At 37.6% G+C, this 144,179-nt stretch overlaps 1 protein-coding gene and 1 pseudogene across 4 annotated transcripts; both read right to left on the reverse strand.

Annotated features, from left to right (window-relative positions):
* Nucleotides 1–25,889: 25,889 nt before the first annotated feature.
* LOC132597174 (uncharacterized) lies at nt 25,890–26,849 on the reverse strand (annotated as a pseudogene).
* A 1,069-nt stretch (nt 26,850–27,918) lies between these two features.
* VGLL3 (vestigial like family member 3) lies at nt 27,919–75,521 on the reverse strand. Of its 4 annotated transcripts, none has more exons than XM_030860965.3 (4): nt 75,050–75,521; nt 62,905–63,022; nt 53,378–53,911; nt 27,919–34,309 (listed from the first exon to the last, which is right to left on the reverse strand). In XM_030860965.3, the coding sequence occupies exons 1-4, from the start codon at nt 75,173–75,175 to the stop codon at nt 34,266–34,268; spliced, it is 822 nt and encodes a 273-aa protein (XP_030716825.1). In that variant the 5' UTR covers nt 75,176–75,521; the 3' UTR covers nt 27,919–34,265. The 4 variants fall into 4 exon arrangements, with proteins under 4 accessions (XP_030716825.1, XP_030716822.1, XP_030716821.1 ...); XM_030860962.3 differs by having other exon boundaries at nt 62,905–63,187; XM_030860961.3 differs by having other exon boundaries at nt 62,905–63,190.
* Nucleotides 75,522–144,179: the final 68,658 nt, after the last annotated feature.

Below are 144,179 nucleotides of genomic sequence, written 5' to 3' on the forward strand. Positions count from 1 at the left end.
TGTGAGTCAACCAAGTGGCACTAACTGCAGACAAACTCCAGGGCATCTTTACTGACAACACATAGCAACTCCGACTTGAAGAAGGAACCACACTATAGGACAGAACCTCCTATCAGCACCAGAATCACAGTTGTGCTAAAGCCAGGGATGTGGAGAAAACTATGGCTTCCTGGCTTGTTCTTGGGCAAGCACAACTGCCAGCACCCAGCTTGCTGATAGCCAAGGACCTGACATATTATCAAGCAAGGACTCTAAGGATGTATTAAAATGTGTTCATGCAGAAGTACCCTCATTCAGGACCAGAAAGAAACCATTGAATAACCAATGTACTAGTTGCCTGCCTTCATCAACTGCTCTCAAATTCCAAATGTTCTATTCGGATTACCAACTGTAAACTTAGAATCTGTCCCATCCTTGTCCAATTCTTGGCACAAAGCTACTTGAAATATCCAATGACATGTGAGGTAGTTTAGTGCGGTGGTTATGGACCTTCCCCTTGGATCCAGACTCTCTGGGTTTGAATCCCATTTCTTCCACTCACCAGCCATGTATGAGCTTGAACCTGTTGCTTAAATTCTCTATGCCTCTGTTTTTCCTTCTGAACAACCAGGGAAATAACAGCACACACCTCTTAAGGTTACCGTAAGAATTAAGAGAGTCAATATACACAAAGCCCTCAAAAGAGTGCCAAGACAAATAGGCACTAAAAGAATGAAAATTTGATTATCTGCCATTCCCTGTTTCCCTTCCTTCCAGGAATACATGAAAGGCTAACACATCAGTGTGTCAATATATTGATATGAACAACTCTCACATTAATAATTACTTTTTCAAAGTTTTAGTAGTCATGAGGCTGACTGACACTTGAAGTACTTCCACGATAGTCTTGGACATCCAACAACATTGCAAACTCATTCTCAACTCAAATGACCCCATGGAGAAAGTCCGACCATACTTAGCCCCTCTGTTATAGCTTCTTTAGTACAGAAGTTGATCTGGACTATCAGTATATTTGAGGCCAACCACATGTGTTCTTCCTCCAACCTCTTTCTTTCATCTTTGGGTTCCAATCTTCTTTCTGACTACATTTCCAGTAATGACCCTTGTCTTGAGTTTCAAAGTTGTAAGGGTTATATTACTCTCTCATTCTCGCTCTGAGAATAGCATTGCATTCCACCCTCTTTCTGGAAAAGTGTTCTGCCCTTGAATAAAAGGCAAACTTGAATACTATTGAGTCATGATAAATGGTGAAACTTAAGCCCACAAGACTTTATCTTTGAACATATTTTTACCCTGACATCTTGAAAGTATTACATGATGCAATTATCTCCACAAGTTTTTTTTAAACTATTTTTCCATCCCAAACGTACCATTCCAAATGAGACCTCAATTTATTACCATCATCATCATCATCCTTTCGTAAGCTCATATTGAGTAAGGTGCTTCAAAGATATTGTTAACACTGAAAAGTGTAACACGGATCTTGGTCACGGAGAGGTTAAGAGTCTATATGGGGAAACTGTACAAGTGCCAAAAGATTATGAACCCAGGTAAAATTTACTGTGTGGCTTATAATTGCAACAGGTAATAAATGCTACATGCAGAATAAAGAATGGGTTTGAAGAGTCTTAAAAAATGAGTAAGATTGAGACAAGAAAAGTGAGTGTATCAGAGCATCCTCAAAAGGATATACGTAATGAGCACACATTGCGGAATCTGGAAGGCACATGACATGTCTGAGAAATAAGAGTAGGATGATTTGGTCACTGTGAGAAATTTTAATATGGAATCACTTTTCCATCTAGTAAAAACTACAGAGTTCATAAGAGAAGAGGAAAAGAACCCAAACATCAACAAAAAACATGGTACGGATGATGGCTATTAGGCAAATATTCTTGCGGTAAACTAGTATTCCTTTTGTATGTTTTTCTTCTTTCCCCTTCCTTTTTAATGGGGACCTAATGTTCCGAGAATCCATTTGACTTTGGCAAGCTGTATGAGACACCAAGCAAGAGCATGTTTATTATGCTTACATGAAACAAATAAATAGAAAGTGAAAAACAAACATGCAACAAGCTAGAATGATTGTCACCTGAAGAATCCAGAAACTGAGAAGAGCCTGGCTGGTGTACCCTATGTGAAATGGGTGTCAGTGTCTCCAGAAGACCCCTGCTCCTGCTGCACAGGCTAGCTTTGTTCTATCTCATGAAATAGCCAAGCTCTGTGGTATACTCATTCTTTTTCTTTTTCTCTTCAAAAGTTAAAACAAACAGGAGAGATCAGATGAGGATCATAACAGGAAGAATGTGGGTGTGGGAGTTGTGAGAAATAAGTGCCTGGGGCCTGAGTTGGTTCTCCCTTGGATGACTGGAAATCACACTGTGGCTGGATGACCAGAAAGTACACCAAAGACTTTGAGTAAAATCTACAGGCCAGGCCCATAGAAACAGTATTCTGCAAAGATGAGTCCAATCATCACTTACTCATATTTGCCAAAACAGTCAGCCAGGAGAAGAACGTCCCTCTCCCCTGAGGCCCTGCTTCTTTCTCCCAGGATGTAGCATTGCCTATTAGGACCATTGGGATTGCCGCAGACATATCCTGACAGCTGCAGAAGATTTTGGTAACAGCCCTAATTCCACTTTCCCTTCCATCTGTCTGCAGATGGTTTAAATTTGACCCCTCAGGAAAAAAAAGAAAAAAGTATCCTACCAAGAGGTAATTACTATGCTTGTAGATTTCACATCAAAAAAAAAAAAAAAGACAGGATTGTGATTTGCAGGAGTCTTCTAATTGTAGATTATGTTGGGAGTTTGACACTCATTCTGAGTGTGGAGGTTTTGACACTATTTGGATTTAGATTGCTAATATTTCGTGTAGATTTATTCAAACTGTCAATCATAACAACATAGAAAATAATCAGAAATGTCAGCCAGAATGCTGAAGGAAGTCAGTCCTTTCAAAACTATTAGAATTGCTTTTATTTTTCAAAATATCTTTCAACTACAACAGGATGATACAACACCAGAATGTTTCTGTTTATTATATGCCATCTGGATTTCCTTTATTAATTATAGAATTCTTCTTTCTACAAGATTTTTTTCTAAAAATTGCAAAACTATTTAAAGGTATTATTTTAAATTTTTTTTAAATTTTTTGAAGGAGATTATCTTGGTGTGAAAAACATCACTGAGATAATTTAGGAGAAATAAAAATGTAAATAAAGTCCTAGAATATTTCAAAGAATTATAGACTCTTAGAATCTCTATGATCTTAAAGTTCTCTGGTCCAAGCCTCTCCTTTGCTAAGTGGAGAACTCAGGGGCAGGGAGAGTTGACATGCCCTAAGCCACTCATTTTGCTTACCACTGAGCCAGAAGGAGATGCCACCTCTCCTGATGCCAAGTTCTGTACTCCTTCCACCAAATTTCTCCTGAGATGTCCCTTTGACACCTAAGTCACACATAAGTCATTCTTTTAAAATAAGTCAATTTTTCAGATGAACAGATAAAGGAGATGTGATACATATATACAATGGAATACTACTGGGCCATACAAAAGAATGAAATAATGCCATTTGCAGCAACATGGATGCGACTAGAGATTATCATACCAAGTGAAGTAAATCAGAAAGAGTAAGACAAATACCATATGATATCACTTATATGTAGAATCTAAAATATGGCACAAATGAACTTATCTACAAAACAGAAACTGACTCATAGACATAGAGAACAGACTTGTGGTTGCCAAGGGGGAGCTGGGGAGGGAGAGGGATGGACTGGGAGTTTAGGGTTGGTAGATGCAAACTATTACATTAAAATGGATAAACAAGTTCCTGATGTATAGCACAGAGAACTACTTTCAATATCCTATGACAAACCATAATGGAAAAGAGTATTAAAAAAGAATGCACATATGTGTATAACTGAGTCACTTTGCTGTACAGCAGAGTGGCACAACATTGTAAATCAACTATACTTCAATAAAAAAATAAAAATAAGTCAATTTTTTGTAATTATTTCATTAATCTTCAAATAAAAATCTCTGAAATAGAAGGAATTTCATTTTTAACATATTAAAGCCATATTTTAGGGTACTGGCTTTGTGAACAGTGTTGTAGAGCCTACAAAGAAAAGACATGGTTCCTTATGTCAAGAAGCATGTCATTCTTTGGGGAAATCATTTTGGGAAATCAAGGTCTAGGCATGTGAAACTCTAAGTCTGTATAGGAGGGAAAATGAATGGCACAGAAGATACAGAAGAAAATAAGGCTTTTCCTTGGCTTTCAACAGGTGCTCTGTGAATACTTGCTGGGTTGCACTGAGTGTTTTCACTTGGAGAACAGCTTCTCTCTGGGAAGAGGAGGGGTTAAGACAACATTGTCAATAAAAATTCTGTAGACTTGGGTTTAATTATGCATATTTTAAAAACATATTTAAATGTAAAATGAGTCTGGAAAGACATTTGAGTGTTATGTATTTATTCTAAAAACATTATGTTAAAAGTACAGATTACATTAATATGTGAGAAAAAATAATTTAAAATATTATTTCCTTTAAATAATTTTCTAAGTATTTTATCAGTAGCTTTCTGATCTGTGATGATGATTTTATGTGTCAATTTGAATAGGCCATGATACTCAGATATTTGGTCAAACACTAGTCTAGACATTGCTGTGAAGGTAGTTTCTAGGTAAGTTTAACATTCAAATCAGTAGACCGTGAGTAAAGCAGATTAGCCTAATATGGGTAGGTCTCATGCAATCAGTTGAAATAAATGTTTCTTGCATTAAGCAACTGAGGTTGGATGATTGTAATCACAGCCTAATTTTCCTCTCCTTTCTAAAATAAAAATAGGTATTACAAGAAAAAAGTATGACATCCCCCAAAGAAGAGAAAATTCTGCCTGCCGTCCACAACATTAGCTCTTCCCTGGGGTCTCCTACCTGCCAGGCTACTCTGCTGATTTTGGACTTGCACAATGAATGAATGAACTAATTAAAATACACACACATACATATCTTATTGCTTCTGTTTCTCTGGTGAACGATGACAAATAGTACACCATCAACTTACCCATCTAATAAAGTATCATAAAAATTGACTGCTCAAAGGAAGATACATCTCAATGCTTTGACAGAAAGCACAAAAGTGACATGGAGATCAACAGAGAACTATCACTGTGAACATATGATTATTGCCTTGGATTGTGGTGGTTCGAATATTCTTTTGCAGAGGAAAAACTGCTAAGTTCTACCATAAAGGCAGGTAGTCTGGGCTCTAGACTCAGAGATGAATTGTGCCTTGTCTCAGTATTTATTGGCTGTATGTGTTTAGTAAGGCATATAAGCTCTCTGAATCACAGGTTCATCATTTTAAAATTGTAATTTATTTTAAAAATTACATATAATAATAAGTAACCATGTTCCTATCCATAGGAAAAATACTCTGTAGTATTTTCATTAATTTTTACTGTATATTTTCTTTCTTCCAAATGTGAAAGGATACTTCATTTGTGGAATCCTTTGGAGAAGTTGTATCATTTCAACTGGATGACTATTATTGAAGAAATATTTCCATGGTTGGCTTATAGGCTTCCTAGGGCCAAATGAGAATTAATATCTTAATATGTGTTCAGCTTTTTGCTCAGTGATTAACATAAGTAAAAGTAATCAATAAATATTTGTTACTGTTCATAGCTGTGGTAGAGAAAATGTTCCCCAAACATTTCTTACCCACATTTCTCTGTGTTCTCGCAGCTTGATAGGACCATGTGAATAGTTTGAGCCAATTAGATATAAACAGAAGGAACATGTTTAATTTCCAAAATGAATCCATTAAAAAAAAAAGTAAAAGCTGAAAAGACTAAGTGTTCCAGACATTGCAGCTTCAAGATGTAAAGAAAGCCTTCCTTATTCTGGGTTCTAGAGTAGCTAGGTGGAGTAGAGGTCCCTTGTCAACCTCTACAGTGAGTGTGAAATAGAAGTTTCTTGCATGAAGCCTCTGAGATTTGATGATTGTAATCTCAGCCTCACTTTCCTATTCTGTTTAAAATGATGATGCACCATGCTTAGCCTTCAATAAGAATAATCAGTGACATTCCCACATAACCAGAGACTCCAAACCACCATTATATTAAGTAAAATATATTGAATTATCTACATAATTTGTACTAAGACAACCTGATGAGGTGATTCAGATTGAAAAGAGTGTTTTAACATTTTGTTTGTTTATACATTTGTTTTTAAAGTTTGACTTTCAGTGAATTTATATACTTTAATTTCCTTTTCTTTTCTACTTCATGTAGACCTTTTAACATTTCTTATAAAGCCAGTTCAGTGTGATGAACTCCTTTAGTTTTTGCCTGTCTGGGAAACTATTTTCCTTCAGTTCTGAATAATAACCTTGCTAGGTACAGTATTACTGGTTGTTATTTTTTTTTTTTTTCATTTAGGACTTTAATTATAGCATGCCATTCCCTCTGGCCTGCAAATATTTTGCTGAAATATCAGCTGATAGGCTTATGTGGATTCCCTTGCATGTGACTAATTGTTTTTCTCTAGCTGTCTTTAAATTATCTCTTTATGTTTAATTTTGACATTTTAATTATAATTTGTCTTGGTGTAGATCTCTTTAGGTTCATTGTGTTTGGGGGGTCTCTGTGCTCCCTAGACCTGGATATTTGCTTTCTTCTCCAGGTTAGGAAGTTTTTCAGTCATTATTTCTTCAAATAATTTTTCTACCCCTTTCTTTCTCTCTCCTGTCCTTCTGGGATCCATATAATGCAAATTTGTCCCATAGGTCCTTTAAAAAATCCTTATTTTAAAAGAAATTTGTTTTCTATTTTGATTGGGTAATTCCCACTATTCTGTCTGCCAGATCACTGATCCATTCTTCTGTACCACCTAATCTGCTATTGAGTCCCTCTACTGTATTTTTTCTTTCAGTGTTTATATTCTGACTAGTTCTTTCTTATGTTTTCTCTTTGTTGAAGTTCTCACTGTGTTTCCTCATTCCTCTCCTAAATTCAGTGAGCATCTATTTTAACCATTGTGAACTCTATATCTGGTAAATTATTTTTTTATCTCCATCACATTAGGTATTTTTCCTGGGGTTTTATTTTGTTCTTTCATTTGGAATATACTCCTCTGCCTCATCATTTTGTTTGACTTTCTGTGTTTGTTTTCATGTGGACAAAACAGATACCTCTCTCAATCTTGAAGGCATGGCTTGTGTCAGAGTGTCCCTTGTGCAGACTGTGTGTACCAGGCAGTTATGGCAGGCCAACTAGAGCTGAAGCAGGCACATGTGGACCATGGAGTCCTGGGGCACACTGTGATGGGGCTGCCCCAGTAGGAGAACTGGAGTTGGAGTGGGCATGGGCAGGGAGCCCAGGATATTCCAAACTGGTGCTCACTTGGGGGGATGGCTGTAGTCTTGTGAGGTTCAGGATTCTGGGGGTACACTGGCACTGCCTTAGCTGGTCAGTTAGAACAGCTGGATTGTATTCCCACCTGAGCTATCAAGGTGGAAGGGGAATGTCAAAAGTCGTGGTGCTTTTGGGTACCTCCTACCTCAGAGATAGTCTCACCATTTCCCCACCCATTTAGCAGATGCTCTAAGGTTGGTAAATGAATATCCTTGATGCATAGACTAGGTGCCCTTTAAACCACTGTTTTTTGTTTATTTATGTTATTTTATTTTATTTGCTGTGCCCCGGGTTGGGCAAGTCTGCACATGGGTTCCTCAGTGATAGCCCTTCCTGCTGCACGTTGCCACATCAGGGGTGGGATTTCCATAGATACTGTGTCTGTGACTCATCTGCCCCTCTTTATGTGGTCCCTCTATCATTTAATGTGCAAAAGCTGTTCAACCAACCCTCAGTTCTTCTTCAGGATGAATTGCTCTATATGCAGGTATAGGTTCAGTGTGTCTGTAGGAGAGGTTAGTTCAAGATCTTCCTAATTTGCCATTTTGGACTGGACCAATTATGTTATTTTCTTCATCTACTTTACCCAACTATGTAGTCAGGAACTGGTAATATAACCAAAGGATGGATTCAATAGGCCCACTTTGAGATAGAGGTTTGGCCAAAGTCTTTTTACCAGCCACCTTCCATAAGCTTCAGTGAACCATAGTCACATCTCAGGTCCACAGGGATTAAGGTCAACTCAGAGTCAGTGTCTGGGATTTTTCCCTTTCTCCAGTGCAGAGTCACTGGCAAAATGACTATATACCATATCAGGGGATGTTTAGAGGATGATTTACAGTCTGTACACATAATGGTTACAAGCCCCTCCTCAAGAAGGCCAACTGAGTTACTCCATTAAATCCTGTATCCAATAGATATAGCCTATCTAACTTTCTATTCCACCTCCTTAGTCTAACATGCTCAGGATCCATTCATGTATATGCTTCTCAGCTTCCAAATGGTAAATATGAGCAAGTTCTTTCAATCTCTGTGATGTGTAAGCTGTCTTCTCCCAAGATAATTAGTGATTCTCCCCGGGGTCTTATTGGAACCTGACTCTCATTTTTGAAGTATGATGTGGGTATTTTATGAAAGACGGTTAGTTTCCTCCAAAAGAGGAAGGGAGTTGTTTGAACTGGAAAGTGAATTTTGGGACTCAATTATGGGATTTATTTAATTATGGGGGCCCAGGTTTTCCAGCTTCCTCTGAGAACACTCAAATATTTCTGCCCACGTCTAAGGGAATCATTCCTTCCTCATCAAGAAAATTGGTAAAGTTGTCTGTCCAACTTGCTTTAAAATTCTCCAGACTGTACCATAAGACTTTGATTCTGATCTTCAGCTGTGTCTACAATTGAATTAAAAAATCCATTAAATGCTGTTATGAAGTTCTCTGGTTTTCTACCAGTTTTAAGCTAAAAGTTCAAAACTTTGAGTTAACCTTTTTTTTTTACAGGCTTTCGATGCCATTTCATATACTCTTCTATCCCTTACAATATTTATAACAATTATTGCTGCCACAGTGGACGAGTTCAGCAGATTACTTAGTTCTTAGAGCCCTGATACGTCAAATGGATTTGTTGACACTGCATACCATGGATTACTAAAATTCTCCTTTTTGCCTGCAAGGGGGTCATTCCTACATTCATGCTCTAACATATGAGCAACTCTATGCCACATAATTTCTTGAGGATTTTTTTCCTAGGACCATTCCTTATAGGCAAAAGTGTGTCTGCCACATTTCAACCAGGTAAATGGAAATCACTCTGAATACTCAAAGTAGCAAATTCAATGCAGGATATTAGTTTCACAGTGATGGAAAAGCTAGGGGATGGTGAAGTGAACCAGAGATTAGTAACATCAGGAAGCTGCTTCCACCTATAAGTGAGGACACATATTAAGAGAGACTGAGGCCAGGGTACCTAGCATTAGCTGGGAATATAGCAGGAATAGAGGCTACAGAGAAGCCATAGTCATCCCTGGAGATATAACTGCTGCCACAGATGTTGTTCAAAGTAGAAAAGGAGAAATATCCCAGCTTCTCCCTGACTCCTGGTGTCATCCCTCAATCTCCTGCCATTGCTGGGAGTCAATCCTCCTGTGATACTGAGGGAAACACTGGAAAGTTTAGGGAGAGATCTGAGAGCAAACAGTCCCTGGATCTACAAATAAATAAAAGTTGTTGCTCTTTCCAGAACAGAGTGGTTTACTAAGGAGGAGAAACAATTTCCCTCTCCACCTTGGAGTGAACTGTTCTGGTTACATTGAGCAGCTACCACTGTGTAATGAGGAGAGCATCAGGCACCATGTGCATAATCTACCTAGAATAAAACTATTACAAGAAGAAAACGGACCAACTATGCATTAGGACATTTACCAGGAGAAAGAAATTGAGGAGAAACAAGCATTTACTTTTCAAAAATAAAGGAAAGAAGATTTGGTCAAGTTGCTGATAAAAGACAATGTGATAGAGACTCAAACATACAGTACAGCCAGACCAAGGAGGTTGAGGATGTTTTTAGAACACAGGAACTGTATCCATTTAACTAGCTTTTTATCCCACATGAGAGATGGCATTGTGAGGAGATAGTAAGTGTTTTTAGATTATGGTGATAATTGTTCTTCCTGATGAAATGGTGAAAGACTGTAGGTAATTACATGGAATTTGGATGCAAGAAAATTAAGTGGTCAACACACATTAATTGAGGCTGGGGTCTGAGGACAAGATGATGGAGTAGAAGGACCTGAGTGCACCTCCTCTCACAAAAACACCAAAATCACAACAAACTGATGAACAACCATTAGCGAAAAAGACTGGAACCTACCAAAAAAGTTATTCTACTTCGAAAGACAAGGAAGCCACAGTGAGACAGTAGGAGGGGCGCATTAACAATACAATTAAATCTCATACGGGCTGGGTAGGCAATCCACAAACTGGAAAATAATTATACCGCAGAGGTTATCCCACAGGAGTGAGAGTTCTAAGCCCCATGTCAGGCTCCCCAGGAGTCTGGAATCGGGAAGAGGAGTCCCCAGAGCATTTGTCTTTGAATGCCAGTGGGGCTTGATCACAAGAATTCCATAGGACTGGGGGAAACAGAAACACCACTCTTGGAGGGCACACACAAGGTCTTATGCACACTGAGACCCAGGGGAAAAAAGCAGTGACTTCATAGGAGCCTGGTCCAGACCAACCTTCTGGACTTGGAGAGTCTCCTAAGGAGGTGGTGCAGGAGGGTGGCTGTGGCTCACTGAGCAGAAAAGGACAGTGGTGGCAGAGGTACTAGGGAGTACTCATTGTCGTGAGCTGTCCTGGAGGCTGCCATTTTGATGCCAAGACCTGACCCCATCCAACAGCCCTTAGGCTCCAGTGCTGGTATGCCTCAGGCCAAACAACCAACAGGGCAGAAATAGAGCCCCACCCATCAACAGACAGGCTGCTTAAAGTTGTCCTGAGCCCACAACCACCTCTAAATACACTCCTTGACATGACACTGCCCATTACAGGGAAAAGACCCAGGTTCACCCACCAGTGGGCAGGAACCAGTCCCTCCCACCAGGAAGCCTGCACAACCCTATTAGACCAGTGTCAACCACCAGGGGAGCAGACACCAGAGCAAGAGGAACTACAATCCTGCAGCCTATGGGACTGAAAACACAGAAAGTTAGATAAGATAATATGGCAGAGGAATATGTTCTAGACAAAGGAACAAGTTAAAACCCCAGAAGCACAACTAAGTGAAGTGGAGATAAGCAATCATCTGGAAAAAGAATGCAGAGCGATTATAGTAAAAATGACCCAAGATCTCAGAAAAAAGAATGGAGGCACAGATCGAGAAGATACAAGAAATGTTAAACAAAGAGATAGAATATATAAAAAACAAACAGAGATGAACAATACAATAACTGAAATGAAAAATACACTAGAAGGAATCAATAGCAAAATCAATGAGTCAGAAGAACAGACAAGTGAGCTGAAAGACAGAATGGTGGAAATCACTGCCATGGAACAGAATAAAGAAAAAAGGATGAAAAGAAATGAGGAAAGTTTAAAGGACCTCTGGGACAACATAAAATGCACCCATATCTGCATTATAGGGGTGCCAGAAGGAGAAGAGAGAGAGAAAGGACCTGAGAAAAAATTTGAAGAGATAATAGCTGAAAACTTCCCTAAAATGGAAAAGGAAACATTCACCCAAGTCCAGGAAGCAAAGAGAGCCCCATGTAAGATAAACCCAAGGAGGAACACACCAAGACACATATTAATCAAACTGACAAACATTAAAGACAAAGAGAAAATATTAAAGACAACAAGGGAAAAAAATAAATAACATACAAGGGAATCCCTATATGGTTATCAGCTGATTTTTCAGCAGAAACTCTGCAGGTCAGAAGGGAGTGGCACAATATATTTAAAGTGATGAAAGGGAAAAACCTACAACCAAGAATATACTACCCAGCAAGGCTCTCATTCAGATTTGATGGAGACATCAAAAGTTTTACAGACAAGCAAAAGCTAAGAGAATTCAGCACCACCAAACCAGCTTTACAACAAAGGCTAAAGGAACTTCTCTAGGCAGAAAAGAAAATGTCCCCACTAGAAACAAGAAAATTATGAATGGGAAAGCTCACTGGTAAGAGCAAACATACAGTGAAGGTATGAAATCATCCACACACAAATACGATATCATAACCAGCACTGATGAAAAGAGGAGAGTAAAAATGAAGGATATTGGAAATTCATTTGAAGTTAAGAGACCAGCAACTTAAAACAATCTTGTATATATAGACTGCTATATCAAAACCACTTGGGAACCACAAACCAAAAATCTACAATAGATATACACAAAAAAAAGAAAAAGAAATCCAAACACAACACTAAAGATAGCCATCAAATCATAAAAGAACAAAAGAGGAAGGGAAGAAAAGAGACCTACAGAAACAAATAAAAATAAAAGATTTTTAAATGTCAACAAGAACATATATGTCAGTAATTACCTTAAATGTAAATGGATTAATTGTTCCAACCAAAGACACAGACTGGCTGAATAGATACAAAAAGAAGACCGATATAATATGCTGTCTACAAGAGACCCACTCCAGATCTAGGGACACATAAAGACTGAAAATGAGGGGATGGAAAAAGTTATTCCATGCAAATGGAAATCAAAAGAAAGCTGGGGTAGCAACACTCATATCAGACAAAATAGACTTTAAAATAAAGAATGTTACAAGAGTCAAGGAAGGACACTACATAATGATCAAAGGATCAATCCAAGAACAACATAAAACAATTGTTAAATATATATGCACCCAGCATAGGAACACCTCAACATATAAGGCAAATGCTAACAGCTGTAAAAAGAGAAACTGACAGTAACAAAGTAATAGTGGGGGACTTTAACACCCTACTTATATCAATGGGCAGATTATACAGACAGAAAATCAATAAGGAAACACAGGCCTTACATGACAGATTAGATCATATGGACTTAATTGATATTTATAGAGCATTCCATCTGAAAGCAGCAGAAAACATATTCTTTTCAAGTGCACATGGAACATTCTCCAGGACAGATCACATGCTGGGCTATAAAGCAAGCCTTGATAAATTTAAGAAAATTGAAATCATATCAGGCATCTTTTCCAACCACAAGCTACAAGATTAGAAATCAACTACAAGAAAAAAACTAAAAAACACAAACACGTGAAGGCTAAACAATATGCTATTGAACAACCAATGGATCACTGAAGAAATCAAAGAGGAAATCAAAAAATACCTAGAGATAAAAGAAAATGAAAACACAATGATCCAAAACCTATGGCACACAGCAAAAGCAGTTCTAAAAGTGAAGTTGATAGCAATATAATCTTACTTCAGGAATTAAGAAAATAAACAACCAAACCTTACACCTAAGGCAGCTAGAGAAAGGAGAACAAACAAAACCCAAAGTTAGCAGAAGGAAAGAAATCATAAAGGTCAGAGCAGAAATAAATGAAATAGAGCTGAATAAAACAATATAAAAGATCAAGGAAACTAAAAGCTGGTTCTTTGAAAAGATAAACAAAATTGATAAACCTTTAGCCACACTCATCAAGAAAAAAAGAGAGAGGGCTCAAATCAATAAAATTAGAAATGAAAAAGGAGAAGTTACAATGAACACTGGAGAGATACAATGGATCATAAGAGACTACTACAAGCAACTATTTGTCAATCAAATGGACAACCTAGAGAAATAGACAAATTCTTAGAAAGGTACAATCTCCCAAAACTGAACCAGAAAGAAATAGGAAATATGCAGACCAATCACAAGCACTGAGATTGAAACTGTGATTTAAAAACTCGCAACAAACAAAAGTTCAGGACCAGATGGCTTCCCAGGAGAGTCCTATCAAACAATTAGAGAATACTTAATACCTATCCTTCTCAAACTATTCCAAAGAACTGCAGAGGAAGAAACACTCCCAAACTCCTTCTATGAAACCAACATCACCTTGATACTAAAACCAGATAAAGATATCAGAAAAAAAGAAAATTACAGGTCAATATTACTGATGAACATAGATGCAAAAATCCTCAACAAAATACTAGCAAACAGAATCCAACAACACATTAAAGGATCATATGCCATGATCAGGTGGGGTTTATCCCAGGGATGCAAGGAGTTTTCAGTATCCACAGATGAATCAGTGTGATACACCACATCAACAAATTGAAGAATAAAAACCATATGATCATCTCAATAGATGCAGAAAAAGCTTTTGACAAATTTCAACACCAATTTATGATAAAAACTTTCCAGAAAGTGGGCAAAGAGGGAACCTACCTCAACATAGTAAAGGCCATATATGACAAACCCACAGCAAGTATCATACTCAATGGTGAAAAATTGAAAGCATTTCCTCTAAGATCAGGAACAAGACAAAAATGTCTATCCTCACCACTATTATTCAACAGAGTTTTAGAAATTCTAGCCACAGCAATCAGAGAAGAAAAAGAAATAACAGGAATCCAAATTGAAAAAGAAGAAGTATAACTGTCACTGTTTGCAGATGACATGATACTATACGTAGAAAACCCTAAAGATGCTACCAGAAAACTACTAGAGCTCAGCAATGAATTTCATAAATTTGCAGGATACAGAATTAACACACAAAAATCTGTTACATTTCTATACACTAACAACAAAAGATCAGAAAGAGAAATTAAGGAAACAATCCCATATACCATCACATCAAAAAGAAGAAAATACCTAGGAATAAACCTACCTAAGGAGGCAAAAGACCCATACTCTGAAAACCATAAGACATTGCTGAAAGAAATTGAAGATGACACAAACAGATGGAAAGATATACCATGTTCTTGGATTGGAAGAATTAATATTGTCAAAATGACTATATTATCCAAGGTAATATACAGATACAATGCAACCCCTATCAAATTACCAATGGCAGATTTTGCAGATCTAGAACAAAAAAATCTTAAAATTTGTATGGAAACACAAAAGATGCCGTATAGCCAAAGCAATCTTGAGAAAGAAAAACACAGATGGAGGGATCAGTCTCCCTGACTTCATATATTATACTATAAAGCTACAGTAGTGAAAGCAGTATGGTACAGGTACAAAGTGAGATTTATAGATCAGTAAAACAGAATAGAAAGCCCAGAAATAAACCCACACACCTATGGTCCATAAATCTATGACAAAGGAAGCGAGAATATACAATGAAGAAAAGACAGTCTCTTCAATAAGTGGTGCTGGGAAAACTGGACAGCTATATGTAATAGAATGAAATTAGAACATTCTTTAAAACCATATACAAAAATAAACTTAAAATGGATTAATGACCTAAATGAAAGACCAGATACTATAAAACTCTTAGAGGAAAACATAGGCAAACACTCTTTGACATAAATTGCAGCAATACCTTTTTGAATCCACCTCCTAGAGTAACGAAAATAAAAACAAAAATATACAAATGGGACCTAATTAAACTCAAAAGCTTTTGCACAGCAAAGGAATCCATAAACAAGATGAAAAGACAACCCACAGAATGGGGGAAAATATTTGCAAATGATGCGACCAACAAGGGATTAATCTCCAAAATTTACAAACAGCTCATGTAACTCAATATCAAAAAAAACAACAACCCTATGAAAAAATAAGAAGACCTAAATAGACATTTCTCCAAAGAAGACATACAGATGGCCAAGAGACACATGAAAATATACTCAACATCACTAATTATTAGTGAAATGCAAATCAAAACTGCAATGAGATATCACTTCACACCAGTCAGAATGGCCATCATCAAAAAGTCTACAAACAATAAATGATGGAGAGGGTGTGGAGAAAAGAGAACCCTCCTAAACTGTTGATGGGAATGTAAACTGGTACAACCACTATGGAGAACAGTACAGAAGTTCCTTAGAAAACTTAAAATAGAGCTACCATATGATCCAGCAATCCCACTCCTGGGCATGTATCTGGAGAAAAACATGGTTTGAAAGGATACATGCACCCCGGTGTTCACAGCAGCACTGTTTACAATAGCCAAGACATGGAAGCAACCTAAATATCTATTGACAGATGAATAGATAAAGAAGATGTAGAACATATATACAAAGAAATATTACTCAGCCATTAAAAAGAATGAAATAATGCCATTTTCAGCAACATGGATGGACTTGGAGATTGCCATACTAAGTGAAGTAAGTCAGACAGAGAAAGACAAATATTGTATGATATCCCTTATATGTGGAATCTGAAAATAAAGGTACAAATGAACTTATTTACAAAACAGAAATAGACCCAAAGACATAGAAAACAAGCTTATGGTTACCAAAGGGGAAGGATGCAGAGGGATAAATGAGGAGTCTGGGATTAACATATACACACTACTATATATAAAATAGGTAACCAACAAGGACCTACTGTATAACACAGGGAACTCTACTCATATAGGTAATAACCTATATGGGAAAAGAATCTGAAAAAGAATAGATGTATGTATATGTATAACTAAATCACTTCGCTGTACACCTGAAATTAACACAACATTGTAAATCAACTATGCTCTAGTATAAAATAATTTTAAATGTGTTTATTGAAATTTATTTTATTATTAATTTTCCAGTGGAAGTCATAGAAACCAACATGGATTGTTAAAATTTGATTGGACACCCCATAAAAGATTTTTTTAAAAAAACTAAATAGAACTAAATAAGTAGGGGCAAGTCTGGATAACCTGTTATGTCTTTAGTGCTGTATGTCTGTAACATTATCTTCTGTATTGGATATAATTATTTATAGGAATGCTGTAAATTTTTTTTTTTAACTCTACATTTCTATTTTGCAACCATTGAGTAATTCAATCCTGAGCACTGAATGCATGGGATGAACAAAAATTCTAAATTATACACAGGTTTGAACATTGGCTCCTTGAAGGACAAGCTATGATAAAAATATAAATTCCAGGATGTCAAATTCCTAAGGAAATTGTGTCTCTCCTGCTTTTTTCCTGTTAAGATTACATAAACACCGATGGCCTTTGTCGCAAAGAGATTTGGAATTTTCCTTTGTTCCACTGTGTGCAACATTGTCATTACTGAATTTTTATAGTCTAGTCTTCCACTGACATCTGAAGAAGTGGTCAAATAAACTTTTCCAATTAGATTATTCTTTCCAAAATTTTCTTGCCCCAGGAAAATATTAATGCTGATGTCTAAATAGGTTATAGCAGTATGTTTTTAAAAAATACATGTAGAATCAGAAAACTTTTAGAGCTAGAAGACGTCTTAGAGGTATTCTAGTTTTGTTTTCCCTATTTCATAGATGAGGAAACACAACAAGGATATTCAGTAATTTTTCCAGAAGCACATAGGCTTTTAGTGACAGTCGGGTCAGGAATACACTTTTTTCAGATAATCTAAGAAAGCATTCTTTCAGTAATATTTCATTGCACGGTAAGACTTCATTTTGGGGAGAGCATGTGATGTGGTTCTTCTTTGTGATCATGAATAGTTGCAAACAACACATAGACTTTTTTATTCTTGAAGAAAAATAAGACTAGCTTATCCAGGGCGTAACTCGTTCCTCACTATTCTCAGCTTCAGGTTATTTACACATAAATTCTTCAGTTCAGAGTCATCTTACAAACTGTTTTTCTCTTGTTTCTCTATGTTGAATTCCTTCCAAAATTTTCAGCTTTCACTTCTGCCTTCCTCTCTCAACCTGAAGCCTTTTTTAAACTCGGCTCTTCAAGATGGAACTCTCTTATCATCTTTGAATTTATAATTTAATGTACTACAACAGACAAGAACTGGAAGTTAAAAATACAAAGCCAAGACAGCCCAGAAATAAACACACATACTTATAGTCAATTAATCTATGACAAAAGAGGCATGAATGAATATACAATGGAGAAAAGACAGTCTCTCCAATAAGTGGTGCTGGGAAAACTGGACAGCTACATGTAAAAGAGTAAAATTAGAACATTCTCTGACACCATACACAAAAATAAACTCAAAATGGATTAAAGACCTAAATGTAAGACCGGAAACCCTAAAACTCCTAGAGGAAAACATAGGCAGAACACTCTTTGACATAAATCGTAGCAATATTTTTTTGGATCTGTCTCCTAAAGCAAGGGAACTAAAAGCAAAAATAAACAAATGGGACCTAATTAAACATAAAAGCTTTTGCACAGCAAAGGAAACCATCAACAAAAGGAACCATCAGTTTTCTCCTACTGAATAGGAGAACATATCTGCAAATGACATGACTAATAAGGGGTTTATATCCAAAATACATAAACAGCTCATACAATTCAACATCACAAAAAAAAAAAATCCAGTTAAAAAAAGGGCAGAAGACCTGAATAGATATTTTTCCAAAGAGGAAATGCAGATGAACAACAGGCACATTAAATGACTCAATATCACTAATCATCAGGGAAACACAACCAAAACCACAATAAGATATCACCTCATACCTGTCAGAATGGCTGTCACCAAATATCAAACAACAAATTTTGGTAAGGATGTGGAGAAAAGGGAACCCTTGTACACTGTTGGTGGGAACGTAAATTGGTACAGCCACTATGAAAACAGTATGGAGGATTCTAAAAACACTAAAAGTAGGACTACAATATGACCCAGAAATTCCACTTCTGTGTATATATCTGAAAAAAACAAAAACACTAATTTGAAAAGATACATGGGGTCTTCCCTGGTGGCACAGGGGTTAAGAATCCGCCTGCCAATGCAGGGGACATGGGTTTGAGCCTTGGTCCGGGAAGATCCCACATGCCATGGAGCAACTAAGCCAGCGAGCCACAACTACTGAAGCCCACGAGCCACAACTACTGAAGCCCATGTGTCTAGAGCCCATGCTTCGCAACAAGAGAAGCTACCACAATGAGAAACCCGCATACCACAACGAAGAGTAGCCCTGGTCACCACAACTTAGAGAAAGCCTGCGCACAGCAACAAAGACCCAACACAGCCAAAAATAAATAAAGTAAATAAATTTACATTAAAAAAACTTGTAGTTTTTTTTTAAAAAAGAAAAGATACATGCACCCTAATGTTCATAGCAGCATTATTTACAATTGCCAAGATATGGAAGCAACCTAAGTGTCCATTAGCAGATGAATGGTTAAAGAAAATGTGGTAAATACACACAATGGAGTACTACTCAGCCATAAAAAAGAATGAAATTTTGCTATGTGCAACAACAAGGATGGACTTGGAGGGTATTATGCTAAGTGAAATTAGTCAGAAATAGAAAGAAAACTACTGTATGATATCACTTATACGTGGAATCTAAAAAATACAACAAATAGTGAATATAACAAAATAGAAATAGACCCACAGATATAGAGAACAAACTAGTGGTTACCAGTGGGGAGAAGGAAGGGGGATTGGCAACACAGGAGTAGGGGATTAAGAGATACAAATGATCATGTATAAAGTAAGCTGCAAGAATATATTGTACAACAGGGACACTATAGCCAATATTTTATAGTAACTATAAATGGAGTATAGCCTTTAAAAATTGTGAATCATTATATTCTACACCTGAAACATATCATACTGTACATCAACTATACTTCAATTAAAAAATATAAGCAGTTGAAAACCACCCCGCTACGCAGGAACATGAGAAGTAGAGAATTAAATGTTTGCGAGTTCTCAATCCGTGGCATTTCAGGAGCAAAAACAGACACAGCCTCTGACTCGGGAGAGGGCATTTACCTGAAAGCCTGCCGTTTCCTCCTCTTGCTTTGGATTGTATCCTCAGGCAAGATTATGTTGCGGAATCACATCTGCATCTTGAGATCATACCTTCAAACGCATCAGCACAACTCCTTCACCTGCTCCCACTGCATCCAGAGAAAGAAGGACCTTGAAATGCTGAAAATGCCAACCTCTCCAGTCTTTTGTCTCAGGAGAAATTCAGGAACAATGAGCTCCTATATGAAGACCAAATTGTGATTTGTTTTCTTTCCTGTCTGCATGTGCTCTCCTCTTACACAGACACCCAAAATTTCTGCTACAGCATGAAATCTGTTGGTTGCACTGACCTGCCCCTTCCAAACACGTGCGGAGCCCATTCTGTTACCCACCCTTGGACCAATGCCTGGACGCAACTCTCACAGATATACCCAGTAGCCCCCGTGCTTAATCCTGGCCTTAGCTTAGAATCACCTGGAGCACTTAATTAAAATAGCATTGATGTTTCCACCCAGATCAATAGACCGACTCTGGGGGGAGGCACAGGTGACGTTATTTCTCAATACTCCTCATGTGATCCTAATGGACAGGAACCACTTAGCTAAGCATTCCTTTTAAAGCTTTAAAGTGTGTGCAAAATCCCTTAAGGATAAGGGGCCTCAATCTAAGACGTTATGTTCCTGCAAGTTTGCACTGGGGCCCATGAAATGACATCTTAACAAGTATTTTGTTGCTGATGCTGCCCAGCAGACTCATTTTCAGCAGCATTGAGTTTGAGGTGTCACACAGCCCACCTGAGTCCTCTGCATGCTGTGAAGCTTTGGGAAGGGAACATCCCGAACTTCGGGCTCCCATGAGCCAATTCCTAGCGTCTGAGCTCATCCTGGAATCGGCGTGGCTGTGTTGTCACCTAGAGCACAGGCAGTGGCCATGGAGAGAATCACATGGTGCTTCAGAGTTGTGTAAAAGGTTCCCCTCAGAATTCTACCCAATGCCTCGAGTCCTTTAGCCCCCTGTCTCCTCAGGGCCCATTTGATTCACAGGGTAATCCATGGTGTGAGCACCTGTCCACAGGTGAGCAGAGCCTCCATCCCCAAGAGACCTGAGGCATGAAAGTGTTTACATCACAGCTTTGCCTGAAAATAAACCAAAGACAGCAATAGAGGATAGATTAGCATTTTATGTTTGGAATGGAGAGAAACGCTTCCAAATGATGCCATGAGTGCACATTTAATGATGCACAAAGGAAGCTATGATACATGCTAAGTAACAAAGGAAATTATAACTGGAAAAAAATGCAAAGCCACACACCAATATCCTGTAAGTAGGACTTCTCTTTACCACGGGGACACGTTGAAGTGGCATGTACACAGTCAGATTTGCCCTGAAGCTAACTAGGCTAAAGCTTCAAGGCCCCTTCCCAAGCCCTGGGATGCATCCCAGCATTCATGTTGACATATGTTTTTGCAAATATTTCAAAAATAAGCTATTTTAACCACAATCATTTCAGAGCACTCTCTTTTTTACTCAGATGGTCCTTATTACACTTTCCCTGCATGGGGTAGTGGGGATTAAGCTAAGGGAAAGTTTAGTTGGTAGACATACACAGTTTGGATTTGGATTGAGTGGGATATATTTATAGCATTCTCAAACATTTCCAGGGGTAGATAAGTAATCATATCCTAGTGTAATGGCTTCTAGGAACACTTCAGCCCCTCACTGTGCTGTTTCAAAAGGGTCTGAGAGCATGTTACTTTATGAACAGGTCCTATGAAGGTTCCACTACCAAGTATAAGAAGAAGGTACTGGAAAAGGAACATGTTTGAAATCTGGTAATAAAAGCAAGTTGTTTGAAGAGTACTATGTTATACCATACTTGTGTCTTAAGCATGTAGTTAATACAAATTTACATGATTTTTCTAAGTTTTGTGTTTATAGTATTCATCAGTCTCTCAAAATCTGTTAGCTGTGATTTCTAATTCTAAATAAATATTCACTTTCATACATAATTTAGCATTTGTTTTGTTTCTTTTTCTTTAAAAGTCCCCTATTCTCCAAACTTTTATGTCTCAGGTCCCACAAATCATAGATCAGCCCTTGGGTGAATAACTTCCCAGAGAGAATCCTTTTCGGCTTCAGGACAGCCTGATCCTGGCTCATTCCAGGAGCCAGAACTGAGCCAGGCAGGGGTAGGAAAGACCTATTATGAACTACCAAAGAAGTCAAAACCTCTTTGAGAAGTGCAATAAAAAGATCAACATCAGAAAGGGTTGAATTCTGTTGACAAGTCTAAGAGGCTCATCATGGGGCCAGGAAATGGACGAGTTCAGAAGTTTCACAGGCCCAGATGTACCACAGAGAGCAAGGAGCAGTGGTTGCATCAAAGAACATTTCCATGAAAAACCTGGCATTCCTAAGACTTGTTTTCATGAATGTGCACTGCCGAATAGGAGGGTAGTTTGCCCTATTTCAAATAGTACAGACACTATGTCCACTGCCAACTGTCAAGGGAAAAAGATTTAACACACACATGACTTCAAGACCACAGCCCCTATGCATTGAAATCACCACTTTGTTTTCCTTGTATGAGTATTTTATCATATATGGTTGACCCTCCATTTAGCATAAATGGAGAAGAAGAAAAGATGTTATGTTGTACACATAAACACACCCAAATTCTAGGGTTCTGGGAGAGGGAGATTTCTCCTGCTCTGTTTTTTGTTTTTGTTTTTAATAGATCTTTATTGGAGCATAATTGCTTCACAATACTGTGTTAGTTTCTGTTGTACAACAAAGTGAATCAGCCATATGCATACGTATGTCCCCATATCCCCTCCCTCTTGAGCCTCCCTCCCACCCTCCTATCCCACTGGTCTAGGTCATCGCAAAGCACTGAGCTGATCTCCCTGTGCTGTGCTTCCGGGATCTAAAAAAAAAAAAAAGAAAGAAAAATGGTACTGATGAACCTAGTGGCAGGGCAGGAATAAAGACATAGACATCGAGAATGAACTTGAGGACACGGTGCGGGGGAGGAAGAAGCTGTGGTGAAGTGAGAGTAGCATCGACACTTCCTGCTGTGTTTTTATGGGATTTGGAGGAAGAAGAAAATGGGAACTATTTCCCTCTTGCACAAGTTTACGTTAATCTGATTGCTGATGCAGAAATTCGACTAGACTTTTTGATTACTCATCATGGTATATCAGTCATGAAATTAGCTGCCCAGTAATTTAGTTCAGGGACCACAGCTAGTCTGTGGTATAAGCAGTTTAGAAGCCAGGCATCCCATCACCCAGAGTAGGGCATTTATACTCTTTCTTACTTATATTTTATATGTGAATGTGAGCAAACCGTAGGCACTCAATATTAATTTTTTAGTAGATTGAGAAGCCAGCTGGTGCAGTGGAAAAGAAGTGAGCTTTGAAGTTACACAGACTGAGCATTCAATCCTAATTCTGCTTTGAACAAGTGATCTAAAATCTCTACAACTCAGCTTTCTCATCTGTAATGTGGGAATTAAAAAACCCACCTTGTGGCTTCCCTGGTGGCGCAGTGGTTGAGAGTCCGCCTGCCAATGCAGGGGACACGGGTTCGTGCCCCAGTCCAGGAAGATCCCACATGCGGCAGAGCAGCTGGGCCCGTGAGCCATGGCCGCTGAGCCTGCGCTTCCGGAGCCTGTGCTCCGCAACGGGAGAGGCCACAACAGTGAAAGGCCCACGTACCACAAAAAAACAAAACAAAACAAAACAACCCACCTTGGAAAGTTGTGTAAGAATTCAATGGAGTGACTGTTGTGTCCTTCTTACAAGTGCCTAGTAAACTGGGGCCATTAGTAATTGATACAGGAAATCATACTCTTCCCAGGAAAGTCTAGTGTTCGACAAGCATATATACATTATCTCGTTTAATCCACATATCTACTTTACAATGCAGGGATTACCATATCTTTTTTTACTGATGAGGAAGAATACTTTTTCCCACATCAAACAACTGACAATTAGAGAGTAAAAAGATCAAAACCAAATCTTGCAATTTCTTAGCTTTCTGACAGAGAACCTGCAAGTTAAGATATTGTGTGTTTTTAAATGATTTATTCCATTACCATTAGTCCTGTCCCAACACACACTCGGTGTGAGAAATGAGAATACTTCATAAACATTAACCTAATTATAAAATAATCAGGTTTAAAATGTAACACTGATTCTTTCAGCAGAGAAAATGAGAGCTCATCCCTAAAGAGCTAGTGAGTTGACATTTTCAGATGAAAACTATGATAAGATGTCAACAGAAAGAAGCTATGATTCTTCCAACCCATTATCCACTATTTTAATGAGATTTGAGATTGGCCTGAGTAGAAAAATAACCAGGATCCTTCAGACCAGAGGAATATGTTGAATGAATTGATTCTATATCCCCAAGTTACAAATAATGCTCTACAGTTGCAAAATCTGTCTGAACTCTATTTGGCTTGCGAAAGCCACCCTACTCTAGCTTGTTCTAAAGAATCTTCCCCTTTCTGGCTAGTTTTAGTTCCTCCTACTGTCTCTTTTATTCTAGTTAGCTAAGAGATTATTAAAATATGTTCAGGGCAAATACATTCAGATGTGACGATAGCAAAAACTTTTGGGAACAGTGTGGTGTTCTAAGATTCTATTTGGGGACTTGAATCCTGGCTTTTACTTGTGGCCAAGTGCCCTTAGGCGAGAGCTTCCCTGATCATTTACTCAATTACTCAAATTACTGAAAAATAAGATTAATAAAAAAATCATAGTATTTACCTAGTGTTAAACTATTTACATATTTTACTAGTCTTCATAACTCTATGAAGTAGTTATTTTAAATATCTTCATCTTATGGATGAACACAATGAAATTTAAAAAGCTTAAGGAAATTGTCCAAGGACATACAACTTCTAAGTAACATCACTAAAACTCAAATCCCCATTTTTTAAATATTGCTAACAGCCTCCCAAATAATGCTATCCACATGTTATTTGTGAAAATTCCTTGAGATAAATTCATGTATTGTTCATGGTATATAGAGGACTTTTAGTACATATCCCTTCCTGTCTCTTTGTATCTACTTTTTGTTTTCTCAAAGCAGTTTGCATCTTTTTATTTCACTTGATCTTCATCTGACCAACAGAGAAACTTTGGAAATTTGGGACTAAATGATATCAACAAATTTCCCGTGGAACTGGTCCTAGGACCCAGGGTTTCTCCTTTTACGTTTGCCATCTTTTCTCCTCTCAAAACCTGTCAAAATCCTGTAAGAAGTAACTTTTATTTTAACTTCTCTTGAGTCCTCTCTTCCTTTTTAGGCTTTGGGTAGAAAGGCATATGCTTATTTTCATAAACGGATGAATGCCTTGATAAGAACCTGATAATACACACTTAAAGTGATTACTCTGATCTTTGGAATCTTCACGGCAGGATGGCCACTCTCAAGAGGACTTTCCCTCCCCTCGCAATGACAAGCCTTAATGGAATCTGGCCTGAGCAGTGGCTGGGCTGTGTGCAGGGCTGGTGTCAGAGCAAGTGCAAGCTGTTCCCCCGAAGCTCAGCCTTTACAACATAGTACGACTCAAACATTCCTTCAAGGCACCGCCCACCTTTTCCAGTGGGAATCTACTGAGATGATTCTCTTGGAAGCAGTGTGGAGGAATGCGGGAAGGGTGTTAAGTAGGTGTTTTCAGAGGAGATAGTGGATGGGTGAGTGGGTGGAGACAAAAGGGGAAAATGCCAAGTAAAGATGGAAAAAATAACCACTACTGCCACCAAAATATTCTGCTCAAGGAGTGAGGGAGTACACCTTACAGCTGTCAGCACTGGTCAGCATGTTTTGCATATTTACACACACCAGGTATTTCCAAACAGCCCTGTGTTTGTTTGAAAATCCCACGCAGAGATGTCTGGTGAAGCTGTCACTGTGAAAGAGTTCTTTTCTTGGTGATGTTTGCAAAACTGCTTTCAAAATTCTGTATATACAACATAAGAGACAGAAGAGTCACTGTCATCACCCACGTTACAGAGAAATCTGGACTAGTCCATTTACCCATGAGGCAACATTCAGAGTGAAACACCCACACTCTAAGGCAAAAAAAACCACCTGGTTGGTTGCAGCCAATTTTTTTATTATTACTTTTGGTTCAATACAAAACGAAAGACAAAACATCACCCAGTGATCCTGGTTAGTCCTGAACCCACCAAAGTGTGATTTTCTTAGTCACTGCTGACTCTCATCTTTGATTTAGGAGTTGATTTTTTTTTATGAAAAATGCTAACACTGGATGGATTTCTCATATAGCCATTTTCTTTTGGAAACATAAAACTCCACAAAACCACACATAGCCCATTTGAAAAAGATTAGGGAACTTCCAGCAGAAGGAATGGGGTAGTTGAAAGCTATATTTTCCTTTTAGCAAGATCCACAAGAAAAGGATAGAGTGTTGTGCTTAAAGGGGAACAGATTTTGTATTTTTTGGCAAGATATTAAATCCTCTGTTGCTATATTTGGCTTCCTGCAAATAGCCTTTAGTACAAGTGCAAAGCAAAGATCAATGCTGGTGTTCTTCATTCAGCCACAGCCAAACTTGGTATGGAAAGTAAAACAGTTGGGCTTAAGTGTTGTTTCTAAGAGATTCTAGTTCATTTATTGATCAACAGCATTCTAGAGTCTAGGTACCTACTTTACACATTAAATGTATCAAAACATGTTTGCTTTCCATAATAGTTTTTCCCCTGCTTAACTGATAACAGATGTAAGGATTCAATCTGGACAGAAATGTAAAAGCTTTACCAACGTAGTCATATATGGATATTTAGTCAAATGTGTATAAGCAGGTCAAATGAGATGCTTGGAGACTTAGGACATCACACGATGGGCATATATTCCCAAAAAAGGAAGCAAAACAATTAAATGGTAGTTGATTGTCCCCAGAGAAAACACACTTCAGCTAGGAAGAATCTGTACCAGATGTTGTGCTCACCACCCCCCTGAGTGCCTGTCTGACATAAAGACAACATAACCCTTTGGATTCGAAGACACTGTAATAACCACATAAATGTTTGAAATAGCAACAAGAATTTCCTTTTTATGCAATTATTTAAGTGAATGTAGATGAATCCTACACAGATGACCATTGCAAACATGGAACACGCCTTGCGAGTTCCAGTGACATATTAAACCCTCTTAGATTAAAAGGCTGATAAAAATTAACTGAAATCTGATAGTAATTGTGGTAGGTTAAATAATGCCCACTCAAAATGTTCACTTCCTAATCCCCAGAACCTGTGAATATGTTACCTTACATTTAAGAATTTTTTTGAAATTAAGAACCTTGAGATGGAGAGATTATCCAATGTAATTACAAAGGTCCTTAAAACTTGTAGAAGAGAGGCAAAAGAGAGGGTCAGAGTGATCCCATGTGAGAAGGACTTGACCAGCTGTTGTTGGCTTTGAAGATGGAGGAAGGAGGCCATTAGCCAAGGACTTTAGAAGCTGGAAACACCAAAGGAACAGATTCTCCCTTATATCCAGAAAGAATGCAGCTGACAGTTTGATTATAGCCCACCAAGACTGGTGCTGGATATTTGATTTATAGAGCCATGAGATCGTAAATTTGTATTGTTTTTAGCCACTAAGATTGTGGTAACTTTTTACAGCAACATAGAAAACTCATTACACTTGTCTGGTCTAAATATGGCAGACAGTTGAGAAGGCTGTGCCACATTATTTCACCTGTGATGATGAAGGTCTACTAATCAAAATGCTGATTTCCAGGCTTTGCATTTTCACATTACAAATTCATTTAATAAGAAAATAGAAGGCCCCTGTAGAGAAACTCCAGCTTCCTTTAAAAATAAGGTCTTGGACTTCTCCTTTCCAGATACACTTCTTCAATCACAATGAATTGCCAGGAAAGTTTTGTTTCTTCTTCCACACTACTTACAGAAGCTCCATATCACAAATGTAAAAGCAAAACAACAAAGTATACCTCTCCCAAAGAGTTAATTGATAACTTCAGAAGCATTGTGTTAAAAAAATTCACAAGCCTCCTGCTATTATGTAATTGATATAGCCCATTTCACTTGCTCTTCTATTATAAACACTTGTTTTGTAACCATACAATCCTCACTATAACATATAAATCCCTTGGCTGTAGAAATTAACTTCATTAAAAAAAAACTACGGTGGTTTAATTTCTAAAGATATTTGTAATTTGTTTAATTGAATAAGAAGAAAAGAGACAGCTTTAGTTAATTGTCAAGAAATGCAGACGAAACCAAATTGCTACATTAAAATATAAACATTAAGTTCACATTAAGTTATTTATTGAAAAAATTGAAGATGACATTTGTTTTTATTACAAAGTCCTCCATCATCTCATATCATCAACATATAGTTATGAGACCTGCATTTGAAGACTGAATAGAAATACAAAAATGTCTCTTCCTCCAACCCCATGAAAAACAACAACAAAAAATATGATTTTATAATTAGCTTGTGAAGCGAAAAGTTTTATGAATTACATATATTTTGTAAATTAAGAATGACAACAGAGCTAAGATTAGTTAATTTCTCTTTCTGGACATGTAAAATGAAGATAGCATAAAATTGCCCACAAAACTAATAAATCTGGAATTTTTTTGTATTTCAGGGTTGTAAGATAACATTTATATTACAAGTTTTCAGTTCACTTAATCAAGTGACAAATATAAACTTCACCATACTATGAATTTTTTGTTTATAAAAGCTTTCACCTTATCTAGACTTATGTGATGAAAGCAAATTGAATCTATGTTTTCCCTTTCAATATATGCACTTTAAAATACAAAGAATTCACATGAAGACCCTTCCCCATATTGCATATCCAGAAAAATGTATGGAATAGTAATTTTAAATCAGATACAATATCCAAGATTGTAAATAGTCAAGAAATTAAATCAAGTGTGTAAATAATCATTAATTTTTGCCCTAGCCACAGCCTAGAAAAAAATGTACACCTCTATCAGTATCTCTTACCAGTAAGAGATATCATTAGAAAACTTCACATCTTATGCATATACCAAAATAACTAATTAAAGAATCTTGTATTCTAAAAGAGTTATTCTTAGGGCAAAATTTAGTAGTCCAGAAATTGTTAACAAGGAAGCTAATCGATGATGACGCGGCATTTTCTAGGTGTCATTGTTTATTTACACAAAAGAATTGGTAAATTACACTTAACTCAATTATCATTTCTTGAAACTTTAAAAGAAGATTTAGATAATTGTATTGGATCAAATTAATTGGTATTTTCGAGAGAACATTAGTTTGATCAATTATCTGAAACTATAAAAATATTTTTCAAACAGACAAGCACAATGGACAATAAAAGGGATAAGAAAATTATGATATTTTAATTATAATGACTATTTCTATACTTTGGAAAGTGTATAGAGGGAAATTCCCAGCGAGCACTAAAAGAAAAAAACCTACTGAAAATTCTGAAAGTCTGTTCTGTGCCCAATCTCCATGACCAAGTTACCAATTAATTAACATTTTGAAGCTATTAGAACTGAGGCTCCCTTGCAGGCCTCACCCGTTCCCCACTCTCCATTTGTGTGTAGTTTACATATCCTTCTTCAACATACATTATTTTTTTTATTTTATTGAAGTATAGTTGATTTACAATGTTGTGTTAATTTCTGTGGTTCAGTGGTACAGCAAAGTGACTCAGTTATACATATATATATTCTTTTTCATGTTCTTTTCCATTATGGTTTATCACAGGATATTGAATATAGTTCCCTGTGCTATACAGTAGGACCTTGTTTTTTATCCACTCTATATATACTAGTTTGCATCTGCTAATCCCAAACTTCCAATCCTTCCTCCTCCCACCCCACCTCTCCCTCAGCAACCACAACTCTGTTCTCTATGTCTGTGAGTCTGTTTCTTCAACATATATTATTAAACTAAATTTTTACCCTGATTTTTCTAAAATGACTTAAATAATAGTTTTAATGCTTAATAATAGATTTAAAGGATTCTAGGGCTATGTTTTTAGAGAATACATTTTAATTTCTCTCTCAAACCACCTTAAATTTTTTGAAAGATATGTCTTTTATCCTGAAGGAGGGAAAAAAAAAAACACAACTGAGTCCTTAGGGTCCTGTACATTAAAATTGGCAGGCTGATTTCAGTCTTGGTCTCATAGTTTCAGCTTTTCTGCTGTCCTGTCTGCTGTGAAGATGCTCAATCACAGGAATTTTAACAGCCATCGATACCCCTTTGTAACCACAATGGCTCAAGTGAACCCTTTCCATCTTCAATAACTGACACAGTGTCAACATCTGCTTCCAATGAAGTTGTTTCTTTTTTTCTCAAGTAGAATAAATCTGCTGACTGAGATCATAAAGGGTTGGGGTTTTTTTTCCTCCTCTTTTCATGCAGAACATTTTTTCCACCATATTTTGCAATTTTTTCTCCAAGTTAAAAAAAAATGAGATAACTTCAAAAGAGATGTTTTTATTCTAGGTGCTAAGGAAGCCCAAAATATAATGAAAAAATTAAAACTTTGGTGATTTCATGAAACTGTCACTTTAATTTTGGGGACAATAATACACAGGGTCCTGGATGAATAAAAGTTTAGAACATGTAAGAAAACTCAAAGTTGGGTCTACATACCACTAAAAGGTTAATTTATTTTCCTTCATAAACAGCACACTAAAATAAAGATAATTTAGAAATTTATGTTTTATCTTCAACATCTAGTAGAAGGCAAAGATTCTCTTGCAACAATTTCTTACAGAAAAGCACAGTCATAACTATTTGATTGCTACAGAAATGGGTGTGGAAAGTAAACAGAAGTGATGTTTGGGAGCTCAATTTTATGATTTACTTACTCAGCTGATAGGTATTTGTGGTATCTGTCATTTATTGAATGTCTACTATGAGCCAGATGATTGAGTATATATATACGATTTCCAGCCTGCCAGTTAGGTATTATTATCCCACTTTACTCATGAGATAAATAAATGAAACACCAAAACACACATCTAATTATGGCTAAACCAGAATTCAGAAAATGACCTAATGTCCAAGCCAATGTTGTTGTTTTTTTTTTTTCATTAATTCATTCTGCTTCTCTATTTATCCTCTAGTCGAACTGTAACATAAATACTAGCCTTTTCTACCTCTTAGTACCATTGCCCCATTGACTTAATTTGGCAAACATTACATAACCAAGGGGCACTCAGTAAGGGATAGAATGCAGTTTCTAAAAATATAGTTTCTGATTGCCATTTGTATAATGAATAACGAGCTCCTCAAGGGCACAGTTTATGCCAGTGCCTAGAATTTTTTTTTAAAAAAAGGTTTTTACAATGTTGAAGAAATTAATTTCTCAATTATTTGCAAACCACTTGTTATCATTTGCAAAATGTAGAGCAATCCCAGCCATTTTTGCTTAAAATAGTAACGTAAATAACTCTAAGAGGAAAGAGAGAGGAAAAAAGCTAAAGAGGAAAGTTAGGAGGGGACGGTTAACCTTCTTAAGATGAAGCATTGATTTTTACCTTCAGAGGTGCTTTTCAAATAAACAGTGAAAAACCAAATAACCTGTAAAGATCTACCTAATCACTATTTTGTTGTTTCTTATTTCATGATAGTTTAGTGGTTGAAGCATAGATTAGATGTCAAATCAATGAGATGATTTTCTAGGATCTAGCTCACAGATCTTTAGAAAGCTTGAATAAAGCCTAATTTATAAAATAACCAAAGGTGGAGTGGTTGCAAATGAAATTGGGGAGGGAGATGGTAGCTCTCAATAAAGCAGTCTGGAAGCCTCCAAAATTAACAGTATCATTTTGGTGCGAGAAAACCAACCCAGAGAGTGACAGCATTTTAAACTTAAACTCAGAATCATACTAAATTACAACTCATCCTCTTTTATGACTTCGGTGGCAATAGTAATATGATTGTAGCAATGGGATGTGAGACAATTACAGAGACAGGCACTCATCTTTTTTGACTCACATTTTGATCCACTCCTTGTATAGGCAAGGATCCAGTCCCTGCGATGTGCCAAGCAACACCTGGGCCTGTTCTCAATGGGGGATCTCACTCACAAATCTCTCCTGTGTACAGCAGAATTCAGATCCCCAACTTTTCTTGGGTCCTCTGAGCCAAGGAATGTTTTATCAGATAGTTACCAGGAGTGACACAGGGCAAAGTGTCACCCTAAATTCAGGGTGAAGCTATCTAATTGTCAGCTCTCTTGCCTTACATTCAATTCAGTGGAGAGTAAGGAAACGGGCAGAAAGTCAATACATTTCTTCTCATAATTGGGAAAATCCAATTGAATGATCTGAATGAGTTGGAGTACAAAACTGCTCTAAGAGAAACTGCAAAGGAAGTTAACAGGTTCCAAGGGAAGAGGAGGAAAATAAATATCCCCAGTGAGTCATCCCATGGGAGCTACTGAACACTGGTCTTTGAGAATTCAGGAGGACACAAAGTAAAACAAATTTTATAGATTCATTCAACCTTGTGCTACACAGATTTAGGCAAATTACAAATAATTGTATCAAATCAAATTGTAGATCAAAATGTAGATAATTTAACCAAGCCACTCCCTAGAAATCTAAGTTCATGTCATTAGTAAGTGGAAGATTCCTTACGTTTGGACCTCACATTAGATTAAATGTGTATACTGTGTTAAGAGTAGTCTGGTTAAGAAGCAATATAGTGATGAAAATACAAGAGAGTGTATAGATCCATAACTGATAAGATGCACCAGGAAAGAAGATTATGGCATAAAAATAGAGTTAAGGGAAATATTTGAAAATTATCTGTGAGAACTCTGCCTAGCTAAGCAGAGACTATGTTGCTCTTATATCTAAAATGTTCACACATATGAGATACACTATTTAAGATGGAAAATGTATTTCACTAAACATTTAATTTCACATGGGTGAAGACAGAGATGGGAAAAATTGAGAAACATTTTTAACAAACTAAAACTTCTATATAATACTACCTTTTTGATATGAGCCATCTCTGGAAGCAAATGAAAGAATGGACTTTACATTGAAAGTCCTTAAAATACCAATAACGGCTACTTTTATAAACCTAATCTTTTCCTAATAGCATTTTAATGATAATCCCAACTTTTTCTTATTTAGATCCTGAGGGCCATGTCAAGTTGAATCCTGAGTCCTCAGTAATAAATTTCAGGTAAGTTGTCAATTTATTAACCTAATTTCAGTAATTGTAGTATAAATCCCAATTTAAATTTATCTTGCCCCCATTTTTTTCTTAAAAAGAACTAAATCAACTAAAACCAGAGTTAAACAGACAAAAAAGACGCAAAAACTGATTTAAAATATTACATATGCAATACATTATTTTTCAATTTAAAATGATGGGTAACACTCTCAGAAACAGCCATTGAATTAAAGGCTTTGTGATGTGTCTAGTACCTTCCCAAATATTATCCCTTCAAACTATCTTGAGGAAAAAAAAAATTCACTTAAAATATGGCAAAAAATTGCCATGAATGAATAATTATAAACAAGAAAAATAAGTCACTGGCACTCAAAGGTAGCATGATTATTATTTTTTTTTTCCAGTAGTTGGATAGAAATTCTGGTTCCATTTTTCGAAGTCAGATGGACTAGAAAGATAATTGTATACTCTAGGCAAACTCTCCATCTGATTGAAAGTTTATGCCAACTTTCTTCTTAGTCAACCTCCAAGCAGTCTTTGGGAGAAATCAAAGTAATGAAATAGCCTTTCTTTAGTGTGATCATTAAAAAACTTCCTTTTCAAGCTTTACATATAACTCAGAGCTAAGTGAGCTAGCATGGAATTAAATCTTCACTGAGATTGAATGTAAAATAATACCATATTGGCTTGGCTATGGTGCTACTTTTGTAAAAAGGAGAAACTATCAAACATCTGAGGTAAGCTAGAAAGCACAGAGCGCATCACAGACATCTTAAAGCCAAGCATTTTAAACATTTTTGCCAGTGCTTCTCTGAGAGCAAGTTCTTTAAACAGAACTTAACAATTGTTACAATATTAAAAAAACCCACATCCCTCAAAAATAGCCCATCAATGCTAAATCAAACTTTCTGTATTTTTACAAAAATAGATGCACATAGAGCTACAAAATTGTATTCCTGAAAGAATGATCATTTTCTTTGTGGTTCATCTTTTCCTGACAAGGTGGTTGGTTCAAAAAGAAAGAAAAAAAAAAAAACTCAAAAAAAGTGTTGAACTGAAACAAAAATTAAACCATGTATTGTTAAAAGCAAGACAAAAAATAAAAGAGAGTTGCACAGTTGGCAAAGGCTCAGATGAGGGAAAAAAACAAAAATGCTTTTCTTCAATGTCTATGACCCACTCTGCTTTCTCAAGAAAAGGCTCCAAACCAAAGTCAGCTGGATAACACTTCCTCTTTTCCTTCCATGTCTACTGTGTCCCACTGCAGAATGACAAACCCTGGCAGCATCTTTTCCCAGTGGGCCCATGGATTCACGCTTCAATCTAACTTGCTAATACTGTGTGTTTCAGTACCATGGTGAGTCCTTACTCTTGTCTTGATGCTGTAGACCTAGAAAAGGTGACAATGAGAAATAGAAAAGAATCAATATATGTAGCACTCAAAAATGGGCAAAATCTACATATAGAAACCAAAAAGACAATTGAGCTCACAATGTACAAACAGTCAACCAACACAGTAGGTGACAAAAAAACTCTAGACTAGAGCAGTGCTATCTGCATGGTACACATTCTTTACTATGGTTTTATCTTACTAGAGTAGGTGTGAATAATAAATAAAATAATATAAATCAAGATTTCTTCCTTCTAATCCCAAAAGGAACTGATATGGGGGAAAATGACAGAACTAGTCTTTGGGCATTTAGGCAACGCTTCCGTTCATACTTTTCAGCAACCATCAAATGACACTTTTGGACTAAGGTAGTGACTAAATTTACTTACTTTTATTGCCTTTTCTTTCAGAAACTACTTAAGGTGGCTTATAAAAATCCATATCTCAAAGCCAGAAAATGAAATTTACAGGTAAGTTTAAAAATAGTAGTACAGGGCTTCCCTGGTGGCGCAGTGGTTGAGAGACTATGAGCTACTGAACACATTTTATTTTATTTAAAAATAAAATAAAATAAATAGTAGTACAAAAGGAAAATATGTGAACATGTATGAATTCCAACTCAAAGCTAGAATGATTAGGACGAAGTATATCAAAGAGGAAACAGAATATATGACTGATTTGGTTCTAATGTAGTCAATTGACTAATTTCTGATGCGGGCAATTAGCACAGCATCTTCAGCTAACACTCACTTGAATCACTTTATTTTTGTCCTGAGGCATAACTGTTTGGAAGAGTGAAGACTCCAAATAATGGTTGTTCTTCAGTTATTTAAAACCAAATACCAAAACATGAAGAGAAGGCTATTAAATAAGTGAGTAGAAATGCAGTGTGACTGCTGTTATGTGGGTGCTAGGATCCCAGGCTGTCTTCTTGATTTTTTTTTTTTTTTTTTTTTTTGCGGTACGCGGGCCTCTCACCGTTGTGGCCTCTCCCGTTCAGGAGCACAGGCTCCGGACGCGCAGGCTCAGTGGCCATGGCTCAGGGGCCCAGCCTCTCCGCGGCATGTGGGATCTTCCCGGACCGGGGCATGAACCTGTATCCCCTGCGTCGGCAGGTGGACTCTCAACCACTGCGCCACCAGGGAAGCCCTGTCTTCTTGATTTTTAATCTAAACCTGTTTTAAGTCTGGGCTGGATGTCAGAAATTGAATGGTTAAATGAGCCAGTATGGTTTTCAATGTAATTGTCACTAAAACAGCTATAGTGATTTCATTGCTTGTCCTTCAACTTGTTAAAGAATTTTATAAAACAATGTGTGTCATTATAAAAGATACAATTAGTCAGTCATTGATAGGAGACATTAAGACAATCTACAAAACAGATTACATAAAGGGAGGAAGAACAAATAAAAGGAGTCAGAGAAGCACCTCATAGAGCCACAAGACACAATCTCTGGTTTATAGCATTCGTATCCTGGGAAAAAGCAGCACTTCTAGAATGCCAAAAGATTAGCTCCATCTTAAGTTTTTTTTCATGTATACCAGCATTATGTTTAGATTCAGAGTCAATAGTTTTCCTTTCCCTTTTCAAAAGAAGAAGAGAAGGATAAAGAGAAGCAGGAAAAAGAAATAAAAGGATCTGGGATGTACCAATTCACTCTAAGTTTGCTTTATTCATATAATAATTTTGTGGTCAGAATAATTTGCAACCTGACAAAGTCTCCGTTGGGTGACTTTTATAATCTAAACCACCTTAACTGACAATCTGCTGACTGCATGAATATTTTTTTCATTATTAAAATGTCTCATCTTCTGTATGACTCAGTATTTTCCACACTTGAAGACTACATCAATCTATAGAATGTCAGCACTGCAAGTCATGAATAGTGTTGGAATTATCAAGTGGTTTGAGTGTCTTTTTTTCTTCTTAAATAAAAGCAATCCTCAGTTTGCCTTGCAAAGACAGATGACTCCGTCAAAAGCACGTTAGCCTTTTTCTGTGGACAAGGATTACATTACTTAACAGAGCCCTAAATATTCTAACCAGAATAACTGGTTGGAATAACTTTCATTATAACTTCGTCTCTTCAGTTGTTCTGTTTCTAAAGCTTTGCATTACTCCAAAGCAAACCTTTAAAAAATCAATTAATCTACGCCCTGAAACATATTGAATAGCTAATATTGTCCTTTTGGCTTAGCTTCTTCTTAGTGATGGGACATAAATAAAATTTTTACTTTGATTACTAGGTATCTATACCTGTAAGTTTCAAAATAGGTATAAGTAAAGCACAAGAAAATGAACAACCACAGGCAAAAGACCCTACTACTAGTAAGTTGTAACAGGAAAGCAGGACTATGATCTTTCCTGTTAAACACTTGTTGAAGGAAGATCAGAATATTTAAGGATCAGCCAGTACACTTAGTTTTCCATGTAAGGGTGAAAGGGGACAAAGTCATTAACCCATTATCCTTATGTGGTCTATACATATCTTTAATCCATGATCCTTACATGATCTACAGTTACTTGGGGTTTCCCCAAATTTTCTTACCAGAACACAAAATCAACTCTGCTATTATGTTGTTCCTATTCAGGCTTTTTGTTGCCTTCTCAATTCCTCAACTCAAACCTATATGAAATTAGTTTATAACACATTCTGAAATCTGCCCACTGGCTAGCTGAAATCACCCGTGCTTTTCTCTTGATGTTAGTAACTCAGTTTTAGTTTTATTGTTTCGTCTGTGAGATTTTCCGTGAAAGGAAAATAAACATCATAACAATAATGTTAGCAAACACTTTCTTAGGGCTGAATATGCCAGACATTGTGCTGCTTTATGTGAAATATCTCATTTAATGCTTCCAACTATGCTATATATATATATATATATCCATTTTACAAATGAGAAAACTGAGAGTAAGAGAGGTTATGTTAACTATTAAGTGGTAGAGCCAGGACTGAAAATAGGTGGTCTGATATCTGAGTCAATGGTCTTAACCACAATGTATATGGCTCCCCCTGTGTGGACTATATTGTCTGTAGGCTGTGACACTAGCCTATACTGCAACTCCCTTGAGTCAAAGTCCTTTCATTAAATTAATTTGAAGAAAAGTCAATACATTTTTCTTAACACATTTATTGGAGTATACTTGCTTTACAATGGTGTGTTAGTTTCTGCTTTATTCCTTTTTTGCACTGTTTAGAAACACCCTGATTTAACAGAACTGATACCAGTGTTAACAAAATAGCTCTCCTACTGTGTTTTTTTAAACTATACATTTGAAAAGCTTTTCCCAAGACACAGCAAATGATTACAGAGTAGTTTGTTATACCTCAGATGAAGACTACTCCAATCGTGTAATGGACATGTTTTATTAACTGATGTCTTTTTTTGATATGTATCTTTAATATAACCACTCCTCCCTGCCCCCCAAAGACCTCCCCAGTGTGAACACTGAAGACATAGGGTGGCCATTTGACTCATGAGGTGGTTGTCAGAAATGGGACCAAAGAACAAAGACATCACATTGTTGGCTTCAGAGTCTGAGTCTGGGATGGAATTAGGAGAAAAGCCTGAAAGGAAATGCAAGCCCACAGACCCAGTTCCTCCCTTCAGTTCCGCCACCACCACCACCTGACCACCAAAAGAAAAGGGAAAAAAAAACCAGACCCAGGAATAGAACAAAGGAAGTACGAACATAAGAAAGAAATATAGAATAATTAGTAGCAGGAGAGAAGTCTTGGTCACAGAAGATCATAATAGGATTTCCCTTTAAAATTTGAAGAATCTGACTATATATCAAGGTATCATAACTCATTTTCTAGCTGAGATTTTTGGGAGGCTGTTGCTTCACAGATTCATCTCTTGCAAAAGGCTCTGGGAATAAGGAAGTAGAGATGGCAACAGGGTGTGTCTAAGCATAGAAAGCCTAGAAACTTCCCCCTCCCTAGTTTCCTTCAACTCCAACGTGTCTGATGAAAAGACCTTAAAGTTCCCATGGATCCCTGCAACAATGATACAGAAGTTAGTTCAGAGAGATTTCTGGCAGGCCTGCTATTACATTCCATAGTAGTGGGTACCCCATGGCAGAAGATGTGGGTATCCCATGGCAGAAGATGTGGGTACCCCATGGCAGAAGATGTGGGTACCCCATGGCAGAAGATGTGGGTATCCCATGGCAGAAGATGTGGGTACCCCATGGCAGAAGAAATGGCACGAGCCACCCCAGTGAGCACCTTGGAGGGATGGTCACAAATATTAGGAAGCTGAACTCGAAGTAATTAGTCATTGTCTGGGGAGCACTGTATGGAGAATGCACAGAGAAACAGTGTGGGGGGGGATAAGTTTGCAAACAAAGGCCAAGATAGGAATGAAATGACAAGGCCAAGAGCAGAGAGCAACCTCTTAATCAACAACGTTCACAATGTGACAAACAATGTGATGCAATGTGAAGCAATCCCTAGGGAGAGCATGAGGGAAGCATCTGAGAAGAGGTTTCAACTCTAAGTGGGACAGTGTTTTAAAAAACTGAGCAATGAAGATATCAATGAGCTGGACCATGAATACTCAGAATTGATGAAATTACTGTATAGCACAGGGAACTATATTCAGTATCCTATGATAAACCATAATGGAAAAGAATATGAGAAAGAATGTGTATATATATATATATATATATATATATATATATATATATATATAACTGAATCATTTTGCTGTACAGAAGAAATTAACACAACACTGTAAATCAGCTATACTTGAATAAAGTAAATTAAAAAAAAAGTATTGATGAAGTTAAATTTTCTTTTATGGGGCAGAAATAAATAATAAGTTGGTTTACTGAAAATGTTACACTCCAGCACACCTGAGTTTTAGGGACTATGTGATTATCAGAGTCATATCCACTAGAAAAGCATATCCTACTTCTAAGGAGGCATAATCACTTGACAACATCATTGACTATCGCTCATAAGTAAGGTGAATATGCTTCTAATTAATTTTATTGCTGGAGATAAAAGAGGTAATGTGGTAACCATGCACTGGTGAACATGCTGTTGATAAAAAGAGAAGAAAAATAGGAACATAAAACCTGGATGTGCAGGTAGAATATTTTATGACTAAAAAGTAAAGAAAATACTTAAATGAACTTTTCATTTCATAGATATTAAGAGTCTAGAAAACCCTTGTGGATCAGAATGCTTGCTATTAGACTAAAAGAAGCTGGTAGCTTATTTCTACATTAAAAAAAGAAATGAAATCCTGCTTCATTCTTGCTTTAATAAAGAAAAGCTATATATATATTTTTTTTTTTTTTTTTTTTTTTTTTTGTGGTACACGGGCCTCTCACTGTTGTGGCCTCTCCCGTTGTGCATCACAGGCTCCGGACGCGCAGGCTCAGTGGCCATGGCTCACAGGCCTAGCTGCTCCACAGCATGTGGGGTCTTCCCAGACCGGGGCACGAACCCGTGTCCCCTGCATCGGCAGGTGGACTCTCAACCACTGCACCACCAGGGAAGCCCAAGCTATAATTTTTACAAATATAAATATATACAACACTGTATTGGATGCTATATCAAAATATCCAACCTTCACCAACAACCTGACATCTAACACTGACATACTGTCAAATGATCACAAACTATGTGATGTGAGAGACAGTCATATTATCTTCTCCTACTTTATAAAATTATCACTGCTAATGATCATACAACTGCATTTGTTTGTCTGAGGCCCGGAGCAATCAGTTTAAATGCTAGTTAAGAATTTCTAAATAAGATCTACATGGGGGTAACACCTTAACACTAATGAAGGGAAAAAAAAATAAGAGTGAGGGCTATCCAATTTGGAAACTATGATTTCATTTCAGGTGAATATCAAGATAGATCATGTTTACTCACCATGGAGACCTCCCTTTATTTGTTTTTAAAACATCTTTGTTTTTTTAAACTTTAAAACATCATAGATTTCTTGTTTAAAAATCAAGTTACAAAGTATTTCAAAAGTAAGAGTTCTACGTAATGTCCCCTGTCATCACACAACTTGCTGAGTATACTTCAGATGTACATGCATACACCTCTGTTTGTCCTGTGCTACAACATGCTTATTTCACCAGCAATATTATCTTGGAAAACCATTCATGTCAGTGTATGTAGATCAACCCTTTTGAAGGGCTACACAATATTCATTCTTCCCTGTACCATAAATTACCCAGTACTCTACAGATGCACATCATTTGGATACACAGACACATGTGTGTAAAATTATATTTGTTACTTATGTGAATATTTTGGTAGATAAGAAAAATTCCTGAAAATATGTTTGTATAATTGCTGAACCCAAGCATATACCCACATTTATGCTTACATATTTCATCATGAGGGGTGTGTTTCAGAAAGTTTGTACCAATATTCATATTTTTACTATTATTATCATTATTATAGATTAAAAGTATCTAATAATTTCAATTTACATTTCTTTCAATATTAATAAAGCTGAACATTATTGAGATTATGGCATTTCTTCCTCTGTGTTTTATCTTTGGCCTATTTTCTATGCTTTTAAGAAAGTAATTTCCTCATTGATTTCTAAATGCTTTTTGTATATTAGATATATTAGCATTTTTTCTCATGTATTACATGTATTTTTGGCCAATTTGATGAGCACTAATTACCTCTATACTTAGTACTGAAATTTTGGACAATAATTCTTTTAAAAGTCATCACAAACAAGATGCATTCTTGAACCAGACCAAGGATTAAATTTATTATGACACTTGAATTACAATTATTCACTTATCATGACAACTCTTCCATACTAAAACAATAATAAAAGATACCTAACTATGACCAAGTAATAATTGATTAGCAGAGGGAGGGTTTTCAGTGTATAGAGACATTTTCTCCGGGTACATTTAGAATTGGCTTAAAATCCCCACACTGTCAGAAACAATGAGGTGAAAACTGTCTGAACCTGCCAAAATATCTTTAATTCAGATTCAAAAGAGGAGGAGAAATTTAAAGCTCTCTGAACCTGACGTTACCGGTAGACCATAATTTACTGCATTATTTTAAGAAGCACGGCACCCGCACACCTGAGGCCAACACTGCAGGTGACGAGCAGTTCAGTGGCCAGGTGTTTCCCACTGCTGCTGGCCCAGGTGGCAAGCTCCCTTAGTCTGCCTGCCCTCTCAGACCTCTCCTCCCTCCAAAACCACAAACTCATGCACAGACTCTCCAGCCTTTGCCTTTAGCGATATCCACTACCTTAGACTTGTGCACTTTAAATGCCCAGCTGGAAGGGAAATTGGCAAGTACTTTAAGCATCAGGATATGGAATTACAAATCTGGACCAGCAATTCTAAAACCGACCTTTTGGACAAATATATAATATAAATCACAGTTAGGTAGTTTTTTATCACAGCAGCAATTTACCACGTTCAAAATGTCAGTGTCAGTGTGATAACCTTTTGGCTGAGAGAAGCTGGGGACCAGGAGGTGCAATATGGCATGAAGACACCTCTCACCAAGTTAGTGACCTCAATTTCAAAGCAGATAAAAAGTAGGGCTTCCCTGGTGGCGCAGTGGTTGAGAGTCCGCCTGCCGATGCAGGGAACATGGGTTCGTGCCCCAGTCTGGGAAGATCCCACATGCCACGGAGCGGCTGGGCTCATGAGCCATGGCCGCTGAGTCTGCGCGTCCGGAGCCTGTGCTCCGCAACGGGAGAGGCCACAACAGTGAGAGGCCCGCGTACCGCAAAAAGGAAGGAAAAAGAAAAGAAAAGAAAAAAAAAGTAACTTTGAAGACAGAGACAAAGAATAAAGCAAAAAAGGAATGGGGAAGAGTGAAATGAAATACCCTCTGTAATTTCTTCTACAGACTTTCTCCCAGAACTGGAGAGGAGTAAGACCAGAAAAACGCCTGGATCACTTATTGTAACTGAAACCACAAGTTATAATACTCTCAAGAGATTCTAACTATCCAGACATCTGCTGGATAACAAATACAGCCAAATATCCATCTTTAAAGAGGTTTCTAGGTTATGCAGTGACAGCTTTACGATCCAGAAAATAGATAATACAACCAAAGGAAGAGCTAATCTGGATCCACTGCTTACCCATAAAACCTTAATTAGGGACACAACACCACTACAGCAAACATTCTACCTGAAACTATGAGTTAGTTAAGAACTCTCAAATTTTAAAACTTACTTCAGAACTGTAGAAATACAATGTAATTTTTATGCCCATTTAGTTTAAGTAATCAATCTTCCCATTAAATCAAAACATATTGGAAAATATTCAGTAAGAATGAGATATGGTATATATAGATCAATTCTCCACTGACATCATTTTTCATCTCACTTCTATGTGACACGAGCACAAGCTCACTCTCTGACATTTTCCAGAAACGTCTGTCCAATCCAAGCAAACATAAATAGGGCTTCAATGATTGTGAAGATACTAGATGTCACCTGATACTGCTCAAACGAGGCAGCTATGAAAATAAGCATTATAACACATGCTTGTGGTTGACAAAAATTAAATGCCCAGTATATCAGGCTGTAACCAAACAAAAAATGGCATATTTTGCTTCTCATCAGTCTCTCGCAAGACTTTTTTTGGTCATTATTGCCAAGGAATTCAGAACATGTTGGCCACAGACAACTGTTTGTGAAACCTTGTATTGTTGATAAATAGAACAATAAGAGAAGAGTTAGACAGCCAGAAAGAGAATAAAAAGTATCTGTAAATTCCACAGGCCGTATAGAAATTTTGTATAGAATCTTTGTAGCCTATTTGAAAGTCAATGTGAAATTGCCTGGGGACAAGTTCTAAAATGGATTTCTTCATTCGAGCTGTTTCTTTTATTTTTTTTATTTTTTTTTTTAACATCTTTATTGGGGTATAATTGCTTTACAATGGTGTGTTAGTTTCTGCTTTATAACAAAGTGAATCAGTCATACATAAACATATGTTCCCATATGTCTTCCCTGTTGCGTCTCCCTCCCTCCCACCCTCCCCATCCCACCCCTCCAGGCTGTCACAAAGCACCGAGCCAATATCCCTGTGCCATGCGGCTGCTTCCCGAGCTGTTTCTTTTAGATGCATGCCTGTATGTGATACAGGAAATAGGAAAGCATTACTGAAAAGACAATTTGCTGGTACAAAATACACTGACCCCTGAAACAAGCCTTTTAATGCTTTGAGTGGTTCTCCATTAGAGTCATGTTAGAATTAAGTATGAGTTTTTTGAACCTCTATAGCTCTCCTCTCAGGCAAGCATATAAGCTTCTCTTGGGAAGACACTGTGTACTTTGACAACATCCCCAATCCCCAATCCCAGTCAATGACAGGTAGTTGATGACAACTCCTTCAAGAAAATAATCAAGATAATGGTGTTGGGCTTCCCTGGTGGCACAGTGGTTGAGAGTCCGCCTGACAATGCAGGGGACACAGGTTCGTACCCCGGTCCGGGAAGATCCCACATGCCGCGGAGCGGCTGGGCCCGTGAGCCTTGGCCACTGGGCCTGCGTGTCCGGAGCCTGTGCTCCTCAACAGGAGAGGCCACAACAGTCAGAGGCCCATGTACCACAAAAAAACAAAAAAAAAAGGAAAAAAAAGATAATGGTGTTGCCCAATTTTGCTTGCAATTTTTAAGAGAACATTTCAGAAAGCAAGAGATGCCACCCAATTTATATAGCTACTGATAGCAACTTGTTCACAAAATTAATACTAGAATGGAAAATGAATCTGTTTTTAGCTCACAACTTTAGAAGATTAGCATGTATTAATGGAGTTTTGGTGAATCTAATTATATGCATAGTCTAACTTCCTTATTCTGCACATAAAATTTCCTTTTCATCTATGTGAGTGTCAAGAACAAATATCTCAACCATCCATAAGCACAATGGGATAGGATATACATTTTTAGTAACCTCTACCACATGGTAGAGTGTTTAGATGGAGAACACTATGTTTAAAAATGTCAAAGATGTATATTCTGTTGACCCTTCAAATCTTTATCTTCTGGATTCTTTATCCTCCCTTCCCTCATAATCTGCCCAACCAATACTAAAGCACCCAGTTTTCAAGGTATGGCCAATACCAGCAAACACCACTACTGGGAAATTTGACTCCAATAAATATCACAGCTACTCTTCAAGAACAGAAACAAATTAAATTAGAAATAGTCAAAGTGATAGAGGCATTCAAAGTTTGCATCTCAATTATGCGTAATGCTTCACATCTCCAGTGTGACCTTTTCTGTTTGAAATGCACCATATTTATTAAGAATAATGAGAGTTTTAGCTCTGCACCATGTGTCACCATCTAGAAAACACAACCACGTTCATTAGTTCATTGGAATCTCCTAGTTGTGTCAGAGTAGGGAGTATCATCTCCATTTTGCATCTAAGGAAGAAGATCAGAGAGGTAGAGAGGCTTGCTCAGCATAATATAGCTAAGTGAACATATGGGTCCTGGAATCTATTTTTTGGACCTCTGCTTTTTCCATAAACGTCTCTGCAAAGATTAACATTCCTGTGTTTACCATCATTTTATGAGCCCCTTAGTTTGGGGGAAAGAGTAAATTGTTGATAAAATCAATCTTTCTCCTCTCTTTTTCCTTGTCTCTTTCTCTTACATACACATATGCACATACATACATACATATTTTTCTCTTATTCTCTCCTCCTTAAACTCATATTAGTGACCCCAATACCTTCAGCCCCAAAAGGAAACACAAATTGACAAACTAGTCTTCACTGCTTTCATTGAATTGTAAGTACATGTACACATATGCAGGATTTCTCGCCATCCCTTTTTTATAAAAAGGGCATATATAGGCACTTCTTCATCTCTTTTTTTGTTTCAGTCAGCAATACCACACAAAACATACTTCACTCATACATTACCCTCTTGACGGCAGTCACTTGATTCCACTTTTTTGCTACTATGAGTATTGTCACGATAAACATTTTTGTACCTCTATCCTCATATGCTGCTGCTTGTATTTGTGTGGCATAGACTCACAAGAGGAAGAATACTGTGCCAAAGGTTATGAGAATTTTTTTTTTTTTTGGTTATGAGAATTTTTAACTGTAATACATTTTCTAGTTCACTTTTTAAAATCTTACAATTCTTTAATTTTCTACCAGCAATGTATGAAAAATAGCATTTTCCCTTAACTAACATGTCTTTCACAAGGATTCACACACACATACCACACAGGCAATTATTTGTATTATTATGCAAATGCATCCTAAAACATTCAGAATCCTCTCAGAAGGCTTCTGCATTTGTCCTATAAGGTCAGAGGAGGATCTGTGGGAAGAAATCCCCAGGTTTCAGGCATTGTGACGTTATGGCACCATTCTAAGGATGAAGGGCTGGGAGAGAGCATGGGCAAGGTCTACATGGCCCTGGGAGAGCAGGGGAGTTTCATTAAGGCCCTGCAGAATCCAGCCCTGGATACTCAAAACTGACAGCAGTGCTCTGGAATGCATTTCTCCCTCTGATTTACCATCCTGCTACTTTTCATGCAGATTTCACTCTCTGGCTGGGATCTCCTGGCCTTTTGCATGCCTCTCAAAGATGGTTTCCATCTTCTTCTGGTCACGAAACTGTCATTCTGGACATGTGCCTTGTACAACTAACACCATTCAAGAGTGTGTAAATACTGTAACATACCTTTGGTGTTTTTTCTTTTATTTTTCCTCTCAGCGGAAAATAGACTTATGCCATAGGCCAAAGAAAAAGAAAAAGGATTACAGAAAGTGTGAAGCAATCAGCTGTTAATTACTGAAGTCTTTACTGTCACCAAATCATAATAAACTGTAAAAAAAAGTCCACAGGAAGTATTACTTTATAAACATTCTTCCTAGTATTTTTTTTTAACCCACAACTATTTTTTTGTGACATTTTAACTATTCTAATTGAGATAAGGCCCTCAAGGTAAGTACCCAGAAATCTATAAATCTCTATCGACCAGAGTGACTGTCATTGAAAAATCACATAGTCCTAGGGATGGCTTCTATATTAAAATGCCATTTAATGTGTCTCCCTGCTGAAATCAAATGATTAGAAGTAAGCTTCTGTGTCTATTCTATTTTATGACACTATTAAATAAAATTCCTTAACTTCTTCATTTATAAAAATCATTAATAACATCAGGAAAGACTTCAATGAATCACCAACCCCATTACCTTCATGTATATATTAAATGACTAGTATATATGTTCCAAAGAAGTGGTGAAATGGAAAAGAGAGAAACTGTTTGTAGTTGAGCCCCTATCATATGTTTTGCTTTGATGCCTTCTCTTCTCTATGCTGAAAAATATCTTGGTGTTTTAATATTTTTTAGAGCTCATACTATCCTGTTAATTATTACTGTGGCTCTCAATGATCTCTCTCCAAATTTAGCATATTTATCTTTCATTATAAAGCCTGGAATTGGAGCACTAGGCTATCAGGTAAATATTCAAATGTCTTAGGTTGGTAACTCTTGGTTTCCTTTGGTCTTTTATTGTAAATATATATGTTTAGAGAGAGAAATGATTTCCAAGAAGTTACTGTATGCAAAACTCCATGATTTTGATACCCTTAATATTCCAAATAAAATTCCAAAGCTTGTCAGCACCAGACCACCTACAAGAAAGCATGGGTCTTGAGAGGTGATCTAGAGAGATGGTAACTTACAGGCTGGATGGAAAAGCAAGTGGTGACTTTATATCCATTTCTCTTTCATGGAGAGAAACTGCTTCTCCATTTGCTGCTCTAGTATGTGAGCTATTTTTACCCCACTCTTTTATTTCCTGTATTTGATAAAACAAAGATATTTATACTTCTAATGGATTTCAATGTAAAGCATCCATATAGTATTAAGCAAGACTGATCTTAACCAATGAAGGAGTTTAATTAGCCTATTTCAAAGGGAACACTGTATAATAATTTTAAGCAATAATAATTACAACTTAGATTGCATTAAAATGCATTTTGGGTCATTTATGAAAGACGTCTCTTTCACAAAATATTCAGATTAGAAGATTCAGATTAAATCAGATTTATATATATATATATATAACTATAAATATATATGTAGAACTATGAATACATATATTTATACATATATAAGTGCATATATGTATAAAATACATTTATACATATATAAATATATATATAGCTTATAGGCCTTATATCATAAAAAATTCAGAAAACTATCTAAGGTGATTCGACTTTTATGATATTATCAGACACATAGTGTCTATGAAGAAAAAAATAAAAGAAGGACGTTTGTGAACTCCTGACTTCCCTATTGTTGCCCAGTGCTCCCTATTCACTATCAAAATTTAAGAGCTCAAAAATATTTTTTCCAGGTTTCTTAACAGAGTATTGCTGTTTGCACAAGGAGGGCAGATACAGATGCCCTACAATCATATCAACACACTGATCGTTCTGAGCGATGTATATGAAGTATCCATTCAACAGAGGGAGCAATAAGTGACAGCAGATCAGGCAAGGCAGGAAAGCAGGGCCAGGGCAGGGTGAGGTAAAATTTAAGGAGGTATGTACTTGCACGTCTTGGAAAGTGAGTATCTCTTTAAATTTTGAGTTGAAGCACCTCACTCTCCTCACCCTAGCTTGGGCCCTTCAGAAAAGATGGACCATCTCTCCTCATGCTTGTAGAAGAATTTTGTCTACCAAACCCCAGAACCCTATTCTATTACTGTATTATGATACTCTGTAATTAAATTTTTAAAAAATTAATTATGGCTATAGTAAATGCTCTTTGAAATATTTTCAAGAAATAGAGAGGTATATAAAATAAAAAGTGAGGTTCTCTCAACCCCATAGTTCTACTAGGTACATAGCCAAGAGAACTGAAAACGTATGTTCACCCACAAACTTGTATATGAGTGTTCATTACATTATGCTTATTAGCCAAAAAGTAGAAACAAACCAAATACTGAAAGAATGAATAAACAAAATGTGGTTTATTCATACAATGGAATAGTATCCACCCTAAAAAGGAATGAAGTTCTGATACATCCTATACTGATGAATCTTGAAAACACAGACCAGGAGAAAGAAGGCAGACACAAAAGGTCACATATTGTATGACTCTATTTATATGAAATGTCTACAGTAGGAAAATCCATAGAGGCAGAAAGTAGATTAGTGGTTGCCAGGTAATAGTGGAAGGAGGAAGTATGGAATTTCTTGTGGAGGTGATGGGAACGTTCTATACTTAGACAGTGGAGATGGTTGTAGAACATTGTCAACATACTAAAACCCACTGAATTGTATGCTTTAAAATGCTAAAGTGTATGATATATGAAATATTGTTCAATAATAAATTTTTTAAAGCTAAAATGAGTGAAGGTCTGATCACTTTCCCTTATGTAGCCAGAATTTATAGTGTACCTACTATGTGCAGGGCACATCTGTAAATGTTTTACTTCATTAACTCATTTAATCCTTGAAACCACCCAATGAAACATCTTTGAAAGATAAGGAAGTTGAGGCACCAAGCAGGTTAAAAAATTTGCCCAAAGCCCTGTAGCTAGCAAGGGACAGAGCTGGGCTTATAAAACCAGCTTAAAAGCTCACATTGCACACTAGTTACTAGGAGTAATGGCCATTAAAAGTTGGGGTATATACTTCTAGGCACACACATGCATATGTATGTGTGTCGACAGATAACAAGTATTCGCATGGGACTATACATACTAGAGGTCAGCAAACTATAGCCCATAGACCAAATCAGGCCCACCATCTGTTTATACATAATCCATGAGCTAAGAATGGATTTTATATTTTTAAATGGTTGAGAAAGAAGGAATGAAAAACGAAGAGTATCATTTCATGACACACAAAAAGCATATAAAATTCAAATTTTAGTATCAATAGAAATTTTATTGGGACACCGCCAGCTCATTTATTTTTTTGTCTGCGATGGGCTTCTACAGTACAAAAGCAGAGTTGAGTGGTGGCCACAGACAGTGTGACCCCCACAAAGCATTAAATATTCCTATCAGGCCATTTACAGAAAAAATTTGCTGACCCTTGGATTATACCATACAAGATACTCTAAAACTTTCTTAGGTCACTAAACATTATATCATGCTCAACCTCCCAGACTTCTTAATTTCATTAAATGGCTGCAAAATTAAAATGCACCTAAAATTATTCAACCTTCCCCCTATTGACGAAAAGGGCATATTCTTTACCAAATTTCTCTCCAAATGGTTGGATTAATTTATTTACCTCCTAATGTAAAAATGACTTACATTGGTGGCCTAAGTACCTGGTCTTTGGGAAGTTTCAGGCTTGTCTCACCTGAATGCAGGCTCTTTTCACAGTTGCTCAATAGTCACCTAACAAAGATGCTGAGTTCTGAGCTGTTTTGGGCTGCACGGTCAGGTCAGCTTTACACAGATTACATAGAGGGACTCATCTCTCATTCTTCTCAACAATCTTACCTTCCCTGCTTGGGTCTATTATACAGAAACTTCTTTTACAAGTAGTTAGAAAAGTGGAAGAGTAGCTACCGCTCTTTTTTTGTCCCTCTGTAGTGGATACTGTGGTGGGCTGTCAGGTCCCTCACTATTCTGTGTTGAGATATTCATTCTCCTGCTGTTGGCAGCTCACGACCTTCAGTTGTTTCGCTTTGGGAATTGCTTTCAGCTGAACAAGGCTACCTTGCCTAATGTCATGACCTTCCTTCCAGGGGCAAATCCATCCCGTAACTGATCAGTGTGGGAATATAAAAGCCCATCCACCTTGACTTAAGGCAAGACAATTATAAAAGGCCATCCCAGATCTAGAGCTCCCTGTAGAATCCACTGAGGTTCAGTTGAACTTATTCATTGTGAGACTTCTCCTGTTCAATTCTTCTCCCTTTGCACAAAGATGTTGCCCTGAGAACACTACTGCATATACTTCCTACAACCAAAACTGCATCAGAGTCTGTTTCTTGGGGAAACTGACCTAAAACACTCCTAACTCTTCCTAAAGGAAGAGAGATGTGATATTTGATATGATGCCTGAGAATAGGAGAGGAAAATGAGTCCCTGTGGCTTAGCCCCTTCAATTCTCTCTTTTTGGGGCCACCCACATGCAGGGAGGTGCATGCTCCTCCTGCTGCCTTTGTAAGGTAAGTCATGCCTCAGACTATGCTTTTCTGAGGCAAATCTGACCAACCATCATCTCTTTTCACAGTAACGAGGCTCTAAACTGTGTGACAAGGAAGTTGTCTATGGGAATCTTCTCTGAAGACTAGATTTTCCCTAGGATTGGATCTCCCAATATCTAAACTTAGCTGAGGATTCCAGGAAGTTCAATTATGGTAGTAAGCCTAATCTAAGATCTCCAGTTTGGCCTGATCAATAATTATGCTAATGATTTGATCTTTATCTGCTTGATTCCTTTGTCTTTGTTCAGTTGGGTTAAAACTATGGGACAGGAAAGAATCATGATCATCATCCTAAACCCACACTGACAAAGAAGAGCACTACATACATCCAAAAGGTAAACCTTCATTCCTCAATATTAACCATTTACAGTCTAATTTAACAGTTTTAATTAATAGTCTCTTTTACCTATATAAACAGGGAGATGCTACCCCAGCAACTCTTTAGATTGGGGTAGGTCTTAGTTCAAATCCACCTTGAGCATTTGTGATTTAGGAAGCAGTTTTCAAATAGGAAAACTGAGCTGTGTCCTTATCAATAACTGAATCAGAGAAGATCCATCTCAGATTTGGTTTAAGGATTAAAAGCAAAAAAATATATATAAAGTATCTCTGGCAATACCCTATATAGTGGGTATTCAATACATATTTATTCATAGCTCAGTAAGTATTAAGAACTATTATATAATATACCCATATGGGTGCTCTCTAGATTCTTCAGAGAGAACAAAAATCCCCTCTCTTCTACTTCCAAAAGGTAGTAGGATGACTTTTCATTCCGAAGAGACTGTTTCAAGTCAAAATTCTGGACAGTGAGTCAAGGAAACAGGGTCACACCAAAATTAACAAGTACAAAAGTAGGTAATAAGTGACAGAGAGAAACAGGGAGCAAAGGCAATCACATCCACCTTCCACTTTATGTTATAAAATGCAAAGGTTGGATGCTACAGACTGAATGTTTGTGTCCCCGCAAAGTTCACGTTAGATCCTAACCCCAAATGTGATGGTATTAAGAGGTGAGGCCTTTGGGAGGCAATTAAGTCATGGGGTGGAGCCCTCATGAATGGGATTAGTGCCCTCATAATGAGATCCCAGAGAACTCTCTTGTCCCTTCCCCAAGTGAGGACACACTGAAAAGACAGTATCTATGAAACAGGAAGTGGGCCCGCACCAGACACTGAATGTGTTGGCACCTTGGTCTTGGATTTCCCAGGCTCCAGAACTGTGAGAACTAAATGTTTGTTGTTTAGCCCACCCAGTGTATGGTATCCTGTTGAAGAAGCCCAAACTAAGAAAGAAGAAAATATTCCATTTGCCTGCTAAGAGCATTGTTAACTCTGGCCACGCAGGTACCTGGAAAGTGAGAGCCTGCAGAGACTGGCTGCCAATGATGGCAGCTACCAAACTGGGGCTCTCATTAGATTTGGCCCCAGGCATCAAACAACGCAAGAGTTGCCTTCATACTGTTAGTGTGTGGCAAAGGAAGGAGGGAAGCCTGTGGTGGTTAGCCCCATCATATTCTCTTCTCACAGAGAGGGAGAACCAAGTCCCCTGAGAGTTTAGAAAACCAGCTTGAACCCAGAGGCTAAGTAGGAAGCTGAAATGGGTAAGGTTAGGCAATGACCAACATTGGAAAGCTCAGTAAAGAACAAGTTAACCAAGATAAGAATGTTTCACTTATGTCAGGGTGAACGCAAATTGATGCTCAGCATTTATTACTCTGGGGTTTTCTCTGCTGTGACCAGCATTCAGATTAAAGACCTTGCACACTAAGAATAAAACTAAGAAAAACTATGAAAAGAGTGAGTTTTCTAATCACAAGGAAAAAATAAAGAACTAAAATTTATAAAAAAAAGAAAAGAGTGAGTTTCCTTAAACTTCTGGAAAGAAAATTCTAATTTGTCACGAAGTGTTCCAGGAAAAGAACCTGGGATTGGAGGTGGAGGTGGCTGCCTTTGGAACGTAGATTCTGGGGATATAATCACTGACCTGATTTGTCTTCTTAGCCTGTGATGCTTGTGATTTTGTGAACTCAGAACTACTAACACTATTAATATGTGTAATCTGGTCCAAAAATCAAGCTCAAACATTTAACACCATGACCTTCGGAACTAGTGAATTCCAGAGAGGAGCTGAATGCTCTGTGAAGAAATATTTCCCTTACCAATTTTTTTCTAAATCTGTTGATTACTTTAGAGTAATCTCAAGTCTGATGCTTTAAAACGAGAGAGAGAGGGAAAGAAACAGAAAGGAAGGAGAATAAGGAGGATGAGAAGAGGAAGGAAAGAAGGAAGAAAGGGAGGGAGGGAAGGAGGGAGGAGGAAAATAACAAAAGGCAAATGAAGGAAAAGGAAGGGAAGGAGAAGAAAGGGAAGAGAAATCCATTCCTTTAAAATACGTTCCATAATTCTTTTTAAAGACCATGATTATATTACATGGATTATACTCCAGAAAGCAGTTTGGTTTATAAATAATAAATAAGACCTGACAAAAAAGGGAGAAGGAAAAATTACTGAAACATACTATTTCTGAATTCTGTTAGGCATTACACATCACTGGTAGAGAGCACAGAGACATGGGAGATTTAAAGAATGTGTTTAAATCTTTGTAAATATAAGGTGCCAGAGATTCCAGTTCAAAGAAACAGATTACTAGCTTAAGAAATGGGAGAAAAGTTCTGAGACCTCTCTCACGCAGTCATACCAGTTTCTGCAGGAATGCAGGAATTCTTGAAAAATGGTTAGTTCTATAAACATATGGGCAAAGCTGAACTTTCCATGGAAGAGAAAAAAAGTTTTCCAGGTATTTAAAACATCCTCCATTTTTCTGTATTTATTTCATTAATTTTTCTTCTTTTATGGAAAGGAGGAAATCACCGGGCTCACCTGTATCAAACCCCACACTTGGCACTAAGTCCACGGTTCCGTGAAAGGCTCCGGCCCACGCTGAGGTAGCAGTGGTGACTGTAGTCGGATCTGTTTTTGTGATGTCACACGGGGGAGCGGGAATCCTGGCCGCACGCACAGACGGCATCAGCAGGGGCCCATAGGATGGATCCAGGGCAGAGCCAGCAGAAGGGTGGTGGTGATGGTGGTGGTGGTGGTGGTGGTGGCGGTGGTGCATGTGGGGGTGGTGATGCCGCATGTACATGTCATGCATGTGGCTGTAGGACGGGCTCACCTGAGATGCCAAAGGGTAGTGCCAGGACTCGGACACGGGAGGGGGAGGGGCGGGGCCAGTCTGATGCAGCCCATGTCCTGACCAGGGGCTGGGGTCAGCGGCAGTAAAGGTGCCAGGGGGTGCAGTGACCTGGAAGTCAGGATGAACTCCCCCCAAACAGGGTGCAGATGGGGGCTGGTAAGAGCTGGTCCAAAAGGAAGTCGGGAAACTACTCCGCTGGCTTGAGAGAGCTGAGCTGTCTGAGAAGACAGAAAAATACATTATTTACATAAGATTCAGTTCTGGGATAGACTTGCCTCTACTTGTCCAATATTTTACAAGCAGGCTAATTAGCATACACTCTTTTTCTCCCCACACAGAGGTGAATAGATACCAGGTAAGCCTCTGAGTTGCCATGCCAGGTCAGTACTCAGGGGTCCAGGTGCTGAACGAGTCCCCTGCTTTGTTTGTTTAGCTTAGGCTGTCACAGTCTAGGCTGAGGTCGGCAAGTCTGGGACTGGAAAGCTTTGTTTCCTCCTGCGTGTCTTGCTGCCATCAAGTCTGAGCACAGGTCACAGGTATTTAAGTCTCAGGTAAGAAAAGCTTATGCCATAGACGCGATTCAGGTAGGTTGGAAACGGTGATGTTTACCAATTTCTTTTAAAGGAAAATACAATTTTCACCCAAACTAAGCATTTTAACGCTGAAAGTAACAGATGGAAGTAAGATCACAGTGATGCTTGCCAACACCCATTTTCCACCAAGAAGAGTATGTTCCAAGCTTATTTTTTCTGTACAGGTCTGGGAGTTTCTAAACTGAAAATAATAATAGTTCACATTTAATGTCAGTGACCAAATGCCCAATACTAGGCCAGGAGCTTTGCATGGATTTGATCTCACTGGATACTCACTCCAACCTTATGAGGTAGTTACTGTTATTATCCCCATTTTAGAGATGTGGAAACTGAGGCAGGGAAGAAGCTCAAGAGTCACAGCTGGCAAGTGGGAGACTGGGCTTTGAAGACAGGTAGCCTGCCTGGATGGCTGGCTCTCATCATACCTGTGCCACAGGACAGCACATTTGTAACTATAACCTGAACATCTAGAATTTGGTGAAGATTCTGTGGAAATCATGAGTGGAGGAGACTCAACTGGGGTAACGGATTTGAGGAGATGTTTAGGGAAGGGGAAATGATATCAGAGAATAGCACTTGGAGATAAATAAGCAAGAGGGTCTCTCGTCCTCGACTTTGTTTCAATTCAATTTCTCCACTCAATGGTCTTGACATGTTTATATAGATGACCTACTATGTGTGAAACATGGGGCGACTAGAGATGACCGGACAGATATCACCTTTAATCACAATCTGGCAGGGGACAGATAAGTAAATAGACCTGAGCAATGTAATTTGGTTTGTGCTCTCATAAGGGGAAGTACAGGGAAAGGGCACTAAAGCTGCCTAAGAAAGTAATAGCTAAATAGAAAGGGTCGGGAGGGCTAGCCTTGTGAAGAGGTAGGGAAGAGTGTTTTAGGCCAGGGGTCTCCAACCCCCGGGCCACGGACCACTACCGGTCTGTGGCCTGTTCGGAACCAGGCCACACAGCAGGAGGTAAGCAGCGGGAGAGCGAACGAAGCTTCCTCTGTATTTACAGCTGCTGCCTACCATTCGCATTACCTCCTGAGCTCTGCCCCCTGTCAGCATTATGGTGAGCTGTATAATTATTTCATTATATTACAATGTAATAATAATAGAAATAAAGGCCCAATAAATGTAATGCACTTGAATCATCTCGAAACCCTCCCCCCTACCCACGTCCTCTGTAGAAAAATTGTCTTCCCCGAAACAGGTCCCAGGTGCCATAAAGGTTGGGGACTGCTGTTTCAGGCTAATGAAAAAGTATGTGAAAAAAAGGCCAAAAATTACACATACACACACAAATAGCATTTGAGGGACAAAAAAAGAGTTCAGTGGGCAGATGGTGGCAAACAGACTATGGTCTAAGAAGGACCCACATGGGTGTGTTTTTATGAGCCATGCACTAAGTGTGGGCGCTGTCCTGAGGAGATCCAGTGAGCTTAAAAGGGTTTTAATCTAGGGAGCGTTATAGTCAGAACTGTGTTTAGAAAGCTCGATACCTCCAGTGAGAGCCAGGTGCCTCCAGTGCAGGGTAACTAAGCAAGCACGGGCCTGGGAGTCTGGGGTGCTCAGCCAGAAAGCTGACACCCAGCAATTACCCTGTCTCATTGTAGGACCCCAAATGATCTGCTGACCTCTCTGTGGCTCAGTGTCCTCCAATCAAATGTGAGGATTTGAGCTCATTTAATTCCAAATATCTTCTGTCCCCATACCTCTAGCCATTCTGTGACATGTCCTATGGAGGATTTGTATCTATAGATAATGATAAGGTTGCTTAGTACATTAGTCATGCAAGTACAGTAAAATAGTATTTTTATACTGGGTTCCACATAAATGAACCTTGCTAGATCTTTCCATGGAATAAAAGATATCCTAAGAAGTACTGTGAAATAAAAGTATTCAGAAGTCTGACATGTTCACGTTCTCACGTCATAAACTTCCAGGACATAGTTTTCTTGCCTCAGGGAAAGCTTATATAACTTGACTCAACCCCTACATGTGTAATTTGATGAACGTAATTATGATTATCACCGGGTTGTTCAAACATTTCCTTTCTCTAGCTTCCCTAAAGGCTGTGGCACTAACACTGCGAGCTCTTCCTCTCTCTCCCCATCAGCCCTACAGCAGCGCTATCATCCACCCCATCCACAGACAGATGGCTATTCAGTGTCTCAGTTCAAGTTTCCTCCCATCCCCTGCTCAGGATCTCCATGGATCTCAAAACCCTTGAGGAAATCTAAGCGATGATGTTCTTCAAGAGGCAAAGGATGAAAGGACAAACTCTTCTTCAAACCTTCCAACAGTCCTGGCAAACTTTTACTTGAATGGCTTAGTTTTGTCACAATCACAATCTATCCGAAAATAGCACTTAAAGTCACTTACTGGCATTGAGGCAAATATGTTCTATTTAAGAATGGTCTTCCTTTGACATATGAAACATGGCTGCTAATGACAAGAAGGAAAATCGTGTAAGCTGTAGGAAGAAAATTCAATTTGCCTTAAATGATGGCCATTTGTAGAATATTTCTATCATACCCACAGTAGAAAGCTGTTAACGTTTAAAGTTTAAAACTCATACAAAGAGTTTATAGAGGCTCCTTATATTATACAGTGCAGCTTTGCCACCACCAATCTGTTCCTTTGTTCTCACAGATCCAATCTTTGGTGGCAAACCCTTCATTCTGCTCATAATTTGTATCTCTTGCGGGGCCAGAATCTCATTATAAAAACAGCTGAACTCAACCCACAGGTGTGTGCCAGAGACAGACAGTTCTCTTTATTAATATCCCCCATTAAAATGTCAAAAGTACAGAGAGTATATGTCATTTCCCTGGATGCTTTCCTTTTGTTTCTTTCCATTTGTATGTCCACGGACCTAATTTTATTTTACAGATGCTTACGCATTTTGGATATGCGTGCAGAAATATGAATAATGAAAAAATTCCTTACCAAAAATATTATCCTACTTATGACGTATTGTATTGTGATTAGTGAACACATTAGCATTGAAAGTAGAAATCTATTCTAAAAAATGCACCCCATAGAGGCTGAACAAAGCTTTAAAATGCCCCAGGGAAAAATCAAATTAGAAGCAACTTAATATTTTCCCAGTCAGTATGTCTCCTGATATTAACATAAAGTTTGCAGAGATCTATGCAGCTCTTTTCAAAAATAATGTTGCAGTCTACAAGTAAATGAAACTATATTGAACAGAAAATGTTTATGGACAAGTCTACATTTCAAAACCACTATCTGGTATCTTGATTGTTAAAAAAGAAATTCTTGATACAAAGAAACAGATGATATTCTTTGTTTCATGCCTGGGAATCAGTGTGCTTATTTCATATGTGTGTAAATTTTTTCATTACATGACTCTTTGCTTACAAGTATTTAATCACAGCCACATTTTTTTTGGATGAAAAAGCTTATGAAAAACTGCACACGCTATTTCCATGCAATATTACTTTTTAGCAATTCAGAACTATGCGATATTCACACTCTGTGGTGACTTTGGGCTCAATGATACTGGATATTTGGGTGACGTTAACACTGAGTCTAACATGTACAAAAAGTCTAAATATACTTTGGTTCAGTTTGCATTTGGGATTAAAGAATATTACACATGCATACACACCCTTATTTCTAAACAACAACAAAAAAAGAAAAAAAGAAATTGTCTCATACAATCCACTCAAAGCATACCCAGTAATCCCACTGGCATGGTTTTTAGCAGAAATGTGTCTTAGAGACATAAAAGACTTTAACATGGATCATCAGGTGGTTCTTTCAATTTCACAGGAGCTGGGATACTTTTGACATTAAACTTCAATGCCTCTGAAAAACAACCTAAGGGCAAACACTTTATGCAAGAGAAAATTCAACATATAATTTTAAAAAATAAATATTTTGTTACCTAATTTTGAAAAAAAAATGAAGACTATATTAAAAGGAAAAATAGGACCATAAAATGTTGTAGAACCTCTATCTTAAGTCATCTTAAAAATCTCCAGAAAACATATTCTTAGAATAAATACTGATTGAAAACATCCATGTTAAAAGATAACATTTACCTTTTTATTAACCTCAGTGAAAAAAACTGCTACTCCATTCTCAACCTAGAGGGCCCTCGCTCTAATTTTAATTCCCTTCCTCTTGTTCTGTTTCCCATAAAAATAACTCATTGGGTCAGAGGTGAAACGATACGTGTTCCAGTGTTTTCTGTCACTCAGGCATTAAGCATTACCATTATATCAAAAGACTGCCCTCCAGGTATTTTGTTCTAGAGTTGCTCAAAAATGGGCCTTGTGACTCTAAAGTGAGAGTTTCAAGGGGTGCTGTCAGCTGCCCTACTCCTTGGAGGCAGGACAATGAGATAAACCAGGCCTCAATTTCCTCCCACGTGTTTGTTCTAAGCTTCCCAGCAGCGATTACTTCCAGTGCCTCTTAGAGATGCCGCCCAACTCTCTCCGTCCCTGTCTCAGTCGGCCCAGGAGATAGGCCCTCTCTCCCCTTCCTCCTCTTTGCTAAGTTTAATGCTCATTTTGAGAGGGCTTTCTTATGAGAATGTTGCTCCAAGAAGACAGATGTAGATCAGTCATGCAGAAAACATTTACTTTTCAACTACAAGAAGAAAAAGTGTATCAAGTTTACCACTCAGCATAGTTTTCAAGCCAGTGACATATTTGTCTATGTCTTGACTTAACTACTCGCTTTCCCTACATACACACACACACACACACACACACACACACACACACTTTCTGTAATAACACTTAAGCACTGAGGTCAGTGAATAGACATATTTGAAGCCAACGCTTCTATTGGATGGGATAAGGAGACAGTCAGATTCATTAGGTTTTCTTAATTGAGAAGCTCTACTCAATCCATGAGGAGATATAATGCGAGAAGAGGTAGTCGTCGTGATGTCATGTCAAATAAAGTACAAATATTTACTGTCAACTGCTTGCCTCAAAGCTGCAAAACGTTTAAAGAGGACTTTCCTAACTCCATCAAGATACAGACGCAACGTATGACCGCTGTTCCATCATTAGCTGACACTCTATCATTTGCCTAAAGATTTACTGTGGAAATACATTCTGCAACCAAACATAATTCAGTTTTAAATTCCTTTGAAGTACTGTAGCACTTGTGTAGCACTGTAAAAACCTCATGCCATAAATTAGACCCTTTAATTTAATACAGCTGCTCAGCAGCTCCTCCTAAAGTATTATTGCCACGGCCATCAACATTGTCAATAGCCTTGAGTACTTAGTATGTCCAAAACACTGTATTTTTGCCAGGAATACAAACTCCCAGAAAACAGTTTTCTGAATAAAGATCCAAGGTTGGTTTTCTATGTGCCAAATGAATGGAAACTTACTTAAGGTAGAGAGAAAAGGCATCTGACCTTCAGTTGGTGCCTTGCATCAAGCCCTATGCCAAATAATTCATATATATTATCAAAATATCTTTACAACAACCCTAGGAGATGGGTATTAATCAACACATATTATAGTTGAAGTTAATCTCAGGGAGACTTTGAGAATTACTCAAAGATAACATTGCAACCAGGCAGTAATAAGGTCAAAACCTGAACCCAAAACAAACATAATCCAACCAAAGACTGCATTATGCAAACCTGTGTTGCTTTGGCAATTAATACAATATTTCCAGCAACTCTCTTAACTAGACATGGGAATCTCAATTTATTATACTTCTCTTTAACACATTCAATAGTTGCTAAATCCTTAATTACATTTTGTGGATTTCATATGAATCTTATCCAACTTATGTATACTTAACTAAAAACACTAATTCACAATTAGAAACAACTATGGCAAAGTTTTATTCACAAGTGGAAAGTAAGTAATACATTTGAAATCATAGAATTTCACAGAAAAAAAAAGATTTCAACAACCACTTAATTCAACCCCCTTATTTTATAAATAAGAAAACTGTACCCAAAGATTGCATACAACTTATTACTAATAAATTCTCTATTAAGTCTATTAAGGACTTTTTTTGTTTTCTAATCCTGGGTACATAGCATGAACTTGGTTCATCTAATTTAATCACTTGATCATTCAATTCATATTCCATATTTTTCACATAGAAATGCATTATCCTGAGTATTGGGGAAAACGATGTGAGTTAACTAGATAGGATATATATAGTCTCAGTGGAAAAGGAAGAGATGGAAATTGAAAAGCACGCTGTGTTTGCCTGGGCTACTCTGATAAACTAACATACAAAGCTCTAAAAATTCTGGTCTCTACTTACACCTCTTCTTTTCATTCCATTCACACTAGTATTTCGGCTTCTCGTTGAACACTCAAGTTCAATTCTTCCTCAGGGCCTTTGCACTGGCTGTTCCCTCTGCCTTAAATAATTTCTCCCTAGATATTTGTGTGATAAGAAGCACTCTTATTTCCTTCGGGTCTGTGCTCAAATGTAAGTCTTAGAGAGACCATCTGTTATCACTCTAAGTAAAATAATACCTTGCATCTCATTATATATATATTGCCTGTCTCTTTCACTAGCAAGCTCCATTGAGTATAGAAGCTTAGACTCTCCTGTCCACTGCTATATTCCCACTACCTAGAACATAGTAGGACCTTAATAAATATTCGCTGCATAAGTCAATGAATGAAACGGGAGATAGATTTGAAGGCCAGATTTAAGATAATGCCAAGAAAATTCTAATAATACTTACTAAAACATTACCATTATCCACACTTTCTATACTGAAGTTTGACAGCCTTCCAAAGATCCTCTCCACTCAGTCATGCAGATTATGGGAAAAACACTGACATGTAGAGTTTTTGCATTTACACAACACCTCACTTAAAACTATTATGGTTATGATACTTTAGACAATCACTCTTACAACTTTCTATAATTTGGGGCTTTTGCTCCTATATTCCAAGTTAAATGATCACTGGGCTGCATATGCTAGTATGCTAAAAGAATTAGGCATTGCATTTATTACTCTCCTGGGACTGATTGTCATGATAGGATTTATTATTGATATATCAAACTATTTATTAAAGCCAGCTAATTCACTGAAGTTTTCCTATTTTCACCCTCCACAAGCTATTAAAAGTATTCACAATGTGCTATCAAATAGGACATTGTTGGTTCTATTAGCATCTTAGGGTTTCGAGGACTAAGTTCTCAGTTCTTGTGGGAAGTCCATAATTACTAATCAAATAAGCAGTATGCTTCCCAATTCACCTCTACCAAGGTCTAGGTCACTTGAATATGGATTCCACCTTCCTCTTTAAAGTTACTGTGTATGTCAATGTTGTTCATATTTCTTATCAGAAAGGAGAAGAGAAGGGAGGGATGGTGAAAAGAGAGAAGGGGAGGGGAGGAGAGAAAAGGGAAGGAAAGGCAGGCAGACAAGAAAGAACCATTCTTCTGATGCTGAGAGGGGACTGACCACTCATCACCTCTCACCTGCCCCCTACCACAAGTGACCTACCACAGGTGACCTATCACTGGTGGCCAGCCTCTCCTCACCATAGGATCACATGGGGCACTTATTACAGTGATTCCCAGAGCCTCCCTCTGGAGCCTCTGTCTGATTCGAAGGTCCAAATCTGTCTGATTCGAAGGCTGCAATCTGTGATTTTTAGCAGCACTAGATCAACAATTATCAAACTTGAGCCTGCACCTGAATCCCTGGGAGGGCTGGTTAAAACACAAGGTACTCTACCTGTGAGTTTCTGATTCAGTAGGTGTGGGGCTCGGACCACGAATTTGCATTTCTAACAACTCCCATGTGATGTACATGTTCCTGGTCCTGGAAACCACACTTTGAGAACCATTTTACTAGATTCTTCTTAGAACCAGGTGAGTTCAGAAGAAACATTCATATTTCTTTAAAACTACCATTGGAATGATGGATTGTTTTTTCTCTAATGTTGTAATTATCTCAATTAAGTTGTCATCAGACCATTTTCTGTGAGTCAGAAATCAGATTCAAACACACCTCTCTGTGACCTCTATATAGTGGGAAATAAAGAAGAGGAAGCCCAATCTACTGCTTTGCTTTACTGAGTTAAAAAAAAAAAATAGCTTAAACCAGGGAGATACAGTCAATAATGTCTGGGTTGTACACTACAAAGAGTTAACATCACAACAAAGCAGGACAGAGAAAGCCATCAAGAGAACACAAAAGGCTTTCAAAGTATGTATTCCTGGGTCAGACTCAGACCTCTGCTATGTCATCACGTAGCACCTCGTGGAATGAGTAAGAGCTAATTTTTAAACACTGATCCAGGCACGCCTATTATTTAGAGATCCAAATTGGGCCATCGGGGCTTAAGGAATGGTGCTTCGCAGCTCAATCCTGCCACTATGAACTCAGGCCAGTTGCATCACTACTTTCCACGAGGAATTTAAGGGGTGTGACTGCATCCTTTCCAACCCTGCATTCCACATGTGACAAAACTGATCCAGCTGTTTGTCTGAAAGAAATTCCTTGCTGTCCTTAAAAATTAAAAAGCGAGTGGATATCCGTCCTCCAGGGGCAAGTCTCCAGCTGGAACCTGGTACAGACGGTTGCGAAACAGAGCCAGTGCCCTGGAGAGCATCTGCTTTGGAATTCTTACCTCGCCATAAGGGGGTTAGCCCCATCTTGCTTTTTGAAATGGCAGATTCTGGATGAAGGGTGCTGGCTTGGCCCAAAGCTCTTGAGAAGTGTTCATCCACTACTGACCCAATGTCTCCCTGGAAATAAGTGAAAAGGACACAGCGAGAGTTAAGGTACTCCATCTCGGCAGGCTGGTCTTTCTCCTCCTCCTCCTCCTCCTCCTCCTCCTCCTCCTCCTCCTCTTGTTTGCTGGGAAGGGTGACTTCCAGAGAGTCCTGCATCTTGCTGTATACCGCTAACTTCTTCTGGGATGGAATAAACAAAACATAGTATCAAAGACAGTTTGTACAAAAAGCATTAACGAGTTAACTTTTCACTTAAAAAAAAAAAAAATCTAAACATTAACATATGTTCACAAACTGATTCTTCTTCATTTGCTTTACTCCACCTTCCCCTTCCCCAAACCAGCTTTCTGCTTCCCACCCTGAAAAAAAAGACTTTGCTATTTCAAATTTGGCAAAAAAAAAAAATGTCCATTATCCAATGGTATATTCTCAGACTGTGAAAGGCAGGCTTTTTTTTTTTTTTTTTGCTTAATTTAGATATACCAAAAGGAGAATGACTTTAAAAAAAAAAAAAAGAAAGTGACAGAGCCCTTCCATTTTTGTTCCCTTTTCTATTTTACAGATTTAATGTACAGCAACATTATAGTTCGGGACAGGGAGGAATGGAGATGGTAGGCCTAACTGTCTGGGGGAGGGGTGGAGAAGAAAAGAGTTTTTCATAAATGAAATACACTAAAATAAAAACAGGAATGTAGCATCTTATAAAAGGATTTGGCAGATGTGCTGAACTCATTTCTCAAAAATCAAACTAAAATGACAAAATAAGTCTGTGTGAAGATCCATTTTGCATGGAACATATTTTTCAGATGTTCCACTTACCACCATTATCATAAAAGGGGAAATAAAGGTATTATGATGACTTGCTGAAAATAATACAAGATACTAGCAATGGCTAGGATGGCTTTTAAATCAAAATGAAAAAGGTTTGGTAATTTTAAAATGTTTTCAAAACATAAAATCGTAGCTCTAGTAATAGTTTATATTATGACTGATACTCTTTATTACCCCATGTAATCTTTACAATTCTATAATGTGGTTATCATTACTGTCCATATTTTAAATATGAAGAAGTGAGGCACAGAGAAGCGAAGTAACTTGCCAAAGGTCACAGAGCTTATAAGTGATGGACCCAGAATGCATAATAAAAATACACAAATGTACATATGTGTGTACATGTATGTGTCAGAGGAGGGCAGGGGAGGGATATCTAGTGCGGAAAAAAAAATCACCAAAATGTTATGTTTTGTGTTCTTTTTCTGGGTAGTAAGCTTGTAGTTGGTTGTTATTTTCTTATTCCTATTTTTCAATATTTCCAAATATTTTTCGTAGAACCCATATCATTTTTATAATCAACAACTTTAGTGCAAATTATATATAAGAAAATAACGCTAAAAAACTATAAAACTCATTATCTTAATGACAAAATGAGCATCCTATCATCTGTATACCTACAAAACCTGACCCTTTGTCAGACCATTTTTCTTATCTCAGAAAAAACTGCATGTTGGAAAGTGAATGTCAGTAGAAAAAAATAAATCATTCTAGAATAGTCAGTAAGCACATAGTTTGGCAAATGTTATCAAAACACATAACCAAGACTCAATGTTTCTAGTGGTAATTACTAGCCCCAAAATCTGTAGCCCCAAATTATAAATGCCTCATTCGGAAAACTGAACCCCAACAATGAATATGTTGTTCTTGTGTGAGGTAGGGTCTGAAATGTTCAAGCACATTACAAGCTGCTGCTTATTATTTAGGGCTGCTATATATACACACACACTATATGTATCTCCCTTTTTATTTGAAATCTGTGTCAGTATGGTTATCGCTTCTTGATGAATAGATGATTCATTCCCTGTGAGTGAATATGCCTTGCTGATGAGTAGGTGATTGTAATGACTGAGTGGTTATAAAATTCTTACAATCTGTTCTGCTCAGATTTGAACATGGTTATGTTTAACTTCAATAGTAAAAAACACCGTAGTAATATACGTTATGTATAAAATGAAAAGATTGAACTAACTGACCTCTACAGTTACTCCTGGCTTTAAATTCCATTATAAAGTTACATGAATATTACTATTTATTAGTCAAATCACAGTACTGCTTCTCCAGGCACATGTGCATTTACCGAAGTTATACTATTTTAAGCAAATACACACACTCTGCCGAATATTCAGGCATATTAGAAAGAAGCACTGTTTTTATTTGGGAAAAAGATTAAAACTGATCTACAGAGTGGCTTCACTGCCTTAAGTGTTAAGTATTATCTATTAAACCGATTTCTTTTTTCTCATTAACATCCAGTGCAGCATCAGTTTGTGAGAGTCAGGCTTTGCATCTACTTGTTTAATTTGTTTAATTTTAATGCTTATTCCTTAAATGAAAGAGCCTTGGCTATGTTAATTATCCAAAGAAAGACAATTTTTTTATTTTATCCCAATTAGCAATTGATTCTTAGATAAAATTAAAGTTATATATATGTGAAAGATTTGAGAACTGCAAATCAAATGCAAATATAGCCTCCATTTGTATGAAAATGTAGCACAGTATTATGATCAATAATGGTATCAATAAAATTTCTTAATTTTTACATTGATGGCAGTTGAATTTAAGCCATAGATTTTCAGTCAATTTAAGATTACACAATTTTCTAAATGCTATATAATTTTATGTTACTCTTTTTTAACCAATTGCTGAGTAGTTGGATACAAATAAGTTATACATTTTTCACTATGAAATGGGGAAAAATTAAGCAAAATCTTCCATTGTGTCAAAATACCTTTTATGAGTCTATTTTCTAAATGTCAATTCTGTCAACGGATGCATTGATTCCCTATAATCTTTATATTTCCTATATATGTAATATATATCTATATATACACATATGCATTTATATAAGTATATATTGAAATATTCCTTTCAAATACCTGTAGTACTATAAAAATATCTATATTGACTCCTCTATTTAAATACATTTTGGGAGGATGCTTATAAAATATACTTTTTTTTCTCTCTCCCAGCTCTTTGAGGCAGGTCTTCTACTAGTTAAATAAATTTGCTGGAGACCATCAAAAAAATAAAATAAAAAAGGAGCCTATGATACAGCTACCAATGGGCAGGATATAAAGCATATTTCTCACCCCCCTCTTGCATTTTGCATCAATTTTCACAAATTTTAGTGTACCCATTTAAATATTTACGTTTACAACACACAGGAGCATTTATGACCACACCATCGACATCACTTGTTAAAATAAGAATTCTAAAGCATCCAAACAGCCTGATAGCCTTCTAAAATGGCAACACTGAATTTACATACATTTTTTAAACATCAAGTGTGAGCATGAAGAAAATGGGAACACACAATTTAAACAGCAATTGATCCATATGCTAACATTCACACTATCCTAGTCTCCTTCCCCAATGACTCTTAAGCCTCAACTGCCTTCTGTTATCTGTGCTTTTGTGACTGTAAATCAATCCTTTGCCTTTTTTCAAAAAAAACTAAGTATGTTATTTATGTACACTGTTGCCATATTCTGTATTTACTTGGTGTTTGCTCCTTGGAATGAAACTTCCCTAGTGTTATCTTCATTCTTGAAAGTAATATATAAAATTTAAAACTTGAAAATAAATCTCAAATCATCAGAACCCAGATTTCCTGAATCAATGCTGAAAGGCAATGTGGTTCATATTTTTCTCAAAATGCACTATCACACCCTAAAAATAGCCCAATCTGTCAGAAGTATTCATATTTTTCTTACTAGACACTTACGAATTATTAACAAAAAGAAGTCATCAGAAGGAATTTCAAAGACTACAATTTGGTTTATTGAATGCACCTTAACTGACTCATCCTCCATGGCAGAGTAATGACAAATTTCCTTCAGGTAAAAGAACCTTGAGTTAGATGAAACAGTGACCGAGTTAACAGGCACAGAGTTAAAATTAACTCAGAAAGACTTGAAAGTAGCAGTGTGAAGGAGTCCGCCTAGCCTAGGCAGTGCGAACCATGCCCAAACACCTCACAGCCTGCCATCAGGCACAACAGAAACAAACTCGCACAGGAATGTGCCGGGGAAAGGATTTGTCTGACAAGAGAAAGACTTCCATGTCAGGAGCCAAATACCACTAACTTCCCAAGGCTTAAGCCTACAAAATGCCAAATGATTACTGTGCATATGTGGAAACTTTTTTTCTAAGGAAAAAAAAGTATTTTAATGAATCATTGGATATTTGGAAACAGCTTTTTTTTTTTTTTTCTACTGGCTATCTTTTCTAAATGCAATGATTCTTTCATCCCGAGAGACATGGTTAGAGCCTGTAAGAAAGGACCACTAGCCCATAGTCAATGTTTCAAAACTATGAAGTCCATAAAGCAGTGTGTTACTCTTTGATCCTATTTTTCCGAATTTACTTGAATAACAGATTTTTTTTTTTTTTTTTCGGTACGCGGGCCTCTCACTGTTGTGACCTCTCCCGTTGCGGAGCACAGTCTCCGGACGCGCAGGCTCAGCGGCCATGGCTCACGGGCCCAGCCGCTCCGCGGCATGTGGGATCCTCCCAGACCAGGGCACGAACCCGTGTCCCCTGCATCGGCAGGCAGACTCTCAACCACTGCGCCACCAGGGAAGCCCGAATAACAGATTTTTAAATCTATCCCAGAGAGACTTGAAGTTTTGGTCCTTGGCCTATTTGGAGGAGGAGGAATCAGGTTGTGGGAAGGTGGGTCAGGATAAGGAAGATAGTTCACAGACCTCTGATATATTTTATTTCACTAACTGTCACACATACACAAATATTTTGTCCAAATAATTATTCTCAATGTATATATGCAAAAACTGATTTACTTGGCCACATCATCTAACTAGTAAACGGCAAGGATGGGATTAGAACCTCTTTCTGTCTGACAACAAAGCATCTGCCAAGAAAACAGACTAAAGAAAATGAGTCTCTATATAATATTTAGTTTAACTGTATAAACAAATAGAAGCCCACAGTCAGCGTGGCATCATATGCGAACTAAAGAAAGTCTAAAGTTATTTATAACACTTAAAAACTAGGGATGTAAACATATCAAAGATATGGCTATTAAATAATGCAGAGCTCTTCAAAATATATGTATATCTAGATGAACCTGCCCTTCTATATCTAGAAATGTGTTGTCCCCTTGGCAAGTCAGATACAAAATACAATTTTTCTGGAAATCTTATTCTGGAAATGTGAGTGGAGCCAATTTACTAGACACACTCAGACCTCGAGATTCTGTGTTTGTTTGCTTTTTTTGTTTGTTTGTTTTTTATTTTTCTTAACAGTAGGAGGAGCAAACCAAAAATAATATTAGCTATTTTTGAGCACACCTGCCACTCAATGATTCTGGTCATTATCAAAAAAAAAAATCAAACTCATCCCCTCAAAGGATGAAATTTTTCCAGTTTTGAGGATGTTAAAAAAAATGTGCCACAGGCTGAGAATTTCAAAATTTGCATTCCCAAAATGTTTTAAGCAATGATCGCATCATGAGGGTATGTGTTCTCTCTCAAACTGACTGCTTTGAATGAAACAACAGTTTCTGATGTATAAATTTCTGGTATGTTTACATAATCCTATTACTAGATTTAGGGTATGATTTCACTTTTTAAAATTTATCTGTTAGTCATCGAATTGCCAGTTAATTCTTATTTTGTGTCAGTCATTGTGCAAAGGCTCGGAGGCACAAAAATGAAAGTCATAGCAGTTGAGAGAGGCTTGTAAGGAAAATGGTAAAGAAAGAGAACCTCCAGGTTTATCCACATGGCTAATTGTCTAATTTCTCCAAGTAGCTAATATTCAAAAATTTTTAAATGAGAAAAGTAAGAGGGTAACACTAGGTGAATTACTAATTGCTTTTGTTGCTTCTAAAGAAGCCCAGATGGAAAGGGAACACAGTAGAAAGAGAACTGGAATGGTTAAGGGGATTTGACCAAAACTAGTCCATGAATCTGGGTAAGGCATCGAAACCTTTGGCCCTCAGCTTTCTCTTCTGAAGATGAGGAATTCTGACTTCATTATCTCAGAGGTCTCTTCCAACTCTGTAGGCTAATAAGCAACATGCTGGAGCTCTAGACAAACTCACACTTCATTTTGTTTCTTACGTTGGCTGCCTTTTCTGATTTTGCAGGACACTGGTCAAAAAAACCCTACAGATCATTGAAGACTAATTCATTTTCAGACATAGGTCATCTAGCCCAATTCCTAGGAACTAGTTTGGGTACTTCCTTTAGCTATCTTCACAGTAACCAGAAAGGAGGCATCCTTCAAATATCCCCACCCCATCCCCCAAGGACAAGTGTTTTTGCACACTAAAACAACATAGTTTTAAGAGGAAAGGACACCTGTTCGGTTTAGGCCCTTCTTCCTTTCTTTTCTTTCCTTTTTCTTTTTTTTCTTTTTTTTCTCTACTGAAGTATGAGACAAGTGAAAAATAGTTCAGTTATCCCGTTTCAGACCATACTTGTAAATTACTGAAATAAATCTGGTATCCACTGAAATATCTATTAAATATGGCATTCATGACTTGCTTCTAGCAACAGACGTTTGGGTCTAATGGTTTAAGTCACTATTAGGGTCTTCCTAAATGAATAGTTAAAGCAGAAAACCAGCTGCTGAAAGACGTGCTTTTTAAAAGAGTCAGTGCAAAGTTTTGACCAAAATTATTTCCTCCACTATCTCTGCCAGAGTCTGAAATTCAAGTATTGGAGAGTTTTAGTTTCTTGAATGAAAATGTTTTTCTAGAGACAATACCTTAAATTGTTATGTATTACTAGATGTATCAGTTTTGAGATTTCTTTTTAAAGCCAGTTGGAAATAGGGCTGATGGGATTCAAGTTAAGTGGCCGGGTTTTAGAATGGCAGTCATTTAACTCTCAAGTTCACTTTAGAATCTGCGTTAGGCATCTTGCGCATAATATTTTTAGTCTTATTGACAATCCCCTTTGCACAGAAAAACACAAGACAGAAATGTACATACTGCACAACCGGGTCAACACAGCATCTCTTCTGTAGTTGTCCAAGGAAGCACCGTGCAGGATCGTTCTACCCACTGATCCCCCTCATTTCCACTGTTATGAGTCATGTCCCCATCATCTCCAACTCTGAGATGTGAGACTTTACCAAGCGCTAAGTGAAGTAGGACTTCCTTGCATTGAATGAAAATATCCTTCACTTAAATTTCCACAGAATGCTTCCTTGTCCCGGCATTTGGTTTTTCTGGTGAATGTAGCCTCACTGCACATGATTTTATGGATTTCAAGCCTGCCCTTACTATCCGTATTGTAATCTCCATTCTGGTTGACTGCCAGAGACAACAGTTCAGTTTAGTTATTTCAAAGTTTAATTTTCCTTCTAGCTTTGAATTTTCTGGCTGGAAAGTTATTGGGAGCATAAAGCTCTGGGGCACTTGAAGCTTCTAAGTCTCTACAGTCAAGTTATTTTGTGTAGTTTGGAATCAGAGGGGCTGTTCTCTCTCAAAGAAGTCCTGTATGAATTCTTATAAATCTACTTAAGTCCTTGCTTACAGTTGCAAGAAAATTATATCCTCCAACTTAAATAAGTGGACTGTGTATTGAAACTATTTAGAATGTAATTGTATGTTTTCCTCTTAATAAATCTAAACTTATGTTGGAACAGCAATGATATATGAGGCACTTAAAGCTGACTGTTAATACCACTTCCTGCATATTATTTTCAAATAAATACACGTTCATTTGCTAAGTGGATATTCTGCTTCATCAGCAAAGGATGCAACACGGATAGCAAAAGTCATTAGCATAATACAAATGCTTGCAAAACAACTTTGGAATGCCTAAACTAAAAACGTACACTACCAAGGACTTGGAAAGAATTTCAAGCTCCAAGGCCAAAGAATCTACTGCATATTAATCTTCTTTATCAAAAAGTTGATTTGGAGCACTAAAGACAGAAATAAGCCTATTGTGCAATAGCAAAAAAAAAAAAAAATCTTGGGAGACGGCATGGTATGGTGGAAAGATGCTCTGCTGGGGAGCAGGGGATCCAGTGGTCCTACTTTTGTCACCAATTAGCTTTGAAATCTTTAGCCAGGCATTTCAGCCCTATAAACATGCATTTCCCCGTCTGTAAAAGGAGGGGTTGAAGTATGTTTTCCCAGGGTTTTTTCCTAACAAACAGAATCTCAGATTTTATGACCTAACCAAGGTGGCAGAGTCCAGAGAAAGAGTTCGAAAAACTCCTTACAAAGTTAGAACTGAAGTTCTGCCTCCCAAGACTTTTAATTCTCTTAAGTGAAAGCATGCATGCGTATTCACCCAGCTGTCACCCTTGAAGAGAGCAGCGTCAATATGCTCTAACTTATATGAAGCCCAAAGTGTGATTGTTAAAAACTCCTATGCACAATTAGAGAATGGGCGATTGTTCTCCTCTGCTTTCACCACCTCACCTAAGAACTCACCCAGTTCTGAAAGCTTTGCTTTAAGTATCTCCCTAATGTTAACATTATGAAAATATGGGGGGAGGGAGATTTTAGATGACAGATTGTCTGCATTTAAGATGAGGAATCTATGGGGTATGAAGGGAATTTATGATTGTTTCCCTCAATTTTTCCTGACACGTATTTTGAATTTTTTTTCATTTTTTCCTACTGTCACTGTCGGGATACAAACGCATTCCTTTCTGTACACATTCTGCAGTGTCATCATGCCTTTGGAGCACGTGCTGAGAGACTAAGTCGAGAGTTCTCCTGAGGAGTTGGTAGGGACTGATGCATTCAAGCAATGAAGAGATGGTGGGCACAGGGACCAGAGACCTTAGATCCCTTAGCAAATCCTGGCTCTATAAAGCACACTGTTAGATTTATGCACGCAATTCTAGGAATTAACGTCAGGGACTAAAACTGACTCTTTAGGTATATTTACATTTTACTTTTATTCACTTAGCCTACTGTATGCTTAAGTAACACACTGCAATGCAGCCTGATGTATACACAGTTCACTGTTTTTAAGGTACTAACCTATTACCCACCTATGATTTATAATATGTTCAATTAAAAAATGAAACAAAATTCCAAGTGCCTTTTACACTTGTAATTACACAAAATCACATTGTACTTTTAGGTGGAAAGCTGCGAATACATGTGCCTGGAGCATTAAGTTCTACTATTTAAAAAAGAACTTCTGGTGTCTAATCATGCATTAAGAGGAAAATATACCTATGTTTAAAATCTATCATAATAAACCACTATGAGATAATAATTTACAAGGACTATAGAGCTATATGGACTTGAGGAAAAAATCAGTTCAAAGATACACTACAATAATTGAAAATACAGAAGTGATACAAAACTTTAATGCTCTCTTTTCTAACATTTTCTAAATGACCATTAAACTTTGTAACTCTATCATTTTTTCTGCTTCCTGTCCTCAACAAGTCAATTTTTCAAATACAGTAGGACTCGTAGCCCTTGTTTTTGTCTCCCAGGCAAGATGCTATTAGGGGTCACTTCCCACGTACGGAGAAAACAATCTTCATGGATAATAATGATAAAACCTTATGGAATGCGAAAACAACCAAAATATGTATTCTCAGATGACTACGTTGGGGCCAAGTCAATATTAGTCCCACTTCACCCACGCACCACATAGTCTAAAAATGCTGTCAGCCTGATAAGAATTTCCTGATTTACTCTGTTTTCCAACAGAAAATATAGGGCATCAAAATAAACTCCTGACAGTAAAAGTACAGTAGTTACACTCCTGTCTTTTTATTTTGCTATAGCCAGTTACATAGTCAAATAGTTGCTTTACCTGACAAAAAAGCAATCTCCAACAAGCCAGTGTAGTAAAAGCAACATGAAAATTTCCAGCACACTTCTCAACTAAATTCTTCAGTTCAACTCAGCCTAACATCTACTTAAACAATATCTACAGAAGCTCAAAGGATAGCAGAAATTGATCACTATTTACAAATAGGTGCCACTCATCGAGGTGGACAATTCAGGTGAAAAAGAAAAGCTCATGTTTTGGTTTGTTGACGGTCTTAACAAAGGAATGTGATTTGGCAACTGAGTTTCGGGGCAACTGCAAAAGTTAGGTAAGGTATTGGAGTTATTTTTCATTGAAAGCTAAATTTCATGATTAGTTATTTATAATGTTTCTGATACCGAATTTTATTTTCTAGCTCAAAAAAGTATTCCAATCCTAACCCCCACTAGCGATTCGTATTTGAATGGAACTATTTTCACAACTCTAGAAAATAAAACCTTATTCACAACTATTCTGCTAAAGTTATTTTTGAAGGGGAAAAATACCTTTCTGAATGTTTAGTAAAGTTTGAGGCTGTTGCTCGTCCACATTCCAATTGATAATTTAAGGCCTCTACAGTCTCTGAGATGGAAGAAAGTAAAGAAGAAAAGGGTGGTTCATCTGGGACACAGTGTTCATAAAACACAGAAAATTGATATCCAGCGTCTCTTTGCATCACTTGCCTGACTTGGACTTAAATGGTTTCCTCCATTACTTATATCTTTTATATTAAAACCAAAGAAATAGAGCATAACCAAAATAAAATGTTTTAACCTGTCACCCTTGTTCACAAATTACAAAATGTTTTCCCATCCCCCTCTCTAAAAGTAATCTTGCTTTGAAATGCTGAAGATGATGAAGGAAAAAAAAAAAAAAAAGATAGCTAGAAAGTGGGACTCCTTCCTCTTTTGCCCTAGTTGTCCTGGTTAAGCTCATACTGTTCAGCAGATAAATCTAGAGTACGTACTCTTCCGGAATCAGCTGAATTTCAGTCCCTAAATTCTAAACAGAAGTTATAATTTCTTTCCAAAGAGTAGCACAATAAATCTAGTAAAGAGACAGGGGTAGAGGAAATAAATTAAATGGCCAGATTAATTAAAGAGCCAAACCCTGAAGACCACAATAAAATATATGTTTTTTAAGAAACTAAAAAAAAAAAATGTCAATCAATAAATTCTGTGGATGTTAGTTTCGGAACCATATCTAGATCCCTGATAGGTGTCCCTACCTCAGAGTATGTATATTTTTTAAGTCTCACTAAATCAACCCACCCTAATTCCCAGAGTCTCAGGACCCTATTTTGGTACAGCCCCTGGCCACATGCTCACATATGTGTTTTAGGTAGCGCTAACTAAGCCTTGACACACTGCGGGCGAACAGGGAGGAACGTCCAGGGGTACCTAGTGCTTAATTCCCCAGAACCCCACTCTCCCTTCTAAAGGAACTTTATCATCTCCCTAGTTCCTGAATCCTTTTTATCCAACAGCATTCAGTCACTCTTGGCATGGCGGAGACCCAGCATCCAGTGACCCAAGGTTACCTCTTAGCTGGGAAAGGAGAGGGTTCTTCTGTCCAACAGACTGAACCATAACATCTCTGTGCTTTGATGGAATTAAAAATGAATGAGGCATTTGGGGAATAATCTCTGTCACCTAAGTATGGAAGATGACAGACTTTGCAGAGAACTTCTAGTAACATTGGACAGGTATTACACGAGACCCATGTTCCACCATAAAAGTTCCAGAAAAGTCATTCCATGGGCTCACTGTCCAGGTAGCCTCCCCTATGTCAGTGACACATTTCATCCTCCTAATCAAGAAAATCCTGAAACACTCCACCGTTTCAAAGGAAACAAAATATTTGGTTTAAAGGAAGTTTACTCACATACTCCTAAGACAGATCCCCTTGGTGAGCTTCAGAGAACTGAGCCCTAAGAGCTAGGGTGGCTATGAGGAATAGCTTCTGAGCCGGTGACAAGAGCTCACTGAAGCCCCCAGCCAGGTAATGCCTCGCTTGGAATCCCCACCCGTCCACCTGGCAGCTCGTCCTTCCCGAAGCCTCGTCTTTTCTCTTCTGATGGCTTTCTGTTCAAGGGCGCTCCCGCAAGTCTCAGAGCATCCTCCGCGCCACCCGTCCCAGAGGGACGTCTTGGGAGCCCCAGACCGATACTCTCGCTGCCCCTCGCCCCCGCCCCCGGCAGGCTGCCCGGTCGGTGACTCACCTGCTGGCCATGTTGGGGCGCCGGGTGGTAATAGGCTGTGGGGCAGGTTGCAGCTGCCACGGGGTTGGGCAGATACTGGGGCGCTCCATACGGCTGGGGGTGATACATCACCTCCGCACAACTCATGGCAGCCGGGGCAGCGGCGGCCCCGGAGCTGCGGCCGCTGCTCTACGCGCTCGTGCGACAGGCGCCGCCGCAGCTGCCGCCTCTGTCGCAGCCCCAACTGCTACTGTGGCGAAGGCGGGTCCTCGGCGGCCGTGGGCTCCGCGCGGGGCGCGGGCTCGGGAGGGGTTGGCAATCGGCGGTGGCCCATGCGCGGGCACCCTCATCTTCAGCCCCTCCGGCTGTCCCCTGGCCTGCGCTTATATAGCGACTCGGGGACGCATTGGCCCGCCGCGCGGCGGGAGCATGGCAGTGCGGGGCGAGGGCGAGGGCGAGCGCAGCGGCGCCCACGGCAGCGCCAGCCGCAGCCGCAGCCCCGGCCGGGGTCGGACAGACCTGGGGAACCGGGCTCTGGTTTGCATATACACGATGCACGCCCGGGGCTCGTCCTATCACCGGCGCTCCCGGCTGGGCGAGGACCGGGAGGCGGGGGCAGAGTGAGGGGGACGGCAGGGGAGGAGGGGGAGCATCTCGCCTCTCCCGGCTCTGACGCGGAGCTCCGCGAAGTTCCTCCAACTCGGTCGGTGGCGGGCCGGTCGCCCAGCAGGGGGACCCCGGGGAGGGCCGGCCGCGGATTGGAGAGAAGTTGCAAGCTCTCTCCGCCTCCCGGCAGTGGGGTGGTGGTGGGAGGGAAGGAATGGTATGAGAGAGGTTCCACGCCCTGAAAGCTCCGCGGGTTCCCACCCCATCTCCTGTCACCTGGGCGCTGGGGCGAGGGCTTCCCAGCCCCAAGGAGCTTTTACAAGGAACACCAAACTAGAGGCCAAGGCTACAGGAAGGCCAAGTGCACTAGGAGGTAAAACAGAGCAGGCGCAAAATGAGCTGGAATTGGTTCCTACATTTAATATAACCGTAAGTGAAAGTTAACTTCATTGCAAGCGCGCACGTGCCAAGAATGCGACGCGGTTTTCCGTAAGCAATCCCTGCTTTAAGTTAACACCTTCATGGTATGACCCCCTTGCGGGACGTCAACCTCTTCTGGCTTTTTCAGCCCGGTTTCCATAGAGCAACAGTGACAGTCGATTAAACCCATCCAGCTATTATTTAAAGGTTTATTTGCACGTGGTTTACAATCCTCTCGGAAATGAAAAGTTCGTTCCTAGGAATATAATTGTATTTCAATATAATGAGGTAAAGCAGAAAAGATTTATACTTATTTTATAAATAAGCAAACTCTCTGACCAAGTGTATCTCTCCCCCTATATATGACACAGAACAATCTCTTTTGTTTTCACAGAGACTATCCTTTGAGGAGAAGTTAATCTAGATGTTAAACGTTCTGATGTTGTTAATGGACAGGCTTGCGTTCCCCCTAAAATTCACGTGTTGAAGCCAAACCCCCATTGAGACTGTATTTGGAGACAAAACCTATCAGAAGATAATTAAGGTTAAATGAGGTCATAAAGATGGGGCCCTAATCTAGGACTGGTGTCTTTGAGGAAGACATGCCACAGATCTGTCTGCTTTGGCACAGAGGAAAAGCCTTGTGACACCCAGTGAGAAGCCTCAGTCTACAAGCCAGGAAGAGAGGCCTCACCAGAAATTAACTCTGAGGGTACTTTGATCTTGGATTTTTAGCCTCCAAAACTGTGACAAAATAATTTCTGTGTTTAATCCACCCAGCCTGTCGTATTTTGTTATGGCGGCCCTAGCAGACTAACGCAGATGTACAGTACTAATATATTGTTTGTATTGTTAAACTTTATATGAATGTGTATGTGGCTATGTATAACCACACAGACACACAAATATATAAATGCATATACGCTCACACATGCCCTCACTCATACACTCAAATATACAAACCATAGTAATTGGATAGGAACTCTTGGCTACTCACAGCAGCTCCTATTCACTCACCCATTCTTTCATCCACTGAAAATTAAAAAAAAATATTTATTAAGAGCTTTCACAGTTTAGACTTTGTACTCTTTGTAATGGAGGAGTATTCCAATCAGTAAGAGACAAACAAGTTTATTTAAAATGATTTTTACTGCCTTTTCACAAGTTGACAACCACTGGTCATACTCATCTTCTGTGTTCCAGATTCGTCTATTCTGTTTCTGTCTGGATGGCTCCACATAGATATTCATTAGGAACCTCAGTCGTAGTAGCACTAATATTTCCCCATAGCCCCAACCCGATCCTCCTCTTTTAATCCCCATTTCAGGTATTGAAACTCCCACCCTAGTTGCTGAGCTGGAAATCTGGGAATCATCTAACATCACAGTCCCCACATTTGGTCTTGGAGTCCATTTCATCCACACTTTTACCTTTCTAGTGACTCCACTCATCTCCTTATCTCTGCTGCTATGATCCTTAGTTCACTCAGCATCTCTCACCCAGAATCCCGCAAGAGGCACCTACCTGATTTCCAGGCCCCAAGTTCAACCCTCTTCTGATCCATTTTTCACGATTTGTCCTCCTATTCTTTTCCAGCCCAGCCCCTGCAAATCCAACAAAGTAATGATGCTTGACCCTCTTTTAAAAACAATTTCCCAGCAGCTCTCCACAGTCCACAGTCCCAACTCCTTAACATTCAAATTTTGGCCCCTACCTATGTCACCATCTCCTCCAACTGTCCATTCAGCCATTTGAATTGAGACCTCCCTTTCTAGGAAGAAGTGTGGTCGCTTAACACCACTAACTTCATCTTCAGATAATTTAATATATCTGTAACTGATTTTTTTTGTACAATTATGTGCTCAATATGTCTCCTCCACTAGACAATTGCTGAGACCATTTATATCTTGTACATCTAACATTTAAAAGGTGTTCAGGCTATATTTGTTGACTTAGAAAATAAAGGCAGAACTAGATCCAACATGTTCATACCCCAATTTCTGTATCTTCCCTGTGCCCCGTAGAGCCTCTATCTAGTATGCTGCAAATATTTACTGTATGACAAAGATGTAGTTCTCAGATCCTAGTAAGTCATGGACTCAAAAGTCTGGAGGTATTTGGCAAAATCTTTCTATAATGCAATATCTTTGTTTTGATACCTCCCTTCATTTCCACATTGCAGCGATGGAAGAAAATGAGAAAATGAAGATAAATTCTGCCCAGACAGAATTAGAATCTAGAAGAAGCATAGACAGAACAGAAGGAGAAAATAACCTGTCAAAGGGTGGAGTCTTTGTTTGCTCATTAATAAAAAGTAGGATCCTTCCTGTTAAGGAGAGCTAATTTGGAGTTCTGATAGGAGAACAGATGTGCCTTACTTCCCCCCGGTAGATATTTAGGGTTTTAGAATAGAAAAGAATCACAAAGATCACCTAGTCTAAAACATCTTCTTTCAAAGGTAAGCAAACAAGTGGTCAGATTAAAATCTCCTAGGGAAATGGAGGCAGAACTAAAACCAAAGTGTCCAGGTCTCTGGACTCTTAGTTCAGTTCTTTATCACCCACAGTAATATTTATAAACAAACACATATGTAAATCTACATGCATGCATACATTATATGTGGGTGTGCATACGTGTACCTATTCGTGCATATCCATCTATGCATATAAGAAGAGGTTTTAGATGAGATTATCCTTTGGCGAACCTTGAGTTGTGGAAAAGGAGTGAGGGGAAATGTGGGCCGATTATATTTGACAATAGTGAGTCACCCACACCAGAGAATTTGATCTAACCACTGGTGTACTCATTTTCATATCTGTCATGCAGGGGTGGGTGTCACAATTACTTGGAATAACTCAGTGATGGGATGGAACTTGATAATTTGCACTTCTGAGCTCAAGTTCCTTAAAAATTACTCATTTACCTTCTTTTTCTTCTCTCAGTCTCCACCACTGATCTTCTGGTTGAATGATGAGGAACTCAAGCCTACCCATCCAGTGTTTATCCTCCTACTCTTTTCTATCCCAGCCACCGTAGTTTTAATAGAATACTTAGATGACCTTAAATGTTCCCAACTCTTCTGAGTCAGAAGTTTACAGTCATTATATTTTTGGGCTCACCCACCAACTTTCCCAGAATATTTCCAAATTTTCCAGCTGGAATTTAGTGGGGTGAACTCCCCAGGCCAGGTTTTTTTTGTTTTTGTTTTTGTTTGTTTGTTTGTTTTTGCGGTACGCGGGCCTCTCACTGTTGTGGCCTCTCCCATTGCGGAGCACAGGCTCCAGACGCGCAGGCTCAGCGACCATGGCCCACGGGCCCAGCTGCTCTGCGGCATGTGGGATCTTCCCGGACCGGGGCATGAACCTGTGTCCCCTGCATCGGCAGACGGACTCTCAACCACTGCGCCACCAGGGAAGCCCCCCAGGCCAGTTTTATTTGGAGGGGTAACTTGAAGTAGGTTTTCCCAATATTTCTTGGGGTAAGATAGGGCAAAGAGGGGGGCAGCTTTTTGTTTTTGAGAGATGACAACCATGCTTGTCTTTAACTTAGGGTCTTAGTGTAAGAGAACACATGGAACCTGCAGTGCCTGTGTGGGACATCTCAGCATGTGTATCCAAACTCTCTTCCCAGGCCACCAAACAGCTGATTCTTGGCCAGCACTCTGGCCAGCTGATAACGCAGCCTGCTCTAGGAATTACCGCTCTGAGCAAGTGGACTTGGTTCATCTGCTCAGAAAATTCCCAAGTCTTGAGTACATACACATGGTTGTTGTAGGCAGAATAATGCCTATGAATATGTTTATCGTATAGCAAAAGAGAGTTAACATTGCAGATGGAATTAAGGCTACTAATGAGTAGATTTTAACATAGAAAAATTATCCCCGATTATCTGGGTGAGCCCAGTGTATGTAATCGCAAGGGTCCCTTTAAGAGGGGAGACAGGAAGCAGAAGAGTCAGTGTCATATTGATGTGAAGTGAAAACGACTCTCCAGCCATCACTGACTTGGAAGATGGAAAGGAACCACAAGCCAAGAAGTACAGGCAGCCTCTAGAAGCTAGAAAACGCACGGAGTGGGCTCACCTAGAACCTCCAGAAGGAATGCAGCCCGGCCAACAAAACCATTTTGGACTTCAGACCTCCAAAACTGTAAGATAATAAATTTGCATCACTTTAAGTCATTGAGTTTGTGGTGACTTGTTATAGCAGCAATAGGAAACGAATCAACAATTTAGTGGGGGAAGGGGTGCTAGAAGGGAGAACTTGGGTGAGCATGTCCCCCTTTGCCCTACAGATTCCTTGGAGGAGAGGCACAATAGGAGGAGAACCAGTGAGAGGTTCTCTGAAGCTCAGCGGCCAGGGAGGGACTCTGGCTGCCTGGATCTAAGAGTGGTTCTAATAATACTAATGGAATAGATGGAAAAACAGAAGGTCAAAACTCACATGCAAAGCAGTAAAACCACTTTTGGCAGTTGTCATTTAGGATCACCTGCCTTCAGTGGGCCCTCCTCAATGCCCAGCAACTTTACTGTGTTCCTCTATGCTTACCCCCATCCTCCTGTGACTACTGTCTCCTGTCTTCTCCACCATTCTCAAATCCCGCAAAACCACTTCCTCCACTTTCTACTTTTCTACTCACTCTTCCACCCGTATGCAATCAGATTTCTGCCTCATCACCCCACCAAAATGTATTAAGGTCACCAGTAATGGTCATGTTAACAAGTTCAAAGTCTGTCTTTAACTTCATCCTAACTCATGCTTTGTAAATTCTGACACTGTGGATTAATCCCTCCTTCAAATTACCTCTTCTCTTGACATCCTATCATGACGTCCCTCTTTGCTAATCTGTCTCCTTACACTTTGGCTACGCTTTCTCAGTTTCCTTTATCAAATCCCCCTCTACTTAAACTCTAAATATAGAGCTCCTTAGTCTTTTCCTGGGCCTTTTTCTCATCTTACTCCATCCTCTCATCCTAAGAGATCTCATCCATCTTCACATCACTTCTATATGCAAGTAACTTACAAAAATTAGCATCCAGCCCAGAGTCCAAGACTTACAGATTGGAGATATATCTTATATGAGGTCCTAAAGTTAATAAATAAAGCAAATGAAACCATGCATGGTCCAAATTATTACTGACAATTTCTTCAAAGCCCCACAATGAACTGGATCACATATACTGTGTCTCAGTAAGTGCGACACAGACAATTTAACCTCCAGCATTGAAAAGACTACCTTTTCTTGGGTTGACAACCAGGTGAAAAATTGGTCCATGTTTCGGAGCCATATCTTTTTGTAAAATACACTAATCTTCAAATGCTAAAATCATACTCAAATTGGCAAGGTATATGCATAATGTAAGAGAGTCATGTGGGGATTTAGACTCAAGGAATAATAGATTCATATCTCCCATCTTACTCTTAATCTGGGCTAGTTCTACTAAGTTTTAACACACTGGTGAAGACAATGCTTCTTTATCATAAATTCTCTCTTCCCCTCTCTTTCTCTTTCTCTCTTTCTCTCTGTTTCTCTTCTCTCTCTGCCTCTGCCAGCTTACCTCCACAGCCTCCTATCCATTTTCTCCTGTCCACTCTGCAAATTTGTTCCACCACATGTCATGCATCCACTTGCTTCAGTCCAATGAACCCTCTTCCTCCGTCTTTGCATGCACTATTTACTTGGAAAATTCTTCCCCCTACTTGGTCTATTTACTGTCTTAGGGCTCAGCTTAAACATGTTTCCTCAAAGACACTTTCAAATTTAAAGTACACCCCAATTCTGCCCCCACTACTCTCTCAAAAACATCCTGCCCACACCCCCTTCCTAGTATTTATCCTATCTTGAAATATAGGCTTTTTCTTAACCTTTTATTTCTGTCTCTTCATTCATGAAGGGATAAAGTATATATGTTTTATTCATACTCATTACTATATCATACTTATTCAATGAAGTAATGATTTTATGCTTTATTAAAGGATAATTTCCTTTTGGGTTCAACATGGTCACAGTTGTAGGGATAGGCTTTGTTTAAAGGTAGATGTTTCACCGCCCAAAATGTAGGTTATAGACTTGTTAGGTGATTTCAAACGTGTGTCTTATGAGAGGATGAAGAATAATGAAGGAGGGTAAAATGGATCCGGTGTTTATGATTTTTCTGTTTTCATGGGCAAGATGATGATAAAGGGAACTCACATTTTATGAGCATCTGCAATGGACCAGGCATTTGCACTGATTCCTTTTCTCTCACTCATTTAATTTTCACAATAATCCCATGAAGTAGTTGGTATTACCATTTTAGATATGAAAAAGATAAGGGTCAGAGAAATTAAATATTTTAAAGATCACCTAGCTGGTGAGTGGCTGAGCCAGGATTTGACCCCAGGTCTGATTCCAAAACACTTGTATTTTTTAAAAAAGTATTATTATACCATATATTATATAATAATTACTGAGCACTAAGTCTAATGAAATGGCCTACGTATATATTTAACTTCATGTGTTCGTGTGAAAGAGTTAAAAATATAGTTTCACCAAGGAATTGATAAGCCTCATAAAAATTTCTTAGATCAATTATTTGTCTAGTGGGTCAATTTAATTAAAATTTCCTGCTGAGCCTAAGTTTCTGGCTTTAAGAACTAGTTTGGAAAGACGTGGATAGGGAGCTCCTGAAAATTCTCAAGTTCAGTGGAAAAACTGATTGCTAGGGATCACAGAAGTAGCTTCAAAATTTTCTCTTTGGGTAGAATTGAGAAGTTCTTTTCTCAAAAGTACTTCTATGTTTAATTTTTTCTCTTCCATTCGGTTCCTTTCATAATCTATTAAAAATTGAATAGCATCAGATTTGTGGTTAACAGAGGCAGGGGTTGTGGTAGGTGGGATTAGATGAAGGTGGTCAAAAGGTACAAACTCCCAGTTATAAGATAATTAAGTACTAGCAATGTAATGTACAATGTTCTAAAGATGATTGACACTGTTGTACATTATCTATGAAAGTTGTTAAGATAGTAAATCCTAAGAGGTCTCATCACAAGGAAAGCATTTTTTTCCAATTTCTTTAATGCCGTACCTATATGAGATCATGGATGTTCACTAAACCTACCGTGGTAATCATTTCATGCTGTACGTAAGTCATATCATTACATTGTACACTCTAAACTTATACAGTTTTTTAATCATTTTTTAAATTGAAGTATAGTTCATTTACAATGTTGTGCTAGTTTCAGGTGTACAGTAAAGTGATTCAGTTATATATATATATATATATATATATATTCTTTTTTTACATTCATTACAAAACATTGAGTATGGTTCCCTGTGCTATACAGTAGGTCCTTTTTGTTGGTTATCTAATTTTATATATAGTAGTGTGTATATTTTAATCCCAAACTCCTAATTTATTCCTGCCCCCTCCCCTTTGGTAAACATAAGGTTGTTTCCTGTGTCTTTGAGTCTATTTTTCACATATGAGTGATATCATATGATATTTGTCTTTCTCAGATATTTGTCTGACTTCACTTAATATGATTATCTCTAGGTCTATCCATGTGGCTGCAAATGGCATTATTTCATTCTTTTTTATGGCTGCATAATATTCCATTGTGTATATATACCACATCATTTTTTATCTATTCGTCTGTCGATAGACACTTAGGTTGCTACCACATCTTGGCTATTGCAAATAGTGCTGCTATGAATATTGGTGTGCATGTATCCTTTCAGATTAGCGTTTTCTCTGGATATATGCCCAGGAATGGGATTGCAGAATCTATTTTTACTTTTTTAGGGAACATCCATAATGTTCTCCACAGTGGCTGCACTAATTTACATTCCCACCAACAGTGTAGGAGGGTTCCTTTTTCTCAAAACTTATACAGTTTTATGTCAATTATATTTCAATAAAACTGGAGAAAAAATTTGAATAGCTTTTGATATTACCAGAAATGTGGCCTTAGTTTCAGGAAACAGAGACTTTGAATGGAATAGGGTAGAGTGGCCAGAGTAGGCAGGTGGACAGGGCAGCAAGCCATGTAGAGGACAGTGATTAGGGAAGCTACCAGGTGGTTGAGCTCTTTACCAAGAGGGCAGGGGCTGGCTGTGCTGTGGGGTGACTAGTAAAATCAGAGTCAAAAGTGTCCTTCAGGGCTTCCCTGGTGGCGCAGTGGTTGAGAGTCCACCTGCCGATGCAGGGGACACGGGTTCGTGCCCGGTCTGGGAAGATCCCACATGCCGCGGAGTGGCTGGGCCCGTGAGCCATGGCCGCTGAGCCTGCGTGTCCGGAGCCTGTGCTCCGCAACGGGAGAGGCCACAACAGTGAGAGGCCCGCGTACCACAAAAAAAAAAAAAAAAAAAAGGGTCCTTCAGATACTCACATGAAGAATGAAAAGAGCACAAACCTTAGCTCCAGACAAAACTCTGAACTTCAGTGTTCTCATGTCTAAGTGGATATAGTTATATTTATAAGGTTTCTGTGAGGATTAATAAATAATACATGTAAAGTTCATAGGGGAGAACCTGACCCATGCTGAACTTCAAAATGTGCGTTTATTTCCCTATCACAAACCTCCCTCAGCAAGTTGTGAAACAGACAAACTTCATACTGTATATGGAACAAGACCTATCATAAAATAACTAAATACTTTAAAAAAAAACATAATTTGGGGGTCTTTTTAAGAGCTCTGTTCTAAAAACGCACAAGCCAAACATCCAGTCCTGTGAATTCAAGGACAGTCTAGGGCACACGACATGTGAGAGCTGTGCATGGCGCATGCCTGTTGTGTTTTGCATTATTCTATTCTCTTCAGCCTGGTGAGATTTAATGGGTAAGCTTATAAGAGTCAGCATGTTCTCCCTGCAGAATGTTTTAAAAACATTCATGCAAGAATTTCTTAGGCAGGGTTTTTTTACAGAGATATTATTTGTACTCTGATTCAAGACGCTATTTTTTTTCCTGATGATTTTCAACATCTAGTAACGTGCCACTTCTCTGTCTTATTTACTTCTCTTATGATGTGTTTAGGTCAGAGCACATGGTGCTCATTACAAGCTGAAGATCTCATGTAAAGACTCCGAGGATGAAGTTTCCTCTATTTACAATTTAATAAGGAGGCTAGTCTTAATCCTCCTAGTTTGATTTGTTTAATAAAAAGTGAGACTTTAAGTATCTCCAGTGGACCCAGCAGAGACATACAGCAAATAACATCACCTGCTTCACCAATTTCTCACTCATTGGAGGTTCATCGCAACTCTCTCTCTTAGTACCTCTGTTTACTATTAGAATATATTCCCGAAACAGTCAGCATGCTCTTTCTGTAGAGTCTGTTGAATTTTTTCTCCTCTAGTAATTTTGGCTGGAATTATAAGATTTTATAGTACTCTTTATTTATATATTTTATAAAGATTTAATAATAAAGGAATCCAAGTTGGGAAACAGTGAGATGAGATGAAGAGATACCAAGACACTTTTAGCCTGCATCAACAAATCAGCACAGAGTATGTACTTCACCGAGAAATAGGATCATTTGTTCTCGTGGAAGATAATGACAAACCATTAGTTCAATGTGTACTTTGAGTTGGTTGTTTGTTGCTTTGCTAGCTTTCCTGGTAGTAATGGCTGATCTGGGCTAATCTAACTACATTCTCTCTGTCAGCCTCTGACAAGTGGAATATATTCACATGACGTCTGGCCTGGTATGGGTGCAGCTCCGTCCTTGGAATGGAACAAAGCTAAATAGGCCAGGAGGGACTAAAGCCTTGATCTTGGCATCATTAGCACTGTGTTCTAACCCACCAGGCTAATAACCCACAGACAAAGACCAAATGGACTAATAAATCCCAGCAGCCAGCATAATCTGGTTTGAATTTGTTTCTCATTTTTAATACATTAGTTTTCTAATTTTATTTAAGTATTTTAGGGTAAATGAAGCCAAAGTCCCATGTTGCTATCATTCAGAAGAGAGACGGCAGAGAGGAAACGCTGTGTCCCACCACTTCCCACAAACACTGGGCACAAAGGGACACTGTAGGCTGCACTCTCCCTTGGACAAGAGGTGTAAACCTGGAAGACTGAGGGCGAATCATGATTTTTATAGGTAATTTTTTCTTAATAAGCACAAAAGAGTCTTTGTATTTAAGGAAAACTTTTTGGACCACATTGAAGGCCAATAGCTTTTATGAAACAAAAAAATTACTCCTCTGTTTTGTTGCTTGTTTTTTGCCAGATTGTCATGCATTGTGTTTGTTCCATGTGTCCAAAGATATGCATACATCTTCAAGTCCTAAAAGTAATTTAGTTGCATCCCAGCTGCCCACTTCTTTCTTATTGTATAGATAGGTCACTGGAGAGGTTGTCTTCACATTATTGTCCCTGTGGCTACGGATGCCTGGAATATATTCAAAATCCCTCCTACTTCCAAGGCACACTATAAGCAGCACTTATTTTAGGAAGCATATCTTAACATTTGAAAATTCCTTTATACTATTATAATTTGTGTTGCTTGCACCTTATATTTGGTGACTTGATTATATGCAATTATTATTGTTGTTCTTTATTTTGCTCTGATCATTTCAATGATCATAACTGCCTGCCTCATGAAAAGATTCAAAAGACAAATTCCATGAGGGAAGAGGAAGAGTTAGATATTTCTTTGGTGGTTCGCACAGCACGAAAAGTGGGTACAGTGTAACCCTGCTTAGGTTAATTTGAATTGAATGACTGTTGCTGTGATCAGAGAATGTTGTGGATTGTCGATATATAAATGGCCTTGCTTTGGTCTCTTTAAACACCATATAGGAAGAACACAAATGCTAAGGACTTTTTATGTGACTATTAGAAAATATATCTTTCATTATTTTTAGCTTAATTTTCATATTTTCTTTAGAATAGTGTCAAAATGTTGGGTATGATGAGTAATACTTTTGAAAATACTTTTTTTTTCATTTTCTAAGGATTTTAACATAAGCAGTCTCTTTAGTATAGTAAAACTGTAGTACGACTGAGATTTCAGGAGATATATATCACCTCCAGTAACTATAAATTATAGTAGCTTATCCTTCATATGTTAGTGTCCAGAGAGACTGCAAAATCAACTCCATCCTGGCAGTATAGTTAGGGATAGACTTCCTGAAATTATCCAATTATAGCAGAAACCAAGATAAGGAAATTAAGTAACAGTAATATTAGCAATAATACTAATAATAACACCAGTAATAATCATAGTTAACCTTTATGTAGTGCCTGCTATGTGTCTGGCATGTCTTAAGCACTTTACATATAATAATTCATTAATCCTCACAATAGATTAGGAAATCAAGTGGTTAAGAAATCACCCAGGCAATCTGTCTCAAAGGGGTATTGAAGAAAGTTGACATGTAATTTTGGCAGTTCTGAATAATTTTATCCATTCTACCATAGGAAGCCACAGTCTCTTGTCTACAACTTTTTCTTATAGCTGAACAGACGACATTCATCTCTAATGCCTACAATGATATTCTGTGCTCTAGATAGCAGTGGTCTTCACCAGAGGGACAAAAGCATGAGTGATAACCTGTCCCTGTATATATCAACCTGGAATCTTGAGGAGATAGGGACACACACAAACCAACGAAAATAAAACAGTACCTCTGCTGCCTTAATACTTGTCCAGTTTTCTTACTTATAGTATCCAAACATAAATTTTATTCTTTCATAAAAGTGAATAAACTGAAATATTGGCATATCTGCTGCCAACTTTGTAGGATTAAATCTCATAAATTCTCAAGGACTGAACTGTTTGTTTATACTTTCTCTGGAAGCACACCATGTTCTTTATGGATAATAACAAATATTTTTAAAAATCTAAAAGTAATTTCAGAGCATTTGATAATCAGGTCATGACGTAATCAACTTCAGATACGCTACAAATATGAAGAACTTGATATGAACAGATGGGAGAGATAAAGCTATTCTTGGGCAATGTGAGATGCAATATTGAATATTAATTGTTACTTCCAGCTCAAGAAGTGTGCAAAACCTAGTCATTAACTACAGCATTGCTCCTCAAAGTGTAGTCTATGGTCCAGCAGGATCATTATCATCTGGGAGCTTGTTAGAAGGAGAAAACCTCAGGCCTCGGCCCAAACCTGCTGAATCTGAAACTGCACTGTGATAAGATCTTCAAGGTGATTTCTATGTGTGTTAAACATGAGAAGCACCAAACTGGAGTGTTTCTCTATGGCAGTTTATATATTACAAAATCATGTTCCAGACATTCACATCATTTCATATCCTCATTCTGCCTATGAGAAAGTTAGAATATGTACATGTTTTTTCATGATAAAACTGTTGCTAAGAGAGAAATTCTCCTGGGTCAAATACATAGAGAAGGTGACCTAAACCTAGATCTTCTAAATCTAAATCCAGTACCTTGTCCATTCACAACAAACCATCTATAGTTGTCAAAACACTTTTAAGTTGGGTCCTTAGAAATGCAAAAGTGTTGCCTGTATTTTGTTAAGACATAACATATTTCCTATTGTAACTCTGCCTTTGGTCCTCCTAAAGGCAGAAAAGGTAATAATAGTCAGATACCAGTAAATTCATTCACTTCACGATTTTTTCAGCTTTTTCTGGATATGTTCAATGATTTCAGATTAAAGTGGCCACTTTCGATTTTCCGCTTCTACTCCTGCCTGAAGTGATATTAGGCTATTGGGAGTGGGTTGGGATAAGGGACAGGGGAGCAGTGCATCTGCGGCACTATGCCATGCAGGCGAGCCCATGGCTGCCTGGGCTTCTCAGTCCTGACACCCACTTAGCCATCTCTACTCATTCCCCCTGCTATGGCGACATTCCTGGAAGTCTGCCGCCTCTCAGCATGCCAGAGAGGGGGCAAGGGCCTGGGTATTCTATCTTTTCCAGTTGTACTTATGCCTGACTTCTGTTGCTCTTTCTCCCTTTTCTAGAACTGACTTTGAAGGTGAGGGTGGGAGGAGAGTGGACAGGGCACCCGAAACTTGCTCTCCTATGCCTTCACCAGTGTCTAATGTTCTAGCTTCTTCTACAACATTTCCCTGTTTCTTCTAGCCCAGAGAGTTCTTATTGAAGTCAGGAAAAACTTGATCTTCTAGTTTCTAGCTTTTTTCAAAGCTTAGAAGTCAAGAATTTGATATCTTTGTTGTCCAGTTTCTATAGGTGCTACTCCTCCTTGAGGCAATGCCTGCCTGAAGTCTCGTGCCCTAAAGGGAGGAGAGGTGACCAGGTAAAGTGGAATGAGGTAGGCCGGCATCCACTAATACTGAAAAATATTATCCTTCCTGGTGTCCCATAATTTCATGAAATAATGTGAAAGACTAGAGGCACTGGCCTTTCTAGAGTTTAACTCATGGGAAATTAGGCTCTTTCTAATCTGTTTGTCTGACAACATCTGAATATATTCAGATGGATTCAGTACTCAGTGATATGCTTTAAATGTTATCGACAACCTAAGGGATGTCCATAGGAAAATAATCAAAATGGTAAGGTAGCTGAGGATGATTTCATTTGAGACATGATTACAGAAACTATGATAATTTAGGCTAGAAAAAGTAGAGACCAAGGGGAAAAAAGTACTTGAATGTCTATCATATCATGTGGAAAAGAACAAACTTTTGTTGTTGCTGTTGTTGTTGTTTTGTTTTGCTCCAAGGGAGGAATTGGAATCAATGAACTTAGTTTAAGAAATCAAATTTTAGTTCAAATTAAGTATGCCAGAGACAACATTGCCATTTTCATTATATCCCTAGATGGAACAATGTTACAGAAGAGCCCCAATTCTTGACACATTACTCGAAAGAGAAAGCCACTAGGAAGGTGAGCTTCCTAATCCATATTGAATGATGGTATGAGAAGAGAAATAAACTTTTTATTACATAATACCATTCACTACTATTTTGTGATTTTTATATCATCACAACATAATATAGTAAGGAAGCTTAACTAATACAGTAAGGAAGAACTTCCAAAGAAAGTTGTTCAGCAATGGACTGGATTTCCCATGCAGAAGAAATTTCCCATTGCCTATTATGGAAATGGGCAAGCAGTAAAAAGAACACATTTATTAATAAATGTATTCATAAGTTACCTATTCATTTATTAAACAATATATCCAATGAGCACATACCATGTGCCGGTTATTCTATTATGCACTAGAGAAAAAGTAGTAGGTAAGATCAGCATAACCTTTCAGCATTAGCTAGTAGTTTGTTTTTTGTTTTTTGTTTTTTGTTTTGCGGTATGCGGGCCTCTCACTGTTGTGGCCTCTCCCGTTGCGGAGCGCAGGCTCCGGACGCGCAGGCTCAGTGGCCATGGCTCACGGGCCCAGCTGCTCTGCAGTATGTGGGATCTTCCCAGACCGGGGCACGAACCCGTGTCCCATGCATCGGCAGGCAGACTCTCAACCACTGCACCACCAGGGAAGCCCTAGCTAGTAGTTTTGATCACATGATTCTCGTGTTTGCTTCTAATTCTAAGGTTTTTAGTGTCAATTCAATAAATTAACTACAAACTGTATCCTACTGTACAATGTTCCTATAACATTTAGCCATCCTCAATTTTTCTACATACACGAGAATATATGTATATGTGCATTTTTCTGTTTATACAGATATGTTTTACACTTCTCATAATTCACCTAATGATTGTTAGGAATTGTGAAGAATCTGAGATTTTATCCAACTTGCAAGTTAACAAGTTAACTTGGATGCTAATAGAAGACAAAGAAGTCCTGCATCAGAAACAAAAGATATTTATTATTCACAGCATGGCTGTATCTAAAATAGCAGAATTTGCACTGAGTCCCCAATTCCTACAAGGAGGAATGACAAGACCTAGGTGACACATGCACATGAAATGGGTTGCAGAAAAGGAATCTCAAATTTAGGAAATGTCAGTCGTTCAGAACTGGCTGCAAGCAAACCTGCCCACACTTTGTCCCAAAGAGAGGCATTATTTTATTGTTTTTCTTTTTATGATGGATAACAAATGAACAGCTCTCTGCTCTAGGGGGATACATTATATCTTCCAAGGTTGTTCTCCATATAAACATCCCTGAAAAGATAATCAGGACAAAAGGATGTCAGTGCTTCTGCTGACAAGCCATGCAGAAACTCTAGAGGTCCATAGAAAATTGTCTTCCAATAAACATACCCACTAGATTACAAGCTGCCATGAACCAGAACTAAGCCCATCCTTTTTCATCACCATACCTTCAATAACTAGCAGAGTGCCTGGGGCACAGTAAAAGGAGCTAACACTTGTTGAGGTCTTATCATATAACAGGACTTTTTAAACATCGCACGTGTTAACTCAATCCCAGCAACTATAAGACAGTGACAAATATTACCTGCACTTTACATATGAGGAAACTGAAGCCAAAAGAGTTTAGCAACTCATCTAAGATCATATGGCTAGAAAGTGCATTTCTTAAGGAAGTAAACTGAGTGAATGGATGGAAAAATAACTTTGAAACAGAAAAGAAGCATCTGCAATGATATGTATCAAGCTATGTACCGGGTTGCAATTTTGAGTTTGAGTACAGTGCAGTTTGTCCCAGGCTTCACATGCTACTAAAACTCAACTAAAATCAGATCCTAATGCATATTGTTATATATCTGTTGATTTCTGTAACTGCAATCTGCTCAGAGATTCTACACATAAGTCTGTGCTATAACATGTCTAATTGAAGGTTTATTGTCTAGATTTAATTTGCCTGACTTGGCCAAACTTCATGGTAAAAGACAATTTCTCTCTGAAAAACTAGGAGAATTTATTTTATACTTATTGTTCTTAGCAGTATGTTCACTGGCAGAACATTAAAAACAAGTAGAATTGCTGTTTTATTAACTGTGGAATAAATGTACAATGGAAAAACTAGCTCATGACTGAAACAGAGAGAAGTCATTTCTGTGCTATGTACTGTCCCTGGGTGTAGACAGGAATATAGCTACACAAAGTACATACCATATTATGTCTTGATTTTTTTTTTCAAAAAAAATGCAATCTGTCTTTTGTTAAATTTCTAATTTCCCTCTTCATAAAATTATCTCTTTTGCCCAGATTGTAAACATAAATTGATATGTACTGAGGTAGAAGGAGACTGAAAAACATGTATTACTACATATAAATAGAATATATATGGAGAGCAAGGTGGGAGAAGAGAGGAAGTAGTTCAGAAAATCAGGAAAAATATGTACTCATAATTCCACACCCCAATATAAATCTATTGTTGCATTAATTTGTGTATTATCTTCCAATATTTACTTTAAATGATTCATCAATAAAGTCACACAACACATATTTATTGAGCACCTACTATGTGCCAGATACTGTTTAAGAGGCCTGGGATATAGGGGTGCCCAAAATGAAACAGACAAATATTCCTGCTGTATCATTCTAGAGATGGATTTTTAGGTAGTATATATCAAATTTTGAAAACTACTTTTTAAATATAAAAACATTTTCTCATGTTACTCTTTGGTTTTTATAACCATCACTTTTAAGGACTGAATTCTCTTACCTGAATAGCTAATGATTTAAACTACTTTTCTGTGGTTGCTATATTTGTTGTTTTCATGTTTTGGCTGTTTAGCAAATAACTCCATAATGAACATCTCGACAGATTGATTTTTCCTCCACGTTTTATACAAGTATATTCTTTCAGCTTATATTTCCCGTGGACTTGTGCCACCTTTGGACACCATTCTGTTCTTGTTTTGTCCAAGAGTCTCATTCAACACACTGCATTTTCTGCCAGCAGAATCATCACTGAATGATTTCACAGGTCTCAAAGAGTGATGACCTCGCAATCTCCTTCATCCGTAACTGATAGTTGAAATATCGAGGTTAGAGTTCCATCTTTGTTCTCTTTTAAAATGTACATACCACTGCAATACTAATATCTTGCATATCTACAATCATCCACATCTTTATAAGAACAAATAAGAAAAGAGCAGACTTGATAGGGAGAAAAGAAGAAACCAGGAGGCCAGGGGTGACCACTGTCCCCTATGCATAAATGAAGGCAAGTACATTTCCCTCTCTCTACATATGTTATTCCTTGTTTTATCATTACTGTGAAATACCTGGTATGGGATTATCTGACATTAAACAATTCTGTCCAAGTGCAAGCATGTGTGTAGTTGGCTGGGTAGAGGTAGCAGGTTTGAATCTCGTTAGTACAACATTTTATTTGTCTGGAGTCAATAAATAGGAGTGATTTTTATACGTCATTAAACTGTTATAATGCCTAAGGGTAAGAAAAAGCTGGGGATGGGGTAGGTTCATAGATTGCTATAATTGTAAGATCTAGTAGACTTATTTCATTTTCAGATAAAGAAGCTGAGAACGAAAAAAAATTGAAAAACTTGACCAAATCATTAAAATAGTATAATATTTCCATTCAGGTATTCTTTCAGCTATAGTTTACTGCCTACTCACCTTGGTGAGTATTTGGACATTTTATAGCAACCTTTGAAAAACTCTAAAAGTCTTTCATCTTTTTGGAGGAAAGAGGAAACCAGTAGATGCTTTTCTTTAATTTTATTTTTTCCTTTGACCTGGGATCTTAATAATTTTTCTGAACTGCTTTACAGCACATACTCTATGTAAATGTGCAACGGGAAGGGAAAAGAAGAAAAAAAAAAAGGAAAATAGAATGAAATAACAACTTAAAAGGAAATTGAGTGAATTAAGATTTTCTTCTTTAATTTGTAACAATATATAAAGCTTAAACTTGTGTTTTTGATATGAAAATTAAAGCTTCCTTTTCATTACATTAGATGAAGCCATTCAATCTCTTCTTTGGGGGTCCTGCTTCCCAGGACAGAGTGAAGCATCCCCTTTTCCCTGTTGGGAGTTGAGCCAGGCATGAACACTGGGTTTCTTAAGACAAAGTTTCCTCTATTCTTAAGGAGGCTAAATAATTTCTTTTTACTTGCTAATGGAGTTAAGGGTCTGTTCTAACAGATGACTATGTTCCTCTCCAAGAGTCTGAAAGACCTATTATGAGAGAAGAAGAGGTAGAAAAACAATTTGTGTATTTATTTATGAGAGAGCAAAAGAGTGTGGGTGAAAATTCTTGGGGAAATTGGGAAGTTGGGAAAAGTTAGAGCCCTGTAGAAACCAAAGGCCAAATGCCTCTAAGCATGGTCTTATTGTGGATCTGCTTTTAGAAACTCCAAGGCCAAGGAGGTGGGAACAAAGATCTTATAAGAAGCACAATTCTAATGTCCAGGAGCTGCACTGGACAAGAAACCCAACTTCAGCCAACTGTCCAGTCACTACATGATGGAAATATCTCCCTTGCCTGCTACTGACTTAGGCTTGGGGTAACTGAGAGTAACGACCTGCACACATCATTCCTGTCTTCCCAGGGAACATTATTTGGTTACTCCATGAGGTTGATTGCTCAAAAATTGCTAGGATATTTGTATGCTGATGGATTACACATCACTTATTATTGGGAAGAAATGTGAATCTATAATTGGGGGCAGGATGAAACCTATATATACAAAATATGCCAAACAGGACTGGAGACACTTAAATATATACAATTGCTCACTATTTTTTAAAAATGATTTTTTTTACATGCACCCCAATGTTCTCTGCAGCATTATTTACAATAGGCAAGACGCAGAAACAACTAAATGTCTATCGACAGATGAATGGGTAAAGAAGATATGGTATATAGCTATACAATGGAATATTACTCAACCATAAAAATGAATGAAATAATGCCATGTGCAGAACATGGATGGACCTAGAGATTATCATACTAGGTGAAGTAAGTCAGTCAGAGAGAAAGATAAATATCATATGATATCACTTATATGTGGAATTTAAAAATGATACAAATTAACTTCTTTATAAACAGAAATAGACTCACAGATATAGAAAACAACTTATGGTTACCAAAGGGGATAGCAGAGTGGGGGGATACATTAGGAGTTTGGGATTAACATAAACACACTACTATATATAAAATAGATAAACAAGGACCTACTGTATAGCACAGGAAACTATATTGAATATCTCATAATAACCTGTAGTGGAAAAGAATCTGAAAAGAATATAAAAATTCATCTTGTTTTTTGCTATCAATTTTTTCTGAGAGAATAGCTGAGTACTTGGATAAAAGTAGATTTTTGATTACTCTAAATACCTTTCTTATCAACTTCTTTGGTTCTCAACAGGTTTGTGACTAAAGAAGTGAAAGTGAGGGGACAAAAGGCTACAGTGCCTTTGTAATGCACACACAATTAGGCATGAAATAGTTGGCAATACTCCTTATTAAAGATGCCTAGGGAATGTTGAATGGTTAGACAGGAAGGGTCATGACGCTGCACCAATAGGGAATCTCATTTCGATTCAGATTTCCAACAGAACAAGACTCTTCCCACCAAAATTCTACACAGGATTACAGAATCAAGATAGAGAAGACAGCATAAAGTGCATCCCCTCTGACTGTCTCCAGTCCTTAGCAATCAAAAGATGCAGAACTATAGCATTACTCTGCTATCTTGGGATTCACAAAAGGAGATCAAGAATTTTGATTATCAAAGCTCTTTATGTAAAAAGATCCTTTGTAGATCAGACCACATGGGAGTGTCCAATACATTGCAGTACAAGTGTCTTAACCTCCTCCCCCTCCCAGAAAACACCTATATGCAATCAACGTGATTTGGTTTTGTTTTGTTTTAAAATACTTAGTTAAAAATTAATCTGGATATTTATCTTAATTTAGCCGTTCTTCAACTGAATTACTTAAATCATGTAAGACTCTTTTGAACAGAAACAAAGATTTGAACTATTTTCCCCCAATACTATCATAGCTAATTTTTTACTGTTTACTGGATCGTTAGTGGAAATAACAACGTAATCTTTTACCTATTTTTCTTTATTTACTATGCTATCTTGAAATGAGAAAGAGAGAAAGAGATTATATTTCATTCTGTTTTCTCTGCTCATCTTTCTGGACAATTATTCATTCTTGAATAATGCATGTCAGTTGAATTTGCACATGTTCATATAATTTATAAGCTGCCAGAATACAGTTTTGTGTAACTACCAAATTAAAATATTATGTCCATTAAAATTCAGCATTTCTTATTTAGATTATGCAGTATTTCTTAGGGAATGGAAATGACTCAAAAGCATTTTATAATTATTTACTGAAGCCCGCTTCTCTTGTAAAGCTCACAGGCCATAAACTCCATGATATGCATTACATGCTGAGGCTCATTTCCTTAAAAGGAAAATAAAAATTAAATCTCTTAATTGTAAAATTTAATATTTAAGTTACAGTTATCAGAAACTATATCTAAATTCATGAATTACTATACCCCTCCAAAAAAACCTGTATATAAATGAATGCTTTGCTTGCTTTGCCTCTGTTAATTTGATTACATATTTTTAGGTATCTATTAGTTTTTAAATTATGTATTAAGTAATTTAAGTATGAAGTAACTCATGGAAGTAAATATGATTTCCTATTAACTAACATATATTGAGGCATAATTTGCATACAATAAAATTTCTCCCTTTAGGAGTATAGTTTCTTGAGTTTTGACAAACATACAGTTGTGTAACCACCATCACAGTTAAAATATAGAATACTCCCTTCATCCCTCCAAAAATGTCCTTGTTCCTAATTATCGTCAGTGTCCTCCCCCCACCACCAGGCTCTGCCAACCACTGGTCTGTTTTCTTTTTCCACAGTTTTGTCCTTTCCAGAATGTCATATAAATGAAGTAATATGGTATGTAACCATTTAAATCTGGCTTCTTTCACTTAGCATAATGCCTTTGATATTCACCCATGTTGTTACATGTATCATTAATAGTTTGCTGATTTGTTATTGCTATCCAGCAATAAAAATTTTTCATTACTCTGTTGTATGGATGTACCAGAGTGTTTCTCCATTCACTAGTTGATATCTATTTGGATTGTTTCCATTCTTGATAATCAGGAATAAAGTTGCTATAAACATTAGCATACAGATTTGTGTGGCTTTATGTCTGCGTTTCTCTTGGGTAAGTAACTAGGAGTGGGATTGCTGAGTCACAATGCTAATGAATGTTTAATTTCATTTAAACATTTCTTTACTGCCTCTCACTGTAAGCAGATTATACCCACCCTTCGATATCAGGGTTCTCCGTGTGACTTCTTTAGTCAATAAAATGTGAGCAAAAGCACCTGTACAGCTTCTGAGTAGAAGCTTGAAGGAACAATGCATGATTCTTCCTCATGCTTTTCCCTCTATCAGGAGAACCACATGTCCTCAGGAGGGCTGCTCCTAAAGCCAGGATCTAGGGAAGAGGATGCCTAGCACAGAGCCACAGTCACCCCGCAGCCTGCATATAACCTGAGTGAGAAATCAACATTTGCTGTTGTACAAAATGGAGGCTTTGAGTTTGTGACCTCAGCATAAACGAGCAAAACTGACTGATAAACCTCAGAAACTACTTAACTTCAGGTTACATTTGAAAGTCACTTCTTTGAACGTCTTTCTTTACTCCCTTGGGCTTGATATATGACTGCCTTTCATTCCCAACCTCTTCTTTGATCCTTCATCATTGGATCATCTTCCTACTGCCATTCTCTCCAAAACTAAGTCTTTAAATCACACGTCTTCCTCTTCACAGTAATTGTACTACAGTAGACGTTTAACTAGACTCACAGTGTCCAATTTATACCCCCTAGCCTAAATTATGTATTCTTGATCCTGTATGACTTTTTTAAAAAAATAACAATACACTCATATTATGTTTCTACTAAAAACCTTCAGTAACTACTCATTACTCAAGGGCTAATCTAACCCACTCAACTTTGTTCACAAGGTTCTTCTGCTGGCTCTTGAATTCCCTCCTCTGCCACCTCTGCCATTACAAACACCTGCCATACTCCACTGAATGGACACTCTCTTCCAATCACATGGGTATACTCCTTGATCCAGAATTGACAACAGATATTTCTTTCTCCTTTGCACCCCATTTTTCTCTTCATTTTAAATCCTCCAAGACATATCTTTTTTTTTTTTTGCGATACCCGGGCATCTCACTGTTGTGGCCTCTCCCGTTACGGAGCACAGGCTCCAGACACACAGGCTCAGCAGCCATGGCTCATGGGCCCAGCCGCTCCGTGGCATGTAGGATCTTCCCGGACCGGGGCACGAACCCGTGTCCCCTGCATTGGCGGGCGGACTCTCAACCACTGCGCCACCAGGGAAGCCCTCCAAGACATATCTTAAACTCTACTATTTTAGAAAACTTTTTACTAATTCCACTCAGGGTTCCCATTGGCTCCTCCAAGCCGTTCTCCACAAAGTGGCCCAAATGACCTTTAAAAACACATATCCATCATCCCTTCTGTCTACTTAAATTATTTCATTGGCACTTAGGATAAATACTAACATCTTGAAGCCCGATGGGTTAGCCACTATTTACCCTTTCAGCCTCTTCCCTTCCCTCTCTAGCACTCCGGCCACAGTCGTCCTCTTTTTGGTTCACTGGAACATCATGCTCCCTCCTGACATGGGATCTCTGTGCTTGCTATTCTCTCTGCCTAAAATGTTATTCTTTTATCTCTCTTTCCCTACTTAACTCCTTTTTATTCTTTAGATCTCAATCCTATTATTGCTTCCTCAGAGAAGACTTTCCTCATTTTTCTAAGCACAGTCAAACTTCTTAATATATGCTTTTATAGCATCATATACTTACCCCACCTTCAGTGTACTTATTACAGTTGTAATTTACATTTATCTGTATGATTATCACATCATCTACCTGTTTGGGCTTCAGCATTGTGGACCCATCCCACCCATGGAACAATTATATCTGGAACATTATTTGCTGGATGTTTCTCAAAGACCTGTAGCCCATGGTACATGGACCTTCTCTCTGTATCTGTTCCATATTGATTTGTAGTCTTTTATTGACTTGTAATTTAGATCTCTATGACTCTGTTTCCTTCTTGTTTGCATGTCTCATCAATATACCAACAAAACCAGGTACCTAGTAGCTTCTATACTATTAGTTGAATAAATGATTTCTAGTTATTCTTGAATAAGAATACACTCAGATTGAAGGTTAGTCTATGTAGCAAAATTAATAAATTTAAATGTATCAATATTTGGCCACTTCAAAAAATTTCAGTCAATAGTTTCATTCCCATATTCAAACAAAAATGTTTAAATAAAACCACTGAAAGCTACTATCATCAGCATTATGATTAGAATTGCCAGATAAAATTTCAACCATAAATAATATTTTAGTGTATGTTTCCAATATTGCATAGGGCAGAATTACACTAAAATTTATCTGTGGTTTATTTGAAATTCAAGGTTAGCCGGGAATCCTTTATTTTTATTTGCTTAGTCTGGCAACACTCATTATGATACTCCTTGAAATAATAATGGTTGCTCTCCATTGAGTGCTGTTAGTTACACACAGCACCAAGTGCTGCTGTTGATTATTTTATTTCATCCTTACAACCAAATGAGTAGGTCCTATAACCATTCACTTTGAACATATGGAGAAACTACAGCATAGAATAAAGAACTTGCTCAGAGTCACATAATTAACAAGTATTAAGTCTTACATATGATCTAAGGTATGTGAGAACTCGGAGTCTGCACTTCCAACCATCATAATATACCACCTCATCTAACACTATCTCAGCTATTGAACATACACCAGGCAACTATAGAGACAACACAGAGACTTTTGTCATTGAGTGCTCTGAATATTCTCTAACTATGGTAATCCAGAGATCCCAATGTAAAACCTAGCATTGGATTTGTGAAACAGCAAATGAATTTCTGATACCCCCTAGGAATTTCAGATCTTTTAGCCACTATATGGATTCTAAATTTTCATAAATGTGCTACAGTATCACAATCTGTTTAAGTTATAACCTTGGATCTACTATAATATATGTGTTAACCGTTTAAGAACTTTCTATGACATAGAGAAAAATCTAGATATAATTTTCATGTCCTTAGATCAATGTAATGGATACCTCTGCTGGTAACAAAAACATCTCCAATACCAAGTTTTCTTTGGTCTTAAAAATTTCTTAAAAGTTTAAAAAGATTTGCACTAAATTTATCATTTTATTTCAGTGGTAACTTTAAATATTAAGAAACTACCCAGGGCTTTCTACTGTACTCTTGTGAACACAATGTAAATAGGTCCATTTTGAGGGGGATATGTTATTACTTTTGAATCTTTTTTGTAAGTATTAACTTTAATTTCCCTCTCTTTAAATTGAATTGTCAGGTGACTTAAAATAATTTTTGAGTTCTATACAAAATGTAGCATGGATACAGTGATGGATTAAGTGATTCTTGTGCAGAGTTTAAATATCAGCTTCAAAGATGTTAAGGAAGAAATTTTAAAGTATATCATATGACACACATGTTGGGCCTTCGAGGTGTGGTGCATTCAATGATCCCTTTACAACCTTCTTTTTAGGAAAACGGTACTCCGCGGGTTCCAGGCAAATGAAACCCTTTAGCATTAAATAACTTTCACCAAATAGTGGGTTTGAGACATAGATTTTAAATGGTTGGATCCCACACTGAGCCCACACATGTTCTCTCCCTGGTTCTAGCTCCCTCACTCTTTCTTACCCTCCTCACACCACTGCCCTTGAGACCTTGTCACTCAACACACACAGGGATAAGCAGCCCTCCTTCTCTGATGTGGTGGCAATAACAGAGTCAACACTGCAGGCTGTTGAGTCAGACTGGAGTTCAAATCCCAGGACTGTTTATTAGCTGTGTGATCAGAGGCTGAGTATTTAACCATTCTCTCCTTGAGTATTTTCACTCAAAAAATCACAAGTATAATTTCACCAATTTCTAGGGTTGCTACGCATATTAAATGCATAATGCATGAGGATCATAGGTAGAGGGTAAGCAGTCATAATGTTAACCAATCACCACCATCATCATTATTATTATTTCATATCAGAAAAATGTGAACAACATGCTTTTGTAAATAGGAAAAGAAAAAAAAGTCCCAGTTTTCACTTTCCTGTTGAACTACACTCTAACCTCCCCTCTCAATTTTCCTATTAAAAAGCTGCCTCTAATGTAAGTACTTTTTTTAGATTTCAAAATGCACCAGAGAAAAGCTATTAAGTTTGATAGTATCAGTGGAAAAAAACACAGCAGCGTATATGGCTGATTTTGCTTGCTTTTACCCATCCCCACATCACAACATTTTAACCACTGGACTGGATTTGCACTTGAGCACAGCCTCCAAAAAGAAAAAAAAAAAAAAAATTCATTTGCAGATGTTATCAAAAGTATGCTCTTCCAGAATAAAATTCTTCCCTGATTTAGAAGAGAGAATTGGAGCAGATATTTTTTATTTTGTTAAAAGCATTATCTTATCACTGGGTTTTGAAAAGTGTGGTAGAACCTCAGTGTACTTCAATGAGAAATATATTAATGCTCTTTCTTCATGTTGAATGTCATGTCACTATCTTCCATCTTTTTTTTAACCTGATGGAAATATCTCCTATTCATCAATATCTCAATAAAAATTCCATGGGTCTGGGAGACAATTAATTACTCAGATCAAAACAGTCTCTCTCTCTCTCTCTCTTTCTCCCTGTCTTTCTTTTCTTGCTCTCCTTCTCTGTCTTCAGACCTCATTGTCTATAACAAACCATTCTCTGAGGACACAAGAACCTAATCTTCCCTTCCTAGCAGTGTTGTGGGTATAAGTGTTTTTGTTTTATTTTATGCTAGATATCCATGTATCCTCGCACAAAGGAACTTTGTAAAGGTCTATATTTGCATACTCCTTAGGTAGAGCTTCATGTGTCTGCATTTTAAAAACTGTCACTACTTGGAGTAGCAGATATTTTGCCACAAAATAAACTTTGGAAATCTTCATGGTCGGCAAAACTGATTATAAATCCACACTGCTTATGGTGATTGAAAAAATATCTCCATGTTCATCCAGTGTTTACTACAAATATTGTTCTTAACAAATAATAAGTACTTAATACATCCTTTTGTAGGAAAATTTAAAAGAATGTTTGAGAGGGTAGCACTGGTTACTGTTATGTCTTTTATTTATATAAATATCCACAAACCCCTTATGGAAAAACTTTGTGTCAAATATTTTTAAAAATGGTAAAATTAATACGTGTATTAAGCATTCAATATTTGTGTTTGTTCCTTTAATAAATATTTGTTAAGAGACTACCACATTTCAAATTTTGAGCAAAGTACAATAGAGTTTTGAACAAGATACCATATCCAGGTCCCTATTTTCGTGTAGTTTGCATTCTAAACAAGACACACCTCAAGTTAATAACTAATATTTTCATTTGCACAACTGTGGAAAGACGTCTTAGTTGGTTCAGTAAGAGTGTTTATTAGACTGGATGGGGAATGGGGGTGAATCAGAGAAATATGAAGACCTAGAATTCAAATAAAATAAAAATTGCCAGATAATCCTTTGGTCTGTTATTCTTTTTAACTAAAAGTAGATTCCTCATGTGTGTTTATTAAATTAACCTATCATATATATAATTACGGAAAATTGGGTTCTATTATACCTGGAATAAACCAGAATGCTCCTTGAAAGAAAAATTTGTATTCTGAAATCTGTTTTCATCAATTTGGGGATAGGACATAAATACTTTAGAAGGAACATGGTTCCAAAACTTAAATGTGAGTTAACAAACAGATATGATTTTATATAAGGATGCATTGGTAAATTTCTTTGACTACCGCTACTTTAGGATTGTAACTCACATGTAATGAAATTAAAATTACAACCAGAAGATTGCTTATATCAGAAAGTCAAATATGTACTGGAAAAGGACTCTAATTCATAAGCTAATAAATTTTTTTAAGCTCCTCCTTTGGCCAGATCTAGAACTTTGGATTTGTAATAGAGTAGTTATCCTTCTCTGGGGGAAATCAGGAAGGCTTTCCCCAAAGAATATTTTTACTGAAGTTTTAAGTATGAGTAGATGCTTATCAAATTGAGAGGCGAGGAATGAACATTCCAGGGCTATGGATGGGCTGGGACAAACTTACAGAGGTTTAAAAGCGCTTTGCTTGTTCAGAAGACAGAGGAAGTAGAACGAATTATTGGAAAGCAATAGTGGCATTTTGTATGCCATATTAAAGAGTTTAGATTTTTTTTTTTTTTTTTTTTTGCGGTACATGGGCCTCTCACTGTTGTGGCCTCTTCCGTTGTGGAGCACAGGCTCCGGACGCGCAGGCTCAGAGGTCATGGCTCACGGGCCTAGCCGCTCCGCGGCATGTGGGATCTTCCCGGACCGGGGCACGAACCCGTGTCCCCTGCATCCACAGGCAGACTCTCAACCACTGTGCCACCAGGGAAGCCCAAGAGTTTAGATTTTATTATGATTTTAGTCGTGAACTATCAATGATATTAAAGTAGCAGAGTGACAAGATCAGATCTACTTTTTAGGAAGTATTTTCTATTAGTGTGAACTATGCTCTGATGGTTGGTTAGACCACAGTGAAACAGGCGAACAACACAGCAATAATCTGGCTAAGAGATGATCTCACTCTATCCAATCCATAATTGGAATTGTTACACCTGTATAGTTATTCCTAATGAGAAATCACAGGGAAGTTTAATACATATAGGATTGTGAGACCAATGAAACATATAGACCAATAAAACATATTTAAGCCTAATACCAACTTGACTACTAAAAGTTAATATCACGGGTGAACAGTTTTTGACCAGAGAGGCCAGAAACCATAACACATTGGGTATAACCCTCATAAACGTATGAACTTCAATCTTAGACCCAAACAATGAAAGTCAGGGCTTCAGCTTTTATACAGTTTCTTAAACATCAAACAAAAGCTAAAATGTTTAGACCCACTTATGTTCCTTTTCTTATCCTTTACGGATGACTTGCATTTCTGTATTTCTTTAATGCTGTGGTCACCATGTCAGTTTCTTCCCAGGGGCAGCTGGTGGGATTTGAAGTTGCTGGGCAAACCCTCTGCTCAGGGTTTCTAAGCAACACGCTTTGCATGTGGTCAGAATTAAAGTTTGTTGTAGTCCAGGGTATTTTGTTGCTGAAGAAAGGTTTCTTTTTGGTTTTGTTTTTAAAATTTTCAGCCATGCTTAGTCATAGTTTATCATCAAATACATAAAAACCCCTACCATAAGGAAAGTTACAGGTCTGAAAAAACCAAAGACATGAGTCGTACTTTTCTGAATATTGATCTGTGTAGTCAGATTCACTAATGCTGTCTTTGAAACAATTTTCCTGCTTCTCTGACTTTAACATTTTTCTGTGTAGTTATTTCCTGCATTTGTCAAGAAAATCAACGACATCTTCCCAGGTGTGACGTTGGGTGGGATACAAGGTGAAATAAGGAGAGTCTCCTTTTAGGGTGCTGCTAAATTCTTTAACCTAGCAGAGTTCAGACCCTGCTGAGGAAAATGAAGCTCCCTTTTGTCGTCAAGCGCTGATTGCTGTGGGGCAGAGAAACCTCCTAAGCATATACGAAGGGCACGCCGGGCTTTCCTCTGGCTCTGGGATGCAGCAGAGCCTGTGAAGCTTGCAGGATAATCTCAGGGGTGTCCACTCCCACCCTGCTGAATCCTTTCTGGGGACTGGGAATCTGGGACCTATCGTTGCTGACCTTCTGAATCACTTATTAGGTCTCCCAGGCTGTGAAACACCAGAAAATCTAGTCATGGAAGATGGTAATTCAACCCCACTTCTCTTGTCTTGAACACATGCAAATGACCCCTGAATACAGCCCCTGAAATCCTTCTCCCTTGGGAAGATTTGAGTAATGAATTTATATGCTGTATTTTATAGTAAAACAGAGTTTTGAAATAATGTTGGATTGGAAGTCAGAAGATCCCCCTCCCCCTAACAGATCCCTGAATACATTCAAACTCCTTAGTATGTCCCTGGTATCAGGTTCCTTCTTATTTTCTGGTGGACCACACCCTCATTTGTACCTTATGACCCATCCATACTAACAACTTATTTGTGGCTCAGTGAAAACACACTGCTGTTTCATATCTCTCTTCTGATTCTCTTCTGTCTGCCTAAAGGATTTTTTTTCTCCTATTTTTCTTATGAATCTTTACTTTTACTCCAAGATGTTATTCTGAAGTCACCTCTTCTGTAAAAATTATTTCAATAACTCATCCTTATTCTCTTTTAACTCCAAGATCCTAACCCACAGTTGGCACATAGAGGCTATTCAGTACATATCTTTAGAAGGAATAAAAGAAACTCTTGGTTATAACCATTGTTTTAATAAATTAGGTTATGATTTTTGAGCAAACTTCTTCCTTTTGCTAGGAATAAGTTTCCATAACTGGAAAATGGGTATAAACTAGAAGATCTCAAAAATTCTTTCTATAGATCTTTCATTATAGTCATTAGGGCTGTTTATAAATATTCTCCTCCTCCACTTAGCAGGCCCATTTTAGGCTGAAGTATGACATGGTCAACTGACTTTAGTGGAAATGACATATACTCCTTCTCAGTTTAAGACATTGCAATGCCCAATTTGCACTTCTCCCTTCCTTACTTGTAATGACTGGAAGCAGGGATTGAAATGGAACCATGCACCATGATATGGCCTGTGTTGGACAAATAGTATGAGTGAAAAACTTTTGTTGTTTCTCAGATTTGGGAGTTGTTACCACAGTATAGCATACCCTTTCCTGACTGATTTCAACCCTGACAGTTCATGATTCTAGCTCATTTAAGAGAATAAACAAACTTTGATTACAAGTCTAATGTCAGGCCATAAAAGTTCTGGTTTCAAAAAAATCTATTATGTTAGTATGTAATGTATAAAGGTTATTTTAAAACTATCAACAACACTTGAAGCATTAAAAGTGCTTCTATTTAATGTCAGTAAGCAATTACAATAAAATAAAAAGACTTCAAAATTGTTTTTATACAAACCATAAAGAGAAATGGGGTAGAATGGGAATTATTTTCCTCTTCTGCATTTAATTTATATTCAGAAAAGATGGTTTAGTTTCTATATTTTGGAAAAGAGTGTTGCACATGGACTCAATTTTACTAAATATGCAATGTTTGTATGTATTATTTTCCAAGTCATTCCTCTTTCCATGAAAATGGCTAATTTTTCCCTTTTCTTCTGTGATACATTCTCACAATTTCATAAGTTATATGGTAAGGTTTTTTTAATATTACAGAAATGTTTAAAATATATTTTTCCAACTTTAAAGCTTTCAACAGAAATTTAGACCAATGTTAAAATAATCCAAACAAATATTTTAAAAATTCAGGCATCCATATGTTTCTAATTTTAGAGACCTGTCATTGAATAGACTGAATAATCAAAGATGGCTGATAGTTTTCAATTTTATTCAGAAAATTTATAATATCAAATTAATTAGCAGTTTAGTTTAAATTTTATTTTAAAAAAATACATTTTTCTAGAGGAAAATCCTTTAGTTACTTATCAGTCAGTCACATCCTCTCTTGCCATCCATTGTAAAACTTTTTCTTTTTCTGCCTAGACTCTGTATAGCCAGAGAACGAAATTACTATTAGTTCTTGATGGTCAATATTTCTTCAAAACACTTCAGATTTCCACTTTTCTTCATGCTAATTAGAGACAAAGCAATCTTATTTTCATCTTAAATCTGAGTCACACTGATTTTTCATAGACTATTTAAGTAGTCCTGAGATCGTAAGAACAGACTTGTGATTTGACAAACTGAGTTCAAACTCTCGGTGGTCAGCCAACCAGCTGGATATCCTTGGAGAATTATTTACCTTCTTGAAGCCTCCAGTTCCATGTTTACAAATGTGGGTATTGATATTATCTCCTCATACATTTGTCATGAGAGAAAAATGGGATGTGACATTTAATTCCAGAACTACAAGTTCCAAAAAGGCATTTTGTTGTTTTGTTCATTCTGTAGCTCCAGTGCCCATCATGCTTTACACAGAGGAGACTTGTCTAATGTTTATCGAGTCAATGATTGGATAAACATTTAATAAATAAAATGGATCAATGATTGAATATAGAACTTTACATAATATATAATATATTAAGTTCTACAAATTATAGTTATCATTTCTATCATTTCTATTTCATGATACACTATCTACTTTTATCTTTAAGCTCACCTAAGATTTTATAATTTAATTCTTTTTAAAAAATGTTTTGACCAATTTTCCTAACTGTGATAAGTCAAACTGCTATGGCCCAAGATCCTGGACTACTAGAAAGAAAATCTTTATACGGCACTCATGAAAAGCCATTCATTCTTTTCACTATTCTATGTCAGCCCACAGAGACGGTAAATCATCTTGATTTTCAGGATTAATTCACTTAAGAAATGTTCATTCAATTGATTTTAATGAAAATATAAAGACTGACAGAATTCATTTTGCTTAAGATGTATTAAGACACTTACTCTCCAGATGTCTTTTCTTCATTCACATTCTTAACACTTTACTAAATGCTCCCCAAATACTTCCCCAAACACTCATCACATGAAGACATAGACATAGACAGTCTCTTTCTCACTCTCTTTCTCCTCTTAAAAGTATCTTTCTAGAGACTAGGGGAGAGTTTGACAAGATCGCCCTTGATCTTTTTCCCTTGATGGAAAAAGCATTAACGTACAGCCACACTTGTTCTTTGCGTCAGAGTGTTGGCCATTTCACTTGTGGACTATAAAGACTGAAACACTGGGCACCACACCCCTCCTGGGGTTGACCTTTTGTGTAGGCTGGGCTTCTTGGCTCAGGAGTGTTGCTATTCCCTATGAAGTTCCAAGATGAGCCAAAAAAAGTAATGAGCAGTACTTTGCAATCCCTCCTGGTTTGTGCTAAATGAGGATAGCAGAGCAGAGGCAACTCTTTGGGGTACAAGACAAATCCAGAAGCTTGTGGTTATGGTAAAATCACCCCTAAACCCAAAATGATGAGAGAAGCTATGTTTACAAATCTTGAAGGGAAGTTAAGGTACCAGACAACATGTGCATCCGTTGTTGCCAAACATATCTCCTCAAATATTCCACACTCGTATGCTATTATTTTATCATTTTATGCTATTCCAGGATAATCTGCCAGGGTGACAGCACCTAGATGTTTTTGTTTTGCTACTGAACAGAGAAAACTCTCATTTCCTCTTAAAATAGAGCTAAGTCCCAGCTGTGGTACAACAGCTACCTTGAAAAAATAGTCCTATAAAAGGACTTTTACAAGTCATGTGAAAAAATACATTTTTTTTCCTGTAAATAAACTACCAAAAATCCACAGTCACATACTGGAGAAATGCAGGTAAGAAGAATAAAAATATTCAGTTTATTCTAGTCCAGGATTTCTACAGGGAAAAGCATATAAATTGTTTTAACAGATCCATACTTCTAAATTATCACAAACTTTATCATTTTTGGTTACCTGGCCCAAAAGCAATAAAGTAGCTCTTCAGGATGGGAGCAGTGTCTGGAGTCTGGCTGCTCAAGCAGGAAGACGGATGTTACACCTACACATCTGCTAAACTTCTCTTCACAGGGGTCCTTCCAAAACACGTTAATATAAAATTTTGATTTTTATAATAACTGAGAGGATCTCTTTGTTTGGGACCAATCAATATGTCTCCACTGCCTGCTAATATGTCTGCTGCATGATAGTTGCTTAACGAATCTTTGTGGAGTGAATGACTGAAAGAACACTTTCTCTGGTAAACTACTGATTAAATAGGACTTCAGGATTAATTCACATTTATTCAGTTTCCCAACAAACAATTTGTGAACAACTTTAGACCCAATTCATTTCAACCTCTTCATTTTAATGATGGAGAATTTGATGCCCTGAATTTTGTGGTGCCAAGTACTTATTGTCAAATAGACAGGCACCGACATGGTCCTGAGGACTTGGGAATGTTCTTCCAGGGAACTAGTCTACATGCAGCACTGCACAAAGTAAGAGCCATTCACAATGTTGGTGAAGAGTTTTACTCTAGGTTATATCACAACAGGTTTCAGATTTGTTAAAATGAAGTTCTCTTGATCCTTAAGTCCAATTCTTTTCTGTTAGTGCCAATTGTGGTCCAGTTTTGCAATGAGGAATTCCTCTTCTAAGGAAAAAAAAAATATATCGTAACTCTCTCCTGCTCTTCCTCCTACTTAGACCATAAATCCAGAATCAGTCTGAGGTTTTGCTCTGCTCTAAGCAGCATACTTTCCATTAGCTCTCTGTGTTGCCTCCCTAACCATCCTCTCCCCTACCCCCAATCCTTTCCCAGACCACATTCTCAGTGCCAGGTCTTACTCCAGCTAGCAACTCAGTCAACAAGCATCTAACGAGAATCTGGTCACATGTACACTAACTTGCAGTGCTCACAATCTTTCCTGTTCACACATCTGAGTTTGGGCAAGTAGGACAAGGAAGTTTATAAAAGGCCAGGAACCACTAGGCCACCGTTTCAGCTAAAACAAATATGCTGTATTTCTAGGATTAGGTTTTGTTACCTCTTGGAAGAAAAGTAAGAACTTAAGAGAGTCATTTCTGCCAATCATAGTAGTCAATTTGCCTTATTCTCTAAATCCAGACATAAACAGTCAATACAATGCCCAGTACATTCTTCTTCTCAAAGGAAAGAAACTTATTTTCTTAGTTGGATTTAAGATATACTTTTAAATCTAAGCAGTTTGGGAAGAAAGAGAAAAGATGATTTGCCTATTACCCAAGTGTTTTATATCAAAGGGAAGTTTAGGAAGTTGGTCTTCGTTTAGCAAATATGCATTACCTGTTTTTCACAGGAATGTAGAAAACTGGCTGTACCATAACAATATAAAAGTTTCATTTTAACAGTTTGTTTTTCTAAGTATTTAGCAATGAATATATATATATATATATATATATAAGAATTGTCAATCTATAAAAAAGAATAATTTTCTAAATATTTCAAAATAGGTAAGTAGATTCTAGGAAGCAGAATGAAAAATAACATGGAATTGTACAAATTTGCCAGTTTAATAGACATGAACAAGATATAGCTCATTTACAAAAACTCCCTATTTTTATTCTAACAACACAAAGAACACAAAAAGGAAGAAAGGAGATTGTCTCTACTCGTTTCTGGAGACTACAGGTAATATGTACATGGGAAGAATGAAAATCCTCCGGAGTGATAAATGGAAAGTTTGGGACTAAAGACCATTCAAGGTCTTTAACCCAGGACTGGCCCCAACCAGAATAATGATTCAAAGGTAGATTCAGATTTAGCACTTGAATCTTCTATAAATGTTCTGAAAATAGAGGCAAAAGTTAAAACAATGCTCACTAAAATATCTGATATTTATTCACTTTTTTAAAATGTATAATTCTATATTGTAGGTCATCTGGGAATGTAATAAGACTATGAAGGATTTATTAAGTCAAATGGCAGTTAAGTGCTTAGTCTATTATAAAAGGCCAAGGAATCCATGACCTTGATCTCCTCTCAACGGTTCTCCCACTAGAGACTGTAACTTCATGCCACGCAAAAAGATTATGAGGTGATTCCTGACATACCTTTTTACCTTTGACTCAAGTGTAAGGATTCTGGAATGAAACATAGGTAACTCTGAACCATTACTTATTTGATATCTTCCTACATGTTTGGTTAGAATATACTAGCGTGAAAAGAATTGAAAATTATGATTACAACCCAGTTTCAATGGGGATTTACCACTTTAATTTCTTTGGAAAAATAAAGAGTAGTGTAATATTAGATACATTACCCAAAGCATCTATCAGGGTTCTGGTATGATATAAATGCATGCAGATAAACAATGGAAGAAGTTGGTTCTCCATACTGGTTGCTGACTAAATTTTCTGGTGCTCCTTAGATGTCTAGGCGAGAGTATAGGTCTTGACCATTATGGGGTACCAGGTCTCATCCATAATATCGTTTCATGTGTTTAATGCAACCTTCTTTCTCCACAATGGAAAATTATGTGGTATGAGTGGGCAAACGTGTGTGTGTGTGTGTGTGTGCATATGTGTTTGTGTATGGGGGAGAAGGATCTTATTTTTATATCAAATAATTACATAAAATTAGAAGGTTAATATTGAGATCTCCTAGGGAGAAGATATCCACATTATCTATGAAATATCAGGGATGATATGTAGAAAGAATAGTGTTCCCCAAAGAGGTACACATCCTAATCCCTGAAACTTGTGAATGTGTTGCCTATGTGGAAAAAGGACTCTGCAGATGTGATACAATTAAAGATCTCAAGGTAAGGAGATTATGTTGGATTATCTGAGTGGGCCCAATTCAATCACAAGTATCCTTATAAGAGGGATTTGGCAGGATCAGAGTAAGAGAAGGAGATATAATCATGGAAGCAGATTTTGAAAGAGATCTGATGATGTTGCACGCTGACTTCAAAGATGAAGAAAAAGGTTACAAGCCAAAGAAGGCACATTGTTTCTAGAAACTAGAAAAGGTAAGAAACAGATTCGTCCCTAGAGTCTTCAGAAGGAGCACAGCACTTGATTTTAGACCCTTTTGAAATGCTGACCTTCAGAGGTCTGCCATGATCCATTTGTACTTCTGACCTCAAGAACTGGAAGATAATAGATCTGTGTTATTTTAAGCCATTAAGTTTGTAGTAATGTGTTGCAGTAGCAATAGAAAGCTAACACAAATGGGTACTATGTATTGAGTAAGTGTGTAAAGTCTCTGGAGCTAGACTGCTTGGGTTTGAAATTACATTACTGTGTAACATTGATCAATTTCATTTTTCTTTATCTCAGATTCTTCATCTGTAGAATAGGGATAATAATAGTAACTATTTCATAGGGTTGAAGCAGAGGACTAAATGAATTAATATATGTAAAGCACTTAAAATATGAGCCTGGAATGAAGAAATCACTTCATATATATTATCCATTATTATAAGAGTTGAAGCAATTGATATATATGACAATTCACTGATCCTACGTGGCTGTCACCTCTTCAGATGGTGAATGAATGCCAGCTTGATCCACTGGCAAGGTGATTTTCAGTCTATAGTGTATGGAACTATATGCTTCCTAGTCTGTTATTTTCCTGTTTTGCTGGAATAGTTCATGGCCTATTTCTTGCCATAAAGCAAGACAAGGTCATTTCAAATCATCCTGAGGCAAGAGGATTATGGTCAAGATTCAAAAATTTAATCAATAGAGGGAAAATGCTATTAAAGGCAGATTGGGACCAAATTTCAAGTCAAAGAGAAGCACAAGGGGCATCAAATTTGAGCAGCACTGGAAATACAAGATCTGTTATCTGATTCAGGGTTGAAGAAGGAAGGTGACAGAGAGGTAGGGAAGGCATGGTAAAGACCACAAATATTGGAAAAATCTGTACAAATTTACACAAACCACGCTTTGTGGTCATGGAATTTCCCTAATCTGTTTTTACTCCAGAAATTCTTCCAGAAATCCAAAAATCTCTCTCCAATAAGTCAACTGGTCATCTCTACATATCTCCTCCTCATATTCCTTATCTTGCTTGATTAATTATACTAACATTCCATTCAGAAACTTGGAGCTATCATCAACCTCTCCCTCATAACTAGTGTCTAATTTGCCAAGTCCCATCAATTATACATGCCGAGTAAATCTCAACTGTCTTCTATCACCACTCCTACAGTTTAAACCGTAATAATTTCTCATCAGCTTCCTAACAGATCTGTCTGCCTTTATTCTCACCACCTTTCACAGAATCCTACACACGCCTTCTGAGTTAATTTTATACAAATCACAGAGTCGTTCATGCTATGACTCTGTTTAAAATATTTTAATAGGTCCTTATCAACTTTAGGACTAAACCAACACTTCTTAGCAGGGACTTTAATGTTCCAGCTGTGTCTGCTTTTCCATCCTCACAGCTCTCTGGCCACTAATTCCTAGGTGCCTGTGCTCCATAAGTTATCTCTTACTCAGACACACAATTCTCTCTCTTCCTTTCACAGCATTGTGTGTACTCTCCCTTTACCTACATGCCCCTCATCCATTATTCACCCCGCACGTTCCTACTGATCTTTCAAACTTTGCTCTAATGTTGCTACCTTTGCCAATAGTGTGAAGCCTTCCTTCACTGCAAGGAGTCTGCTTCCTACGTGTTAATAGCAGATGTGAATATCAGTAAGTCCGCAAGAACTCAGTGTATAAGGAATACACTTTACTTTTTTATAACAAAATTAAGCTTATTTTGAACATTCATCTTATCAGGGCAGGAGAAAATTGTTTTAAGTCCATTTAGTCTCCCTAACCCTTTCCCTGGGCTTGGGTTTAAGTTTTGGGAGACTTAAATAATTCCAAGTGCTTAGGGGGTGAGGAACCACATCTTTAACAATTCTATTCATGCCTTGCTGCCTGTGGTCCTTGGACATCAGACCATTAAACTCAATACTGATATTCCTATTCCCATGGCCCCTTCTAGTGGGTTTGTTATTTGCTATTATAATGATGCTCCCATGACATGTTACAGAATTGCTGCAATGATGTCTATGGCTTTGAGGCCTTGAGGTCAACCTCTCAGGACTCCACCCATAGACGTAAGGCACACTATCAATCTCTCTCCATTCCCCATGTCCCTCCCAGCCTTTGTTCTTATACAGTCTTCTCCATCTCTCATCCCTACTGTTGGGAGAGTTGGTGGGAAAGATAATTATTTTTCCTTCATATATCTTTATGTCTTGAATCTTATTCATTCTCCCAAGGCCTTAAATATCTGAAGACCAAGGCCAAAAAAAAAGCTCAAACATTCTCTTTTGTTTTGATTGTTGTTGTGGCTGTTGTGGGCATTGTGTTTTTGTTTTAACTCTTCTCGCCTGGAAGAGATAAACATGGTAAAGTCTATCTGCTGGAGTCAGGAGGAAGGGAAATAATAAATACAGGTGGGGAAAAAGAAAATGAGGCATAGTTAATATCTTAACAATATTATTCTGTCCCATATCCCAGCCAGGATATTAGGCAGAGACAAGTGGCAGGATCTGAAACTACTAATTCCTACCAACGCTGCTGTAGGCCAAATGATGAAGTGGAAAGAAATTGGTCTTTGGACATCACATTTCTTCTCTCATCTCATCAAGTCTTCCTTTCTCATTTTGGTTTGCCCATTTCCTCCCAAATCTATGAATATATGCTTCCTGAAATGCTCACAGTAGTGGTAAATTCTTAACAGTTGATTTCTGCACATTAACCTTATACACATTACAGAAGTTAGAGTCATAAGCTAACATAAGGTAAAGGCAAGAAGATATTTAAGGCTGAACATATACTCTGATTCTGAAGTAAAAAGTAAAACTTTTATCATTGGTGCTTCAATGGGCCAGACCAAGAAGCTAGCTAAGAAAACAGACATACATGAGACTACACAACCACAGATTTTGTTATCTGCTTGTAGGCAATCAGAAAACATAATTGCTAGTAATTCTTTCTTTGACTAACTTATTAGCCTGTTGTGCCAGGGGTCACTTTCGGTTCAGTTACTCATCATCATTTGCAAGAATAATTTTGTGGGTCTTTGTAACTGCCAAGCACCAGTTGCCAGGTTTGACTTACCTGGTTACAAAAGATAATATCATTTTTTTTTATTATTACCATATGAGTGTTTATGCTTAAAGATTCTATTTTATACCATCTTGGTACAATGAAAATGTTAAATATATTGAAACATTAATTTTTAACTGCATTGGGAATATTAAACTAAAAATTATCAACTTCCAGATAAAATAATGTGCCTAAAGATATGATTGTAGGCAATGTCCAGGCTCAGGAAAAAATGTCATTTTAATAGAAATGGAACCAAATATTATCAATATTCAGACACATATATAATTCTAGTCCCTTATTAAAGTTGATAAATATTAAAAATTTTAAATGGAAAAATTCTATATAAAATATGAACCAATGAAACACTTACGTATTTGAAGGTTTTAAATTGTTATTCCCAAATTTAGAGGCCAAGGGCAACTTTTTGGTTCGTTCATAAAGCCCAGAACAAAACCTTGAAATGGACCCAAACCATTTGAGGGTTTAATTATCCTTGTTTTTCCAGCTGTGCATTCTAGAAGAGCCTACAGATATCTAACAGTTTACATTTTACAGATTTCACTGAAAAAGGAAAAAATTGTTTTTCATGACAGAAAACTACTTTGGGTAAATATAAATGTAAATGAAACCAGAAAGTGTACTTCACTGTTTAGCTGAAGGGAAAATTTTATCTATTTACAAAATTCTTTTTTATTCTCGTCTGATTTTGACTTGAATGGCTTCCAATTCCATTTGTGCTCTTTGTTTAGGTTTCACGACTTCCTTCCCTTAACCCATCGTTAAGGTAGTTGCATCTATTGAAAATTTTCAGAACCCATGTCTTAAAATGAAATATTCTCTTCCTTTCAGCTATCACTTGTCTACCAAAAGGTGCTCAGTTCAAAAGAAGGAAATATATAGCTTCCATACTTAAGAAAAGGATTAGCTCGATCTACTTGCCCCCTTTAACAGAGGAATTCAAATCACTTTACCAAAATAATTATGAATAGGTTCCGTTTCACTTGGAAGGCTAGTTATCTGTAATAAAAACAGTTTGATTTATTCCTGGTAGTTTTCCTTCATTGTTTGAGAATGGCCATCAGGCAGAAATTAATTCTATTTGCCACAGAGTGATGCAAAGTTATGAAAATATATGCAAAATGCCAGGACCTTTATTCAGTGTAATTTCCAAAACTGTAAAAGTCCATTACCTGGAAGACACTAGGAATACACATAGATAAGTAAATTCTTCCTCAATTAATTATTTCTGCTTTGTTTGGACAAATAAGTAAATAAGAGTTGAGATTCATATTTTCAAAACAATCTGTAGAATTTTCTGGATGTGTGCTTTCATAAGATAGATAATATTGGACTATAAATTTATTTGCGAAAATTTTCGTTTCAGGAGAAAATCCAAGAAGAAAATATTTGATTGACTTACACTTTAAATTATATGTGTGTGTACCTATATATTTATATATTCATGCAGAAAGATAGAGTAGAATTTGGTTATTGTGTGATACAATATTTTGTCCACTAGATGGGTCTCACTTTCATATTTTTCGAAATAAGATGATTTTTTTCTGTATTCATTCTGGTTGACCTCACGGAGCTTCCTGTTGGAGTTAAAAACAATAACTAACCAGTACTCTTCAAAAGTAATCTTCTTGAAGAACAACAATTAAAAAAAAAAAAGTTTTTTGTTTTTTTTTTTTAACTGAGGAACTGTTCTACTCTTTTAACTGGAATTAAGGATAGATTAAATAATAACTAAGGTAATGTGGGAGCCTGGATCCAATCCTGGAACAGAAATATAAACATTAGTGGAAAAACTGGCAAAATTTGAATGTCTATATATTAGTTAATAGTATCATTTGGATACTAATTTATTCATTTTGATCACTGTGCATTGGTTATGTAAGGTGTCATCATTAATGGAAGCAGGGTGAGGAAGATGAAGGAATTCTTCTATTTGCACAAGTTTTTTTGTAAGTCCACAGCTATTTCAAAATAAAATTTTTTTTAAATCAATGTAATAGAGTTAAAGTGAATGATAAATTAGAAAAAAATAATGAGCAGTATGAAGACTGTGATTAATGAAAGGTAAAAAAGGCTTAATAAATGAGATGCTAAAAAAGGTTTAGATTATATTTTATAAATCCTGTTGAACATGATCATGTTTCTTATTAATTTAAGGTGTGGACCTAGTAAAGATCACAACTGTTGGTTTGGTCTACCAAAACAGAAGTAAGTAATTGAGGAAAATAAAGTAATATGGGTATGTGTCACACAGCCCTTATAGCATATAATTTTCTAATTTTGGAATTTTATTTTTTATTTTGAATCATTGCTCAGTCATTTAGTGCAGACATCTAATTTTTTCCAGAGAAAAACACAAGAATAATATGTTTTCTGAACTTGTGATTACAAGTGACAGTAATTGTATGGAATTTATACACACACACAAATGAGTACAAATAAAACTGAGGAAATCTAAATAAGATCAGTGGATGGTATCACTGTCAATATTTTGGGTCACATTATACTATAGTGTTGCAAAATGTAACCATTGGGGAAAACAGAAAAATATACAAGGGATCTCATATTATTTCATACAACTGCATGCAAACCTATAATTATCTCAATTAAGAAAAAATTGTGAAGGCAAAAAAAAGATATTTTCCAATTTTAAAAGAAAGAGAAAGGGAGAGCCAGAGAGAGGAGTCTGAAATATTTGTTGTTCTATCAGAGAAAAAGATAACAAATGTATTTTGTGTGGTTCCTAGGGAATCAAGAAACTTTTTCTATAAAAGGCCAGACAGTAAATATTTTAGATTTTGTGAGCCATTATGTCTCTGTTACAGCTACTCATGTCTGCCATTGCAGCCTGCAAGCAGCCATTGTGAATAAACAGACAACGAGCATGGCTGTGTACTAATAAAATTTTATTTAAAGACACAAGTCTGAATTTTGTATAACTGTCTTGTGTCATTAAATATTATTATTCCTTTGATTTTTCTCAACTATTTAAAAGTATGATATCCATTCTTAACTTGCAGGTCATACACACAACTGCCAAATTCTGCAGTTGGACAGAATTTGGCCTTAGGGCTATAGTTTGCTGACTCTACCAGAGAGAGACAGATTTGGCTGAAAATAATGAAAATTTTTACAATAGTAGAACTAGCTGAAGCTAGGTGGTCTCTCTGTCAAGATGGTAGAGAGGATCTTCACAAAATAAATGAGGAACGGAACTGATAATTCCAGGGCTTCCAGTTGGATGATTCTGTGATTCTTTGGTCTTGTCATGTCCTTAAATGTGGTAATTTAAGGGGTAAAAAGAGATTGGTTACTTATTTTTAATTTAAAAAAAAATTTGGCTAAAAATATTGACTAGTGTTTCCTAGTATCTTAAAATTTTTTTAAAATCTGTTCTCATAGGCAAAACATTCTCTGACATAAATTGCACCAATGTTTTCTTGGGTCAGTCTCCCAAGGCAATAGAAATAAAAACAAAAATAAACAACTCAATCTTACAAGTTTTTGCACAGCAAAGGAAACCATAAATGAAATGAAGAAACAACCTATTGCAACTGACAAGGACTTAATTTCCAAAATATACAAACAGATCATACAACTCAATAACAAAAACTCAAACAACCCTATCCAAAAATGGCCAGAAGACCTAAACAGACATTTCTCCAAAGAAGACATACAGATGGCCAATAGGCACATGAAAAGATGCTCAACATCACTAATTATTAGAGAAATGCAAATCAAAACTACAATGAGGTACCACCTCACATCAGTCAGAATGGCCATCATTAAGAACTCTACAAATAACAAATGCTGGAGAGGATGCAGAGAAAAGGAAATCCTCCTACACTGTTGGTGGGAATGTAAGTTGGTGCAGCCACTGTGGAAAACAGTGTGGAGGTTGCTCAGAAAACTAAAAATAGAATTACCATATGATCCAGCAATCTCACTCCTGGGCATATATCCAGACAAAAAATATAATTCAAAAACATACATGCACCCCTATGTTCCTAGCAGCACTATTCACAATAGCCAGACATGGAAACAACATAAATGTCCATCAACAGATAAATGGATAAAGCAAATGTGGTACATATATATAATGGAATACTACTCAGCCATAAAAAAGAAATGATGCCATTTGCAACAACATTGGTGCAACTAGAGATTGTCATATCAAGTGAAGTAAGTCAGAAAGAGAAAGATGAATACCATATGATTTCACTTACATGTGGAATCTAATATATGACACAAATGAACCTATCTATGAAACAGAAACAGAACCACAGACGTAGAGGACAGACTGGTGGTTGCCAAGGGGGAGGGGGGCTGGGGGATGGATGGAGTGGGAGGTCAGGGTTAGCAGATGTAGGCTTTTATATATGGAATGGGTAAGCAGTAAGGTCCTACTGTATGGCACAGTTCAATATCCTATAATAAACGAAAATGGAAAGGAATATTAAAAAAAAGAATGTATATATATATATATGTATATGTATAACTGAATCACTTTGCTGTATGGCAGTAATTAACACAACATTGTAAGTCAAATATACTTCAATAAAAAATAAATAAATAAAAATCTGTTCTCTTGCATTTTTTGAACCCACAAGCTACCTCCAGACTTGAATTCTTCTTTACATTCTGATTCATATCTGACGTTCAGGAAACTTCTTTGGTTACTTTTCTTAAATTTTGTAGTGGAAGCCATAGTTTAGCAAAGTTGCTGGTATTTATTATGTGTTCAATGATTACTAACTATACTTGTCATTACTGTTATTATTTGCCAATTTTGTACATAAGAAGGCCTAGTCATCCAACAGAAGACAAAGAACAATTCAGAAGACCACTATGTAAATTCAGTCCACTGATATATTACTGTATAGATGCAGAAATATTTGCTTTTACATTCTGGAATGTTTTTTTTGTTCCTCATTGCCACATACCTGAAATTCAGTTATGACAATTTCATCTCTTTATTTTAAAGCGTTGGGCTCTGTGAAAATGCCAGACCTTTGGAGGGGCTGCCAGATTAAACTGTATGAGTGGGGGCTGATTCAGGTTTTGTGAGACCTGCAACTCTCTTTAAGAAAACTAATACACAATTATTAACAAAAATTAGGGAAAGGATTTGGGGGGAGGGGGCTGTGCAACAGAAGGGACCTGAAATTTAAACAATATGAGCTTGACAGTAAATTCACCTCGGGAATCAAAAATGAATGAGTCTCAGATTCTTTACTAAGAGGATGTTTGAAAGAAAAGAAGGAAGACCCCAAGGCTCAGAAAAATTGAGTTTCTGTGCCTAATGAGATTTGCAGCATAATATGTCAAACAGAAAGCACTGGCAACTGAGGAGGGGGCAGGGTTGTCAATTACTTCACTGATCTCACTGTTTATGTTTCCTCTTTTTCTTTTATGGCTTCTTAATTACTGGTGCCATGGAGAAAGTGATGTTATCCAATCGTCTTCAACTTAGCATCCCTAGCCCCAATAATTAAACAGGCAAATGAAATCAAATAACTCAAAGAAATATGTATTGAAAATAAGTAAATATGGATTTTCAGAAAATAAAGACTCTAAGGAGATAGGAAATAGTGATTCAGTTCATGAGAACATCTTTTGGAAAGGTAGCATTCTTCTGAAAACAATGAAATCTTTAGGACCTAGGAAAGTGTGGATCTCTGAACCAGTAGCTTCGTGTTCTCTTAGGCAGTTCTGGCTTTCATTCCACTTGTCATTAAGCACACACACCGAAGCATGTAATTAGGGCAGCATGCTGAGAGTTGAACTGCTGCTACATGAGCATATGTCTTGTCTTTTCCTAAAGGCCCTCTGAGCAATGGCTGATCAATGAGCATGCCTTTGCAACCATGCCAGCATTTTTGACTTAGGTCAATCAGATGTAACTAAATCTTTTAAGGCTTAGCTGAATATTAGAATTTGATCTATATAGTCAGGAGAGCCACACCTATAATTTGCTTAGCAGAATTTCATCAGCTTCATAGACTCTGAACAAGGACATTTTGGGTGCAACTTGGCCCTGGCCCTGTGCCTCTGAATGTGTGGCTGTCTGTAGCATCAAAAGCAAACCTATTATCCATTAGTCATTCTCAAATGGAACATAGCTATAGTTGTGAGATAGATTTTGAGTCACTTTTCAAAAATAGAAAAGGATAAAATGCATGATTAACCTTTAAAAATTAAAGCAGATTCAAGAGTAGCTATAAAATGCATCAGTTTCATATGCTACATTATTCTATGCTTTCTTTAGCCAGAGAAAAGGGGTGGTGTTATAGCTACTGGACCAGAAATTGTGCATAACCCACAATATGGGTGAACTCTTTAAATAGCTGCTTTTATTATTGACAAAATCATTAATTGCTTTTAGAATGACTCACCTAAAACAACTATGGCACTATTTGATATGTCTAATACTCCAAGGCATATAGCAAATAGGAATCTTATTCATTGAGTCCACTACAGTGCAGAAAGTTTGAGAACCATTGGCTTAGAGAATCTCACGGCTACAGCTCTCCGATATGTGCAAATCCATAAATGCCCCAGAAATTACCTAGAGATGGAATAAAATTGGTCTCACACATACATCTCGCACTTATACTTACAATATTTCAGTATGTTGTTTTTTACTTAAGATAGCTTTTTAAGGGTTTCTGAATTCATTATAGAATTTTGGCCCTATGTGTTTTTATAATTAATGGACACAAAATATAAAATTACTATCACATGAGGGTTTATGAAATATTTTGAAATTTGAAAAAATGTCAGGTAGTAATTGAAAAGGAACGAAAACCTTCAAAGGTAGAGTTGATAAATAGGTAATAATATCTCCCTCCCCAGAACTCTTTCCTTTTCCTGGGCTCCCAGGATTCTGGGCAGCAGAATTGAATAGAGTAAAGCACATGCCCATAGTAGAAATGCAGTGATAGGGCCTATATTTTAATTGACATTGTGTATTTTCCTCCTTCTGTAATATATGTAGAATCATTTTCTTTTACCTTTGCTAATGGAATTCCTCTTCCCCAATACGATGTATGAATCAAATCTTTGTCCCCCGCAAAAAAAATCAATGTGTGTGTCTAATCCAAGTCTGACTGCTTTAGGTAGCTCCTTTTAACTGGAATAATCCCTCAGTGGCAACTAGCTCAATTTAATGTTCTTTGATTAAAAACAATTGTGATTTATAGAGTGGAGGTAATAGCTCCTTTTAAGATCCTACTGTTATTAACAACACAGCGGGAAAGCTCTCAAGACAACAGCTTTTCAGCAGAGGATGTCATAGAGCAACTGTAACATATTTCAATAGTACAGCCCATCATCTTTCAAAGTGCCCAAGGAAAGAATGTTGCACTAATGAGCAGGCTGAAAGCATAGCTGAATGGATTTCATGAACCAACTCCATGCATTTTGTTAATTCAGATTTTTTTTTAAATCACATTACACATATCTTTACTACAGCATTATTTGGAAAGATTCATTATGTAAGACACTGTCTTACATAGCATTAGCATATTACAAATGAGAAATTTATCCATTTTTGGGTTTCATAAAAAATTTTCTCTGCCTCAATAAATACTTAATATAATTTTTTAAAACTTTTTTCTACCTAAGTATTTGTTTGCTGTTTAATCCTAAAATTCTGGTGACATCACTCTCCTTAATCCTAAAACCTTAACATTTTAAAAAGGAATATTTTTATTTACTTTCAGATATTAAAGTTCAATGACATTTGACGAAAAAGTAAATGACATTTGGGGGAGGGAAGTAAATGTCCTTTACCTTTTAAAAACGTTAGATACGTGGCAAGTAATTGAAAGTGTTATATTCCAGGAAGTAAAAAAATAATGATTGCATCTAGGGGCGTATTTACTCAAACATACAATAAAGAAGTATTGAGTCAAGAGTATAGCGCTGTACTGAAGCACAGGGAGAGCTGTTTTTGAAAATCTATTCTTTAGATCTGCATTAATTAGTCATTGAAATTATTATGAGTAATACCCTCGCCAAATGGATATTCAGAGATCACCTCTAAGGCTCATCCAGAGGGTAGAAATGAATTTGAATATAAGAGCAGAATGGATTCCCTGGAGTCATTTGGTAGAACCTTCACATTTTATTGATTAGGAAAGCTCAGACCAGAGAGATGAGTTCTCCAAGGTCACACAAAGGCCATGGCAAATCTGGCCTTTCATTATCATCTTGCTGTCGTTTCTGCTCTACTACCAATCTTACCCCTTAGCACGGGTTTAAACAAAGATCTAGAAGCTTCTGGGCAATAGTTCAAGAGGGTCTAAATTATAACACTGTTAAAACTTTTTCTCCTTCCAATTATGCTGTAAGTAAAAAATGATCAACTCTCCACTTTTTTACTGAGGCAAACAAAACTTTGGCATTGTCTCTCTCCTTTTTCCAAGGTTTTATTGTTTATTATATGCTATAGTGGTAAATCCTGAGCTGGAAGTGGTCAAGTAAGGACCCTGAATAAAAGTTTGGCTTCTTGACCCCTCTGAATCAGCTGAAAGGATGGGTAAAACATCTCCAGGGCTGATCCAAATAGAACAGGATGACAAGTCCTTTCAGACCATTCAGAAGGGTACAATATACAAGGATGACATTTTGGGGTTGTCTACCTTTGCTACAGAAATCTAACAGATATTGCAGGAGGACATATAGTAGGGAAAAGAGAGAGAGAAGGGACTAAGATGACTTCCCTGAGCCCAGGAAGGGATGTGTTGGTCTTGTTTTAAATACAAAGCAGTAAATCAATCTTTTCATGACCTATGTTATCTGAATTGATATTCACTGAAAATAACCCAAGAGTTTCAAAAATATTACAACCACAAGGTTGCTAAGCATTCCTCTAATGTACACAGAGAAAGACTAAAGGCTTTTAACATAAGCAAGACTGTATAAATAGAAGGATCTCAAATGATCCTGAAAGCAACGTGACCTGAATGCTTCCAGACCCTTAAAGGAGGGGTTCCTGCCATTGTTGGCCTATAAATCAAACTGTTATGTAATGGCCTTTCTAAATTCAAAAACAATCCCCTTAACTTCTAGTTCTGTTCATCAACAATTTTTATTTTGTATTAATAGAATAATTATACAAAAATGTTACATAATTGAAAGTCTTTCATAGAGACAATATATAGTAAGATAATGTGATTTAAGCAATGTTCAACTTTTTATTATACCAAAATATATGGCTGTATAATTATCCAATTAAATTTGTATTTACTGTTATATTCAGTATCACACAGCAAAGTGAACATTTCTTTAGTGAAATATAAACAAAGCAAACTTAATTGGTTAAATATAGGGAAATGCAGTTTTTGTCTGTTTTTACAAACATTTCGTTCAGTTATTAGCCATATGTGAATGTGTGTATATTTAGAATGAAAGCACAGTATAAGCTATGTATCTTCAATTTCCAAAGGGGAAAAACTCAAATGAAAGAGTTACAACTTCTTATTTAAACCAAACACTCACCATGACCCCTGGATATACTAAACTTTGACAAATGATTATTCAAAATCATAAAATGTCTAAAGAAAGAAAGAGAAGTCACAGCTTCCATCTAAACAACTCTTTAGTCTCACCAAGGCTTCTACCACTCCACTGAATTTAAACTAGAAAATCGGCAGTTAACCACGATTTTGTCCAATATAATGGATCTTCTTAGTGACTCACTTTAAAAACAACTTCCCATTAATTTTCCACGTAGTTGGTTTCTTCTTCCTAGAAACTCTCTCTTACCCTAGCTTCAAGGACACTAAATCTTCTTGGCTTTCCTCTTTTCTTTCTTTGGCCACTATTTCACAATTTTTCTGGTTCTCTTCCACCCAACATTTAAATGTTGGAATTGCTCAGGACTACTTTTTTTCTTTTTTATCATCTTTATTGGAGTATAATTGCTTTACAATGGTGTGTTAGTTTCTACTTTATAACAAAGTGAATCAGCTATACATATACTTATATCCCCATATCTCCTCCCTCTTCCGTCTCCCTCCCACCTTCCCTATTCCACCCTCTAGGTGGTCACAAAGCACTGAGCTGATCTCCCTGTGCTATGCGGCTGCTTCCCACTAGCTATCTATTTTACATTTGGTAGTGTATATATGTCCATGCCACTCTCTCACTTCGTCCCAGCTTACCCTTCCCCATCCCCATATCCTCAAGTCCATTCTCTAGGTCTGCATCTTTATTCCTGTCCTGCCCCTAGGTGCTTCAAAGCCATTTTTTTTTTCAGATTACATATATATGTGTTAGCAAACGGTATTTGTTTTCCTCTTTCTGACTTACTTCACTCTGTATGACACACTCTAGGGCATCCAGATCACTACAAGTAACTCAATTTCGTTTCTTTTTATGGCTGAGTAATATTCCATTGTATATATGTGCCACATCTTCTTTATCCATTCATCTGTAGATGGACACTTAGGTTGTTTGCATCTCCTAGCTATTGTAAATAGAGCTGCAATGAACATTGGAGTACATGAGTCTTTTTGAATTCTGGTTTTCTCAGGGTACAAGCCCAGTAGTGGGACTGTTGTGTCGTATGGTAGTTCTATTTTTAGTTTTTTAAGGAAGCTCCATGCTGTTCTCCATAGAGGCAGTATCAATTTGCATTCCCACCAACAGTGCAAGAGGGTTCCCTTTTCTCCACACCCTCTCCAGCATTTATTGTTTGTAGATTTTTTGATGATGGCCATACTGAATGGTGTGAGGTGATACCTCATTGTAGTTTTGATTTGCATTTCTCTAATGATTAGTGATGTTGAGCATCTTTTAATATGTTTGTTGGCAATCGCTGTATCTTCTTTGGAGAAATGTCTATTTAGATCTTCTGCCCATTTTTGGATTGAGTTGTTTGTTCTTTTGATATTGAGCTGCATGAGCTGCATGTAAATTTTAAAGATCAATACTTTGTCAGTTGCTTCATTTGCAAATATTTTCTCCCTTTCTGAAGGTTGTCTTTTCGTTTTGTTTATGGTTTCCTTTGCAAAAGCTTTTAAGGTTCACTAGGCTCCATTTGTTTATTTTTGTTTTTATTTCCATTTCACTAGGAGGTGGGTCAAAGAAGGATCTTGCTGTGATTTATGTCATAGAGTATTCTCCCTATGTTTTCCTCTAACAGTTTTATAGTGTCTGCCCTTACATTTAGGTTTTTAATCCATTTTGAATTTATTTTTGTGTATGGTGCTCGGGAGTGTTCTAATTTCATTCTTTTACATGTATCTGTCCACTTTTCCCAGCACCACTTATTGAAGAGGCTGTCTTTTCTCCATTGTATATTCTAGCCTCCTTTATCAAAGATAATGTGACCGTATGTGAATGGGTTTATCTCTGGGCTTTCTATCTTGTCCCATTCATCTATATTTCTGTTTTTGTGCCAGTACCATACTGTCTTGATTACTGTAGCTTTGTAGTATAGTCTGATGTCCGGGAGCCTGATTCCTCCAGCTTCGTTCTTCTTTCTAAAGACTGCTTTGGCTACTCGGGGTCTTTTGTGTTTCCATACAAATTGTGAAATTTTTTGTTCTAGTTCTGTAAAAAATGCCATTGGTAGTTTGATAGGGATTGCACTGAATCTGTAGATTGCTTTGGGTAGTAGAGACATTTTCAGAATGTTGATTCTTCCAACCCAAGAACATGGTATATCTCTCCATCTGTTTATATCATCTTTCACTTCTTTCATCAGTGTCTTATAGTTTTCTGCATACAGGTCTTTTGTCTCCTTAGGTAGGTTTATTCTTAGGTATTTTATTCTTTTTGTTGCAGTGGTAAATCAGAATGTTTCCTTCATTTCTCTTTCAGATTTTTCATCATTAGTGTATAGGAATGCAAGAGATTTTCGTGCATTAATTTTGTATCCTGCTACTTTACCAATTCATTAATTAGCTCTAGAAGTTTTCTGGTAGCCTCTTCAGGATTCTCTATGTATAGTATCATGTCATCTGCAAACAGTGACAGATTTACTTTTTCTTTTCCTATTTGGGTTTTTTTTTTTTTTTTTCACTCTGACTGCTGTGGGTAAGACTTCCAAAACTATGTTGATTAATAGTGGTGAGAGTGGACAATCTTGTCTTGTTCCTGATCTTAGAGGAAATGGTCTCAGTTTTTCACAATTGAGAACAATGTTGGCTGTGGGTTTGTCATACCTGGCATTTTTATGTTGAGGTAAGTTCCCTCTATGCCTACTTTCTGGAGGGTTTTTATCATAAATGGGTGTTTTATTTTGTCAAAAGCTTTTTCTGCATCTATTGAAGTGATCATATGGTTTTTCTCCTTGAATTTGTTAATATGGTTTATCACATTGATTGATTTGGGTATATTCAAGAATCCTTGCATTCTTGGGATAACCACACTTGATTATCCTGTATGATCCTTTTAATGGGCTGTTGGATTCTGTTTGCTAGTATATTGTTGAGGATTTTTGCATCTATGATCATCAGTGATATTGGCCTGTAGTTTTCTTTCTTTGTGACATCTTTGTCTGGTTTTGGTATCCGGGTAATGGTGGCCTTGTAGAATGAGTTTAGGAGTATTCCACCCTCTGCTATATTTTGGAAGAGTTTGAGAAGGATAGGTATTAGCTCTTCTCTAAATGTTTGATAGAATTTGCCTGTGAAGCCATCTGGTCCTGAGCTTTTGTTTGTTGAAAGAATTTAAATCACAGTTTCAATTTCAGTGCTTGTGACTGGTCTGTTTATATTTTCTATTTCTTCCTGGTTCAGTCTCGGAAGGTTGTGCATTTCTAAGAATGTGTCCATTTCTTCCAGGTTGTCCATTTCATTGGTATATAGTTGCTTGTAGTAATCTCTCATGATCCTTTGTATTTCTGCAGTGTCAGTTGTTACTTCTCCTTTTTCATTTCTAATTCTATTGATTTGAGTCTTCTCCCTTTTTTACTTGATGAGCCTGGCTAATGGATTATCAATTTTGTTTACCTTCTCAAAGACCCAGGTTTTAGTGTTATTGATCTTTTCTATTGTTTCCTTCTTTTCTTTTTCATTTATTTCTGATATGATTTTTATGATTTCTTTCCTTCTGCTAACTTTGGGTTTGTTTTGGTTTTTCTTTCTTTAATTGCTTTAGGTATACAGTTCGGTTGTTTCTTTGAGATGTTTCTTGTTTCTTGAGGTAGGATTGTATTGCTATAAACTTCCCTCTTAGAACTGCTTTTGCTGCATCTCATAGATGTTGGGTCGTCGTGTTTTCATTGTCATTTGTTTCTGGGTAGTTTTTGATTTCCTCTTTGATTTCTTCAGTGATCTCTTGGTTATTTAGTAGTGTATTGTTTAGCCTCCCTGTGTTTGTATTTTTTACACACTTTTTCCTGTAATTGATATCTAGTCTCATAGCATTGTGGTTGGAAAAGATACTTGATATGATTTTAATTTTCTTAAATTTACTACGGCCTGAATTGTGAACCAAGATATGATCTCTCCTGGAGAATGTTCCATGGGATGTCCTATAAATATGAATTAAGTCCATCTGGTCTAGTGTCATTTAAAGCTTGTGTTTCTTTATTTATTTTCATTTTGGATGATCTGTCCTTTGGTGAAAGTGGGGTGTTGAAGTCCCCTATTATGATTTTGTTACTGTTGATTTCCCCTTTTATGGCTGTTAGCATTTGCCTTATGTGTTGAGATGCTCCTATGTTGGGTGCCTGAATATTTACAATTGTTATATCTTCTTCTTGGATTGATCCCTTGATCATTAGGTAGTGTCCTTCTTTGTCTCTTGTAATAGTCTTTATTTTCAAGTCTATTTTGTCTGATATGAGAATTGCTACTCAAGCTTTCTTTTGATTTCCATGTGCATGGAATATCTTTTTCCATCCCCTCACTTTCAGTCTGTATGTGTCTCTAGGTCTGAAATGGGTCTCTTGTAGGCAGCATATGTATGGGTCTTTTTTTTGTATCCATTCAGCCAGTCTATGTCTTTTGGTTGGAGTATTTAATCCATTTACATTTAAGGTAGTTATCGATATGTATGTCCCTATTACAATTTTCCTAATTGATTTGTGTTTGTTATTGTAGGTCTTTTCCTTCTCTTGTGTTTCCTGCCTAGAGAAGTTCCTTTAGCATTTGTTGTAAAGCTTATTTAATGGTGCTGAATTCTCTTAGCTTTTGCATGTCTGTAAAGCTTTTAAATCCTCTGTCGAATCTGAATGCGATCCTTGCTGCGTAGAGTAATCTTGGTTGTAGGTTTTTCCCTTTCATCACTTTAAATATGCCCTGCCACTCCCTTCCACTTTTCAGAGTTTCTGCTGAAAGATCAGCTGTTAACCTTATGGGGATTCCCTTGTATGGTATTTGTTACTTTTCCCTTGCTGCTTTTAATATTTTTTCTTTGTACCTAACTTTTGAGAGTTTGATTAGTATATGTCTTGGCATGTTTCTCCTTGGATTTATCCTGTATGGGACTCTCTGTGCTTCCTGGACTTGATTGACTGTTTCCGTTCCCATATTAGGATAGTTTTCAACTATAATGTCTTCAAATATTTTCTCAGTCCCTTTCTTTCTCTCTTCTTCTTCTGGGATCCCTATAATTCAAATGTTGGTACGTTTAATGTTGTCCCAGGATCTATAAGACTGTCCCCAATTCTTTTCATTCTTTTTTCTTTATTCTGCCCTGTGGTAGTTATTTCCACTATTTTATCTTCCAGGTTACTTATCCGTTCATCTGCCTCAGTTATTCTGCTATTAATTCCTTCTAGCGAATGTTTAATTTAATTTATTGTTTAGTTCATCATTGTTTGTTTGCTCTTTAGTTCTTCTAGGTCCTTGTTAAACGTTTCTTGTATTTTCTCCATTCTATTTCCAAGATTTTGGATCATATTTACTATCATTACTCTGAATTTTTTTCAGGTAGCCTGTCTATTTCCTCTTCATTTGTTTGGTCTGGTGGGTTTTTACCTTGCTCCTTCATCTGTTCTGTGTTTCTCTGTCTTCTCATTTTGCTTAATTTACTGTGTTTGGGGTCTCCTTTTCACAGACTGCACGTTCGTAAGTCCCATTGTTTTTGGTGTCCACCCCCAGTGGCTAAAGATGGATCAGTGTATTGTGCAGGCTTCCTGTTGGAGGGGACTAGTGCCTGTGTTCTTGTGGATGAGTTTGGATCTTGTCTTTCTGGTGGGTAGGATCACATCCAGTGGTATTTTGGGGTGTCTGTGACCTTATTATGATTTTAGGCAGCCTCTCTGCTAATGGGAGGGGTTTTATTCCTGTCTTGCTAGTTTTTTGGCATAGGGTGTCCAGCACTCTAGCTTGCTGGTCGTTGAGTGGAGCTGGGTCTTAGCGTTGAGATGGAGATCACTGGGAGAGCTTTTGCCATTTGATATTACATGGAGCTGGGAGGTCTCTGGTGGACCAATGTTCTGAATTCTGCTCTCCCACCTCAGAGACACAGGCCTGACACCCAGCTGGAGCAACAAGACCCCATCAGCCACACAGCTCAAAATAAAAGGGAGAAAAAAGAAAGAGAGAAGAAAGAAAGAAAGAAAGAAAGAAAGAAAGAAAGAAAGAAAGAAAGAAAGAAAGAAAGAAAGAATAAAATAAACTTATTAAAATAAAATATATATATATTAAAAATTAAAAAGTTGTAAAAAAAGGAAAGAAAGAAAGAAGAGAGCCACCAAACCAATAAACAAATCCACAAATGAGAACAAGAGCTAAAAACTATATTACAAAAGGAAAAACAACAAAAAAAGGAGAGACAAAACCCTAGGACAAATGGTAAAAGCAAAGCTTATATATACACACTTACAAAAAGAGAAAAAGGAAATATATATCTATATCTATATATATGTAAAAAAGGAAGAGAGCAACCAAATCAATAAACAAATCTACCAATGATAATAAACTCTAAATACTAAAGTAAGATAAACATAAAACCAGAAACAAATTACATGCAGAAAGCAAACCCCAAGTCTACAGTTGCTCCCAAAGTCCACTGCCTCAATTTTGGGATGATTCTTTGTCTCTTCAGGTATTCCACAGATGCAGCGTATATCAAGTTGATTGTTGAGATTTAATCCTTTGCTTCTGAGGCTGCTGGGAGATATTTCCCTTTCTCTTTGTCCGCACAGCTCCTGGGGTTCAGCTTTGGATCTGGCCCCACCTCTGCGTGTAGATCACGTGAGGGCACCTGTTCTTCTTCCCTCAGACAGGAGGGGGGTTAAAGGAGCAGCTGTTTAGGGGGATCTGGCTCACTCAGGCCGAGGGGAGGGAGGCAGAATGCAGGGCGAGCCTGTGGTGGCAGAGGCCTGTGTGACGTTGCAACAGCCTGAGGTGTGCCATGTGTTCTCCTGGGGAATTTGTCCCTAGATCACGGGACTGTGGCAGTGGCGGGCTGCACAGCCTCTCAGGAGGGGAGGTGTGGATAGTGACCTGCGCTTGCACACAGGTTTCTTGGTAGCTGCAGCAGCAGCTTTAGCGTTTCATGCCTGTCTCTGGTGTCCGTGCTGATAGCCGTGGCTCGCGCCCATCTCTGGATCTCGTTTAGGTGGTGCTCTGAATCCCCTCACCTTGCACACCCCAAAACAATTGTCTCTTGCCTCTTAGGCAGTTCCAGACTTTTTCCTGGACTCCCTCCTGGCTAGTTGTGGCACACTAGCCCCCTTCAAGCTGTGTTCTCGCAGCCAACCCCAGTCCTCTCTCTGGTATCTGACCTCTGAAGCCAGAGCCTCAGCCCCCAGCTCCCATCCGCCCTGGCGGGTGAGCAGACAAGCTTCTCAGGCTGGTGAGTGCTGGTCAGCAGTGATCCTCTATGCAGGAATCTCTCCCTCAGAGGAATCTTCGCCCTCAGTACCCCTGTTGCTGCGCTCTCCTCCGTGGCTCCGAAGCTTCTTCCCCGCCACACCTGTCTCTGCTAGTGAAGGGGTTTCCTAGTGTGTGGAAACATTTCCTCCTTCACAGCTCCCTCCCAGAGGTGCAGTTCCCATCCCTATTCTTTTGTCTCTGTTTTTTTATTTTTTCTTTTGCCCTACCCAGGTACGTGGGGAGTTTCTTGCCTTTTGGGAAGTCTGAGGTCTTCTGTCTGAGGTCTCCTGTTAGCATTCAGTAGGTGTTCTGCAGGAGTTGTTTCACATGTAGATGTATTTCTGATGTATTTGGGGGCAGGAAGGTGATCTCCATGTCTTACTCCTCCGCCATCTTGAAGGTCACCCAGGACTCCTTTTTATACTCTCTTCTGTTCTCACTGTAACTTCTTACTCCAGGTTAACTTGCAGTCTTCAGTGTCACTTTAACATGGAAGGATACTCCCTATCATCCTATTCCCTCAAGCATTTTGATGGGAAGAAAGTGTCATAAAACTGAGTAAAAGAGACAAGAGCCTTTTTTGAATCCCTAACACAGCTGGTTGAAGAAACTTAAAGACTTAAATGTCCTCTTATGGAGAAGACAGTCCAATAATACCAATATGATGTGGCCAAGATTCACCATTTTTATGACCTTGAGGACCATAAACAACTGGACCCTGAATAAGAGGCCAGAGGTTTAGAAAGACCAGGTGGAGTTTGAGGGGAGAGGGAGAGATGGAGGGAGACCATCTGTGTTCATCAACAGCTAATGAAAAGACTTCTTTATTTTCTACATTTTCTGGTAATTAGCTCTACATATGCACCATCCCAGATGCTAAAGGAATAATTAATGAGTCACACCAGTGCCCAATACTCCCAGTTTTTCTCTCAAGCTTAGATTTTCCTTTGAGTTCCAGACCCTTACATTGAGTCATTACTCAATATATCCATATCAACTCCCCCTAAGTAATTATGAAAGAGAACTTGTGTGCTTCTTATTCTTTTCCTTCTGGTGATGTTTATCACACTGTTGCTCACAAAGAAACCTGAAAGTGAAAATTGATGATTCAATATTCCTCATCCTCCATATCAAATCCATTCATTCTCTTCCAACTCTGCCATCACTACCCTAGCCCAAACCACCAGGATCTCTTGCCTGGATTATTTCAATTGACACCTATTTTTTTTTATTATTTTATTTATATTTTTATCAAAGTTATATGCATGCATGAATGCTACACAGATTAAATAGTCAAATAGTTCTATATACAAGGGTTGCAACACACACACACACACACACACACACACACACACACACACACAGGGTATCCTGGTATCTTCCTCCTCAATTCCCATCTCCAAGCTTTTTCAATACTGTTAGCAAGTTCTTTGGGCATTTACCTCTAGACCTCTACAAAATAAATATATATTGTTATTTCATGATTCAGAATGGAGCATTAATTTCTTATATAGCATTTTGTATTCACTGGAGTTCATAATTATTTAGGGTTTTTTTAATTGCTTATTTTTCCATTTATCCCAAACTCATTTTCAGGTGTTTTCTATATCTTAAGTTGTTCTATGTATAAGATTATTTCAGTTTCTGCTTCTTAGAGAAACTCCCACAGCCTGGTGACCTGCTTCAGTCTAATTAGTTGGCTTCCAAGCCTGGTTTTCATCTCCTTTCAAAATCCTCCTAGAGATTCCTTTTACCTTTCTCCAGTGTTTCCTGTTTTCTATATTCCATGGCTTTCTACTTCTTGCTTCATTCCCTTGTTTTAATTGAGCAGTAGCATCCAGAGAAATTGTGACTAGGAGGTGAGGTTTTGCACCTTTCATGTATATTTTTTGTTCTATTCTAGCAATTCATTGATAGTGGGGGACTATAGTATTCTAGATCGAAAATAGTAGTCCTTCAGAATTGGAAGCACTGTGTCACTGTCTTCTATGCTTCCAGGGTTGTTGAGAACTCTATTTTGAGTCTGGATTATATATTTGTACTTTTTTCTTTGTTTTGTTTTTTGTTGTTTAGTATTTGTTTTCTATTTCTCTCTGGAAGTTTGTAGTTTCTTAATTTTGTCCCTTTGAACTATCATGATAGGAGGTTCTGGGGCACTGGTAGACCTTTGCAGTGTGCAAATTTATGTTCCTCTGTCTTTGGGGTCTCTTAAACTCTTCAATTGATGATTTCCTTCCTCCATTTTTCCTTTTCTTTCTATTCAGAATGGCTATTATTTGAATATTAACCTTCGTGGGCTGATCTTCTAATTTTCCTACATTATCTGTTATTTTTCTCTTTTTGCTCTACTATCTAGAATGTATTCCCACTCTGTACTTTTGTTTTACTATCTGGAGTATATACCCTAAGTTATCTTCCATAGCCTTTAGCTTTCTGTTTCTGCTATGCTCTTATTTTTAATATCACAGGTTTTTTTTTGTATTCTGGATATTCATATTAATAGTATCTTTTAATACTAATCTGTTCTTGTTTTCTGCTTGTATATCTTTTAATCTCTCAAGTTATTATTCATAGTTTTTATTGTTTTATCTTCCCTGAATAGTTTTTTCTTCAAATTGTTTTTATTTATTTGTTTATTTTGGTCTGTTTTTCAAGTAAAGAAGTGTTTCTCGGATGTCTGGTAATCCTCAGCTGACTGCTCATATTTAATACTGGGAGACTAAAAGTGAGTGGCATTTCTGAGTGTGGGTGGGACTTTGCCAGTGTGGGTTCAGTAGGGAGATCTGACTGACCCATACCTTTGGGAAAACCCCAGTTACTATTTTTAGTCTTTGCCTCTTAGTCTTGTAAGATTGCCCAAGGGTAATTTCTCATGCTCAATGTTTAGCTACTAGCAGCCTGGCTAGCAGAATTCTTGAACCCAAGTTGAAGAAAAGGACTGAGAGTTTCAATATCCAGTGTGTTTTTGTTAGTTTTACTACTTTCCTTTTATTATGGACTCTTACCACCTGCAGATCATCCTTGCAACTATATGTGGTATCTTCTAATATTGGGATTTTGTGTTCACTTCTCCAGACACTATAAACTTCTATGTTTCTGCTCTTATGGAAGGGGATATGGGGATCTAACTGTAAACAGGTTACAACCCATTCACCTTAATTTAATCCTTACTAATCCTTTGTCCCTACTTCCATGAGACCTGGAAAGACTGATTCCTGAGAACTGGGAAACTAGGTGGCACAAATTTGCTCCTTTCCTAGCTATCTCTACTGCTGGTTTAGGATTCAGCTTTCTCCTTTTTACTTAAAGAAGCCTTTCCTAATCACACAAATCAGATTTTATCTCTCTACACACACTTACCAAAACTCTCTACTTCTTCTGAGTACTAATTGCAATTAAACCCATTTGAATAATTACTTGTTTAACCTCTGTCTTCCCTAGTAGATTGTAAGGAACATGACAGCAGTCCATGGTTGTCTTGTTTTCAGCTCTAGTGCAGAGTCTGGCATATTTTCTAGTACATCGTGAGTACACAGTGCTAATCTTTTAAATGAAAGAATAAATAAGAAAATAAGGCAACTGAGATAATCATTACTAAAACTCTCAAGACATAGCCTATGGCCCACAACACTTTTAATTACTGTGCCAAGTTATAAAATCATTTCAAAGTATTACATAATCATATTATACTTGATCTATTAACCTACTTCAAACCTAGAAATAAATGCTAGTTTAGTCAGTTTTAAAATAGATAAACTAAATTTTTTAATGTAATTTTATGAAATGATATGGCTTCAAGAATGATAAATAACAGAAAGCTAATATAAAGATATTAAAAATAAATACATATATATGCCAGGTAGTGCTAATGGATATGAAGAAAAAGTAAATAAGAGTAAGTAGAGGGCTTCCCTGGTGGCACAGTGGTTGAGAGTCCACCTGCCAATGCAGGGGACACGGGTTCGTGCCCCGGTCTGGGAAGATCCCACGTGTCGTGGAGCAGCTGGGCCTGTGAGCCATGGCCATTGAGCCTGCACGTCCGGAGCCTGTGCTCCTCAACGGGAGAGGCCACAACAGTGAGAGGCTCGTGTACCGCAAAAAAAAAAAAAAAAAGAGTAAGTAGAAGAGAGAGCAGTGGGGGACCTATTTTAGATAGGAGGTGCCGAGGAAGATCTCTATGTTGAGTTTACATTTGAGCCAAAATCAGGAGGAAATTGGAGATTAAATCATGAAGTTACCTGATTGTTCTTTATTTACACTCACTTATACATACACACACACATACCATTTATCAGAACAAATATTACTTTTCAGTAGCAGTGCAGTCATAAAATGAGAAAAATATTTTCCTATTTTCCAATTATGGGAATATTTTTTCCATAATTTGCAGTGTACTTTTCTCAGCATATATTCAGTTCTTACACATATTATAGTCAACATGTTTTAGTACTTTTCCTTTTTCCCCAGATTCCAGATTGTGGCCTTTCAAGTTTGTCAGGAATAAGATTAAGATCCATGTTGGACCACATACCCATTGTTACAGAAAGAGAAGTTTGAGATAACTGTTCTAATAGAATCACAACTAAATTCTTTGCAAGTAGTACACAAACCCTCAGTAATTTTTTTTTTTTGAGTGGAATGATGATCTTGGCTTATTCTTTCAGTCATATTGATATAGGCAACCGCAAAGAGGCTTGCTGATGAAAGTTTCTAAAGCATCATTCCCTTGGAGATTTACAACTGAGAGTGATTCAGAACTGAGAAGCATAGTCTCACTAGTCATCCTGTTTCCACCTGTAAACTTCCAGTGGTCCTGGCATCTAATTCCACATGACTCTTTGGCTACATAGCATCTAGGCAATAAGCTCTATTTCCACAGATATATTTTTCACTCCTAATGTGAAGATCTTGAAAGAGAAAGAAAGAGAAAGAGAAGACCAGAGAAACCCCTCAAGTACTACTTTAAATGTCAAGCTACAACCTTGAACAGGCTGCAGCAAAATGATTGACAGAAGCACTTTGTCACATCCTAACCTCATATTTGATATACAATGCATATCACATTCTATTACCTATGGAGAAGATTACTTCTCCATATTATTAACTAGCCTACATCATTCTCTCTCATCATAAGTTCATTGCCCTAAAACAATAGCTAATACTACTTGAGTATTTATTAGGTATTGTTATAAGTACATTATATAGATAGATAGAAATAGATAAATAGATTATTAGGTATAAACTCACATCAATGTATAAAATAAGGGTTAATTTACTCCTACTTTATAGAGAAGGAGAAAACTGAGATATAAAGACTATAAACAATTTGCCCCAAATTGCAGAGAAAACCTTCTATTCAAACCCAAATACTCTTGAGCCAAAGTCAGATTACAAAACTTTAATCACTGTCCTATATCCCAGTCTTCCCCTTAATTACTCTTCCATCTAGCATCTCTCACAATCCCACTTCTTTTATCAGTCCGAAGAGGTGAATAACATTTTTTTGTTATTCACTTCTCCATCTTCCATAAGAAAAACCCGTTACAAAAATTTTGCCCCTTTGTTCCAAGCCTATTCTCATAGACATCAATGAGTCTACCATCTGTAGGTATTGAGCATAAGCTTCTATGGCCATCATTTTAGTCCTGAAATAAACACTGACTGACAAGAAAACTGAATACAATAAAAATTGACTCAACCCATCTTTTTCCTTTTTAACACTATTTTTCATTTTGTGTTCATAGTAAAATCTGAGAATAACTCTGCTCTGCTTTCCAATGATTTAATTAATAATTTTTCAACCAGGTGTTGAGGCAAAGAACTTGTGATACATCAATCTTGTCAGCCTACTTTTTTTTTATTTCTATATAATTATCATAATGGAAAATTATTAAGCCAGGGTTGAAAGAGAGAATTTTAGAGGGCTTCAGTATGAACTCACTAGATATTTATACAGACCATCCAAGTTTTAGAAAGAAAAAAGTATACTCAGAGAGAGAAAAATAAAATTTTAAAGCAATTGAACATGTTATAGAACATTATACTTAAGACAACACGTTTGATTCTAATTCCAACTCTATTTCTAACTTGCTATAAGGATGTGGGCAAAGTTACTTACTTTGTCCATTTGGTACGAGGAAATATTGAAATTTTTTATCACCGAGGCTCATTTCTATGCTTAAATTCTATTTCCATGTTACTACAAAACAAAGGAGTGGTAAGTTGATAGAGATGGCCTCTTCCAGAACTGATATCTGAGATCACATAGTTTTGACTTGCCCCACAAAAAATTTGAAAAACAATAGGATGTATATTCAAAAGCTTTGATGAAGTTGACATAGGTCAGCCACCTACACCCCACACCACCCAAACCTCCACCACTCAGTTTTTGACTATATGGGCTCACTTAATTCTTACTCATTTATATTATAAACTACATTGATGAGTAGATATTCCTTAAGAAATAACTCCTACTCTTTCTAAAGAACATGAACGGGCAAATCTCCTCTGACTTCTTCATCACCCCCAATTACTTTTGATACAGTTTGTCAAGTGCTGTTACAAGATGGCATTTGTCCACTAACTAGCCATGCTTGAAAGTATCCCAGTTTTCTCTGAATGAATCATTCTCAACTTTGGCTGCACACTGGAATCATCTGGGGGAGCTTTGAAACTACTGATGCCTGGTGCTACCGCCAGAGATTCTGATGTGATTAGTTGGGCATGGGGCCTGAGTACTGGGATATTTTTAAAGCCCCCAAGTGATTCTAATGAGAAGCCAATATTGAGAATCTGAAAATGTGTTGAAGGATTCCAAACTCTGGATCACTGAAAATTCTGTACTCACCTTTCTATATCAGCCTCCCTGCCTCACTCCTGGTGTATTCTGAGTTAAAAGAAAGAACACACACTTCATTTATGGCTATAAGGAAATAATGACATTTTAAAAGAAAGAAAATGATTGCAAATTTTTATATTTGGGCAACTGCATAATTCCTTTTAGGTAGAAAATGGCTTCTTTCCTTAAAAAATAAAAAGGATGTTATTGTTTCATTACAAAAGGAAAAACAGAGGGCAGAGTTTGAATAAGAAAACAGGGAAACATAATTAACTGCCTTGCAGAGTAAAGATAATATTTGCTTTTGCTGGTGTAAAGAGATTATTTTAACATAAAATAATGTTAGCTTTGAACAGGTAACCTCCAGGGCAAGAAGTGTATGTGTGTGAGCCCACACGCACGAGCACACCCCTGTGTTGCTGCCTTTTTTTTTTTTCTGCACTTTTTATGGGGGTGTGAATGTTGTGAACAATGGGGAAGGTGGAGTGGTCAGGTCAGGGATAGAGAATACAGAGGAAGACCTGTATTCAAAGGAGAAAAAATTTGCAAAGAAAGAACAGGTCCCAGCAACATGGTGATTAAGCCCAAATTTAGAGAAAACATAGCTGTTATTTATTCCGAGACAGTGTATGATCAATAAGTTTAGAGAGAGCAATTTCCTATTCTCTGCTATAAATTTTTTAACACCAACCCTCTCCAAATCTTTAATATAATGTAACTACTAACTTAGTAAAGGTGTCTCTTCTCTCTGCTCTGTGGAATAAACTCTAAATTCACATTTTGAAGTGCAGTCAACCAGAAAGGCAAAAGGAATATGTGGAGGTGGAGAGAGATGGCGAGAACAATAAGGGAGAAGCCAGCCAAAACCAGGAATTTGGCACAAGAGCTAACAAATAACCACCAAGACATGTAAGTACAAACTCAAGGAATTCTCAGAAATATCTGGGAGGAATATGGGAGTCTAAAGTGTGGCTGGAATTCAAATAATTTCATTTAGAAATTAAAGAAAAATTTGTGCCACTGAAGACCAGAGGGTACAAATGGGTCACAAACTGGTATATTTATGGGAATATCACAAAGTTCAGAAAATATTCTTGACACATTCATCATATGATGGAGAATAAGAGCTTAACATGTACCTTTCACTGAAGGGCTAAGACCTTGAAGGAACTCCTAATTTCTAGATTACAGTCATGACTTCTTTGAGCCTTGTAAGAAGTCCTGTGGGGGAGTTGAGGAAGATGGCGGAAGAGTAAGACACGGAGACCACCGTCCTCCCCACAAATATATCAGAAATACATCTACATGTGGAACAACTCCTACAGGACACCTACTGAGTGCTGGCAGAAGACCTCAGACCTCCCAAAAGGCAAGAAACTCCCCACGTACCTGGGTAGGGAAAAAGAAAAAAGAATAAACAGAGACAAAAGAATAGGGACGGGACCTGCACCTCTGGGCGGGAGCTGTGAAGGAGATAAAAGGTTTCCACACATTAGAAGCCCCTTCGCGGGCGGAGACTGCGGGTGGCGGAGGGGGGAAGCTTCGGAACCACAGAGGAGAGTGCAGCAACAGGGATGTGGAGGACAAAGCGGGGAGATTCCTACACAGAGGATCGGTGCTGACTGGCACTCACCAGCCCAAGAGGCTTGTCTGCTCACCCGCCGGATGGGCGAGGCTGGGAGCTGAGGCTCAGGCTTCGGTCAGAGTGCCGGGAGAGGACTGGGTTTGGCGGTGTGAACACAGACTGCAGGGGGTTAGTGCACCACGGCTAGCCGGGAGGGAGTCTGGGAAAAAGTCTGGAGCTGCCGAAGAGGCAAGAGACTTTTTCTTCCCTTTTTGTTTCCTGGTGAGCGAGGAGAGGGGATTAAGAGCGCTGCTTAAAGGAGCTCCAGAGACGGGCGTGAGGCGCTATGGCCGCTGCTGCCGCCACCAAGAAGCCTGTGTGTGCACACAGGTCACTACACACACCTCTCCTCCCGGGAGCCTGTGCAGCCCGCCACTGCCAGGGTCCCGTGATCCAGGGACAACTTCCCCGGGAGAACGCACAGCGTGCCTCAGGCTGGTGCAATCTCACGCCAGCCTCTGCCGCCGCAGGCTCGCCCCGCACTCCGTGCCCCTCCCTCCCCCCGACCTGAGTGAGCCAGAGTCCCCGAATCAGCGGCTACTTTAACCCCGTCCTGTCTGAGCGAAGAAAAGACTCCCTAAGGCGACCTACACGCAGAGGCAGGTCCAAATCCAAAGCTGAACCCTGGGAGCTGTGCGAACAAAGAAGAGAAAGAGAAATATCTCCCAGCAGCCTCAGGAGCAGATTAAATCTCCACAATCAACTTGATGTACCCTGCATCTGTGGAATACCTGAATAGACAATGAGTCATCCCAAATTGAGGAGGTGGACTTTGGGAGCAAGATATATTATTTTTTCCCCTTTTCCTCTTTTTGTGAGTGTGTATGTGTATGCTTCTGTGTGAGATTTTGTCTGTATAACTTTGCTTTCACCATTTGTCCTATGGTTCTATCCATACGGTTTTTGTTTTTCTTTAAATTTTTTTTCTTAAAAATTATTTTTTAATAACTATTTTATTTTATCATACTTTATTTTATTTTACCCTCTTTCTTTCTTTCTATGTTTTGTCCCTTTTATTCTGAGCTGTGTGGATGAAAGGCTCTTGGTGCTCCAGCCAGGAATCAGTACTGTGCCTCTGAGGTGGGAGAGCCAAGTTCAGGACACTGGTCCACAAGAGACCTCCCAGCTCCACATAATATCAAATGGCGAAAATTGCCCAGAGATCTCCATCTCAACACCAAGACCCAGCTTTACTCAATGACCAGGAAGCTACAGTGCTGGACACTCTATGCCAAACAACTAGCAAGACAGGAACCCAACCCCACCCATTAGCAGAGAGGCTGCCTAAAATCATAATAAGGCCACAGACACCCCAAAACACACCACCAGATGTGGACCTGCCCACCAGAAAGACAAGATCCAGCCTCATCCACGAGAACACAGGCACTAGTTCCCTCTACTAGGAAGCCTACACAAGCTACTGAACCAACCTTACCCACTGGGGACAGACACCAAAAACAACGGGAACTATGAACCTGCGCCTGTGAAAAGGAGACCCCAAACACAGTAAGATAAGCAAAATGAGAAGACAGAAAAACACACAGCAGATGAAGGAGCAAGGTAAAAACCCACCAGACCTAACAAATGAAGAGGAAATAGGCAGTCTACCTGAAAAAGAATAATGATAGTAAAGATGATCCAAAATCTTGGAAATAAAATAGAGAAAATGCAAGAAACATTTAACAAGAACCTAGAAGAACTAAAGAGGAAACAAGCAACGATGAACAACACAATAAACGAAATTAAAAATACTCTAGAAGGGATCAATAGCAGAATAACTGAGGCAGAAGAACGGATAAGTGACCTGGAAGATAAAAGAGTGGAAATAACTAGTGCAGAGAAGAATAAAGAAAAAAGAATGAAAAGAACTGAGGACAGTCTCAGAGACCTCTGGGACAACATTAAATACACCAATATTCGAATTTATAGGGGTCCCAGAAGAAGAAGAGAAAAAGAAAGGGACTGAGAAAATATTTAAAGAGATTACAGTTGAAAACTTCCCTAATATGGTAAAGGAAATAGTTAATCAAGTCCAGGAAGCACAGATAGTTAACTAAGTCCAGGAAGCACAGAGAGTCTGATACAGGATACGAAGGAGGAACATGCCAAGACACATATTAATCAAACTGTCAAAAATTAAATACAAAGAAAACATATTAAAAGCAGCAAGGGAAAAACACCAAATAACACACAAGGGAATCCCCATAAGGTTAACAGCTGATATTTCAGCAGAAACTCTGCAAGCCAGAAGGGAGTGGCAGGACATATTTAAAGTGATGAAAGAGAAAAACCTACAACCAAGATTACTCTACCTAGCAAGGATCTCATTCAGATATGATGGAGAAATTAAAACCTTTACAGACAAGCAAAAGCTGAAAGAGTTCAGCACCACCAAACCAGCTTTACAACAAATGCTAAAGGAATTTCTCTAGGCAAGAAACACAAGAGAAGGAAAAGACCTACAAAAGAAACCCAAAACAATTAAGAAAATGGTAATAGGAACATACATATCAATAATTATCTTAAATGTAAATGGATTAAATGCTCCCACCAAAAGACACAGGATGGCTGAATGGATACAAAAACAAGACCCATATATATGCTGTCTACAAGAGACCCACTTCAGACCTAGGGACACATACAGACTGAAAGTGAGGGGATGGAAAAAGATATTCCATGCAAATGGAAATCAAAAGAAAGCTGGAGTAGCAATTTTCTTATCAGACAAAATAGCCTTTAAAATAAAGACTATTACAAGACACAAAGAAGGACACTACATAATGAGCAAGGGATCGATCCAAGAAGAAGATATAACAATTGTAAATATTTATGCACTCAACATAGGAGCACCTGAAAACATAAGGCAAATACTAACAGACATAAAAGGGGAAATCGACAATAACACAATCATATTAGGGGACTTTAACACCCTACTTTCACCAACGGACAGATCATCCAAAATGAGAATACATAAGGAAACACAAGCTTTAAATGATACATTAAACAAGATGGATTTAATTGATATTTATAGGACATTCCATCCACAAACAACAGAATACACATTTTTCTCAAGTGCTCATGGAAGATTCTCCAGGATAGATCATATCTTGGGTCACATATCAAGCCTTGGTAAATTTAAGAAAATTGAAATTGTATCAAATATCTTTTCCGACCACAGTGCTATAAGACAAGATATCAATTATAGGAAAAGATCTGTAAAAAATACAAACACAGGGAGGCTAAACAATACACTACTTAATAAGCAAGTGATCACTGAAGAAATCAAAGAGGAAATCAAAAAATACCTAGAAACAAATGACAATGGAGACACGATGACCCAAAACCTATGGGATGCAGCAAAAGCAGTTCTAAGAGGGAAGTTTATAGCAACACAATCCTACCTTAAGAAACAGGAAACATCTCAAATAAACAACCTAACCTTGCACCTAAAGCAATTAGAGAAAGAAGAACAAAAAAAACCCAAGTTAGCAGAAGAAAAGAAATCATAAAGATCATATCAGAAATAAATGAAAAAGAAATGAAGGAAACGATAGCAAAGATCAATAAAACTAAAAGCTGGTTCTTTGCGAAGATAAACAAAATTGATAAACCATTAGCCAGACACATCAAGAAAAAAAGGGGGAAGACTCAAATCAATAGAATTAGAAATAAAAAAAGGAGAAGTAACAACTAACAGTGCAGAAATACCAAGGGTCATGAGCGATTGCTACAAGCAAATATATGCCAATAAAATGGACAACCTGGAAGAAATGGACACATTCTTAGACATGCACAACCTGCCGAGACTGAACCAGGAAGAAATAGAAAATATGAACAGACCAATCACAAGCACTGAAATTGAAACTGTGATTTAAAACCTTCCAACAAACAAAAGCCCAGGACCAGATGGCTTCACAGGTGAATTCTATCAAACATTTAGAGAAGAGCTAACCTATCATGCGCAAACTCTTCCAAAATATAGTAGAGGGAGGAACACTCCCACTCATTCTACAAGGCCACTATCACCCTGATACCAAAACCAGACAAAGATGTCACAAAGAAAGAAAACTACAGGACAATATCACTGATGAAGATAGATGCAAAAATCCTCAACAAAATGGTAGCAAACAGAATCCAACAGCACATTAAAAGGATCATACACCATGGTCAAGTGGGTTTTATTCCAGGAATGCAAGGATTCTTCAATATATGCAAATCAATCAATGTGATATACCATATTAACAAATTGAAGGAGAAAAACCATATGATCATCTCAATAGATGA

This window comes from Globicephala melas, chromosome 4, assembly GCF_963455315.2.
Source record: "Globicephala melas chromosome 4, mGloMel1.2, whole genome shotgun sequence".
NCBI lineage: Eukaryota > Metazoa > Chordata > Mammalia > Artiodactyla > Delphinidae > Globicephala > Globicephala melas.

What these genes read in the sequence shown, in the direction of transcription:
- VGLL3 (XM_060297933.1), bottom strand. Translation starts at nt 75,175, where the DNA reads ATGAGTTGTGCGGAGGTGATGTATCACCCCCAGCCGTATGGAGCGCCC. An exon ending in CGCCCCAACATGGCCAGCAG is followed by an intron (nt 63,191 to 75,049) that starts GTGAGTCACCGA and finishes ATTCCATCCCAG; the next exon opens with AAGAAGTTAGCGGTATACAG. An exon ending in GCTAACCCCCTTATGGCGAG is followed by an intron (nt 53,912 to 62,904) that starts GTAAGAATTCCA and finishes CTGTCTTCTCAG; the next exon opens with ACAGCTCAGCTCTCTCAAGC.